This window comes from Saimiri boliviensis, chromosome 4, assembly GCF_048565385.1.
Source record: "Saimiri boliviensis isolate mSaiBol1 chromosome 4, mSaiBol1.pri, whole genome shotgun sequence".
NCBI lineage: Eukaryota > Metazoa > Chordata > Mammalia > Primates > Cebidae > Saimiri > Saimiri boliviensis.
Window position 1 is genome coordinate 84,458,117 of NC_133452.1, and position 123,886 is coordinate 84,582,002.

Genomic DNA, 123,886 nt, shown 5'->3' on the forward strand with positions numbered 1-123,886 from the left:
TTGCCCTAATCATCAAGGCCCTCCTCGGTCTGACCCCAACCTTCCTAACCACACTCCAAAACAGACTTCTAATGTCTTACATAAATCCTCACTGTGTTAGTTTTCTATTGCTACTGGAACAAGTTTTCGCAAACGTAATGACTTAAAACATCAAAAGTTTATCATCTTACAGTTCTGAAGGTCAAATGTCCAACACAGCTCTTGTTGGGCTAAAATCAAAGTGTCAGCAGGACTGTGCTCTTTTCTGGATGCTCTAGAAAAGAATCTGGTTTCTTGCCTTTTCCAGCCTCTGGAATTCACTCACATTTCTTGGCTTGTGCCTCCCTTCCTCCATCTTCACAGCCAGCAACTTTGCACCTCTCTGAGCGTTCTTCCGTGGTCACGTCTCCCTCCGGCTCTAACTCAGGTTCTCTGATTTCCATGCCCCACTCATGTGATTATATTGGGCCCACCTGGATAATGCAGCCTCACTTTCCAGTCTCCTCATCTCAAGGTTCTTAATCTGCAAAAGCCCTTTTGCCAAACACATTCTCAGGTGGACCTATATGGGTAAGTGATAGGTACCATTATTTTGTCTACCACACTCCCCTTCCTTCGAACCGATCTATGAATTTTCCAACCACGCCAGGTCTACCACCTTTGCTATGACTTCTCCTTTCCATTTGACCATCTCACTCCTACCATTTTATTTTTTCACCACACCAGGTTTTCCTGATCACATGCTTCTCTCAATAGAATATATATCCAATATCTAATGTCTTATTATTATTCTCATTGTATATATGTACACACACTGACGGGGATACATCCCCTGTATGTTCAACTCTTTATTTACCTAGGATATTCCAGAGGAATTAATTCCATGATGATGATAATGACACGGGCCTTTCATGGACTCTCAGAGGGAATCATTGCAAAGATTTCACAGAAAGAAGCTTAAAGGCAAATGACTGCTATAGAATTTAATGGAATCAACTCATAATCATTTTTTAATATATCTGTATTTAAATATTTAATATGAGTTTTCTTTAATCACTAATCAAGATTCTAGCTTAGGACAAAATCTGAGAGCATTTCTATTTTCTAACAAATTGTCTGCTACCTTTTAAACACATGATGCTTTAATAAAGATTAGTGCTGGCCGGGCGTGGTGGCTCAAGCCTGTAATCCCAGCACTTTGGGAGGCCGAGGCGGGTGGATCACGAGGTCGAGAGATCGAGACCATCCTGGTCAATGTGGTGAAACCCCGTCTCTACTAAAAATACAAAAAATTAGCTTGGCATGGTGGCACGTGCCTGTAATCCCAGCTACTCAGGAGGCTGAGGCAGGAGAATTGCCTGAACCCAGGAGGCGGAGGTTGTGGTGAGCCGAGATCGCGCCATTGCACTCCAGCCTGGGTAACAAGAGCGACACTCTGTCTCAAAAAAATAAATAAATAAAATAAAAATAAATAAAATAAAAATAAAGATTAGTGCTGTGCTGAAAATAAACAGGATTTATATAATCTGGCCAGGTGTAAAGAGTGGGGAAAGACTAAGGAAGAAAAACACAAAGCCAAATTTATAACTGTCCTGGAGCCTTAAACTGCTCACAGGAAAAACTATTACCCAAGGTGAGTGTCACATTGGCATAATGCCTGAGTGTGGTGAGAAAGCTGATTTCCCTACTCATGTAGTTATGCTGCTAACTTGTTAGATGTGAAACAATGTCTGCACTGTATTTGTCGCTAATAAGTATGAAACAATTTAGGCCATACAAAAAGCAGGCTACACGGATTCCCATTCTGCCAGATCACTAAGCTGACTGTCTTCCTTAAGAAGGACCTAATTAAACTCCATAAAAATAATCTTCCTGTGAATAATAAGAGATAAGATAGAGGACCAGTGTATCTACGGAAGGTCTGAGTTGATGTACTACTGCATTGCTAGCCAAAGATACCAATAGCTTTAAGGATGTGACCTTCCACCAAGAGTTCAAGGATGAGGGAGGATGTGAACAATGAACAGATTAAGATGCAGCTGCATGTTATTACCATCACAAGTCAACTGGAGTATGTTTGCATATTTGGAAAATAATACCATTATTCTTTGAAAGTACAGTCGTGTCAATAGAAATGATAAAGAATGAGAGATCTTGGAGATATCGAACAATAGAATAAACCATTGTAAATCTATTGGATGCCTTGACAATATGCAGGAAATGAGCTACATGTTTTCTGCAGGTCTCTCTTAATACAGGGCTCACTCCTGCAAACTATAAAATAGTTTTTTCAGCAGACAGAGGGAACATACTAAGATTCCTGATCTTGAAAGGTTTACTGTGTGGCAGAAAAGATCAGACATGTACATATAACCAATGTGAGCATATGCAATAAGAATGTTATGAAGTGTGAAGACAGCACAGAGAAAGTAGAAATTTCTTTCACCAGGGATCTGTGGCACATTTTCTGAAAAATACAGCTTTCGCGTTGGATATTAAGAAAAGAGTGGAATTTAGAGAGAACACAATGTAGGAAAGGGAATTTAAAAACTGATTCTGGCCAGGTGTGGTGGTTCACACCTGCACTTTCAGCACTTTAGAAGGCTGAACCAGGTGGATTGTTTGAGCTCAGGAGTCCAAGACCAGCCTGCACAAGATGGTGAAATGCTGTCTCTACAAAATACAGGAAAAAAGGTTAGGTAGGTGTGGTGGCATGTGCCTGTAGTCTCAGCAACCTGGGAGGCTGAGGTGGGAGAATGGCTTGAGCCCAGAAGGTCAAGGCTGCAGTGAGCCATGACTGTGGCACTGCACTCCACCCTGAGCAACAGAGTGAGTGTCTGTCTCAAAAAAAAAAAACAAATAAAAATAAAAAACTGATTCTAAAATTCATATAGAAATGCAAAGGATGCCAAATAGCCAAAACAACAATAACCAGGAAGAATGCATTAGAACACCTGGCCAGGTGTGGTGGCTCATGCCTGTTATCCCAGCACTTTTGGAGGCCAAGGCAAGTGTATCACTTGGGGCCAGGAGTTCAAGATCAGCTGGCCAACATGGCAAAACCCCAGCTCAACTAAAAATATAAAAATTTGCTGGGTGTGGTGGCACACACCTGTAACCCTAGTTTCTCAGGAGGCTGAGGCACAAGAATTTCTTGAACCCAGAAGATAAAGGTTGCAATGAGCCAAGATCACACCACTGTACTCCAGCCTGGGCAACAACAGAGCAAGAATCCATCTCAAAAAAAAAAAGAAGGAGAATAAAGAAGAGGAGGAGGAGGAGGAGGAGGAGGAGGAGGAGGAGGAGGAGGAGGAGGAGGAGGAGGAGGAGGAGGAGGAGAAATCATATACTATCTGCATTAATCTATCTGCATTACTACAAAGGAATACCTGAGAGTAGGTAATTTACAAAGAAAATAGGTTTATTTGGCTCACAGTTATTCAGGCTGCACAAGTGTGGCACCAGCATCTGCTCAGTTTCTGGTGAGGCCTCAAGTAGCTTTTACTCACGGGAAAAGCACAGGGGGAGCAGGTGCATTACATGGTGAGAGAGGGAGCAAGAAAGAGAGAAGGACAGCCGGGCACGGTGGCTCAAGCCTGTAATCCCAGCACTTTGGGAGGCCAATGCGGGTGGATCCCGAGGTCAAGAGATCGAGACCATCCTGGTCAACATGGTGAAACCCCGTCTCTACTAAAAATACAAAAAATTAGCTGGGCATGGTGGCACGTGCCTGTAATCCCAGCTACTCAGGAGGCTGAGGCAGGAGAATTGCTTGAACCCAGGAGGCGGAAGTTGCGGTGAGCGGAGATCGCGCCATTGCACTCCAGCCTGGGTAACAAGAGCGAAACTCCGTCTCAAAAAAAAAAAAGAAAGAGAGGAGAAGGTGTGAGGAGGTGTCAGGCTCCTTTAAACAACCAGCTCTCATGTAAACTCATAGAGTGAGAATTCACTCATTACTGTGAGGAAATCCACTCATGAGGAATCTGCCCTGATTACCCAAACACCTTCCACTTACCCCACCTCCAACATTGGAGGTTACATTTCAACATGAGATTTGGAGGGTGCAAATATCCAAATATATTACTATCTGATTTCAAGACTTATAAAGCTATAATAATCAAGAAGTGTGGAATGGGTGTCAAATAGGTGAAGAGAATGTCTAGAATTGTTAAAAAAAAAAAAAAAAAGCCAACACATATATAGACAACTGATTTTTAGTAAAGTTGCAGAGGCAATACAGTGGAGAAAGGATCTTTTCACCAAACCGTGCCGGAACCATTAGCTATCCATAAGCTAACATGGTGTGAGATCATGGCGATTTCACACTATATTAAGGAAAAAAGAAAACCTCAAAATGAATCATAAACCTTAATGAAAATATGAAACGATAAAATTTCTAGAAAATAAAGAATAGAATTATACCTTACGACCTTGGGTTTGACGAAGATTTCTTTCATATGACACCAAAAGCAGGATACATGAAGCTGGAAACCATCATTCTCAGCAAACTGACACAAGAACAGAAAACCAAACACCGCAATCTGTCACTCGTAAGTCTGTTGAACAGTGGGAACACATGGACACAGGGAGGGGAACATCACACACTGGGGCTTGCCGGGGGTTGGGGAGTCTAGGGGAAGGAGAGCAGGGGATGGGGGGATTGGGGAGGAATAACATTAGGATAAATACCTAATTTAGATGACAGGGGGATGGATTCAGCCAACCACCATGGCACGTGCATACCTATGTAACAAATATGCATGTTCTGCACATGTATCCCAGAACTTAAAGTATCATTTAAAAAACTATTAAAACGAGAAAAGAAAAAATTTATGGAGTAGACGTTACCAAAATGAAGAATTTCTGTCCTTTGAAGACACTGTTAGGGATATAAAAAGAAAATCCACAAACTGAGAGAAACCATTTGCAGATCCTATATCTGATAAAGGACTTATATTTCCAGAATATAAAGAACTCTCAAAACAATAATAAAGCAAATTCCGTAATTAAACAATGGAACAAAGACTCTAAAAGTCATTTCACTAAAGATATACTGATGAAAAATAAGCATATGAAAAAATGCTAAATACCATTAGATAAATGCAACTGAAAAATGAAATACTATATAACCCACACATATTAGAACAGATAAAATTTAAAAGATTGATGTTACAATATGTTGGAAAGGAAGAGGAGCAACTGGAATTCACATACACTGTGAGAAAGTTAAAATTGTACAACCAGTTTGGAAAACTGTTTAGCAGCTTTTTAAAAAGGCAAATGCCTGTCTACCACAGAACGCAGACACTTCTAGAAACTTAAACAAATATAAGCACATGTTCATACAAAGACTTGCAAACAAATATTTACAGCAAATATTCATAGAAAATATTTATTTGCAATAGCCAAAATTATAATTAACCCAAATGTCCATCAACAAATACATAGATAAATAAACTATGGTATGTATATCCGCACAATGAAACACTACTCAGCAATGAAAAGGAATGAACTATTGACCCACACAACAACACGGATGAATCTTAAAATAACTATGCTGAATGAAAGAAGCCAGGCAAAACAGAGTATATGCTGCATGATTTCACTCATATGAATACCATGAAAATACGGACTGATACACTGTAATGGAGAGCAGATCTATAGTTTCAGGGAAAAGGATAGAGAGGGAGAAATTATAAAAGAGCATCGTAGTTTTTATGGATGATGAACATGCTTATTATCCTGATTATCGTGATGATTTCTTGAATGCATACATATATCAAAATGCATTTTCCTTGTGCAGGACTGACTTCTTGTGCACAAGGTAAAATAAAGCGTTCTCTTTCTCTTTGCTGCTATGTCTGGTGATCTGTATTTCCATCCTGGAAGCCTACAAGAACCCAAGGTGCTGATTATATCTTGTGGCACTTTCGATGGGACCCTCATTTTAGGGTCCCGTGGGAGCAAGTGACACGGCCTGGAGGACAGAGACGGGTGACCAGGCACAAGCAAAGGGAGCTGCACCATTGTTTCGGCCATGGTGCCTTGGTGAGGCGGGTTCCTACATTGGATAAGTCCCCATTCCCTTTTTCTTTCTCTCTCTCTCTCTGTTTCTTCCCCTCTTCTCTTTCTCTTTGCTCCTGTGTTTGATGATCTGTCTTGATTTCTGTACTGGAAGATTACAAGAACCCAGAACACTGATAACAACTTGAACTGAAATGGACAGAGCGAGGGCAAGATAAATGAAGACTGTCAGACTCCCAAAATTCTACATGCAGAAAAAAAGGCTGATAAAGCTACTCAGCAACAAGCATATTGTACGTTTTAAGAAGAAGAAAAGATGATTCCAAGGGTGGAAATTCAGGCCAGGAGGATGTAGCCAGAAGTCACAAAAGACTATTTCCAGGCCTTGCAATTTAACAGTTTTCCCAGTTTGAAGGATTTGAAATTTTGTGGGACTGATGACTCATTTTTTCCTTTCATTTTCTCCTTTTGGAATGGGAATACAGGTTGATCCTTGAACAACATAGGGTTAAACTGCATGTATCCACTTATATGCAGATTTTTTTCAACCAAATGGAGATTGAAAATACAGTATTCTTGGGATGAAAAACCCACACATATGGAGGGCCAACTTTTTGTATATACAGATTCTACAGGACCTACTGTGGGATTTAAGTATGCTAGGATTTTGGTGTACGCAGGGGGTCTGGAACCAATCTCCTTCATATACTGAAGGACAATGATATTTGTAACTAATATCTTATGTTGGTCATACCATTGTATTTTGGGAGAAAATAACTTATTTTCTAGTTTTACAGATCCACAGATGGGAAGTTTTTCCACAGGATGAATTATACCCAAGATCTCACTAATACTGAACCTGATGGTTAAGATAATATGATTTGGGACTTTTAAGCTGTTAAGATTTAAGTAATATATTTGACTTTGAATTGATTCTATAGTGATTTGAGACTGTGGAGTATATTGGGATGGGATGTACGCATTTTGCATATAGAATGGACATAAACCTTTAGGGCCAGAGGGAAGACTAGCAGGCTAATGGCTCCCCAAACATGTCCACATCTAATCCCTGCAACCTGTCAGTATGTTGCCTTATGTGGCAAAAGGGATGTTACGGATGTGATTAAGTGAAGGAGCTCAGGATGGGGAGACCATCTTAGGTAACCCAATGTATTCATGAACGTCCTTGTAACAGTGCAGTAGGATGGTTAAACCCAGAGAGGTAAAGTGGAAGAAGAGGAGCCGAAGAGGGGAGCAACCTCTGGAAGAGAGAAAAGGCAAGAAAACTGTTCCCGAGAGCCTCCAGATGACATGCAGCTGTACTAACACCTGGATTTTAACCCACTGAAACTGATTTTAGACTTCTGTACTCTAGAACTGTTGCCGGGTTTTAGGGTACAGGGGAGCGCTTAGCTCTCCCGAGAGGACGTTTCTCCAGGCTTTTGATTTTTTACTTACCCAAGAAAGGGAGAGGCGACCATGCTGGGTGCGGTACGCTTGTAAGTACCGGACCCCAAAAAAGTTTTTAAAGAGATTTATTAAGGCAGAGAAAGAAAAACGAGAGAGAAAAAGGCTTCCACGAAGTGTGTGGACGGGGACCCAAATACGGAATCCAAAGGGGTGTGGAAGAAGGGGACTTTTCACCTGGGACGAATTCCCTCCCTCTCCAGGTTCCCTGGCAAATGACACAAATTCCTTTACACTCTCGCTGGAGGGATTGACTTTTGATTCTTTCCCACGTCCACAAAAATTAAAACCGAAACCGTTATGGAGACTAATGGGAGTGGGGCATGGTGCTGGGAAGTTCTTGCCCTTAAAACTACGCCTCCTTGTGGACCCGGAAAGAGGACACATTCCCTCAGAACTGTAAGAGGATAAATTTGTGTTGCTCTGAGTCACCAAATTTGTGGTAATTTGTTACAACAGCAGCGAGAAACAAACTCAGGAACCAACATGAACATGAAGTATATATGGACTGCTGTGCTGTAATAAAGTTTTTCTCTTTGACCCAAGAGCCTTGTATCTTCTGGCAGCATCCATGAGACTATGGCAGGCTGACTTGCAGGAGGGGTAACATCTTGGACCATTCACAGTTCTTAACATTTAGTTGATAAAGAATGATGATACATAGGCCAGGTGTGGTGGCTCATGCCTGTAATCCCAGCACTTGGGAGGCCAAGGTGGGCAGGTCAGGAGTTCGAGACCAGCCTGGCTGACATGGTGAAACTCTGTCTCTAATTTAAAAAAAAAAAAAAAGATGATACAGTCATGGATATTTTTCCCACTTTTAATATCTTCCAATTTTCTGATCAATAAATCTACTTCTAAGTAAGATATCACTTAAGTAGCTATGAAATTTAATAATAGCCCATGATTTACATTTCAGTACATAAATTATGAATAATCATACTCATATTAGAAGTTTACAAAGTGGGTCGGCGCAGTGGCTCATGCCTCTAATCCCAGCACTTTGGGAGGACAAGGCAGGTGGACCACTTGTCAGGAGTTTGAGACCAGCCTGGCCAACATATAGTGAAACCCTGTCTCTATTTAAAAATACAAAAATTTGCTGGGTGTGGTGGTGCATGCCTGTAGTCCTAGCTACTTGGGAAGCTGAAACAGGAGAATTGCTTGAACCCCAGCGGTGGAGATTGCAGTGAGCCATCCAGCTTGGGCGATAGAGCAAGACTCCATCTCTCAAAAAAAAAAAAAAAAAAAAAAAAAAAAAATCAACAAACTCAGCTTCTTTACTACTCTTGCTCTCTTGCATAAAAATATCATGAAAATAGCATCTATTTGTAAAAATATGTTAAAGTAGTTTGTCAAAGAACACATGCTTTGTTTTACCATTTTTGTATTAGATCCTTACAGAATGACATTATCTTTAAATGACATCGCAGAGAAGAGATTTTCTTTTTTTTTTTTTTTTTTTTGAGATGGGGTCTCGCTCTGTCACCAGGTTGGAGTGCAGTGGAATGATCTTGGCTTACTGCTACCTCTGACTTCCTGGTTCAAGCTATTCTCCTGCCTCAGCCTCCCATGTAGCTGAGATGACAGGAATGCACCACCATGCCCAGCTAATTTTTTTTTTTTTTGAGATGGAGTTCACTCGTTACCCAGGCTGGAGTGCAATGGTGCAATCTCGGCTCATCGCAACCTCCGCCTCCTGGGTTCAAGCAATTCTCCTGCCTCAGCCTCCTGAGTAGCTGGGATTACAGGCACGTGCCACCATGCCCAGCTAATGTTTTGTATTTTTAGTAGAGACAGGGTTTCACTATGTTGACCAGGATGGTCTTGATGTCTTGACCTCGTGATCGACCCGCCTCGGCCTCCCAAAGTGCTGGGATTACAGGCTTGAGCCACCATGCCCAGCACAATTTTTGTATTTTTAGTAAAGATGGGGTTTTGTCATGTTGGCCAGAATGGTCTTGATCTCCTGACCTCGTGATCCACCTGCCTCAACCTCCCAAAGTTTACAGGCATGAGCCACCATGCTCAGCTGAAAAAGGATTTCTTTTAGTGGAATAATCCCTAAATTAAGTCTCATGCATGACTCAGATCACTAGATTCCCAGAGATGGTAGAGTCAGCACTGCCTACTCCAAAATGTTAGGAGACATTATAAACATGGTACAACTATAAAAAATTGGATGTGTGAAAATAAAGAACCAGAGAAAATTCCTGTGCAGTCAAATGCATTTATTTTGTAGCTTAAGCAAGACAGGTAGTCTACAAATTCAAAATGAAAATGCCACCCAGAGATTAACAGTTTGCCATGCATGCAACTGTGTGCATAAAACCAAGTTGTTTTAATACCAGTGTTCAGCTTTGGTTCCTCCATGAAATTAACTCTGTGTTGCTCCCATGTTTACATAATTCAGGCCACCCCGAATATCTGTTAGTGGGGAATTTACAACCCACTGACTGTCTCAGCTCAAAGCCAGATGACTGTCACCTATACATCTGCCAAGGCAATAGCATGGCAAATAGTATTTTTTCTTGTTCTGTAACCAATGGCATAGATACATCAACACAGAGATATCCAGAAGGCACCTCCGCTCACTCAGCTGACAACCTTCCTAACATTTCCTGGAAACAAGAGTACCATGCATGTACTATGAATTGGTACTCATTCTGAGGCAGGGGAGGGCTGTCCCCAGGTTACAGCATGGTGGTTGGATGTTTTCAGAATAGCTGTTTCAGCACAACCCACCAGAAACATTGGCCACAGTGACAGTTTAAGATGAGCCTCCTGACATCCTGGTAGACACTCAGACCCCCTGGCTAAAGCTTGGTTTAATTAAGGGTTGGGTGAAAGACATGGAGATTTGGGAGAAACTACAAGAGGTAGGAGGCAGTACTCTAGTTTATACTGTTTTATGTAGAGCTCAGCCTCATCTGAAGGTAAAGTCATAAATTCACAACATACTAGAGGCGGGATGGATCATTCCAGACATTCAACCTACAATTAAAAATGTGGCAGCACAGAAAGGTAAAGCAACTTGCTAAAGGTAGAGCATGGTAGTGGCAGGGCCAGATTAGAACTCAGTAGGCTAATCCTCACCCAGAATACTGACAATAAGTATTCGGCCAAATTTTTCAACAAGGAAGATGAGCTAGTATAAATCAGAGGTGTCCAATCTTTTGGCTTCCCTGGGCCACATTGGAAGAAGAATTGTCTTGGGCCACACATAAAATACTCTAACAATAGCTGGTGAGCTTCAAAAAAATAGCAAAGAGAAATCTCGCTTTCAGAAAATTTACAAATTTGTGTTGGGCTGCATTCAAGGCCGTCCTGGGCCACATGCTGCGGGTTCAACAATCTTGGTGTAAATATTTTAATACCCTCCAAAGCTCCAAATGTATTAAAAAGCAAAAACAAAGCAAAACAAACAAACAAACAAACAAAAACACTCAGCCTAATCAGCTCAGCTCTTCTAACGGGGTCTCTTCCCTGTCTCTGTGTGTCTATCTCTGTGTAGCTCTGTCCCCCAAACACAATTTTGGTGGATGTAGATTTCTTGCTATACAAAGACAGAATCCACATCTCCAGGAAGACCCTTTACAGAGCATGTTTCTCAATTCAGGTCTTTATGTGAGGTCTGGGAAAGTGGCTTAGTTTCCAGAACAATAGGTGGTTCAGAAATCAGAAGATCATCCTCCCCAAAGGAGTTCTGGTCTGTGTTCACAAAGTTGGGGATGTCAAACTTCATGAGCCTGTTCAGCTCCTCCTCTGGCTGCCCAGTGCTTCTGATGGCCTCCTGGAGTTGAACATCACTGTCGAGGGCTGTGGTCTGGTGACAAGCTTTCACCTTGTCCAAGCGTTCCACCTCATTGATGTAGCAGTGAAAGAGAGACCTGGACTCCTCATTGCCTTGGCGAGAAAATACCTTATCCGGCTCCAGAGGTCTTCCAAAGTCTGACACAAAGCTGTTCATTCGGAATCTCTTCTCTGAGGATTCTGCATTGCTATTTAAAAGAATAAGAAGGAAAAGACTGCTTACACTCCAGCCCATGCACCCGCAGAATCATGGTTTTCTGCATAGGGCAGGCCAGCACATTTCAACTAGGCACCTACTGAGTGTAAGCCCCTTGCACTGCCTACAGACAAACATGAAAAATAAGAGACATTCCTTCTGAATATGTACAAATAAACCCAAGGCAAAAGGTTCAAGACGAGGGCCCCCAGATCATCCTGAAAATAGACACTTTGCTGAGGAATTCCCCAATATTCTGCAGACACAACAGTATTTTTCAGTGGGATTCGTGGATCATTTACATTGCAATTACTTGAAATGCCTCTTAAAATGCAGATTCCTGGGTTACAGACCCTCAGAATCTGTGAATGTAGGCTCAGTCATATGCATTTTCATATATTCTCTAAGGATCATTACTCATACTAAAGTTTAGAACCACTGGCTTAAAAATAATACTATCTAACAGGGACACATGAAATATTTGTCAAAACTCTGTAATATCAATTTCTCTCACTTGATTCTCAAAAGTAACCACTACAGTCAGTTAGGGCAAGAATTATGATGTGGAATTTATAAATGTATGAACTATGGTAAGGAGCAGTCAAATTGCCCACTTAGTCACACAATCAGTTTGTGATATGAGTGGGAATAAAACCCAGATTCCTGGCCGGGTGCAGTGGCTCACGCCTATAATTCCAGCACTTTGGGAGGCCAAGGCAGGAGAATCACTTGAGGTTGGGAGTTCGAGACCAGCTGGACAAACACGAAGAAAACCCATCTCTACTAAAAATACAAAAACTAGTCGGGCCTGGTGGCGCATGCCTGTAATCCCAGCTACTTGGGAGGCTGAGGCAGAATTGCTTAAACCTGGGAGGAAGAGGTTGCAGTGAGCCAAGATTGTGCCATTGCACTCTAGCCTGGGCAACAAGAGTGAAACTCCATCTCAAAAAAAAAAAAAAAAACCCACCCAGATTCCTAATTCCTTGTTTCCTTTAGTGTAGAAAAAATCAGCAGTTCAAGGGTAATAAATGAGTCAGTGAATTAATAAAATAACTCTCTATTAGTCTCACAAGTGCATGAAAGAGCCCAAGTAAGCTGATAAATCTGATACTCCATTACTTTCATCACCGTCTTCCAGACTTATATAAGAATTGCCCGTGCACAGGTAGTAACCCCTTAAGTGCAAGAATCATAAGTGAATGCGTTTTCAAGTCCAGAACAGAACCTGACAAAAATCAAGCTCTGGAGTCTGTGCTCAACAGATGTGTAATACTCTCAGTGTTCCAGTTCTTAAATCTCTTCCTCAGGATAAAGCACTTACGACCAAATTCTATACGAATTTGGGCAGAGAACTAATTCTATTTACAGGTGGGGAAAATCTGGTTATATATCACTCAACTCCAAATCACCAAAATCACCTGGCTTTCAGAGGTCAGCAACCCTAGAAGGTTTGCAATCCAGCTAGCTGAAGGACTTTCAATATCAGATCTATCTCCTAGCATGGTTACCTGGGTGACATGGGGCAAGAAATACTCTGATAAACCTGCATTTTTCCTTTTTAATAATAAGCCTGGTTAACAATTTTCATTGCCCACTAAACAAACATGTGAAGGTCAAGGGTTTATGCCAAGAGTCCAATATTCTACTATGTCAGGTATTCAGAATTCAGAGAAAATCATTTGAGACTCTGAAGATTTATGCTTTAGTGCAAATTTACATAGTCTTTGTCTTTCTGTAAATGACTTTTCCCTCAATTGTCATTTCATTCAAGTTTAAAAGATACTTGACAATAGGGATGAATGTACCAACAACCTGTGACCTAATAAACTAAAATGTCACCTAAGAAAAAGAGTAGCTTTTAAAGCTGTGAGATGCAAATATCTTGAACCCCCAAAATTGCTAAGCTAAAAGGAAATGTCAAACTGGGAATGGCTCAGGGTAAGCATGCCTCCTATTCTATTCAATGTCATCCCTCTGCTCACTGAGATAAATGCATATCTGACTTTGGAAAGGCCAATCAGAAACTCAAAAAATGCAACCATTTGTCTCTTATCTACCTACGACCTGGAAGCCCCTTCCCTGCTTCAAGTAGTCCTGCTTTACCAGACTGAACAAATGTTCATCTTACATATGTTGATTGATGTCTCATGTCTCCCTAAAATGTGTAAAACCAAACTGTGCTCTGACCACCTTGGGCACATGTCGTCGAGACCTCCTGAGGCTGTGTAATGGGCATGCATCCTCAACCTTGGCAAACTTTCTAAATTAACTGAGACCTGTCTCAGATTTGGGGGAGTTCACAAAGCATTCAGAGAAAGCATAATTAAGATTGCTGCGGCCCACACCATTCCTCAATTCCAAGGCTAAGAAGCTCTGAGAAATAGCTTTTCTGCATACCTATGGCACCAGCTGAGTGTGACCGCAGACCCAGAAGCCCAACTGTGTGTAGCCGCTCTTCCATAACACAGCTATGTTTCTTGGAATTAAAGTTCATTAACCACCTTTGCTGGAGAACTAAGGCACAAGAGAGTCAGAGATTTTTGGCCCTTCCCAGGCCAGAGTCAAGGTAGCAGACATTAAAGCTCCTCTGAGGTACCTTTCCTGCCTCTGAGGCTACCCTGTGGTCCCACGGCCACCCCCTTCCCTCTAGCTTCTTTCCAATGATCCCTTTTTGTGGCAACAGTACAATGTGACTGATTCTCCCTTCCTGAGAAGAGTAAAAAGTTCATCTTTGTACTCTGAGAGTCCAGTAAATATTAAATACTCAATACACTGGACTTTTGTCTCTTCAAAAGGACCTATATGTTGTGAAAGTTGTCAGAAAAAACATGGAGTCACTTAATGTTAAAAAAAAAAAAAATCCTGATGAATAGAGCTGGGGAAGGCCATGAAGTGGGAATTCTCACACACAAATGTCTGATAACAAGAAACATCATGAAAGATTGCAAAAACCATAACCTTGTACAAAAAAAAAAATACTTCTGTAAGGAATCTGCCCAGCAACTGCTTGTACAACCTGGAACTGGTACCACCTGTATTGTTCCTTGTAGCTAAGGATAACTCTCTCTAAACAACTATGTAATCCTCCCCACTTTTCCTTTAAAAATCTTTGTCTTCTTTTACTTCCCAGAATATGCACGTAGGTTATATGGTATAAGTATTCTCATTGCAATGACCCATTACCATGTAAACATCATTTTCTTTTGAGAACCTGTGGGATTAATTCAGGATGGTGGGAAAGATTGTAAAATTAAAGAATATAGTCACAAACCTTCTTGGAAGGCCAAGAAGTTTGCACAGTTTCAGTAGAAGTTTCGGCTGAAGGCAGCCTTATCCCATTGACCTTTAGTTGATAAGAAAAGCAAATAGCTAGGGAATGTGGGGGAGTTTATCTGAATAACTTGTTTACTCATGGGGGCCTAAAACTAACCTTTGATCTTTCTGGATGGCTCTCTTGGGGAGAGGTTGACCAGGAATATTATCCATCAATGGTGTTTTGCTTTAGGTCTTGGAACCTGGCCTTTAATCATTATCCATAAGTGTGTTGACTCAGAACCTCTGTTATTAAATCTATACTGAATAAATGCCATGAGTGCCAGCTTGTTGGGGTCCTGGCTGTGATCTCTCTCAAGAGTGTCTGTGAGTAGCCATGGACACCTCAGCTCACTCTTCCACTCTATGTTGTGTTTCAGTGAATTTATTCATCCATTGTGCAGCTGGAGTCTGGGGGGCGGACCTGGGCAAGAACCTCTCAGTGTTTGTTATTTTGGTTGAGACAAATGCTCTCCAGCGGTGGAACCTGAAGCAAGATCACTTTTGGAAGGAATCAGTGATTCTTGGAACCTGTGGGCTGTGGTCACCTTGAGCCCTTTGGGCTCTCAGTTTCCACGGCTCACCTGTTCTGCCTTGGTGAGACTTCACTCAGGCTAAGCCTCTTCTTGATAGAGGCTTTTTGACTTTATCTGAGATTTGGTTTGGTTATAAGCTTACCTAAAATGAAGAATGCTGCATCCCTATTGGAACTATAAAAATCTTTTTGTTGGCAACCATTCCTGAGAAGTGTCCTTGTGGGGAGTACTCTAGTTTCTACAGGATTTACAGTCTGTCTTTGAGGCCTGGCTTTTCTGGTGAGTTCACTTTTGGTTCTTTCTGCATGCCTAGTTTAATATTTTGTTTAATTTTCATGCCTGGGTTAAAATTTCTGTGAACACTCCAATTTGGGTTTGCATGAGTGTCAATGATTTGGCTTTTCCTCCTTGCTTCTGAAAATCTTCAAGAGCAAAAATAAACATCCTAAATAGTGGATGAATGATGGCTAATTAAAAGCCACTATGTCAGCTCTCACTGTATAAGACACTAATCTATACTCCTGATATTTTACTGACGAGATTTAAAGGATTTTCTTTGCATACCAGTACAAACTCCTGACATTCCTCTGACATGGTTTACGGGATTTTCTTTGCTCTTAAGAAATTAATAAGAAATTAAATGAGATTCTCAAACGTCACAGCATGCCAAGTCTTCTGGGACTCCAGCTGGCTATATGGCTTTTCCTGGTGCACACGAACTCAATGGGCATCATGGAGATCATTTGAACTCCCCACCCTGTTTTTCTTAGAGCTGAAATAGAAACTGCAAGTACAGAGTTAATACGTAGAGCCTTCTAGGCTATCTCTCTCTCTCTCTCTCTTTCTCTCTCTCTCTCTCTCTTTCTTTTCTGCCTATGTTGAATCTGGTGACTTCTCTGCTGGCGTTAAGACAAACTCACTGCTTCTGGCATTCCACTCAAAATGAAAAAATCTTAATAGCTTTACAGATTACAACAGGTTCCTGGAAACCAACAATTTAGATACCTTTGGAAATGTAAATCTAGGTTTATTGACTAAAAAGTGCTTTGGGTAATGGAACACTTAATTAAAGGTTGGTATTCTAAAAGCAAATAACCACATAAATGTTTATAAAACTTAGCCTCTCAGATCAAGCAAGTGAAAATCTTGCACTCAGAGGATTAATATATCTTTGTCTGGCATAAAAATTGCTTTATCTACCATGGAAGGACTAGAAAAAGCTGGAGAAAAACCATGCTAAACTGCTTCCTCATCCACATTGACAAAAGATGGGTTTGTTACGAAAAATCCAAGGCCACTTGAAGATTTTATCTTTCTTATACAATGTAGCCAGCCCTGGCTAAAATATAAATATTAAAAATATACCCTAAACTCATTTGAAATTGAAATAAAGGATGAGAGGTTTATTATTTTTATCAAACTGCTATGAAAATTTTCTTATCCAAAATTTTAGTTCACAGCCTTAATAAGATTATTTGCTGAGCTAAACAAAGATTAGCCAAGTGAACAAGTCCCATTTTGTCAGAAATACAATTTGAGTCCAACTGTCCTTTCATAAATTGAGTTTGATTACTATGTTATACTCTCTCATGACTAAAATATCCAAATGAAAGCTAGAGAATCTGCTTCTATGTATTTGTGTTGTATGTTTTAATGTTGTATATATATTTTTCTACTGAAATATATTAAAGAGATCTGATTAATAAATTTAAAAGGGAAGAAAAGCACTTAAATTGAGTACTTTAACAAAAATATGGTAACTAACTCAAGTGTTTTTAGTTCACATTATTTAAGTAAATCTTTGATAAATAAGCTGGTTTTAAGTTTGTTGATAAAATTGAAATAGAGAGGTCTTCAAAACTGTCAGCATACAATTTTGCCTGGGTTTTCGTTCAGACAAGATTGTACTAGATGTTTTAAGGTGATAAAATTATAAATTCAGCCTAAAAACAGAATAAATTTGTTTCTGTAATTCTTTCATATGTAAGACTAATTTCATATTATTGGTTTAATAAAAGCAGCTGCATCTTGATTTATTGTAAAAATACTCATATATTTAACTTTAAGGTTCTTACTTATAACAACTGATACTCACAAGCTATAAAAATGATTAAGAAGGACATAACTTAAAATAATGACTAGCTTTATTGAATATCTCCATTTCTGTGAGTAATCCAAGCATAATTGTTAAAAGTAAACAGGCCAGGCATGGTGGCTCACGTCTGTGATCTCAGCATTTTGGAAGGCAAAGGCAGGAGAACTGTTTGAGCCCAGAAGTTTGAGATCAGCCTGGGCAACATGGCAAAACCCCATCTCTACTGGTAAGTAGGAGAGAGACATAAAGAAAGTTGCAAGTATGAACATACATTTTTGGTAAGGAAGGTTAAAAAGAAAAAGGAATAATTTTGTATAAGAAAGGATCTGTGTAATAAATTTTTGTTCTAACATAAAATGGTTATTTAAGAAAGAGGAAGAATGGGACAAAACTAAAGGCTTAAGCATATTATTGAAAATTTGAGCAGGTCATGAAAGGTTCATGAAGGCTATGCTTAGAAGGGAATTATCTATAAGTCTTACTAAAGATTGAGCTTTGATATTAAAAATAGAATGATATCAGAGAGAAAAAGTTATGTTTCTAGAGAAAAACTACAACACTCTTGCTCTTAGGTTTTTAGCCCTGTGCCTTATTTTCAAGTTCTTGTTACCTTCCTATGGGATAGACCACATCCTGAATTATTCCAGGTTCTTTCAATCCAACTTTCTACCATGAAATTACTAAAAATGCAAACTCTTCTGTCTCTGAAGCCCTATAACCTTAAACTTGGTGAATTTTAAGGGACAAGTCTAAAGTGTAATGTATGGGTCACACAGACAGTTCACCAAAGCACCTGTATTAATCTGTTTTCACACTGCTATGAAGAACTATTTGAGTCTAGGTAATTTATAAAGAAAAGAGGTTTAATTCACAAAGTTCTGCATGGCTAGGGATGTCTCAGGAAACTTAAAATCATGGTGGAAGGCACATCTTACATGGCATCAACAGAGGGGGAACCACCACATACTTTTATTTATTTATTTTTTTTATTTATTCCTTCATTCATTTACTTATTTTTGAGATGGAGTCTCATTATGTCACTCAAGCTGTAGTGCAGTGGCTTGATCTTGGTTCACTGTAACTTCTGACTCCCAGGTTCAAGTGATCCTCCTGCCTCAGCCTTCCAAGTAGCTAGGATTACAAGCACGCACCACTACATTGGGTTAATTTTTGTATTTTTAGTAGAGATGAGGTTTTACCATGTTGGCCATGCTGGACTTAAACTCCTGACCTCAAGTGAACAACCTGCCTCAGCCACCCAAAGTACTGGGATTACAGGTGTGAACCACTCTGCCCAGCTGAGGAATCACCATGTACTTTTAAGCCATCATATCTTGTGAGAATTCACTATCACAAGAATAGTAAGGGGGAAACTGCCCCCATGATCCAATCACCTCCCATCACATCCCTCCCAGGACACATGGGGATTACAATTTGAGATGAGATGTGGGTAGGGACACAGAGCCAAACTATATCAGCACCTTATGCCATAATAGACACATGCAAACTGCAAACAAGGATAAGAAGTTGACAGCTTCATGCAGTAGACAGCTTTTCCAAAGACATCAGAAAAAGACTCCTTATCATAAGAGACTTTTACCCCTCTTAATGCCCTACCTTTTTCACTTGACAGGATAATGGTGTACTTGAAATTTCACAATCAATACATTTTGCTGATAATTTGACAAAACCTGAGCTAAGAGATATATCCTGTAGTGCACCTAATGGGACACTTTGGTAACATCCCTAATACAACTGTTGTTCTGTGTCTGCTCTACTTTAATTCAAGCTAGCCATGGGATGCCAGATAATAAAATTGCTCTATATTATCTATTATTTAAATAAATATCTGTGCTATTGCTAATACTACATACTGTACCTAGATATATTCCTCTGGGAAAATGGAGACCCATATATACAAAATAAGAAAACAGGCCACATAGTTAAAACACATCTCACCTAATTCCCTGTGGCCATTTGATTTATTCAACTGATTGCCTTTAAGCCCAGGTTCATGCTTCAAAACTATCAGGCAAACTGAGATTATCATATTACTATTAATTTTACTGTTTACTTTTCTTTGCAAACTTTGTACCTGTTGCTTTTTAAACTTCTGCAGAAGTACAATTCCCAACAGAATAACACTGGACCAGCAGTTTGAGGTGACAGCTAACACTTACAAAACAGACAAAATTATAAACTTAAATATGGGCTTCAGGTAGACTTAGCCTGAGAGCCATGCCCTCCAAACCTCCTTTGTTGTTCGAATGTGGCTAAAAGGCTTTTGACACTGATTCCTAGTCACCAATCTAGCACAGGACTAGATTAGACCAAACCAGGACAGGTAAATCCCGGCACAGAGGGGCAATGGGACAACCAAAATTTAACTATGGGATGATTCATCAGTGATGCCTTTAGAGGAAGATACTCATCAAAAGAGAGAATATGAAAATTGTCAGAATCAAAATGAAGTCACTTATGTTAAAAACCCTGGCAATAGAGCTGGGGAAGGTCATGAAAGGAGGGTTCTCATGCATGAGTGCCTGTTAATAAGAATCATCACAAAAAACTGAAAAAACCGTAACTTGCACAAAGGCCATCTCAGTCTTACAACCAAAAAATACTTCTGCAAGGACATCTGCCCAACAACTATCCGTCCAACCTTGAACTGATGCCACCTTTGTTATTAATCCTTGTAGCCAAGGATAATTATCTCGAAATAATTGTGTAATACTCCTCACTTTTCCTTTAAATATCTTTATCTTCCTTTGCCTCCTAGAATATACACATAGTTACCTTGATCTGAGTATTCCCATTGCAGTGCCTTATTACCAAAAAAATATCATTTTCTTTTAGAAAGCCTCTGTTATTTGGGTTGATAATGTGAAAAACTGTTATCATGGACACCACTTACTTCAGTTCAGTTACTATTCTTATCATCACTGAGTAAAGTTTACATACCATATACATAAATGTGAAATGCATAGACCTTAAGTATAAAATATGATGCATTTTTATTAATAAACACACCCATGTAACTACCACCCCATCAACATAAAGGACATTTATTTCCTTCATTCCAGAAAGTTTTCTTTCATTCAATTTCTACTCCCTTTAGACAACACTTCTCGGATTCTATTTCCACAGACTAGGTTAGACTGTTCTTGAAATTCATGTAAATAGAATCATACAATATATCACCTTTTGTGCCTGGGTTCTTTTGCTCAATGTTTTTGAGATTTATCTATATTGTTGCATATGACAACAGTTTGTCTTTTTTCTTACCAGTGTTCATTGTATGAATATACTACAATCTGTTTATTCATTCCCCTGCTGAAAGACATTTGGGTTGTTTCCAGCTTGGGACTATGTGAGTAAAGCTACTTTGAACATTGTTGAGAAGTCTCTTTGTGCATATGTTTTTACTTCTCTTGAATAAATACGTAAGAGTAGAATTCTATTCTTACGTATTTATTCATGAGAAGTAAATGTATGCTTAACTTTATGAGAAACTGCAAAGAGTTTTCCAAAGTAGTTGTACCATTTTACATTCCACCACAATGTATGAGAATTCGCTTTTCCAGCTCTGTTGTAGTCCATTTTATGTTGCTATAAAAGCATACCTGAGACTGAGTAATTTACAAAGAAAAGAAGTTTATTTAGTTCCTGGTTCTTCAGGCTGAGAAGTTCAAGGGTATGGCCCTGGCTTCTGGTGAGGGCTTTCATGCTGCATCACAACACTGCAACAAAGGTCAAAGGAGAAGCAGACCCATAAAAAGGAAGCAAAATCTGAGGAGTGTCCTGGCATTATAGCAACCTACTCTTGAGGGAACTAATCCATTCCCAAGAGAACTAATCCAATCTTGAGAAAGCAAGAACTCACTATTGTGAGAACAGCACCAAGCCATTCACAAGAGATCCACCCCTATAACCCAAACACCTCCCATTAGGCCCACCTTTCAAAATTGCCACATTGGGGACCAAATTTCAACATGAGCTTTGGTGAGGACAAACTATAACCAAGCCAAAGCAACCTACTTCCCAACATCTGGTGTTGTCAATCATATTAATGTTAGACATTCCAATGGGAGTGAAATGACATTTCACTGTGACTTTAATGGCATTTCTCTGATGTGTAATAACATTTGAGCAGCTCTTACTGTGTTTATCAGCTATCAGTGTATCTTCTTTTGTGAAGCATCTGTAGGAGTCTATTTAAAAACTGAGTTGTTCGGGTTTTGTTACTGACTTGTGGAAGTTTTGTAATGTATTCTGAATACGAGTCCTTTGTCAGTTATGTGTATTGCATATATTTTCTCTTGATCTGTAACTTGGCATTTTCATTTTCTCAAAGATGTCTTTTGATGAGCGTAACTTTTAATCAGTTAAGTTTATCAATTTTTTTCCTTTGTTTTAGTGCTTTTTACATCTTCTCTAAGACAAAATTGCCCATCCTAACATCATGAAGATATTTTCCTGTGCTTTCTTCTAGAACCATGTTGGCCAATATGATGCATTACCAATATGTGGCTATTTACATTTCAATCAAGTAAAATTCACAATTTGATTTTTCAGCCATATTACCCATATTGCAAATGCTCAGTAACCATATGTGGCCAGTGGCTACCTATCTGGACGGCACAGACACATTCCCATCATCACAGAAAGTTCTATTTGTCAGTGCAGTTCTAGGAGCTTTTACTTTGAAGACACATTCCATGTTGAGATAAGGTAATCTTTCATTTTTTTCTGTTTATCCAGTTAGACCAGCACTGTCATGTAAAAAGATTTTTCTTTCAATTGACCTTATTAAAAAATCATGGTATTACTACATACTAGTAATGAAAAGGTAACTCCATTCACAATAACACACACACACACACACACACATACACACACACACACACACATAGAATAGTTAACAACAAATTTAACTAAGGATGTTCAAGACCTGTACTCTGAAATTTTCAAAATATTAAAGGGAAATTGAAGAACACCTAAGCATATGGAAAGATAGATCATGTTTGTGAATTGGAAGACTTCAGGTAGAAAATTATATAACCATAGACATAAGCTAGGCATTTTCCTTCTTTCAAGAGCCAAAAGCCCTTCAGTTTGTATCTGCTTACGTTCATTCTCTAATGCTTTCCAATAGTTTTTTGTGTTTCGCCAAAATTTTATCATTGTTTGCATTGTTAGAAGATTTCCTGTGTCATCCTAACATTTAAAAACTACAACTGTTTGATAGAATCCTGAAACTATTTTTTTACTTACCTGTTTTGAGAATTTGTAGTCATAGTTTTCTGCCTATTATAAGAAAAGCTATTGGACTTAACCTATTGATTGCAACATCACATAACTCTACCAGCCAAAATAAAGACCATTCAGACTGTTCCGATCCTTAGACTTTTCTTCTTCTTACCACAGGTTAAGTCATGTATTCTGCATATCTGTAAAATTCTTTGTACCTGCACAGAGTGCACCTAATGCAAAAACCCACCCAGTCCTTTGATACCCAAAGAGTAATTGTCATTTACTCCCCATGACACCCATATGCTCACAATCTTTCCTCAACTCCCTAACTCCTCTGTCTGATATTCCAGACCCCTGCTCTCATATCATCTGGCCTTTGCAATGTCCTCTCCCACCAGTCACCTTGCTAATCCTATAGTTCAGCAACAAAGGACATGACAGGCCCCCAGTGTACTCAGGACTGCCACTCTCTGGGCCTTCGTTTGTGCTGTTCTTTCTACCTGATAGGCCCTTCCACCAGTCTTTCTGTCAAAATTAAATACCTTCTTCACTGTCAACGCCAATGTCACTGACTTCATGGAGATGCTCTCATCTCCCAATGGGAAGAAATCTGTCCCTCCTCTGTGCTCTTGCCATATTTTACTAACCTGCTCTTTCAAGATGCATCCTTTTCTGCCTTGTGTCAGGGCTATTTTGTGTGTAGTCTTTCTCTTCTATATACTGATATGCTGTATTTGGTTCATCTTTGCAACCCTCAAAGGGCCTTGTACTAATTAGACCTCAGTGAGCTCTTTATGAAATATCACGTACTGAACAGCTCTATCTGTGGGCTTGTCTAAAGCTCTGATTCCTATGAGAGGCACAGCCACTCTAGTGTTAGAGGAAGTGCTCCTTCCTCTGTGACCCTGAAGACAAATCAGGACAGAAGGATAGACTCCTCCCACCTCCATTTGCAGAGGAACAACACAAGTAATGCTCTGGATTATTCCACTAGCAATTTTCCAGATTTTTGATGAGTTTTTACAAATGAGATGACTGCTGCTGTGCTAACTGGTCTTAGCATGCTGACAACTGTCTTCAGTTTGCCCCACTCATAAAAATTGGTGGGCAGACCAGCCTGTGGGCACCTGGTAGTTCCAGCAGTCACTTCCAGTGGGATTTTAATGTATATGTCTGGCCAGGCACAGTGGTTCACACTTGTAATCCCAGCACTTTGGGAGGCCGGTGCAAGCAGATCACTTGAGGCCAGGAGTTTCAGACCAGCCTGGGTGACATGGTGAAGTTCTGTCTCTACTAAAAATACAAAAATTAGGCTAGGCACTGTGGCTCATGCCTGTAATCCCAGAACTTTGGGAGGCAGAGGCGGGGGGATTACCTGCAGGTAGGGGTTCGAGACGAGTTTGGCCTACATCGAGAAACCCTTTCTCTACCCAAAATGCAAAAATTAGCCAGGTGTGGTTGCAGGTGCCTGTAATCCCAGCTACTCAGGAAGCTGAGGCAAGAGAATTCCTTGAACCCAGGTGGCAGAGGTTGTAGTGAGCTGAGATTGTGCCACTATACTCCAGCCTGGGCGACAGAGCAAGACTCTGTCTCAAAAGAAAAAAAAGATACAAAAATTAGCTGAGTGTCTTGGCACATACCTGTAGTCCCAGTTACTCGGGAGGCTGGGACTACAGGTATGGGAGGATTACTTGAGCCTGGGCAGTAGAGGGTTGCAGTGAGCCAAGATCACGCCACTGCACTCCCACCTGGGTGACAGAGTAAGACCCCATCTCAAAAGAAAAAATAATAAAAACCTGAACAAAAGTTGTAGACTGAACCAGACACATAAAAGAGATTTTCTACCTGTTCATAGTGGTAGATCCATCAGAATGACAGGGCTTCCTCAAGAATCACTCACTACATCTGCACTTTGCCATCTAGTTCCTGTGACCGTGGTCAATAAAAAAATTTTGAACACTGACTCTTCCCTGCTGTTAGTTTTTAGCTCCACATACCCATTCTTTAATGAGTGCCATATTGGGGTAACTTGCTATTCAAGGTATAATATAACTCCCATTTTTACAAGGTCCTGAGCAATCCTGCACTGGCCCCTAAGTGAAGAACACTCCCACCTGGATGAGGTATACTTAACAAAGGCTACAAAAGGAGAGTATGGGAGGTACAGAATGCCTGGGCTTTGATAATTTTTCAAAAAGTCCAAAGTATTCAACATTAAAAATGTGACCCATGCCTTTCCCATTACTCTCTATCTGGCAGATTTATGATAATGGAGCCATAATGCTTTAACAAGGCAGCATGCAGAGTAAATGGCTCCTTAGCTCAGAAAGCAGGAGGAAATGCTTCTTTTATCTTCACTGTCCTTAAAAAAATACAGATAAGAGATCCCCTTCTTGCTCCACCCCCTCTGCTGACCATACAAAAGCAAATATTCCATCCATGGAAAAAATAATCCCCAGCAAAGCTGCTTCTTAGGCCTAAAAGCTTTTAAGAAGGGTGATGTCAGCTTTATAGCAGTCTTTCTTCCTCTGCAGTCTACCTTCTCAGTGCTCACCAATACCTCCCTCTTTCCTTCTGAGTACACAGAAGACTACCCTTTCCAGCCTGGGGCAGTCAGGTGGGCGTGGCTAGTTCTAACTACTGAGCTGTTGGAGGAAGGGATGTGTGCTGCGCCCAGGTGAAGAATGGAGGGGCAGCCTTGAGATCTCCAAGTGTTTTCTTACCCTGTCACAGGAACCTAGGAGGCTGCGTGATGGGGAAAGGGCAGCTGCAAAGGAAGATGTTTCTGTCTGCCTCTTGCCAACCTTACCAGACATGGAGTTTGAGCAAGAAATAAACCTCTGTTGTGTTATACCAAGATTTGAGTATTAACGTCTTACTGTCTGACAGCCTAGTCTAGCAGATATTCCCCTACTTAACAGAAGTCATTAGTTAGTGATTCCAGAACTTCTCATTCTAGCATGATCCCAAGTCAAAAAGTTCAGGGAAAAAATACCCATTTTATTGCAGTGTTATTGGCTCTGTGCAGTTAACTGGATCTCAACTCTTGCCATCCAGTACATTATAGGAAAGGTCAGCCAGAGATGGCAGATAAGCATTCTCTCCCAGATAAACTGTGATTGATTCCTGGTGGCTTCCTGGAGATCTGTTTTGAAAATGATTCTCAAGCAAAAGTCTTGGCTATGCAGGGAAGATGATGTAGTCCATTACTGACGTCTGCTGTGGGCATGGGCACAGGGGGTCAGGGCACGGGTGGAGTTATCTGCTATCTTGTGCCTTCTACTGTCAACAGGAAGCTCACACACTTCTATGTGTCAGCAATGATAAGATCCTGGGGAGCCATTTGGCCCTGGCCTCAGATGCCTCCAGGGAGAAAAATATTAAATTCAGTAGTAGATCCAGCATTAGCCCATTCTGAACTTCCAGACTTAATTGGGTATCTTAACCATGCCATTGGAATCATGTTCCAAAAGGATGCTGCTTGATGTCCTACTTTAGGAAGTAACTATCTTAGTGACAAACCGCCCAGAGAGCCTGACATGTAAAGCAATCAAAATTCAAAGATGTTGGTCCTTCTGATCTAACACCAGGATTCTCTACTTAGCTGCCTTTCTAGATTCATCTTGCTTTTTCACTTTGGGACACAGCCAAGCTGAAGCTGGGATAGAATGAGGCAACATTTTGACCAGTGTAGATACAATGCTTAGGACCTGGCTATCCCATGGGAGAATGGGTTCCTTTTTCTTCTCCCTCCTACTCTTTACCTAGACCCTTCAGCTCACGCAGTGATTCATCTTTACTGAGGGATGCTCTGGGCCCAGCTTTTGCAAGCAGCTCCACAGTGTGCTCACTTCTGTGTTTACAACAGGAATGTCCAATTCTTTGGCTTCTCCGGATCACATTGGAAGAAGAGTAATTGTCTTGGCCCACACATAAAATAAACTAACACTAATGACAGGTGATGAGCTAAAAAAAAAAAGTCATGTTTTTAAGTAAATATATGAATTTGTGTTGGGCTGCATTCAAAGCTATCCTGCGCCACACATTGGACAAGATTGGTTTACAATAATGCTAGCAGGCAGATACTTCCTTACTTACACATAAGGAGTCTCAAGCACAGAGGGGTTAATAATCCACACCAAAGTCTCAATAAGTAAACCTGGAAATGTTTGAATCCAGAGCCCCATGCTTGGTATATTATGTGACAAAACAAACAAACAGAAGTAATCATCATGGCAGATGGGAGGCAGAACTAGCTTGCAGCCCCAACTCAGATGGACAGAGCAGCATGCAGAGGCTCACACTGTGAATTTTAGCTTCATATCAATGGCAAGAAAAAAACCAGATATCCCAAGCAGATCCACAGACCCTCTGAAGGAAGTGGATTGCTCGGGCAGGACCCAGGAGACACCCCGAATATTGTGAGTGCCCCAACTGCAGAAGTGGGAAAGGGAGAGCCTCCTCTCCTGAACACATACCCCCACTGGAGAAATGAAAGGTCTGTTTGTGGGAGAAGTTTCCGACCATACCTGGAGCTGAGTCAATTTAGAGAGCCTAGTGAAATACCAGAGGAAGTAGCAGAAAGGCCCTGGGAGCTCACTAGGCCAGCAAGCAGGCCATTCCTGCCTGGCACCACAGGAATCTATAGGGAGGGCAGCCAGAGGAGCTGGGTGAGGGGATGTTTGATGGGGAGAAACACCACAGGGAGAAGGAAATCTTCAGCTGAACTTTACAACAATTTGAATGGGGCAAGAAGCCTCCTGGCCAGAACCTGGGGAAGGGCGCGAATCCGGTGTGCAGACTCCATAGGTAGGGGAGGAACCAAGCCCTTTTCTTTCACAGCCAGGAGGTGGGTAGCCTGGGGCAAGTTCTCAAGCCCAGCTTACCCGTCACCTCGAAATAGACTAGGGGCTGTTAGCAGGAAAAGGTGGGAGTGAGACCAGCCCTTTGATTTCATGGGAACTGGGTGAGGCCTGTGACTGCTAGCTTTTCCTCACTTCCCTGACAACCTGCATGACTCAGCAGAGGCAGCCATAATCCTCCTAAGTATACAACTCCATTGACTGGGGAGCCTCTCCCCCATTTCCCACAGCAGCCAGAGCAAGACCCACCCAAGGAAAGTCTGAGCTCAGACACGTCTAGCCCTGCCCCAACCAGATGGTCCTTCCCTATTCACCCTGGTAGCTCACTGCCTGTTCCTCCCCAAACTACCACAGCTGATGTTCTCTGGAAAGCACCACATCCTGGCATGAGGCCAACCAGCACAAAATAGAGTATTAACTCACCAAAGCTAAAAACCCTTATGGAGTCCATTGTACCCCTGGCCACCACCACTAGAACAGGCACTGGTATCCACGGCTGAGAGACTCATACACATTTCACATCACAAGACTTTGTAACCCCCAGTATCAGTGTGGAGCCAGTAGGTCTTGCTGGATGGCTAGACCAAGAAGAGAGAAAACAATCACTGCAGTTCAGCTCACAGGAAGCCACATCCACAGGAAAAGGGGAGAGTACTACATGAAGGGAACACCCCATGGGACAAAAGTATATGAACAACAGCCTCAGTCCTAGACCTTCCTTCTGACAGAGGCTACCCAAAAGAGAAGAAACCAAAAAACTAACTCTGGTAATATGACAAAACAAGGCTCTTTAACACCCCCTAAAAATCATTCTAGCTCACCTGCAATGGATACAGATCAAGAAGACATCTCTGATTTACCTGAAAAGTAATTCAGGAAGTTAGTTATTAAGCTCATCAGGGAGGCATCAAAGAAAGGCAAAGAAAGGCAAAGCCCAGTATAAGGAAATGCAAAGAATAATACCAGAAGGGAGAAATATTCAAGGAAATAGATAGCTTAAAGAAAAAACAATCAAAACTTCGGGAAACACTGGATACACTTATAGAAATGCAAAATGCTCTGGAAAGTCTCAGTAGTAGAATTGACCAAGTAGAAGAAAGGAATTCAGAGATTGTCTTCAAATTAACCTAATCCAACAGAAACAAAGAAAAAGAATAAGAAAATATGAGGCCGGGCGCGGTGGCTCATGCCTGTAATCCTAGCACTTTGGGAGGCCAAGGTGGGTGGATCACGAGGTCAAGAGATCGAGACCATCCTGGTCAACATGGTGAAACCTCGTCTCTATAAAAATACAAAAAATTAGCTGGGCATGGTGGCGCGTGCCTGTAATCCCAGCTACTTAGGAGGCTGAGGCAGGAGAATTGCCTGAACCCAGGAGGCGGAGGTTGCAGTGAGCCGAGATCGTGCCATTGCACTCCAGCCTGGGTAACAAGAGCGAAACTCCATCTCAAAAAAAAAAAAAAAAATATGAAAGAAGTCTGGGATTATGTTAAACAACTAAACCTAAGAATAATCAGTGTTCCTGAGGAAGAAGAGAATTCCAAAAGCTTGTAAAACATATTTGTGGAAATAGTCAAGGAAAATTACCCTGGCCTTGCTAGAGATCTCGTCATCCAAATACAAGAAGCACAAAGAACACTTAGGAAATTCATCACAAAAAGATCTTGACTAGGCACACTGTCATCAGGTTATCCAAAGTTAAGACAAAGGAAAGAATCTTAAGAGCTGTGAGACAGAAGAATCAAGTAAACTATAAAGGAAAATCTATCAAATTAACAGCAGATTTCTCAGCAGAAACCCTACAAGCCAGAAGGGATTGGGGCCCTATCGTCAGTCTCCTCAAACAAAACAATTACCAGCCACAAATTTTGTAACCAGTGAAAACTAAGAATCACATATGAAGGAAAGATACAGTCTTTTTCAGACAAACAAATGCTGAGAGAATTTACCACTACCAAGCCACCACTACAAGAACTGCTAAAAGGAGCTCTAAGTCTTGAAACAAATCCTGGAAACACATCAAAACAGAACCTCTTTAAAAAACAAAAACAGAAAACAAACAAACAAAAAACCAAAGGATACAGGCAATGAAGAGTATGATGAATACAATGATAACTTGCACCTCAATATTAACAGTAAATGTAAATGGCCTAAATGCTTCACTGAAAAGACACAGAACCGCATAATGGATAAGAACCCACCAACCAACTACCTGTGGCCTTCAGGAGACTCATCTAATACTTAAGGACTCACATAAACTTAAAGAGGTGGAAAAAGGCATTTCATGCAAATAGATGCCAAAAGCAAGCAGGGATAGCCATTCTTAGACAAAACAAACTTTAAAGCAATGGCAGTTAAAAGAGACAAAGAGGGACATTATATAATGGGAAAGGCCTTGTCCAACAGGAATATATCACAATTCTAAACATATATGCACCTAACAATGGAGCTCTCAAATTTATAAAACAATTACTTGTAGACCTAAGAAATTAGATAGACAGCAACACAAAAATAGTGGGGGACATTAATACTCCTCTGACAGCACAAGACAGATGATCAGACAGAAAGACATCAAAGAAACAATGGATTTAAAAAAAATAATAATAATGTATTTAAACAAATGAACTTTACAGATGTATACAGAACATTTCATCCAACAAATGCAGAATATACATTCTATTCAACAGTACATGAAACTTTCTCTAAGATTGACCATGTGACAGGCCATAAAATGGGCCTCAATAAATTAAAGAAAATCGAAATTATATTAAGCACTCTCTCAGATCACAGTGGAATAAAACTGGAAATCAACTCCAAAAGGAACCTTCAAAACTATGCAAATACATGGAAATTAAATAACCCACTTCTGAATGAGCATTGGGTCAAAAACAAAATCAAGATGGAAATTTTAAAATTCTTTGAACTGAACCACAATAGTGACACAACCTATCAAAACTTCTGGGATACAGCAAAGGCAGTGCTAAGAGTAAAGTTCATAACCCTAAATGCCTACATCAAAAAGACTGAAAGAGAACAAACTGATATTCTAAGGTCACATCTCAAGGAACTAGAGAAAAAGAACAAACCAAACCCACACCAAGCAGATGAAAGGAAATAACCAAGATCAACAGAGCAGAACTAAATGAAATTGAAACAAACAAACAAAAAATACAAAAGATAAATGAAACAAAGCTGGCTCTTTGAAAAGATAAATAAAATGTATAATCTATTAGCAAGATTAACCAAGAAAAAAAGAGAAAAACCAAATAACCTCATTAAAAAATGAAACAGAAGATATTACAACTGACACCACTGAAATACAAAAGATCATTCAAGGCTACTGAGAGAAACATTTTTACCCAAGTATCCATCTCTTCTAGAAAACCTAGAAGAGATGGATAAATTCCTGAAGAAATACAACCATCCTCACTTAAATCAGGAATAATTAGATATTCTGAACAGACCAATAACAAGCAGGGATATTAAAATGGTAACTTAAAAATTACCAACAACAAAAAGGACCAGACAGATTCACAGCAGAATTCTACCAGACATTTAAATAACTGGTACCAATCCTTTTAACACTATTCCTCAAGACAGAGAAAGAAGGAACCCTCCTTAATTTATTCTATGAAGCCAGCAGCACTCTAATACTAAAACCAGGAAAGGACATAACCAGAAAAGAAAATTACAGATCTATATCCTTGATGAACATAGATGCTAAAATCTTTAACAAAATACTAGCTGAGTCCAACAACATATCAAAAAGATAATCCACTATGATCAAGTAGGTTTCATACCAGGGATGCAGGGATGGTTTAACATATGCAAGTCAACAAATGTGATACACCACATTAACAGAATAAAAGCAAAAATCTTATGATCATCTCAATAGATGCAGAAAATCATTAGATAAAATCCAGCATCTCTTTATGATTAAAACTTGGCAAAAATCAGCACACAAGGGACATACCTCAATGTAACAAAAGCTATCTATGACAAACCCACAGATGACATAATACTGAATGGGGAAAATTTGAAAACATTTCCTCGGAGAACTGGAACAAGACAAGGATGCCCATTCTCACCACTCCTCTTCAACATAGTACTGGAAGTCCTAGCCAGACCAGTCAGACAAGAGAAGGAAAAAAAGGGCATCCAAATTGATAAAGAGGAAGTCACACTGTCACTGTTTGCTGACAATATGATCATTTACCTTGAAAACCCTAAAGACTCCTCCAGAAAGCTCCTGGAACTGATAAAAGAATTCAGCAAAGTTTCCAGATACAAGATTAATGTACACAAATCAGCAGCTCTTCTATACACCAACAGTGACCAAGGGGAGAATCAAATCAAGAATTCAACCCCAAATGCGAGATACAGGTGAAGGGGAGGAAGGCAGCAAATCTCGCTGCCATGTGTGTACCTATGCAACAATCTTGCATGTTCTTCACATGTACCCCAAAACCTAAAATGCACTTAAAAAAAAAAAAGAACTCAACCCCTTTTACAATAGCTGCAAACAAACGAACAAATAAAAAAAACCTTAGGAATAACCTAAAAGAGGGGTTGAAAGACCTCTACAGGGAAAACTACAAAACACTGCTGAAAGAAACCATAGATGAAATAAACAAATGAAAACACATGTCATGCTCATGGATGTGTAGAATCAATATTGTGACAATGACTATACTGCCAAAAGCAATCTACAAATTCAGTGCAATCCCCATCAAAATACTACCATCATTCTTCAAAGAATTAGCAAAAACAATTCTAAAATTCACACAGAACCAAAAGAGCCCACATAGCCAAAGCAAGACTAAGCAAAAAGAACAAATCTGGAGTCATCACACAACCTGATTACAAACTATGCTATAAAGCCATAGTCACCAAAACAGTGTGGTACTGGTATATATATATATAGGCACACAGACCAATGGAACAGAACAAAGAACCCAGAAATAAACCCACTTACAGCCAACTAATCTTCAACAAAGCAAACAAAAACATCAAGTGGGGAAAGGACACCCTTTTCAACAAATGGTGGTGAAATAATTAGCTAGCCACATGTAGAAGAATAAAACTGGATCCTCATCTCTCACCTTATAGAAAAATCAACTCAAGATGGATTAAGGACTTAAATCTAAGATCTGAAACTATAAAATTTCTAAAAGATGACACTGGAAAACACTTCTAAACACGGGTTTAGGCAAGTTTTTCATGACCGAGAACCCAAAAGGAAATGCAATAAAAACAAAGATAAATAGTTGGAACTTAATTAAGCTAAAAAGCTTTTGCATGGCAAAATAAACAGTAGAGTAAACAGACAACCCATAAACTGGGAGGAAATCTTCACAATCCATACACCCAACAAAGGACTAATATCCAGAACCTACAACAAACTCAAACAAATCGGTAAGAGAAAAACAAACAATTCCATCCAAAAGTAGGCTAACAACATGAATAGACAATTCTAAAAAGAAGATCTACAAATGGCCAACAGATATATGAAAAAAATGCTCAACATCACTAATGATCAGGGAAATGCAAATCAAAGCCACATTGCGACATCATCTTACTCCTCCAAGAATGGCCATAATCAAAAAACCTTTAGTAGATGTTGGTGTGGATGCAGTGAACAGGGAACACTTCCACACTGCTGGTGGGAATGTAAACTAGCACAGCCACTACGGAAAACAGTGTGGAGATTCCTTAAAGAACTAGAAGCTGAACTACCATTTGATCCAGTAATCCCACTACTGGGTATCTACCCAGAGGAAAAGAAGTTATTATATGAAAAAGATACTCACAGACACATGTTTATAGCAGCACAATTCACAACAGCAAAATCGTGGAACCAACCCAAATGCCCATCAGTCAACAAGTAAACTATGCTATATATATATATATATGTGGTATATATGTATATGATGAAATACTACTCAGCCATAAAAAGGAATAATTAACAGCATTTGCAGCCACCTGGGTGAGACTGGAGACTGAATATTCTAAGTGAAGTAACTTAGGATTGGAAAACCAAACACTGTATGCTCTCACTGATACGTGGGAGCTAAGCTATGCAAAGGCATAAGAATGGTACAATGGACTGTGGGGACTTCGGGGTAACAGTGGGAGGGGTGAGGGATAAAAGACTACAAATATGGTGCAATGTATACGGCTCAGGTGATGGGTGCACCAGTATCTCATAAATCACCACTAAGGAAGTTACTTACGTAACCAAATAGCACCTGTAACCTTAATAACTTACGGAAAAAAAAATAACAAATCTAGTTGCTTGCTAACATCTTTGGTTCAATAGAAGGAAGAGATTAAAAACTGCCAATCTGAGACAGTTGAGTGTCCTGATTAATGGCAGGAATTTCAGTACTGAAGAGACTTTAGTTTGAGGCTTGGCTCCACATGTTTTCCTTAACCTGTGAAGCCTTAGACAAGTGACTCAGCCTCATGTTTCTGATTTGTAATGTGGGGACACACAGAATTTACTTCATCATCCTGTAAGAACTTGGTGAGATGTAAAGTAATTTGTTGACCCTGGCATCAAAAAAATGGCTCTTATTATTTTTGATGTATCATCCTTCCCCCACTTCCTAATTATCATAGGCAAACTTAAAATTGGTTGTTTTCTGTTAATGTTGGCTATATGGAAAAAAACAATGCCCACTTAAGAAGAAAATCCCTGCCAAACAAACATCAAATTTGTTAAGATCTAAAAGCCTTTATTATAGATTTATTTCAATGTTTTTCCACATTTCTGATCCTTTCAGTTTTCTATTATTATATACTGCAATCAAACGCCATATCTTACACTGTGTCAGACTGTGTACAAAAGCATTTAAAATGTGTCCCTTTAACATAAGATCCATTATTTTTTTTAATGTTAAAAAGTGATTTTTCCTTAACCTTGTTAGAAGCATGCGGGGGTTACAATGACCACAGTTCTGTGATTGAGCACTGTTCAGAACAGCATCAAAGAGAGACCATCTAGTGGCAAAAGTGAACTGTCAACTGGAAGGCTAAAAGGCAAGTCTCAACTTCCCAGGGTTGCCACGACACCGCAGGGAAGTGATAATTAGGGATCGCCAGAGAAAACAGAACTAACACACTGTGTGTGTGTGTGTGTGTGTGTGTGTGTGTGTGTGTGTGAACAAAGAGTTTTATTTTAAGGAGCTGCCTGATGCAATGCTGGGGGCCAGCAAGTCCAAAATCTGTAGAGTAGGCTGGCAGGGTGGAGACCAAAGGCAGTGTCCTGGCAGAATCCCCTTTTTTCTTGAGGGGGTCAGTCTTTGTTCTCTGAAGGCATTCAACCGACTGGATGAGGCCGACTCACAGCACGTAGGGTAATCTGCTTAACCCAACGTATACTAATAAAAGATACTCTCAACTAAGAAATACCTTCACAGAAACATCTAGAATTGTTAACACACAAAGTTAACCATCACAGGAAGTCACATTCTATTTTGTGCTAGTGTTCGCATTCCTAAAATCCCCTGTCTCCGACATCACACACATCTATCTCAATAACCTACAAAAATCCATTGGTTCCCTGAGGAAAAGGAAGATAACAGGGTACTATTATCCCCTGACCACTCTTACGAGATGTGCCTTAATGTGAATTTATTCTCGGCTTTTCTTACCCCTCTAGTAATCCATTCCGCATTTTCTTTTTTTCTTTTTTCTTTTTTCTTTTTTTTTTTTTTTGAGACGGAGTTTCGCTCTTGTTACCCAGGCTGGAGTACAATGGCGCGATCTCGGCTCACTGCAACCTCCGCCTCCTGGGTTCAGGCAATTCTCCTGCCTCAGCCTCCCGAGTTGTGATTACAGGCAGGCGCCACCACAGCCAGTTAATTTTTGTATTTTTATTTTTATTTTATTTATTTATTTATTTATTTTTGAGACAGAGTTTCACTCTCGTTACCCAGGCTGGAGTGCAATGGCGCGATCTCGGCTCACCACAACCTCCACCTCCTGGGTTCAGGCAATTCTCCTGCCTCAGCCTCCTGAGTAGCTGGGATTATAGGCATGCACCACCATGCCCAGCTAATTTTTTGTATTTTTAGTAGAGACGGGGTTTCACCATGTTGACCAGGATGGTCTCGATCTCTTGACCTCGTGATCCACCCGCCTTGGCTTCCCAAAGTGCTGGGATTACAGGCTTGAGCCACCGCGCCCGGCCCATTCCGCATTTTCAAATTCCCTGGGCCGATATAGTAAAAGCGAAGCATGTACGAATATTTATGAAGACATGAAGAAAGAAAGGAAAGTGTGTGTCTTTTTAGTACCTGTTAAATAGATTTTCAGCCATATGTCTCCAAATGCTTCAATAAAAATGGTATTTTCCTTTCATTAAAATGTTTGTGTTTAAATTTTTTTTTTTTTTTTTTTTTTTTTTTTTTTTTTTTTGAGGCAGGTCTCACTCTGCCACCCAGGCTGAAGTGCAGCAGACTAAGTTTTTGTATTCTTAATAGAGACAGGGTTTTGCCATGTTAGCTAGGCTGATCTGAAACTCCTGGCCTCAAGTGATCTGCCCGCCTCAGCCTCCCAAAGTGCTGGGATTATAGGTGTGAGCCACCACTCCAGCCAAAAACTCTTTTAAATACTGTTGCCTGCTGCTACCAACTAACAAGGTATTCAATATTCTCTATTTTCCTTTCTACGAAAAATTTGGTATAAAATATATAAATCCTTTAAGATATCTCTGAATTCTGAACAAATACTTTCTGATGTATCTCAGTGTTCTTCAAGCACACATGTAATACTTTCCTCCATAAACCAAAGTCCAGCATCATCACAAGTCCTCCCATGTTACGAGAATTATGTAAATCACAGTGTTTGCCTTTGTATCCTAGTTTCAAGAAGACTCTGTTAAATTTAGCAATCACTGTCATAGTTAATTTTGTTGAGTATCCAGGAACAAGTATTACTCTGCTTCTTGAAATAATTTTTAAAACTGGTTTTCATCCTATTTTGCCATTGATTGTCTTTTTCACTGTTTTTGATATGGCAAATCATCTAAATCCCTTTGGGAATGTGGATAATATACATTGTCATTAATAAACATTTCAATATAAAAATCAGGCTCACATCATCATTAAGACTGTAGGAAAGGACCAAGAAACCCAATTTCATAAAAGTCCACTTGAAAATAAGCACAAGAAACAAAAAGCCAGAAGAAGAGTCGGATCCCACCCACAGGCATCTGGGTCCAGGCAGTAAATTCATAACCAGCCCCTTCTCTTCACTCACTGGAAGCAACTCCAGCCCTGGGTAGTAGTTTCTGTTTCCTCAGTCCCCTGTGAGGCTTAAGAGACATTTAGGAGCAGCCCAAACTTACTCTTGGTGTGGGGCTCCTGTCTTGGTCAGCAAGGTCAGCACAAAAAACATGAAAATCACGAAGACTGCAAGACCAACCCAAAATCCAATCACAATGGAATCTGCAAGACAGTTAATACGGGCATTAGTATTTCACCGTAGTTTAAAACTTGAACATTCAAGGAATCAGAACTTCTTAGAGAGGCTTTGGCACATGAAACATGAAAGAAAATCAACAGTCTGATCCGCAGTTGGCTGGAGATTGATAAGAAGTAAAGGATGAGGCAGAGGAAAGAATCTGCCCCACCTCCAGGTTTCTGTCTCAGGTAGCATGAAGGGATTTAGGCCTCACTGACTCATGGTTTCAGTATCTCAAGGAAGGAACCTAGGCCAGAGCATAAGTCATCTAGGGCCTCAAGATTCCACCAATGTGTTTTGAGTTAGAAAATAAAATTTTTAGCAGACTACCAACTCAAGTTTTAAGTGAATTTGGATTCACTTTCAAAGAAAAACTTTAGACAAATTAAATTTAACAGATATTAATTGTGCAAGGAAAACAAAATGATTGAACCAGGAAGCTCCCAGAATCAGAACAGATTCAGAGAGACTTCGGGTTGCCTTAAGGTTGGTTAAGATTTAGGGACAGAAAAAGGGAAATGATGTACAGAAAAAAGAAGCAAGGTATGAAAACAGCTTTGAACACCATTTGAACATCTGGCTGCCTGTGAGTGCCTGATGTGTAGCTGCTGTGATGAGCTGAGACTCAGCTATTGTTACAGAAGCATTCGCTAGATTTTCAGTTTGCTTACCTACTAAGCTAGGTCGCAGTTCACACCTGAGAATATAAGTATGCAAATATGGAAGGCTTCGTGGGCCAAATTTTAGTTTAGCAACTCAATTGGTTAGCAACTCAATTAGGTAGCAACTTTGCATTCTCACTTACGTTCACCATGGAATAATTCAGGCTCTCATTACTTCTTGCAGAGAATATACAGATGGCCTCTTGAGTGCTCTCTCTGCCTTCTGCCTTTCCTTGTGCTTTATTTCTGTACAAAACTGCTTTATCACAGCCCTGATGATACTGCTCTTTCATGAAAAGCTCTTCAACAAAAATAGAACAGACCCACTTTTCCAGATTAAAAGAGATTCCACATGTAAAGCACTTTATACAATGTCAGACATCTGAGAAAATGGTACCCCACAGTTGCTGGCTACTGCCATGAGAATTGTCATTTTCTCCCAATTTACCTCACTTTAAAAGCCATCTGTTTCCAATCAAACTAGGGGACACTGTGTCCCTATATGTACCTTAACCTTAGCCACAGCTTCCTCGCAGCCACATTTTACCAGGGCTATTGCCACTACCTGGCTGGAACAATTTTCCCAACGTGGAGTTAATGAAAGTGTTCCCATGCTTCCAAGCCCATCCACTAGAGTATCTTCTTTACGAAGCCTCAACTAATTTCCATAATTGATGTGTTCTGTCCTTCCTTTGAACCCAATAACATTTTTGTCCGCACTTCCCTAAACAGGCCTCTCCTTGGTCCTATCTTGGATAGCAATCATGAGTCTTCATATCTGGGACCAAGATTAGATTGGATTGTCTACACAACTTGGCACATGCGCAGTAGGGTCTCAAATCTAAGACACAACAGAGTTGAATCATTCTACATTTTTTGGTCTATATTAAGAAGTTTATCTACGTGGAAATACAATGAGGATGCTTAGCAATTTTCTAAAAATAACTGATTGGAGCTTAAACATTAAATGTGTTTAAATGCAAAGCTTTATTGTAATTATGTACATGTAGCACTTTTTCCAAAGTGAAGAAATCAGATTAACAATTTACTCTGCATAATTCATACTTTCATCCTACATATGCTATTGCCTAAGGTTAACAAATGTGTATTCAGCACTCTCAAAAACTAATGTCTAATCTTAAGTGCCAAAGAAATAGAAATTGTATACTTTGCCTTTTAATGTAGTAGAAATGAGGCATAAAAAAACATAAGGACAAATATCAAAAACCACATGCACTGAGATACAACCAACACAAAACAATAAAGTCTCAATTATCTAGGTGGTGAATTGTGAAGAAACATGGTACAGATAAACAACAGTTTCCTACACTGTACTTTATCAACTGCCTTCATAGCAAAAGCAAATTCTACAATTATATACCAACGCTATTCTTAAGTCCTCAACTTAGAACTGAATCATGTTGATTGACATGTTCAAACCTGTGTACTAGGAAGATGTTCTCCTAAGGACAGCTTTCACAAGGCGAATCGCTGACTGACTCCCAGAGGTGCAGGAAATGGTGCCCTCAACCCAGCCCAGTCCCTTTCCTCTGCCCTTGTAAGTGCCCCCAGGGAGCTGATCAAAAAGCAGCAATAACGTGGAGCATGGGAGGGTTACCGCCTTCAGAGAAGCCAGGTGGCAAAAGAGTTGGGGAGAGGCAGGCTGTGGGTAGAATCAGAGAATTCTCATGGTCCAACAGCATTTCCAAATATTTCCTTAATAATGCGGCATCTGCCGGGCGCAGTGGCTTAAGCCTGTAATCCCAGCATTTTGGGAGGCCGTGGCAGGTGGATCACGAGGTCAGGAGATCGAGACCATCCTGGTCAACATGGTGAAACCTCGTTTCTACTAAAAATACAAAAAATTAGCTGGGCATGGTGGCGTGTGCCTGTAATCCCAGCTACTCAGGAGGCTGAGGCAGGAGAATTACCTGAACCCAGAAGGCGGAGGTTGCGGTGAGCCGAGATCGCACCATTGCACTCCAGCCTGGGTAACAAGAGCGAAACTCCATCTAATAATCATAATCATAATCATAATAATTAATAATGTGGCATCTATGTTTTCTGTGGCAATATGCTTTAAGTAACTCTGCTTATTCATATTCCCCTTTGAACAAAATTTAGTTTCCTTAAGTAATTTTCACTAATTTCCCCCAACCTCATCTTCTGCCCTATGACCCACCCTCAGAGGACTTTCTCACCCTGAACCTCTTATAAGAAACCTCAGAGAGTCCCATCTCATCCGAGAAATATCCAAACTCTCTGTAGTTTTATTTACATGTTAAGTTTCATGGGCATAGGCACAACAGTAAGTTGGGAAAAGTGGAGCCCTTCGTCTTCCCAAAAGCACCCTTTTCTGGGAAGAAGTCAGAATAAAGCTTTACACAGAGTGAAGCTGCAATGAGGCTAGATGGTTAAGAAAGTCGAAAGACACCTTCCAAAGGAGTTTCTACCACAGCCAAGCTACCACACTCTGTCCTGTCTAGACACTGAGCTACTTGCAGACTACTATTGTAAGGGGGCAGAACAATTGCCCAAGGGAATTGCAATCGGAATGTGTCATAATAAAGTAACTCCCCTTCACCTGACCTTTAATAAATGGAATGGAACAGGAGAGCTGAAAGCTGACATGAGTCTTTTTTTTTCGGTTTAGGGTAGGACTAGAGTAACTAGTCTTGAGAGACTTGTCTGTATGTGCTGTCCCCAATTCCTCTCCTCTCATTTTTTCTTAAATCAATTCCATTAGCCTTTTACCCCAGCACTCCACTAGAACTGCTTTCCAAATCATTGCCAGTAACTTCTATATTAAAAATCCAATGGTCAAATCCCCATTCTCAATTAACTTGACCTAATAGCAGCATTTGTCACAGACTGTCTTGGCAATCCTTTAGTGGTGTCCAGAAAACCTCAACCATCCAGTTTTCTTCCTACTTTCCATATATTCCTCTCAGGCACCTAAGCTGCCCCACAACCCTCCAACTTCTAAACACAAGCACGCCCAGGGCTCAGTTTTGGACTCCAGTTTTCTACACTCACTTATCCACCACCACAACATAATATATACTAAGTAGAGCTTTTTATACTCCCGTTCACAAATATAAAATATAGCTGTCTGCACTCTCCTTCATATATAAAAGATATCTGACATTAACTTGTGTGTTGAAACATTTGTCACTTGAGCAACAGATTACAGAGGGTTTTATGTTATCATCACAGCACTTCTATTTTAGCAATTTTACAACTAAATTTGTAACAACTAAATTTCTCCAGAGATGGTGAGATACACAGTGGTTTTTTTGTTGTTGTTATGTTTTTTTTTTTTTTGAGACATACTTTCACTCTGTTGCCCAAGCTAGAGTGCACTGGTGCCATCTCGGTTCACCGAAACCTTCGACTCCCAGGTTCAAGCAGTTCTCCTGCCTCAACCTCCCCAGTAGCTGGGACTACAGGTTTACACCACCTCACCTGGCTAATTCTCTATTTTTTTTTTTTTGATAGAGATGAAGTTTCACCACGTTGGCCTGGATGGTCTCACACTCCTGGGCCTCATGTGTTCTGCCCGCCTCAGCCTCCCCAAGTGCTGAGATTACAGGCATGAGCCACTGTGCCCAGCCAAAATATATTTTTACACCCATTCTATCTCAAAGAACAATTCAGAGGAGTACTCAGCTGTATTTTCACCACAATGAAGTAATGCTTAAGCAACCATGTACATCATTTTGGGAATCCTTTGTTGTAAGATGGCTCTCAGAAATAAATTTTTTATTAAGAGCCAGTTAGAACTTGTAATCAGGGCTGGGCATAGTGGCTCAGGCCTGTAATCCCAGCACTTTGGGAGGTCAAGGTGGGCAGATCACCTGAGCCCAGGAGTTCAAAACCAGCCTGACCAACATGGCAAAATGCTGTCTCTACTAAAAACACAAAAATTAGCTGGACATGGTGGTGTATGCCTGTTATCCCAGCTACTTGGGAGGCTGAGATGGGAGAATCACTTGAATCCAGGAGGTGGAGGTTGCAGTGAGCCAAGAATGCCCTACTGTTCTCCAGCCTGAGTGAGACTCCATCTCAAAAAACAAAAAACAAAATTCTGATCTCAGAATGTTCTTTCTGACAGCTGTTATAGTTCCAGCCAAAAGCAAAGGAACTTTGGTTTACTTAATATGTGCACTTTTGTTGGCTAACAAGCAGTTTATATTAGACTGTTTGGAAATAGCCCAAGAGGCGGCCATGTTACTCTTTGTGAATCTTTTATGGGTATAGTAACTCTTAAGTAAAAACCAACTGTGTTAAAACATACTTTCCATGTTGGAATAGACTGTTCTGTTTGTTTTTTTTTTTTTTTTTTTCAGCAGCTCTCTTAAATCAGAACAGTAACTACTCAGCCATTTATCATCTTGATGTGAATATTAAAATTAACAGAGCAATTGTTATTAATGGTATAGTAGGTAAAGTAATTAAGGAATGAGTCACACATCTGCCTATGTTTCTCAGGAAGTTTTCCAGCTATAATTATTTCTAAAGGTAATATCCTCAAAAAAGATCTTACTCAACTGTCTCTGGAAATGTATCAACCCAAATTATAGTAGCAGCTCTGTCTTCTGTACCCCTTAAACTAAAGAAAAGAGACAGGAGCAAACTGACACAAAAATGAAGTTGATGTCACCAAGCTGTAAAAGCCCATATTACAAGAAAATATATGGCAATTTGCCCAGTCATTTTGATTCCCACTATAATTCAGAACAAGCAAGTGTCCTTACATGAAGTTTATCTCAGAAAAACAACAGATTAAAGAATTTAAGTAAATTAAAGAGGGTGATTTCACACCCAACAGTCTTCTATCAGATAATCAATGACAGCATACCTTAATGAATGCCATATTTTTTTTTCCACAAAGAAATACTAAGCAGATGTCAATAAAGGAATGAGTGAAAGTATTTAATTATTACTACTCATTCAAGAAGTAAAGGACATATGGTTTAGTTAACAATTTTTCCTAAGGGAATAAAAATAGAAAGCCCTTGTTGCAAAAGAGCACCAAGTTGATGCAAGAGATTATAAATGCCAAGACAGGTCAGGGTAGAAGCAGCCAGGAAATAATTACAGGAACAAAAGCATTTTCTTTGCTGCATTTGTGTCTCTGATTCTAAGCTCTCTTATATTTCCCAATGTGTCTCACTAACCTGGAGCAGTTAAGAACGTAAAAATTTTACAGTGGATAATTCACTCTGACAAAAGAGAACATTTGAGGGATATTTACTGTGCTACCAAGACAGACCTGAGACTGGGCAGCAATTCCTGCCTACTATGTTAATGGTTAACTCTACTTAATAAAGCAAGGATGCTTCACGCTGGTGAGTCGGCATTCAGTTATGACTGGAGTTGAATAGCAACGTTTCACAGAATCATATTTCCTTGCTGGACCTGTAATCACTCCAATAGCAGGAAACACAATTCATGCCTAGAACACAGCGTTAGAAATGATCGCAGGCTATTCTGGTCCATCATTATGAACACACATGGACACACTGCTCTCCACAGCTCCAGAAAAACAACTGGGATGAAAAGATACTGCTGTGTTACAAAAGAAGGTTTCTCAAATAACAGTTCCAGATCCTATTTTTATAAATATTTTTGATAGTTCAAACATTCACAGTTTGGAAAAGCAACATTTCATCCTTTTCTTTAAATCTCCATCTCAGATTGACACTGATTCATGTTCCCCTACCAAGGGAATATTTTAAGTCCTTCACATTAAAATCACCAAGGCCCTCCTGTACCAGTCCTGAGCAATCAGCCTATGTGTGGAGGTGAGATGTTTTGTGGCATTTGGGAGGTAGAGGACAGAGAGTTCTGTAAGAAGAAAGAATGTTCAGGAGAAGTAATCATTGGGGATTTCACAGGTTAAGACAAATACAATTATGCTTACAATGAGGAATTGTATAAAACTTACATTTATGAGCCTTGAGTCCTTCAAAGGAAACTGGTCCAATCTCATAATATTCATATTCCCAGGTGTAATCAGAATTAGATGCCAATTGCTGGGAGGTTCTGTTAGAAATTAACCTCTGGGCAGACATCTCCAACCTGTTCACATGGAGAAAGTCAAGGGCAGAACCTGTTAATACATTCAGAACTGCACAGTTACCTTAAATACTCTTTTTTTTTTTTTTTTTTTTTTTTTTTTTTTTTTTTTTGGAGATGGAGTTTCACTCGTTACCCAGGCTGGAGTGCAATGGCGCGATCTCAGCTTACCACAACCTCCGCCTCCTGGGTTCAGGCAATTCTCCTACCTCAGCCTCCTGGGTAGCTGGGATTACAGGCACGCGCCACCATGCCCAGCTAATTTTTTGTGTTTTTAGTAGAGATGGGGTTTCACCATATTGATCAGGATAGTCTCGATCTCTTGACCTCGTGATCCACCCACCTCGGCCTCCCAAAGTGCTGGGATTATAGGCGTGAGCCACCGTGCCCGGCCACCTTAAATACTCTTGATCACATTCAGGAGTTTGGCAGCAAAGCCCTTGAGGAAGTCTCACCCCTTAAGCCAGGAGAGGTTCTTAACAGCTGCTCACACCTCATACTATGTGGTCACTATTTCCTTTTATCTCTCCACTAGACTGGAATAAATATACTTAAAATCAGACACTGTATATATTTTTAAAACTTAACTGAATGCCTGGCACATAACCAATGTTCAATAACTGATGAAGGAAAGAAGGAAAGGAGGAAAAGAGTATGTCAAAATCTCTGCGCTTACAGATTCAGCCTCAGCACCTATACTGTATGAGCATGTAAAGAACCTGCAGAGACCACATCAAATGAGTATCAGATATGAACTAGCTCAGTATGTATCTACTGAACACCTACTATGCAACAACGGAGACAAGCAACCTAAGATTTTTTTTCTTTTTTTTTTTTGAGATGGAGTTTCGCTCTTGTTACCCAGGCTGGAGTGCAATGGCGCGATCTCGGCTCACCACAACCTCCGCCTCCTGGGTTCAGACAATTCTCCTGCCTCAGCCTACTGCGTAGCTGGGATTACAGGCACGCGCCACCATGCCCAGCTAATTTTTTGTATTTTTAGTAGAAACGAGGTTTCACCATGTTGACCAGGATGGTCTCGATCTCTTGACCTCGTGATCCACCCGCCTCGGCCTCCCAAAATGCTGGGATTACAGGCTTGAGCCACCGCGCCCAGAAACCTAAGGTTTTGTTTGTTTACTTTTCTTGCTTCCAGTGGGGTTGGAGGAAACTAAGTTTAATAAAAGAGTGAATAAAGAGAAACAGACAGCAAAAGTTACATAACGGATCTTGCAGAAGATCCTCAATAGAAGTCCACAACTTGCCCAACTGCTTACTCTTCAAATTTGTCATATTTTCAGGATTTCCTAAGTATCTTTGTTAACTGTGATTATTTTAGACCAAAAGAATCCTGACTTCTTTGGGAGAAGATGGTTGCACTGTGCAGCATGGATGCCGAAGGTGATGTCAGTGCAGCCTGTGTTCAGTAACTGTGTCTGAGCAAGACACTGCACACTGTGGGGTGAGCAGAGATGCCTGAGACAGATCAGTACCCCACAGACCTTCCCTTATAATGGAGAAAGGGAGACAAAGTGACAAACAGCAGTAACATAAGGGAAAATTTGATTAAATATCAGTGGAAACCAAGATTCACTGAGCAGTCACCACACTGGGTCCCGCCTCAAGAGCTTTCTGAGGTTGCTTTTCCCGGTCTCCCTCCCAACCGCCTCCAGGGCACAACCCTCAGGTAAGCTGAGGCAAAATCACCACTGCCCTGCTGCCTCATTTCTACATCAGCCTCACCTTTCCCTCACCTGTTCTTTCCTATCCCCAGACCTGGACTCGACAGAAAAAGACTCTAAACCCACATCATCATGCTGTTCAAAGGATGGGGTGCTTTGGTCCAGAGATGCATGCCAGTATCAAGAATTAGGGTGTGACTTTGAAGGCCCAACCAGACAAGTCATTCCTCCAAAGGTAGACAAGAATATGTCAATTTTATTTGGGAAAGAAAGCTACACGAATTATAAGAAAAGCTGATCTTTACTTGAAATAAATAAAGAGCAGCCTTTTCAGTTGCCTCTTTTCTTTCTTTTTTTTTTTTTTTTTTTGAGGTGGAATCTCACTCTGTTGCCCAGGTTGGAGTGCACTAGTGTGATCTTGGCACACCACAACCTTTAACTCCTGGATTCAATTGATTCTCCTGCCTTAGCCTCCCAAGTAGCTGGATTTACAGGTGCGCACCATCAAGCCCAACTAATTTTTGTATTTTCAGCAGAGACAAGGTTTCACCATGTTGGCCAGGCTGGTCTCTAACTCCTGACCTGAGGTGATCCACCCACCTTGGCCTTCCAAAGTGCAGAGATTACAGGCGTGAACCACCGTTCCTGGCTTCAGTTGTCTTTCTAACGCCAGCATAAAAATAACATAAAACTATTACCACAGTATCATCTTTGGTCCTTTAATTATTTCAGCAAGAGGTTATTTTTCTCAATGATGAAATAATATTTCTCAGGAAATGAAAATTAATAGCTCAAACCTAAAAAGCACTATTCTCATTTATGAGCACTTCCTCCAGAAGCAAATAATTGTGAGAGGAAAAGAAAAGAAGAGCTCTCAGTTGTAGGGTTCAGATATAATGTTAGATTGGGATTAACATAATTTCCACTTGAGAATGTTAGGAACTGCATATAGCAAAAGCCACTGGATTTGAAGTTAGAAGACCAAGGTCATTATCTCTCCTTACCTCTATTTATTATGTCACCAGGCAAGACAATCTCTCTCAGCCACACTTCCCTCATTTGCAAAACTAATCATCAAGACTACCTGAGCATTTTTTCATGAAATAGTTCTCACTATGGTCCCTAATGGACACCATCATCACCTGTGTGGCCTATTCTTCAGGCCTCCTGACTGCTGCTTTTCTGCTTTCAGGTCCTGGGGTGCTTTCTCCAGATTGCTGTTTTTTTGTTGGTTTTTTTGTTGTTGTTTTTTTTTTAAAGACAGAGTCTCACTCTGTTGTCCAGGCTGGAGTGCAGTGGCATAATCATGGCTCACTGAAGACTTGATCTCTCCATGTAGTTGAGACTATAGACACCAGCCAGCACACTCATCTAATTTTTTTCTGTTTTTTATGGAGATAGGGTCTCCCTATGTTGCCCAAACTGGTCTCGAACTCTTGGACTCAAGCAATCCACCTGCCTCAGCCTCCAGAGTGTTGGGATTATAGTTGTGAGCCATTGTCCCTGGCCTAATAATCTTTTAAAAAGACAAAGTGCACTTGTCATTCCTTAGCTTTGCACATTTAATGGCTTCCCATTGTAAGGAAAAAGTCCAAAATTCAAAATGTCCTACCTACAAAGTCATGAATTGGACCACAATGTCTCCTCTTATCCTGAGCCGTTCTGCCTCATACTCTATCAAACTGCAATGCATTGATTGCAGCTCCTCAAATATTTCATGCTGTCTGCCACCTGCACACAGGCTGATGAGTGTTCTTCCTACCATCCCCATTCTAACCCATTCCTCCTTCCCTGCATCCTCTCATCATCTAGATCAGAGGTTGGCAAATCCAGCTCACCACCTCTGTTATTGTACAGCCTGTGAGGGAAGAACATATTTTACATTTTTAAATGGATGAAAAAATAAAAAAGATAATAATATTCTATGATTAAGAAAATTACATGAAATTCAAATATCAGTAGTCCAAAAAATTTGATTAGAACACAGCCACCCATTTGCTTTTGTATCTTCTATGGCTTCTTTAGCACTACAGCAGCAAAGCTGACTAGCAATGATAGGTATGGTACAGCTCCAAAAGCCTAAAATATTTACTTTCTGGTCTTTTATAGAAAAAGTTTGTCAATCCCTGCTCTAAACCATGAAAACAAAAAATCTAAGCTTCAGTTTTCCCACTAGTAACATGAGATGATCATGGTAGCCACTTCCTAGAGTTACTATGAAGATTAAATGCAACATTCCATGAATATTAAGATAAATATTACCAGGCAGTACAACTATTGTTAGTTAGAAATGCTGATCTTGAATAGAAAAACCTAGATTTGTTCTTCAGACACACTCAACTCCCTGGTCAGCCAATTCCTATCAAATGCAGCAAGGGTTAATTGATTGATTCGAGCAATCTACCTGACTCAGCCTCCAGAATGTTGGGGTTACAACTACAACTGTGAGCCATGGTGCCTAGACAAATAAATAAAACTATAACAAAAAATTACTTAAAGGCATTCATTTAGATCATTTAAAAGTTAAAATGATCAGGCCAGGCACAGTGGCTCATGCCTGGAATCCCAGAACTTTGGGAGGCCGAGGCAGACAGATCACCTGAGGTCAGGAGTTCAAGACCAGCCTAACCAACATGAAGAAACCCTGTCTCTACATAAAATACAAAATTAGCTGGGTGTGGTGGTGCATGCCTGTAATCCCAGCTACTCGGGAGGCTGAGGCAGGCAAATCACCTGAATCCAGGAGGCGGAGGTTATGGTGAGCCAACATTGTGCCATTGCAATCCAGCCTGGGCAACAAGAGCGAAACTTCACCTCAAAAAGAAAAAAAAAAAAAAAAAAAGAAAAAGAAAAAAGGAAAAAAAGTTAAAATGGCCAACATTTACATCCTGAGATTCATGCTGTTCCACCAACTCAAAAATAAGAATCTTTCTCCTCCTTTTTTTTAATTAAGGAAAATAAGATGAAGTCTGGTTTAATCATATCATTTTAAGTAGAAATCAACATTACAGCCACTGTAATAGCAGAGCAGAGGGAGGCACTAAACTTCATCAGGAACAGAAAAATAGTGAAAAATACTTAAAAGAATGAAGAAAATAAAGATAGAGAGTGTTGTCTATTCAGCACACCACAGAGCCAAGAGCTGTTCTCCCACAGCCACACAGTTCTCAATGTCAGCACACAGTGGGGACCCTGGTCTGTGGCTGCCAGGGTCACAGGACCAGTAGGTCCTCCTGCTACTCTCTCAGTCAGAAAGCAGCAGTACCACCACCAGCCTCATGGGGCTGGTAGGAACTAGTCAATAAAATATGTCTGTATAACAGTCAGCTGTCAGGAGTATCAACCGCCTCCCCTACAATAGAGATGTGTCTTTTTTCTCCCCCTTACACTATTCCCTTTCCTCTAAACAAACTATTTAGGGATGGATTGCTAAAGGGCATTACCAAAGGGTAATGAAGGTTACACATGCAAAAGTCCTGAAGATGGGAAGAGAGGAGCAAATCCTGACAAATGCTGGCAGACTAGAGTGAGTGAATACTACAGCAGCCTAAGTGAGGCTCTCTGGAGATGCAGCATGAAAGGTGACACCAGCTCTCCCCAAGCAGCCACCAGTTGCCAGAGTAGCCTTCAAACAAAAGGAGGGGCTTTTGTTTCCACTGGCTCTTTTCTCTCACTTCTTGAATCCCAAAGATAGGTTTGGAGGACAGAACCTCTGACCTCTTCTTTAAAGCAGTCGCCTAGTGCCCTTAAAAAAGTCCACGAGGCAATATTTTTTCATGCAAGCCTCAAATTAATCAGCTTAGGCCATCAGATACACAAGGACCAACAACAAACAGAAGACCGTGCTAGGAAAGTGTTCTGTGTCATCCCCACTACCAAGGTCAGCAGTGGCTCTCCAAGCTTTGCTGAAACATAAGCTGGAAACTGCCAGCACATCCGAGCAGCAGCCCACAGAGCCTGCTATTCCCACCACAGTGCATGTGATCTGGGCCATCCACGCAGTGAAGGAGGCAGTCTGGCACTGAGCCTGACTCCTGGGGTGCTGACAGGCCGGCAGCTGCTCTCTCTTGAACACAATAGCAGGAAGCGGCAGCTCTGCTGGCAGCTGTTCTAGGTGTGGCTGCCACTCCTGAGCACCACCCTCCCCGCACCGAGATTTTCATAGTGTCAGATTTCTTTATAATATTAGAGTTATGTAAAATAACTTTCTGACAGGAAATAGCCTCAAAAAGCTTCCAGGAGCATCACAGAGAGACTAAATTGCTCTTTTGAACAGCTGAAAGCATCATTGCCAAAGATAAGCAAGAATGAAGATTATGACCGCATCCCAAAGCTAACCTTGAAAGGAAGCTTACCTTTTCCAGGTGTGCACAGGGTGGTGTGGGCCAGGCCAGCCTATTGTTGGGGAGGAGGGAAGATCACAAACCCAAACAGAGAAAGCATAGTGAGCAGGCCCAGACACCTCTCACTAAACCATCACCCCTTCTCCAACCCACATTCCCATCACTTTCATCCCTTCTTCGGACTAGCCAATCTTTCTCCCTCCAACCAGGTTCCCAGACAACTCCTGGGCACTCTCTTTTCCTCCCCACCTCCCTTTTTTGAGACAAGGTCTTACTCTATTGCCCAGGTTGGAGTGCAATGGCACAGTCACATTTCACTGCAACACTGACCTTCCTGGCTGAAACGATCCTCCTGCCTTGGCCTCCCAAAGTGCTGGGATTACATGCATGAGACTCCACATCTGGCCTCTTTTCCTTCTTTTTTTTTTTGAGACAAGTCTCACTCTGTTGCCTAGGCTGGAGGGCAGTGGTGTGATCTCAGCTCACTGCAACCTCTGCCTCCTGGGTTCAAGTGATTCTCTTGCCTCAGCCTCCTGAGTAACTGGGACTACAGGCACATGTCACCACATCCAGCTATTTTTTGTATTTCTGGTAGAGACAGAATTTTGTCATGTTGGCCAGGCTGGTCTACAAACTCCCAACCTCAGGTAATCCGCCTGCCTGGGCCTCCCAAAGTGCTGGGATTACAGGCATGAGCCACTGTGCCCAGTCCTCTCTACATTGTTAAAAATGGATCAACAAATTCTCTCCACCTCCCTGAATTTGAGGAGATGTACTCAGACACGGAACTTCCCAAGGAGTGAGTAAGTGGTGCTTTGTCAATATCCTTGTTGGATTACGATGGTATGTATGTTAAGGGGGCTGCTTCTTTGGAGTTTGATGATTTTTTTTTCCACATTAAGGGGTGAGCATGAGCAGATGAGTTTTTCAAGTGACTACCAACGCAGGCAAAGGACTAGCACATTAAGAATTGATCCAAAAGGTTCCAGAAACCCTGAAAAATGAGAATGGCCCCACACAAACATGCACACAACCCACAGCACAGCTACTAAGGTGTTCCAAGAAGCTGCCAGCCAATACTACAGATCCAAAGAGCTATGCTGACCAGTTTGTACAGGGGAAGACCCAAAGGCCCTTCAGATTATCAAAATTCCCAATTGCAATGACTCTATCAACTTCCTCTTCAATCCTCAAACTCCAAAAGTAGGCATGCCACCCAGGACCACCAACCTCTACTCTGGCCCAGGCCAGAAAGGTCTTGTTAGTTAGCTGTTCTTATCCTTCTTCCTCTTATTTCCAGGAATGACTGTCCCCTGCACAACACAGAGAAATCACCCTTGTAACTCATAACCTTTTCTCTCTTCCAGGAAAGAGACTTGAGAAACCAAAGACAAAGCTCAGGCATGCTTCACTTTAGTGGCTGGTGAGCCCAAGGTGAGAACTTCAAAATCACAACTTTAGAGGCTTAATTTCCTCCTTGCATACAACAATAGTGCACCCAGCTTACTTGTGTCTAGGTGGGTAGGGCCACACAGAAAATGAGAGACTTTCAGGTTATGAATCACATGCTCCTGGTTAGAACAGAGCAAGCTGGATCTTCCTAAAGCATCTCTATAAGGCAACAGTTCATGCTGGACCCTCTGAAACAAAGCCTCCACAGTGTCCTCCCAGGGCAGTGCTTTAAAAATAACATGATGTTATTCTCCAGTTTTTAAAATTTATTTTATAGAGTCTGCATGAATCATCACCTTCTACTGGCATTTGCCACTTAATTCCCTGGTCTTCTGATTCTTTTTCTGTGAATCCATTTTAAGTCAGTGATGTCTTTCGTCGGGTGTGGATTTTTCTCTCCTCCGATTAGAGAAAGAAGGTTATGCTTCCAGAACTTTGTAGTCTTCTCCTCCTCACTACTATCCTTTGACCTGAATATGACTCTTACTCTTGATGCTCTGGCCACTCAATTCAGGCTAGAGACATTCCATACACACACACACACACACACACACACACACACACACACACACACATGCTGGGCTCTTCCTTTTCAAACGGACATACTTCCCAAATTTCTCAACACTACCAAGTTTTATGCCATTCTCTAGTGTTTCCTAGAAGGTACTCAATTATCCAGCAGTCTTCAAAAAATGGTGGCTCGCAGCCGACAGAAAATTCAGGATGTGTCTACTTCCTGCCTATCCCTGCTTCTGTGCAATTTGATCCAGCAACAAGTCAAGGAGGAAAAAGCGTTCCCAAGCCTAAAGACTTCTATCTTAAAATCAAAATCAATGCAAACAAAAGATCAACTTCCAAAAACAGAAACAGAACTTAATATTTTACACTGATAGACATTCAGTCACCAACTGAAATGGAAAATTGCTTAATTAAGAAGTGAGCACCGTTCTTTTACCAGCTGGTGTCTCAAGGGGGACAAGCAAAACTGCCTGCATTCATAAATCTACCTCTTCCTGTTATGCCCTGGGCACCTATATAGCAGTAAACAGGCTAGGAAGTTTTTATCTTTTTGAGATGAAGTCTCCCTCTGCCACCCAGGTTGGGGTGCAGTGGCCTCATCTCGGCTCACTACAACCTCTGCCTCCTGGGTTTAAGCGATTCTCCTGTCTCAGACTCCTTAGTAGCTGGGATTACAGGCGTGCACCACCACGCCTGGCTAATTTTTGTAATTTTAGTAGAGACAGGGTTTCATCATGTTGGCCAGGCTGGTCTCAAACTCCTGACCTCAGGTGATCCACCTGCCTCAGCCTCCCAAAGTGCTGGGATTACAGGCGTGAGCCACCGCGCCCATCCAGAAGTAATTTTTAAAGTGAGTATCTCCTGGCTCTATAGTACTCCACAGGTCAGTCTCATTCTAATAGAGACTTCAGCTGGACATTAAGGAGAGTTTCATGCTACATACTGAGGAAAGAAGCTGTAAAGCCTCCATCTGGACAAAATTTCTAGAGGAGAGAAGAGGAATGGCCCTGAGATGCGACTACACCTCTGCCCCTGGCTCTACAGATTCAGTTTCTCAGTTTTCCAGAGACGATAAAACCCTATGGACTCACTTATGCTAACCAAGGATAGCAAAATGATTTATAACGAGCATATCTATTTGGCCAAGCTGACCACAGCACATGTTTTACATGGTCTGGGAAACAAAATTTAAAATAAGAAGATTAGTGGATGAATGTAGAATCAGGACAAGGGAGTTACATAATATGACAAAACAGGACCCTAACTCTCCACCACATTAAAGGTGTGTCACTGTCACACTGCCGTCCTGTATTCCAACATCAATGTCCTGTTGCCACCACAATGGAGGATGCTCTCATGGTGGAGTTGGGTTCCGCATCATGGGAAAGGCATAGGCTCAAATCTTGCCTTTTCTTGGTCTGTACTTCAAAAAATTCTAGGCAAGTTGAGGGCATCAGTAGAATACCAAGCCAGCCACTTTTACTACAGTGAGGTATTCTGGGTTCCCATGACTATTTTATTTTTGTTCTATTTTTGAACTGTTAGGAAAAGTGTGCTTTAAATTACTAGGGTCAAGTCAAAGAACTATCAAAAAGCAATGCTTCATAAAGAGATATCACTTCATACCCCATTAAGAGGGCAATTATCAAAAATCAGAAAATAACTGTTGGTGAGGGTATAGAGAAACTGGAACCCTTGTGCACTGCTGGTAGGAATGTTAAAAGTTTTACCCGCTGAGAAAGACAGTATAGCAGTTTCTCAAAAATTTAAACATGGAATAACCATGTGATATAGCAATTATAATTCTGGATATATACCCAAAAGAACTGAAAGCAGAGATTTGAACAGATATTTACATACACCTATGTTCATAACAGTATTATTCACAATAGCCAAAAGGTGGCAACAGCCCAAGTGTCCAGTCACAGACGGATGATAAAATGTTGTATACACAATGCAATATTAAGCCTTAAAAAGGAATGAAGTTTTGAAACATTGATGAATGTTGAAAACATTATGCTAAATGAAATAAGCCATATACAAAGGGACAAATATTGCACGATTCTACATATATGAGCTACCTAGAATAGCCAAATTCCTAGAGACAGCAAGTATTGAGTTGGTGCAAACATAATTGTGGCTTTTGCAAATACTTTCAATGGCAAAAACCATGATTACTTTTGCACCAACCTAACAGAATGGTGGTTATCAGGAGCTAAGGGTGGGGAAATGGGAAGTTACTTACCAGTAAAGAGTTTCAGTTTGAGATAATGAAAAAGTCCTGGAAATGGATAGTTGTAATGGTTGTACAACAAGGTAAATATACTTAATGCCACTGAAATGTACATTCAGAAATGGTACATTTTATATTATGAATATTTAAACAAAATACAAAAAAGTTCTAAATACTGTTTATAAAAATTTTTTTTAGGCTGGGCATGGTGGATCATGCCTGTAATCCCAGTACTTTGGGAGGCTGAGGTAAGTGGATTGCTTTGAGTCCAGGAGTTTGAGACCAGCCTGGCCAACACGGCAAAACCCTGTCTCTACTAAAAATACAAAAATTGGCTGGGCACAGTGCCTCATGCCTGTAATCCCAGCACTTTGGGAGGCCAAGGCAGGTGGATTACCTGAGGTCGGGAGTTTGCAACCAGCCTCACTATTATGTAGAAACCCTGTCTGTACATAAAATACAAAATTAGCTGGGGGTGGGGGCACAGGTCTGTAATCCCAGCTACTCGGGAGGCTGAGGCAGGAGAATTGCTTCAATCTGGGAGGCGGAGGTTGCTGTGAGCCAAGATGTGCTGTGCCATCACACTCCAGCCTGGGCAACAAGAGTGAAACTCCGTCTCAAAAAAAAAAAAATTAGCTGGGCATGGTGGTGCATGCTTCCCAGCTACTTGAGAGGCTGAGGAGCAAGAATTACTTACATCTGGGAGGCAGAGATTGCAGTGAGCCAAGATCACATCACTGTGCTCCAGCTTGAGCAACACAGCAAGACACTAACTTAAAATAAAATAATAAACATAATTAAACAAAAAAAAGCAGTGTTTTCCTATCACAGCACTTGAGGGGAGGGTAATGAGAGCTCTCTAAAGCAAAAGAGGACCCCAGAGGCTCACAGAGGGTGCTGAGACATCTGGGCACCCCTCCCTGTGTGAATCCTTCGTCCCTGGTCCACCTTCAAGGATCCAGCTTTGCTCTTTTCAGCAGCCCTGTGGGGACTGCCTTTCAAGTAAAAGGACCACTCCCTCGAAGCTGTGAGGAGTCACCCATTTCGGCCCCTGGGAGAGTCATAGACAGGTGGGAGAACATGTGTGCTTCGCCCGCTCATGGTCCTCTCACCCTGACCAGTCCTGGAAACACGTGAGCTACTCCCCAAATTCTCCTTTATATAAGCTTTACCTTCTGTTGTACCTGTCATTAGACTAATTCATTTCAGGAGAAGTCCACTACAAATCATCACTCCAAAGCTTTCAGGTCCTTCTCATGGAATACATTTAAAATTAGCAGCTTCCCATTGACAAAAAGGACGCACCTTAATCTCATTAAAGTGGTTCCATCCAGTCTCTGGGGAATGTTTTCTGGCGATTAGCCAGTTTTCATGGACCTGGAATACAGGGTTGCCAGCAATTTTATTTTGCAAAGTAAGGAAAAATTTTTAAAACAATTATTATGAATAGTTATCATTTTGCAGACAGTTATCTTAAACACCCTCCAAGTAGAGAAGACATAATTTCACAAATAAAGGCAGTCTTCTGCAAAAGAGGAGGGTTAGCAGTCGGACATCAGTATTTTCACAGCAAGCAGACACTTCCATGGGGGTGCGGATGACAGTGCCTCTGTCTACTGCATTCACATGAGAGCTACCTGTTATGACTGAAATATTCACCCCCTTTAAAAACAAAGGAAAAGAACTGGAAGGGATGTAGAGAAAGTCCTTCCAGATCTACGAATCTGTAACTTAACAAAATATCAAATTGCTTTTCACTTGTATTACAAATTCAGTGGTCTGTATCCATTTGTATTATTGGTGTGTACCTGTGTTCACATGCATGTGAAAGCACACACATGTGAATATATACATTGTGTGTGTGGGTATACTTTTTTTTTTGGACAGACTCTCGCTCTTCATACAGGCTGGAGTGCAGAGGCACGATCCTGGCTGACTGCAACCTCTGTCTCCTGGGTTCAAGTGATTCTTGTGCTTAAACCTCCCAAGTAGCTACGATTACAGACATGCACCACCACGGCCAGCTAATTCTTGTATTTTTAGGAGAGATGGGATTTCACCATGTTGGCCAGGCTGGTTTCAAACTCCCGACCTCAAGTGATCTGGTCTCCCCAGCCTCTCAAAGTGCTAGAATTACAGGTGTAAGCCACTGCGCCCAGCCTGTGGGAATAGTTTTTTTTTTTTTTTTTCCAGGCTTCTTCATCTTAATGAAGGGTGAGGGCTGGGGGCAGGTCATTCGTGGAGGTGGCTCCAGAGCACAGAAGTTTCGGGGGCAGGCTTGCCTACTCCAGGGCCTTCATCAGGGCCTCACTGGCTTCAATGCAGATTTGGATCTCTGCCCTCGCAGCCTCATCAGATGCACCTGACAGCTCCAGCAATACCTTATTCAAGTGCGTCTTGGCTGCCCCATGTCCAGCATGTCCAGCGTCACTACCGTGATTCACTGTGAATACATATATATATGTATGAATGTGTGTATATACATATATAGACACAGTCATTCCTTAGCATCTGTGGTGGGTTGGTTCCAGGACTTCTCAGATATGGAAATCCACAGATGATCAAGTCCCTAGTAGAAAATGGTGTAGTATTTGCATAGAACCTATGCACAGCCTCCTGTATGCTTTAAACCATCTCTAGATGACTTATAACAACTAATACACTATAAATGCTATGTAAATAGTTGCTATCCTATATTATTTAGGGAATGCATTACAAGGAAAAAAGGTCCATGCATGTTCAGTATCCTTTTCTTGTTCAAATCTAGTCAACTATTCTTTTAAATATTTTCCATCCACAGTTGGCCAAATCCATGGGTGTGGAACCACTGGTGTGGCCCTCTTCTCAGACCTCCACTAGGCAGTGCCCCAGTGGGGACTGTGTGGGGGCTCTGATTCCATATTCCCCTTCTGATTGCCCTAGCAGAGGTTGTCCAGAGGGCTCTGCCCTTGAAGAACACTTCTAACTGGACATCCAGGCATTTTCATACATCATCTGAAATCTAGGTAGAGGTTCCCAAATCTCAATTCTTGTCCTCTGTACACCCACAGATTCAATACCAAATGGAAGCAGCCAAGACTTGGGGCTTGAACCCTTTGAAGCTGCAGCCTGAGCTAAACCTTGGCCCCTTTTAGCCATGGCTGGAATGGCTGGCAGGGCACCAAGTCTCTAGACTACACACAGCAGGGGGGCCCAGCCAACAAAACAATTTTTTTCCTCCTAGGCCTTCAGGCCTGTGATAGGAGGAGCTGCTGCAAAGGTCTCTGACAGGCCCTGGAGACATTTCCCCATTGTCTTGGCAATTAACACTTGGCTCCTTGTTGCCTATGCAAATTTCTGCAGGCAGTTTGAATTTCTCCCCAGAAAACGGGTTTCTCTTTCTACCACAATTGTCAGGTTGCAAATTTTTCAAACTTTTATGCTCTGTCACCTCTTGAACACTTTGCTGCTTAGGAATTTCTTCCGCCAGCTACCCTAAATCATCTCTCTGATGATCCATAGATCTCTAGGGCAGGAGTAAAATGTTGCCATTGTCTTTACTAAAGCACACCAAGAGTCACTTTTGCTCCAGTTCCCAACAAATTCCTCATCTCCATCTGAGACCACCTCAGTCTGGACTTCACCGTCCATATCACCATTAGCTTTTTGGTCAAAGCCATTCAACAAGTCTCTAGGAAGTTCCAAACTTTCCCACATTTTCCTGTCTTCTTCTGAGCCTTCCAAACTGTTCCAACCTCTGCCCATTACTCAGTTCCAAAGCTGCTTCCACATTTTCCAGTATCTTTAATAGCAGCATCCCACTACCTCAGTACCAATTTACTGTGTTATTCTATTCTCACACTGCTAATAAAGACATACCTGAGACTAGGTAATTTATAAAGGAAAGAGGTTTAATTGAATCACAGTTCCACATAGGTAGGGAGGTCTCAGGAAACTTACAATCATGGCAGAAGGGGAAGCAAACACATCCTTCTTCACATGGCAGCAGCAAGGAGAAGCCACAGTGAAGCAGAAGAAAGCCTCTTATGAAACTAACAGATCTCATGAGAACTCACTCAGTATCATGAGGCAACCTGCCTCCATGATTGAATTCCCTCCCAGTGGGTCCCTGCCATGACACATGGGGATTATGTGAACTATAGTTTAAGATGAGATTTGGGTTGGGGACACAGCGAAACCATATCACACTGGTAGCAATCTGATGTAGGTTTTATATAATACAGTTGATCTTAAATTATTTTTCTCTCTTTTTTTCCCACACAGATAGAATTATATTTCCTGAAATAATCCGTACAAAGATTTGTAGAAAGATAGAAAATGTTTACATCCACATTCCCTCACTCAGTTTCTAATTTTTCTCTTTTGTTCAAGCAGGCAACTTCAAAACTAATCCTTAAGTAGCTCCTCCCTCAGCCTGCTCTGCCTTCCAGTAATGGTTGTTTTTGCTGTTACCAACGACATGCAAGAGGAAAACAAATGCACCTTGCAGGAGAATTATTTGAAGCTTACAAACTACTTTCACTTTAAGGGTTATGCAATTTTACTAATGTTCTCTAGTGAAGTCAAAATTACACAGGTCTTGATAACAGAAACATGGGCAACAATTAAAATCAGATTTTAACATGCGTACTTCTAGCATCTCATAAAGATAATCTCAACTTCTGCTGTTTTACCTCACAGCTCAACAATACTATAAGGACTGAAGAATCCTGTTTGCAAGGAAAATGCTACTTTCCCCTTTCCAATTAAGACTAACCGCTTCTCACAGTCCAGTAAAAAACAAAGAATCACTATGTATCCCCACGTAAAGCAAAAATAACATGATCATCCTGCCTGGAAGTTGGCCCCCAAATAAAAATTTCAAACACATCTCACTCTCTTAAAAAAAACCATTTTTCCCTTGATTGTCTGCTATGCTGATGTCTGAAAACAAGCCACAACTTTTAGGAATACGGTAATTGTGTGAGGAAGTTGTTTTCAGTCATGAACAACAGACTGATGTACATGGAGAACTTTTCTAATTTGGCAGAATATTTTCTTTCAAGTATTTTTTGTGATTTTATTTGATGAGCCAGTCTTATAAAGCCTGATTCCCTTGCACTCTGAGGAAGTAAACATTTTCCTTCCTGTTCTGTTTCTGTCTCTAAGTCTCCTTTGTCAAAAGTAAATATAACATTAAGCAGAGATTGCTATTCTCCTATTTTAACCCAAGCATATATTACCTACTCTGAGCTAGCACAACTTGTGGGGCCTGCTCAAATTTACTCTTTGAGTCTAAATGCAGAAGTAGACTTTTAACCCTATTATGTGACCAACATCTGGACCTCTTGTCCAGATATAAAACGGGTCTCATAGATTGTTTTCCCAGATTCATAGTTACCACTGCAACACTGATTAAATATCCCTTCTATGTCTTTCTCCTGATGACTGATACCAAGAAGGGACAGGAAGAGGGCCTTATTGTATTCTACCCTTTCTCCTGCTTGTCCTTAGGTATGGTTAGAGACCTTATAAAATTAAGGCAGAGGCCAGGCATGGTGGCTGATATCTGTAATTCCAGCACTTTGGATCACTTGACGTCAGGAATTTGAGATCAGGTTGGCTAACAAATAAAACGCTGTCTCTACTAAAAATACAAAAATTAGATGGGGATGGTGGTATGTACCTGTAATCCCAACTACTTGGGAGGCTGGGGCATGAGAATCACTGGAACCCAGAAGGCAGAGCTTACGGTGAGCAGAGACTGCACCACGGTACTCCTGCCTAGGCAACAGAGTGACATTCCATCTTAAATTTAAAAAAACAAAACAAAATAAAATTGAGATGCAGCAGGGAACCCCTCTTAGGGGCTTGTGGGTTTCCCACCCCTAATCATGGAAATAAAGGAAAATCTTGAGTTTCTTCAAGGTAAATTCCAGACACCTAGCTTGCTCTGAAAGGTAAATAAGCAACCTGATAATCAAATAAGGGACCTGGAGCAAGTCACAGCCATGAACTATAGCTAACATTCTTTTCTGGTGACCCTAAATTTTCAAACAAATCTTCTCTTCCTTAACCAACTGCAAATAGAAAAATCTTAGAATCTACCCAAGAATCTATAAGCCCCCAGTTCAAGATATCCCACCCTTTTGGGGCAAAACCAATGTGTAACCTCCATATATTGATATATGATTTTGTCTGTAATTCCTTTCCTGAAGTTTACCCCTGCCTTTAAAAATCCTTGCTTGCAAGCCATCAGGGAGGCCAGGATTTAAGCATTCGTTGTCCGATCCTCCTTGCTTGGCACCCAGCAAATAAACGCTTTCCTTTATACTGTTCAAACCTCAGTGTGGATGCCTGGTCTCACTGTGCCAGGTGAGCAGACTCCAGTTCAGTTCTATAACAAAATGCCTCTGCACAGGCAGGACACACTTTAAAGTGTCTTCTGATGGGAGGGGGTAAGTGTCCCTGAATTATTTGGAGGTGCCTGGCTTTGGGAACCTCCCATTTATAAAATGGAAATAACAAGTCACTTTGCTGTGAGAACGAAAGTAGACTGTGCATAGACCTAGCCAAGTTGCTGTCACACTTAAGACATTAAAAAGTAAAAAAATAAAATAAAATAAAAGTAGGCCAGACACTGTGGCTTATGCATTCAATCCCAGCATTTTGGGAGGTAGAGGCAGGCAGATCACTTGAGGCCAGGAGTTCAAGAACAGCCTGGGCAACAGGATGAAACCCCATCTGTACAAATAATAAAAAATTAGCTGGGCATGGTGGCCCGTGCTTGTAGTCCCAGCTACTTGGGAGGTTGAGGCTGAAGTTCACTTGGGCTTGGGAAATTGAGGCTGTGTTGAGCTGAGATTTTGCCACTGCACTCCAGCCTGGGTGACAGAGTGAGACCCTAAGTCAATAAATAAAGTAAAACTTAGGAAAAAGGCCAAAATAAGAAAAAATTTTTAAAAAACACTAGACAGAAAATGACATATTGAGGCATTATTCAGTAATCCTCCAAATATCATAGCTTAGTATATTAAGAGTTGCTTAAATATATTATACAAACATCATAATAATATTGTTCTTAAAATTTTTTTTGTACTCCAAGTAATAAAAACATTTCCCGTGAAAGCTACAAAGGACAGATGTTATATTTATGTGATAAAATACCTCAGCATCTGGGGGCCAACAGAAATGGGGAGGAGGAAGCCAACACCTTTCCAGAATATGTTGATGATATAATTTGCAACTTAAAAAAAAAAAAGATGACCCCCACTGTGACCAGAGTAGGGCTATCAAGGCTGAAAGGTCACAGCCAGCGATGGGTATGAACACTCACACAGAGGCAGCAGGATCACCAACACAGAACAGGACACATGAATCACCAGCGCACGCTACACAAAACAGTACTTTCCCTTGCTCATGCAATGCACTCTGGCGTCTTGTTTTCCTTTCTCTTGGCCTTCATGTTTTAAAAACCGCTGTTTGCAATTCACTAAACTGATCGTTAGCCTAAATGAGTCACAGCCCACATTGGAAGATAATTGGATACAGCATACCCTAATCTATAGGCCAGTAGATTGCTAGAAAGGGGAAGGGAGTCGGTTTACCGTAAGTCTTTGTAAATGCTTCCCAAAGTAGTTTTGAGCTATCTTCTTAAAGAATTTGTTCTAGAATGTTGCCAGGATTCAATGTTTCCCTCTTATGAAAAGGCTCTTGGGTCTGCTCTCATCCCTCATACCTGCACAAAGATGACTGTCGCTGCTTTCACTACTCTAGGACGTCTGCCATTTGTTTTTTGAACAATCCAGTCCAGTTTCAGGCTTTGAGACCCTCTTTAAAGGGGCTTAGGTGGGCCTTCCCATTTTGAAAGAATGATACAGTCTGAGATCAACTCTTCCTTTTCCTATCACCTGTTAATATCACCAATTCTTCCATAAACACTGGATGATCTTCCTTATAAGAACAAAACTCCTTGTGGGCACCCCAGCTCATAGGGGCCTCTGGCTTTTCCGACCTTATCCTTGCAGGCCCAGGTCACTCCTCCGCACCTCTTCTTGGCGATGCACCCCATGCGATGTACCTAAAGAACACTAGACTCCCAGTCCTAGCTTCCAGACCCCTACTCCCCACTATTACTTAACCGGGGGAGTCAGCTTGGAAAATGTATTTAATATGGCAATCTAATTTTCTCCACCTGTAAACTGAAAATATTACTACTTACTTTTGGAGTTTTCGTAAGAATTAATTTACGCATGACAGTACCTGTCTCCCGTCTCCCTGGACGTTTTCCCTCAAGCTTCCTTTGCTTTCAAAATATCAGTGTTTCACTGTTGCCAAACTAAATGTATAGTAGTACCTGAGGTTCCATACCATCTAACAAGTTGTAGAAACCACAAAGCCTCCAAACGGATTTCTGCAGACTACTCTTTGCCTTCCTTAATTCATTACACAGAAAGGATGGGAGAGGCTCGGGGGTTGCGGGGGGCGGGGGGAGGGCGGCGGGAAAAGTGTTCTGAAACCCCTATTTCTCTCTAATCAGTAAAATGACCTGCAAGCAGGCCCCCCAGTCCAAACGAAAAGAAGCAACTGCCAAGCCAGGGATCACCTGAGAACCCGCCCAATGCATGGGTGCGCGCCCGGGGCCAGGGGCCGGCACATTTCCCCGGTCCAGGGGGCTCTCTCAGTTGCAGGGCACCGAGGCTGCAGAAGAACCAGAGCAAGGAAAGTTTTCTCAGCTGCGGAAAAGGCTGTGCCTCGGCCTCTGGGGCCGAGCGGAGGGGAGGAAGCCCACCCAAGCCCCGAGCGCCGCAGCTTCCAGGCTTTTCGGATGCCCAGCGGCACCCACACGCACATCCGCGGGCTGCTGGGAAGGTTTTAAACTTGGTGCTCTCCACGGGGTCCACACTCGTCCCCCGGGCGTCCTCACACCCCAGTTCTCCTCCTCCCACCCCATTCTCCAACCTCTCCAAACTGAAGACCTCCCCTAAACCCAAGCGAGCCCTACTGCCTTGACCGAAGCCGCACGCGCCCCGTGCCCCGCACCCCGCAGTCCGCGCCTGGCTTCGCTCGGCCCTGTGCGCCCTGTCCCGCCCGTGGTTACCGGCTGGGGCGCCCCGGCCCGTGGGCTCGGCCCTGGTCCCAGCTCCCGGCTCCTCCGAGGTGCGCGAGCGCCGCCGCCGCCGCCGCCGCCGCCGCCCCCGCTGCCTCCCACCTCCCAGGGCGGGCGAGTAGCTCCTGGCTCTCCGGTGCTGCAGCGACGCGCGCTCCCGACCCGCGGCGGAGGCGGCGCGGGGAGCTAGAGCCGAGGCTGGAGCGCGGGAGCCGCCTCCCAGAGCCGGCCGCCTTGGCCAAGAGGAGGTGAGCTTTGCAGCTCCTTTTCCTGCTCAATTTGCCCCTCCGAGTCCGGGTCAGAGCCTGAGTCAGAGAATTCTTTGCTATCCAGGGGTCTGCAGTGTGTCCCTCGAGCCAACTTTGGGTAACAGGAGCTCATTAGCTGAGTGAGAGGGAGTGGGGCAGCAGGAATGGAGAGCTATGAAAAATCGGCAGCACCGAGTTCAAGTTCCGTAAGGCCAGAGCGCCGCCCCCCCTCCCCCCCCGCAGTAATGTGCTGCTCCAATTACTACCTCGATAGTTTCTCTTCCTGCCCACTGGTCCAGGTGTCAAAAGGCAGTCGAATGTTCAAATGGGGTCCCAAAGGGCTAACACTGGGCCGGGAGTAGTTTCCGCATGGCAGAGCTGGCTCATCTCTTCCTCCCTTGAGTCCATATTGCACGCCAGGCCTTGATCTGGGTGCTGGGGATACAGATGCTTCGTGCTTGCATTCTACTAAAGAGACAGGCATAAACATAATAAATAACTAAAAAACATAGTATGGGAGACAGTGATGTAGTGCGGTGGACAAAAAAGAAGAGAGGAAATGGGATATTATTTGGTAGCAGGGGGTACATTTTTAAATGGGATGGTCAAAGATGGCCTCACAGTGGAGTAAAGATCTAAAGGAGATGAGAAGTTACGCAGGTATCTGGAGAGAAAGCACTTGCTGGGTGGCAGGTACTGAGATGTTCTTTATTGCACCTGCTCATTTTTTTTTACTTCTCTCCATATACCATATTAGACAGGCATTACCACCATTTCCATTTTACTGATAAACTTAAAAAAACTTCCTAAACTTAAAGCTTAGGAAGGTTAAAGGAACTGCCCAAGGTCATGTGTTAGTCAATAGAGGAGCTTGCCTTCAAGGTGAGGCAGCCTGGTGTCCCAGAACCATAGGTAAGCCACGATTATACAGTAACAGGGCAAGTGCTGCACCCATGCAGGCTGGTGACAGTGTGATGAACTCAATCTGGCGGTGCCAGAACAGGATTCCTGGAAATGACATCTCATCACTGATTTGTTGCTTTGTTTTTTTTAAGCTCAGTTTCATTACCAGGTATACAATGAAATATTCTGAAAATCATCTTTTTTTTTTCTTTTTTTAAATTTTACTTTAAGTTGTGGGATACATGTGCAGGTATACACGTGCCATGGTGGCTTGCTGCACCTATCAACTTGTCATCTAGGTTTTAAGCCCCACATGCATTAGGTATTTGTCCTAATGCTCTCCCTCCCCTTGCCCCCCACCCACTGACCGGCCCCAGTGTGTGATGTTCCCATCCCTGGGTCCATGTGTTCTCATTGTTCAACTCCCACTTATGAGTGAGAACATGAGGTGTTTGGTTTTCTATTCTTGTGTTAGTTTGCTGAGAATGATGGTTTCCAGCTTCATCCATGTCTCTGCAAAGGACATGAACTCATTCTTTTTTATGGCTGCATAGTATTCCATTGTGTATATGTGCCACATTTGCTTTAGCCAGTCTATCACTGGTGGGCATTTGGAGTGAACAGGCAACCTACAGAATGGGAGAACATTTTTGCAATCTGTCCATCTGACAAGTTCTAATATCCAGAATCTACAAGGAACTTAAACAAGTTTATAATAACAAAACAAACAACTCCAACAAAAAAATGAGCGAAGGATATGAAAAGATACTTCTCAAAAGAAGACATTTATGCAGCCAACAACAAACATATGAAAAAAAGCTCATCATCACTGGTCATTAGAGAAAACCATCTTTATAGCATGTGTGTATATCTTCTGCCTCATCCACAAGCAGTTTAATTCTAAATAACATAATTTGACAATCAGTGATAAGATTTGTTAGTCATTCCCCAAGTGTCTTCACAGGTTCCAGTTGCACATTCCTGTTCGTGGGGATGATTCCTCACCCTTGCAGTAGAGCCTGTGCCAAGTGTCTTCAGGGCGTCGTGAAGCAGAGTGACAGAACTGCTGCTTCTGAGAGGCTACGGCGTGAACAGGCTAGTTTCTGCCTTAGCTGTCAGCATCAGGTGGCCTTGTTCTGGGCAGAGTGTCAATGGCTCCAGACAGAAAATCAGGGCACATTGTACTTTGTGAAAAAGGCAGGTCACTAACCATTAGTTTCAGAAGCCGAAACTGTAGCATCTGATGAAAGAATGATGTCAGTAGGGGGGCCAAGCCCACGGTTCTCTCCTAGGTACCTCTACCTCCACATGGTTACATTCATTGTTTTCCTTCCTCTACTGTCCACAAAAATCTTTTGATCTTTCCTTCAGGGTTCCTCTCAAACACCACCTCTCCCAGAAAGCCTTCCTCATTGTCTCAGCTACAAATGAACCCTTAATCTAAAATCTGATACTTCTCTTATGGCACCTGACATTTTCGACTTTATTTTTCAATTTAGCCTATCCTGTATACCTTAACTCCTCCACAGGCCAAATATTAATTTATATTTAATTTCTCTGCAGGTCCTAGCATAATGTCTTCTACCCAGAAGACATTCAATGAATATATTTTTACTGTTGTTATTAAATTAAACTCCAAGAATAGAGCTTCATCATATTTTAATTTTGTCTTTTCATTCCAAGATAATTCACAGAAATTTAGTGCCAGGAGTGAGTTACATGTGGCTATAGCTATTGTTTGTCAATATAAGTTGACGATGGTTTGCCTTGAGGTAAAGTCCATTTGCCCTACTTTGAGATTAGAAAACTGAGGCTTTACAGTAATTTCCCTTAGGTCACAATATTAGTCTTCAAGAGAGCCAGGATTTAAACCCAGCACTGTTTGGCTCCAAAATGAGCTCACCACAAGCTCATCCTTCTCCTCGTTCAGTAATTCATGAATGAATGCATTCATTTGATGTTTCAATAAATATTTGCAAATATTTACTATGCTCAGCTCTGTCCTAGACACCAGGAAAACAGTAATGATTAAAGCTGTCCTTGTCCTCGATATGCTCACAATCCTGTAGAAAGGTCAAAGGTAAGGAAATAATGAAAAGTGAGTATTATCAACCTTTTAGAGTCATGGAGGCCCTAGAGGAACACTTGGTCTTACCTTAGGTTATGGGAAGTAGGAGATGACAGTAAGGATTCTCTAAGAAGGTAGAATGTAATTTTAATTTTGAAGTTTGTTACAATGATAATGAAGGAAAGCATATGGTAGACAGAGGAAAGAGTGCTTGCAAAAACACAAGCATGGAAGAATACAATGCATTCAGAGAATGGCTATGCTGATTCAGGAGGGCTGCAGCATGGTGAGAGCAGAGTTGACATGAGGCTGGAAAGGTAAGCAGGGCCAAATCACAAGAGGTGCACAGAGTAGCCTTATGAAGTTCATTACCCCCTTAATATGTATAAAGAATCATGGCTGTCTATGTATGTCAATTTTTCAGGGTAGAGGTTATCTAACTTTAGTCAAATTCTCAAAGAGGCTGAATGACCCAGGGCTAGGAAGTGGGGAAGTCACTTTCCTTTCCCACAGCCTTCCATTGGTCCATGGACTACAAAAAATTCCAAGGAATTGCAACATCAGTCAAGATATGCTGGATACCTGGAGTGGGGTGGATGCGATGCTCGCCCCTGCCAAATCACCTCCAAACACGTAGTGGCACTGACATCCCTGGGCAAGGATAGCTAAGACCCTTGTCCTCCCAGCACCTGCACCCATGTGCCCTCCAAGGGTGGAAGGAAGGGGTTGCTCAGTGGCCAGAAGGCCAGGAGACAGGGAGGCAGCTAAGAGTGTGTCCCGAGAAGGTGGCAGAAAGCAGGACCACAGACAGCCACAACTCTAAGCCCTAAATGCATACTTAACTGCCTCTTCTGACTTCAATCACCGCGATGGGCTGAATGATGTCCCCAAAATTCGTATGTCCTAAGCCTCGGTACCTCAGAATGTGACTGTATTTGGAGATGGGGCCTTTAAAAAGGTGATTGGGTTTAATGAAGTCATATGGGTGGGCCCTAGTCCAATCTGACTGGTGTTATAAGAGGAGACTAGTACACAGAGAGACACCGAGGGGCCTATGGATACAGAAGGACGCCAGTGTGAACAGGCCGCATGGGTGGCTATCCTCAAAGCAAGGAGAGAGACCTGGAGCCTTTCCTGACGGCCCTCAGAGAAAACCTACCCTGCTGGCCTCTTGCTTTTGGCCTTCAGTTCCAGAATTGTGAGAAAATACATTTCTATTGGTTAAGCCACCCAGCCTGTGGTATATGGTTATGGTAGCCTGAGCAGACTAACAGACTTATAGAATACCAATTCAAATTTCAACGATAACACTTTAAGCATTCCAAGATGGTGACCACAGAGCATCAAATCCCAAGGGAAGGGCCCTTCTAAGCACGGTGTCCACTGCATCAGTCATAAGCCCATGAGGCCAGGCCTTAGGACTTGGGAAATGAAGATCTGAAGACAGCCTGGGGTCTATCAGTGAAGTGGTGTGATTAAAGCTTGGGGATGGGTGAGATTACTTCTTGGAAACATAAAGTGAGAAGAGAATAGGGCTGATGTCAGAAACAGCAACTAGGGACACAGAGGTGAACAAGAGGAGGTGGAACCCAGTGGAGAAATGGGCAATAATTTCTAAGACCCAAGGACATGTACTTAGGAACCAAATCCCATGGGCCCTAGCCTGGAGGTCATGTGATAGGCGTTGAGGCCAGGTTGCTACTGGTTAAAGAGTAGGTAGTGCAATTACAGGCTACTCTTCTAAGCAGGCTTGGGAAGAAGGAGGAGAATGGGTCTGGTGAGGGCCCTTGGGCACATTTATGAGAAGCAGGGGATCAGCAGTACTGATATCCAGCCCATGCCCAGTTGCCAAAGCTAAATCAGCCTGCTGGAAGGGCCAGCGGAAGGCCTTCTAATCAAGGCTCCAAATGGCCTAGGCCTGAATAACAGAGCTGGAGCTGGAGCTTTTCTTGTATATATGTATTTTTTATCTGAGTCTCTCCCTAGCTCCATGAGAGAAGCAACTGGTCTGCCTCCAGGTAGCCCCCAGAACAGTGCACATAGTAGGCACAAGAAACAAATGTTGCACAAGCCAGTGGGATGCAGAGTCAAGAGAAAGGTTGCGCTCGCTTTGCTTTGTCTTTATTCATTTGTTTCAGATGAGAGATGTAAGCATGTTTCTAGGTTGAGCAGAAGGACCCCAAAGGAAGAGAGGCTGAAGATAAGAGTTGAGAGGGGAAATAATTGATGAAATAAGATAATAAAGAGTAAGAAAATAAATCAAGAGAACTCTGGAGGAAAAAAAAAACCCTGAATTATTTTTCAGGAAATTTAATTATTTAATCATTTAATGATCAGTATCTTCATGGTCCTGGACCCTTCTGGGGTTGGGGAACTGAAGGGTTGGAGGGCTAGGGTAGATACAAAAGAAAACATAATATATATTCCCTTCCATTTGTTCAAGGCGACACCATCTAGTTAAGAAGTCTTTTATGGAAAAAATACACAGCAGTGAAACACAGCAAGAATGTTCCCAGGAGTCTGAGTAATAAAGAAAGATCTGAAAACAGAGTGAACCGAGAAAATGCCCAGAGGCATTACAGCAGAGGTGGAGAGAAGATAGGGAAAAGTAAGCAGAGAGAAAATAAGGGAACATGAGCTCTGCCACGGTCTCTTGGCAGTGGGCCAGCTAGCAGCTCTCAGTATCAGGAAAACGGGGCTCAGTGTCAACTCAAGACCTGGGCAGCTCCGTTTATTTTCCAATTGATTAGGACCAGTGCCAGCAGTCAGGCCCAGCAGGAAGCAGTAAAATCAAGACTTGTCTCAGAGAAGGATACATCCTTGATAGTTAATATGTCTGGCCATGGAAAACCTGGCTTTTTAATAATGAGTCCAACAGCAAAGCCAGGACCAACTGAAGAAAGTGATGAGAAGGAAAAACTGACATTGTTTTCAGATGTTAAAATACATACTACGACACAGTAACGTCTCTAAGGAAACTATTGTTTCCTTGTTTCCTTAAAGACTAGGATAATCTATCATCCAGTCAAATCAAAGGCAAATCCACACACACACACACACACACACACACACACACACACACACACAGAGGAACCTGGGAATTCTACTAGCTAAAGCCATCCCAGGGAGCAGCAAGTACAACTCATATCAAGGATATAGTTTCATCCTTCTGCTCAATTAAGTTTCAGAAAATAAATAGGAGGAGTGAGTGTTCAGAAACCCCAAGGCTTCCAAGATGTGAGGAGTGCAGGCTGCAGATGGTCATGTTCTCACCATGAATCGCTCCCATCTCATTAATGGCAATAATTATCTGCCCATTTCTTTCTTAGGTGATTTGAGGGTTTACTGCATATTATAAACTTTTTTCTTGCTCTTTGGCATAAATTGGATTTCATTTGCTTTGTCTTGGTTTTATACTGTTGGTCTTTTCTAATTAGCACAATTATTCCTGAATATATGCATACTGTTTTCACTTGCTAATCATTCCTTTTTATTCCAGGGAACACATGCCAGGGCACCGCACGCCCCTGCAGGCACTTGCATACAGGACCTCAGCCGATACCTCCTGGTAATATTCATTTTTCCTTTCCCTTCCAATGTTTAATCATTTACTCGAAGCTTCGCTTTTGCTGCTAATCCTATTGTTTTGTTACTTCAGTAGAACTGCGCAGACTTCCACCCACACAACATGGCACTAGGCAGACAAAACATCTAATATATTTTAGTTCATGCTTGGCGTTCAATCAAGAAGACAAAGCTGTGAGCCACGCTGAAATGCCAACTAAAATTCATTTTGCACTACCAGAGAAAGAGAGACGGCATACTGAGGAGAAACCTTAGCCTCATGATGATCACATGTAGCCCTAGGCTCTAAGACTTTCGAATTTCTTTCTCTCAAAATTGAATTGATGCATTTTGAAGTGAAATCCTGATAGCTTCTTGTTTACTATCACACAATAATGAGTAAGCTTTGGTTTATTGGCATGGAGCTCAGCCACTATCAGAGAGCAAATGGAAAAGAGGGACTAGCTTGTCCTGCTGCCTTGCTTCTTGCTATAGCTTAAGTTGTGTCACCGCCAATATAAGGCATGACAGAATTATTCCAAGATGGAGAAATACATTGAGCCTAGACATTGGCTGTTGCAACTATGATGGGGGGAGTCCACACAAACTCACGCCCCCTCTCTTTCTCACATGCCTGCACAACTGTCTATGCAGTGAGAGGAAGATGAGGGCTTGCAGCCCTGGGTCGTTTCATCTGCCCCTGAGGGTCACTTTTCCCTTCCTAGTTCCTTTACCTCAAAGATATTCTGTGATCACTCTCTACGTGTTGAAAGCGTTCAGTATTCTTCTGCCTCTTCTCAAATTATCTCTAATGCTATTCTTAACGTTTCTGATCCTACCAAAATTCATGCTCATTTTGCAGAAACGGACTCAATGTGAAGAAGATGAATAAAAAGAAGGAGCTGTGTGTGTGTGTGTGTGTGTGTGTGTGTGTGTGTGTGTGTGTGTGTATCTGGATATATGTGTCTGTATATAAAATCTTAGAAATAAATCTTGAAATAATAAATGTTGAAATAAATATGAAATATTGGGCTGGGTGTGGTGGCTCATGCCTGTAATCTCAGCACTTTGGAAAGCCGAGGAGGGCAGGTTATAAGATCAGGATTTCTAGACCAGCTCAGTCAACGACATAGTGAAACCTTGTCTCTTCTAAAAATACAAACATTAGCCAGACATGGTGCTGCACACCTGTAGTACCAGCTACTTAGGAGGCTGTGGCAGGAGAATTGCTTGAACCCAGGAGGCAGAGGTTGTGGTGAGCCAAGATCGCGCCACTGCACTCCAGCCTGGGCAACAAAGTGAGACTCCATCTCAAAAACAATAAATAAATAAATAAGAAATATTTACATTTTTTATTATATAAAGGTAATAGCACTTTTTGGAAAACAGAAGAAAAAATCATCCATAACTTCACTACTATAAAACCACCAATGATAGCATTTTGTACTTTTATTAATTTTTTTAAAATTTATTTTTAATTTTTAATCATACATAATAGTTGTAAATATTTATGGGGTACATGTAATATTTGGTACCAGTGTATCAGAATGTAATGATCACAGCAGGGTAATTGGGATATCTATAACCTAAAGCATTAACATTTCTTTGTGTTAGGAACATTCTAATTCTACTTTTTATTTATTTTGTAATACACAATAAGCTATTGTAAACTATAGTCGACCTACTGGGTTACTGAACACTAGATATTTTTTTCTTTAACTATATTTTTGTACCCATTAACCAACTCCTCTTTATCCTTTCTTCCCATTACCCTTCCCAGTGTCTGGGAACCATCATTCTGCTCTCTATCTCCATGAGTTCAATGTTGTTTTTAGCTGTCATATGTAAGTGAGAGAATGAGATATTTGTCTTTCTGTATCAGTCCTATTTTACTTAACATATTGCATTTACTCTTAGACTGTTGTAAAACATGGCTGTTTACATAGTAACCATTTGGTGTATTAGCACATTCTTGAACTGCTATACAGACATACCTGAGACTGGACAATTTGTAAAGAAAAGGGGTTTAATCAGCTCATGGTTCTTTGGGCTATACAGGCTTCTGCTTCTAGGGAAGCCTCAGAAAACTTACAATCATGGTGGAAGGTGAAAAAGAAGCAAGCACATCTTCATATGGCCAGTAGAAGAGAGAGAGAGGAGTGGGGTGCTACATAATTTTGAAAAACTAGATCTTGTGAGAACTCTGTCACAAGAAAGTCAAGGGGGAAACTCACCCCTGTGATTCAATCTCCTCCCACCTCCCACTGGAAATTACAATTTGACATGAGATTTGGGTGGGGACACAGAGCCAAACCATATCATATAGTACCTTTAAATGAATATATTGATTTTTCCCACATAATTCCATTATACTGTAGGCATTTTCTATATTATTATATAATTTTATAAGCCTCAAGTCTTTTTTGAGAGAGATGTCTTGCTATATTACCTAAGCTGACCTTAAATTCCAGGGCTCAAGTGATCCTCCCATCTCAGCCTCCTGAGTAGCCAGTACTATAGGCAGACACCACTGCACCTGAATCCAAATATCAACTGTTAATGGCTGAGTAGACACCATAGTTTATTTAACTATCTCATTATTGACAGACATTTAGGTGGACTCCAGATTTTTTTCTACTGTAGCTATTGCTGCAATGATATTTATAATTATCTTATATAAAGGCAGATATGATAAAATACACAGCTATATGACAGATATTACAAAATACAGTTATTCTCTCTGTAGCTTAATATTCATTTCACATTTGCAGAAATTTTTCAGATGTCTACCAATGGGTAGGTCAAGCAATATTTAGCTTTGCAAGCAAGGGCCCTCTGTGGGTAACAGCAGACATATACCAATAAAAGTTTTTGTTGTCATTTTTGTTAAAAAGCCCTAAATTTCTCCTTATCTTATTAATAACATATGTAATTATTAAATGCCTTATGTTTATAAATGAGAAATCATTCCATTTAGCCTGGACATGATAAATCTGAGGGCAAGAGGGGTGATAAGTGTCTTCAGATGTCTGAAGGCCCAGAAGCTGAGGGAGACTTTCTCTGTGGCCTCAGGTGAAGGCAGGCTTCAGCTGAGTGAGGGGAACTTCTGCCAGGGGGCCCAGAGGGTGCCCCTTTGGTGGCTGTGATCTGTAACAGGCTGGATAAGCACTTGGCAAGGGCAGAGTTAAGGCATTCATCAACCTGCAAAGCTGGATTATGCACTCATTCAGATCCCTTCCAGCCCTGAGAAGCAGTGACTCTAGAAGTTGTATATAATGAGTGTTTTCCTTTTGTATAATAGAATATAGTGGATTATCATAGTATTGAATAGTTTAAAGTGAGAAGGTGAGTTCTTTCATCATGATGTGCATGCATTCAATACATTTGTATTGTGGATTCCTCATGATTCAGGCATTGTTTTAGATGCTAGAGCTCTGAGAGTGAACAAACAGACAAAAATCCATGCCTAAAAATCTTTTCAAAATGATTCACATATGTTTTCTTGTTTGACTCCATGATGATTGCCTGAGACATGTAGAGCAGATATTTTCCCTGCTGAGAATGAAGAAACTAAAACTTAAAAAGGTTCAAGACCTCCCCAAGAACACACAGAGGGTTGAGGAAGAATGACAACTCAGCCCATGTGGGTAGGATGGCTCCCGGCACTTTGGGAGGCTGAAGCTGGAGGATCACTTGGGCTCAAGAGTCCAAGATCAGCCTGGATAACACAGTAAGATCTTGATTCCAAAAAATTTAAAAATTAGCAGGGCATATTGGCATGCACCTGTAGTCCCAGCCACTCTAGAGGATGAGGTAGGAGGATTGTTGGAGCCCAGGATTTTGAGGCTGCAGTGAGCTGTGATTGCACTGCTGCACTCCAGCCTGGGCAACAGAGCAAGACTCTATCTCAAAAACAAACAAATAAATAAACATGAAAACTCAGCCCTGGTGGCTCCGGCTCTGTTGCTCCACACCTGCCATATTACCTCACCCAGGGCCCCTGCATGTGGAGAGGAGCTCCTATTCCTGCAATCCCACCTAGACTTCTGGAGTGGGCAACATATCCTGAGTTTCCTAAAAATTACCACATATTTTATGTTACAAAGAAAAGTTGCAGAAAGAAGCAATGCTCTTTACAAGCCTAACATATTTTAATTTCTAAGCTATGAAGTTCTCAAAGGCTGACATTACCTCTTATTCATGTTTGAATACCCCATGTCTGGCACATAACATGTGCTTTATCAGTGTTTATTATGGATAACCACAACTCACAACAAACAAACACTAGTCTTATATTGTATTTTTAAAATATGTTGTTCTTGTGAAGTTATAGTACCTTAGAAATGGGAAGTTTCAGTGTTTCATATGATTTCTAAGAAACTGGAAGAGTAAGGTAAAGATCTGTATATTGACAACATAAATGTTTGGTAAAATGTGCAGGACTGGCAGGTCAGGATGTGGAAGGAGGTTATGAGTTAGAGCCCAGCCTGGATAACACAGCAAGACCCTGTCTCTACCAAAAAAAAGAAAAAAAAATTTAAATTAGCCAAACCTGGGGGCATAGACCTCTAGTCGTAGCTACTTAGGAAGCTGAGGTGGGAGGATTGTTTGAGCCCAGGAGTTCAAGGCTGCAGTGAGCCATGATTGTGCCACCACACTCCAACCTGGGTGACAGAATGACACCTTGTCTTTAAAATAAAAATGTGTAGGACTAATGCCTTGAGGAAAAAGGAGTCTGGTTTAAGCTTCATTTTAAAGCATTGCTTATTTTGAAAGTTACATGATTATTTTAGTGCACTTTAGTATATTCTGCTTAATTTAATTCTGGCCTTCAGTTTTCCAGTACTTTACCAAGTTCTCCATTATAATCACTGGATTGTATTTGCCCAGAAGTAAAGTGATCTTGTGACATCACAGATGTCCTATGCACTTGGAAATTGAGAAAGGTAAACATATCTTTTCACGGCAGGTTTCTAGCAGGTTTCCCTCTATTTAAAGGGAAAACTTAGTGAAAAAATGGCAGCATACTCCCTCCTCATGTTCTCATTATTTGAGGACAAAGCCATGTTAAACCTAAAGTAGAAGAGGGGATATATCTATACATATACATACGTACATATCATTTTAGTCCATTTAGCTATAATACCATAAACTGGATGGCTATAAACAACAAAAATCTGTTTCTCAGGGTTCTATAGGCTGGGAAGTCCAAGATCAAGACACTGGTAGAATCAGTGTCTGCTTCCTGGCCATCGTAGGATGGCAGCTTCTTGCTGTGTCCTCACATGGTAGAAGGGATGGATGAACTCCCTTGGGCTCATGAATTTCATTCATGAGGGATCTACCCTTAGAACCTATTCATGCTCCAAATGCACCACCTCTTAATACCATCACCTGAGGGTTTAGGATTTCAAGATACAAATTTTGGGAGGACATAAACATTTAGACCATAGCACATATATAACATAAACATATTTACAAACATATTTTAATATATTAATGATACTTTAATATATTAATGATACATTAATATATTACATGTAATTCATGAAGGAAGGATATTCAGTGGAAGACAAAGAGCATCAGGTGAAAATGATTTATAATACACATCTACCTATGTAGATGGAAAAATTTGAAAAAGCTAATTACTGAAGATAGTTCTAAACTCATGTCTAATTACTGTAGATAGCTCTAAACCCATGGGTGTCTGTGCTCTAAAAAAACAATTGTTCACCATTGTTCACTTCTGAAAAATAAATTTAAAAATGAATTAATGGAATGAAGCTGTTTGGCAGGGTCAATGTACTTATGGAGAGACAGTACAAGAGGCAGTGAGAACATAGGATCAGAGTGTCAAAGAGGTCTTGGTTGGAATCTCTGTTCTGCCATTCACTTGTTCCGTGTCACAGTTTTTTTCATCTGTAAAGTGGGGATAAACATGGCCTTCAGGATTTTTGCAATGATTAAATGAAATTGCATACGTGGAGAGCTTGGGACGCTATCTGTCATGGAGTAACTATGCACCACAGGGCAGCAGCTGTTACTCTTGGTTATGCATGATGTGAACAACAGTCACATGGCCACAGTTTCCAGCTTATAGAGATAAAATGTTCAAATTGGGATCTTTGAGTCCAAAAGCAAATAATTTTGGTATTCCCTGCAAGTCAGTGAATCTGTTTCTACTCATTTTGTGTGTGACAAAGCATCAGTTATCTAATCCTCACAAGTAATTTTGCTTCAATTTCAGGGTTACATAAAAAGTGGTATCCCATGGCCGTATCTTCCTGTGTGACAAACCTGCACATCCTGCAGATGTACCCGGGAACTTAATAAAATAATTTTTTTTTTTTTTTTTTTTTTTGAGACAGAGTTTCGCTCTTGTTACCCAGGCTGGAGTGCAATGGCGCGATCTCGGCTCACTGCAACCTCCACCTCCTGGGTTCAGGCAATTCTCCTGCCTCAGCCTCCTGAGTAGCTGGGATTACAGGCACGCGCCACCATGCCCAGCTGATTTTTTTGTATTTTTAGTAGAGACGGGGTTTCACCATGTTGACCAGGATGGTCTCGATCTCTTGACCTCGTGATCCACCTGCCTCGACCTCCCAAAGTGCTGGGATTACAGGCGTGAGCCACCGCGCCTGGCTAAAATAATTTTTTTTTAAACAAAGTATTGCTCTTGTCACCCAGGCTGGAGTGCAATTGCACAATCTCGGCTCACTGCGACCTCCACCTCCTGGGTTCAAGCAATTCTCCTGCCTCAGCCTCCTGAGTAGCTGGGATTACAGGCACGTGCCACCATGCCCAGCTAATTTTTTTGTATTTTTAGTTGAGATAGGGTTTCACCATGTTGGCCAAGCTGGTCTTGAACTCCTGACCTTAGGTAATCCTCCCGCCTCAGCCTCCCAAAGTCCTGGGGTTACAGGTGTGAGCCACTGTGCCCTACCATAAAAGTGGTTTTTTTTTTTTTGTTTTTTTTTTTGTTTGTTTGTTTTACATGGTATCAAGAATGGTCCACCTTAAATGGGCATCATCCCGGGATCTGAATGAGTTTGGCCTCAATTAGGCTTTCCATGAAACTAAAATATCTCCCAAGAGATGCTGCAGCTGCTTTGTGTGGTTCATGTTTTGCCAGGTTTGTTTTTGTCTGTGCCTGAGAGCATTTTCTGGAGCTAGATTGCCTTCTTTCCACAATAAATGGTGGCTGCTTGGGAAATTCAAGCTCCTTTATTTATTTATTTAATTTTTTTTTTTAAGAAATCCAAGCAAAACATAATGAGGACAATAAATATCTGGGCAGAAGCATTCCCAACTTAGACAGAAAATAAGTTGTTTACTATCTGCAGTTTTGGTAAATCTTAGTAATGTGGCTCTGCTTTCCTCTGATGAGAAGAAGGGACTTTGCAACATTTGCTTTAGACATGGATTCCCTAGAGCAGTGCTCCACCCCACCCTATTGCCTCTCCTCCCACCCCACTGCCTCGCCCCACAAAGCTTTTCAGGCGAGCAGATGCTTTATCTCTGGGAAGGACAAGATTAAGCAGCAAGTCCACAGCACATGCTCCCCTTTAAGAAGGCAGACGACATGATTATATATTTAGAAGATCCCATTGCCTCAGCCCCAAATCTCCTTAAACTGATAAGCAACTTTGGCAAAGTCTCAGGACACAAAATCAATGTGCAAAAATCACACGCATTCCTATACACCAATAACAGACTTAAAGAGAGCCAAATCAAGAATGAACTGCCATTCACAATTGCTACAGAGAGAATAAAATACCAAGGAATACAACTAACAAAGGACGTGAAGGACGTCTTTAAGGAGAACTACAAACAACTGCTCAAGGAAATAAGAGATGACACAAACAGATGGAAAAAAACATTCCATGCTCATGGTTAGGAAGAATCAATATTGTGAAAATGGCCATACTGCCCAAAGTAATTTATAGATTTAATGCTATCCCCATCAAGGTAATACTGACCTTCTTCAAATAACTGAAAAAACCACCTTAAACTTCATATGGAACCAAAGAAGAGCCTGCATAGCCAAGAAAATCCTAAGCAAAAAGAACAAAGCTGGAGACATCATGCTACCTGACTTCAAACTATACTACAAGGCTACAGTAATCAAAACAGCATGGTACTGGTACCAAAACAGAGATATAGACCAATGGAACTGAACAGAGGCCTCGGAGGCAACGCCACAACCATCTGATCTTTGACAAACTTGACGAAAACAAGCAATAGGGAAAGGATTCCCCGTTTAATAAATGATGTTGAGAAAACTGGCTAGCTATGTGCAGAAAGCTGAAACTGGACCCCTTCCTTACACCTTATACAAAAATTAACTCCCGATGGATGAAAGATTTAAACATAAGACCTAACTCCATAGAAACCCTAGTAGAAAACCTAGGCAATACCATTCAGGACATAGGCATAGGCAAGGACTTCATAACTAAAACAGCAAAAGCAATGGCAATAAAAGCCAAAATAGACAAATGGGATCTAAACTTAAGAGCTTCTGCACAGCAAAAGAAACAATCATTAGTGTGAACTGACAACCACAGAATGGGGAAAAAATTGTGCAAGCTACGAATCTGACAAAGGGCTAATATCCAGAATTTACAAAAAACGAAAACAAATTTACCAGAAAAAAAAAACCCATCAAAAAGTGGGTGAAGGATATGAACAGACACTTTTCAAAAGAAGACATTTATGGTGCCAACAAACATGAAAAAAAGCTCATCATCACTGGTCAACAGAGAAATGCAAATCAAAACCACATTGAGATACCATCTCATGCCAGTTAGAATGGTGATCATTAAAAAATTTGAAGACAACAGAAGCTGGAGAGGATGTGGAAAAATCGAAATGCTTTACACTGTTGGTGGCGTGTAAACTAGTTCAACCATTGTGGAAGACAGTGTGGCAATTGCTTAAGGATCTAGAACTAGAAATACCACTGGACTCAGCAATCCCATTACTGGGTATATACCCAAAGGATTATAAATTGTTCTATTATAAAGACACATGCAGACGTGTGTTCACTATGATACTGTTTACAATAGCAAAGACTTGAACCAACCCAGATGCCCATCAATGATGGACTGGATAAAGAAATGTGGCACATATGCACCATGGAATATGATGCAGCAATAAAAAAGGATGAATTCATTTGCAGGGACATGGATTAATCTGGAAACCATAATTTTCAGCAAACTGACACAAGAACAGAAAACCAAACATGGCATATTCTCACTCATCGGTGGGTGTTGAACAATGAGAATACATGGACACAGGGAGGGGAACATCACACACTGGGGTCTGTTGAGGGGTGGTGGGCTATGGGAGGGATAGCAGGGGATGGGGAGATTGGGGAGGGATAACATTGGGAGAAACACCAAATGTAGGTGATGGGGCAATGGAGGCAGCAAACTACAATGGCATGTGTATACCTGTGTAACAGTCCTGCAAGATCTGCACATGTACCCCAGAACTTAAAGTATGATGATAATAATAATAATAATAATAAAGAAGGCAGAGAATCATCCATCCCCATCCCCGAAGGAAATAAAAAAGATCTGTGATCTTCTCTAATCTCCTTGTAATGATGGGTCTCCCGCCAAGTAAAGTGATGAAATTGCTGGTGGAAGAATCCTGTAAGGAGAGATTTAGTCATGTGTAAATCTGGTTTACGTGAATTTCTGGGGCATGTCTCCTTGTTATAGTTAAGTAAACTATATAACTAGCTGAGTACAGAATGGAGAGGTTTCAAGATTGAAATGGCACTCCTTTGTATAAGTAACTTGACCTGCACACATCCCTTTGATACCTCATGTGTTCTCCTGAGCCGGAGTGGAGCCAAAACTTCAAGAAAGTGCTAGACACCTGCACTGAAATCCCCTCTCCTTCCTGCTCAGCCTATGCTTCTTGATTCCTTGTCTCCTTGAAATTAATATTAAAGCTTGTCACTAGGGAAGATTTCTGATTTGTGTGAGTCATATTTGACATTCCCACGTGGTAACCAGTCAGAAGTCTGGTGAAGGAAGAGGGAGAGGTGTGTTCAAATCAAGCAGCAGACACCATGCTGGAAGCAAACTTCCTGCCTCCTTGAAGACAGATGCCCCTTTTAAATCTCCTTTGAGATCTGCCTGACACATGTAAGGACCTGGGACTTGGTCCTCAAAGAAAAATTAGTCTAGATGAGTATTTAGGAATACTTAATAAGGATAAAGGGATAGAATTCAGAACCTCAAGTGGTGATATCATTGCAATTGGACAGATTTCTCTCAAATTCAAAATAAAGAGGTTTCATTAAAAACTGCTCTTTTAATTTCCTCTAAGAATATAGCTAAGCCTATATTGTTAGAGCAGGAATGGCAAACCAATATTGTCAAATCTTGCCACATGGATTGAATGTAAAAGTAGTTAATCAAGCAAGGCAACCACGCAAAGCGGGAATGCTGATTTTTTTCCAGATAGTATGTGGATCAGTGGGCTCCTGGGGATACACACATTCTTCCATTGTATATCCAGTTCTGCCTCTTAACAATCTCACCGTTTGGTTTATGAAGTCTACCTTTGTCCTCAGACTTATCATTTTGACTTTCTACCCATTTCCTCTTATTTTAATTCCCTCTGGGCTCAACCTTGGTAAGATCCCTGCTTGATCAGAGAAAACAAAGTTCACAAGGCATTTTCTCATGATGGAGGCAAAACAGGCTTTATTTTGTCCTATTTTGAGTATTCTGCTGTACAACACGAATCCGTTAACAGCATGTTGCCTGATTAAATTCAGAAGATGAAAGCGCAGGTGGTTGCTGTAGTCACCAGAAACAGTTATTTGCGGAGTAGGGATGAGAAACTGGATGCACTGTCAGTTCCCTCGCAGGACCAGGTAAAGTCATTCACTCATAAATCAGACAAATCAAGCCATGTATTTCTTGAGATGGCAATTAGATTGTTTGAAAGCCAGTTCTTCCTTCTAGTTTCTGGAGCAAACTCATCTCATGATGCTGATTAGAGAACAGAGTTTCTGCCAAACTCTAATGGATGTTCCACCAGATTTGGGAAGCAGAATAAAAACAAGTCATCAAAGAGCAATCAACTGTGGGCTGCATTTCAGATGTCTCATCAGCCAGGAGAGGTTTAATTCTATGCCAGATGCAAAGTTTAAATCAATAACTCATGCTTCCTTAAATCTCAGGTAGAGATTGTGGATTTCTGCATACTCTAAAGACATAAAATATAGAGTATTTGCTGCAGAATAAGAGGAGATACTAATATATACAGTAACATTCTTATCTTCCTTCCTCAAAAGATAATTATTTGTTTATATTTAACATATATTTACATGGCATTTATTACTTGCCATGCCTGGTATGATATCTTGTAAAGATTAACTCATTTCATCCCCATAATAACCATATGATTAGGTAAGTACCGTTAATATCTTTATCCCCATTTTGCAGATGAGAAAACTGAGGCTTAGAGAGCTCAAATAACTTGCTAAGGTCACCCAGTCTGCCTGGTTAAAATCTAGAGTCTGCTCCAGAATCTGTGCTTCTCTCTACTTTGCTATGCTGCCTTATTAAATATTCTAATCACAAGTTTTTAAAGCATTTTATCTAAGATGGTGGACAAAGTGGGCAACTGTTGCGTTGATTAAACCATTTTGCCAAAGTCTGGAAAGTTCCCTCGTCCCAGTTTTGCTGTCATCAGTTGGGTCTGGATGGAGGATCCCATTTGCTTCTTCATTCCCTGTTAAATTCCCAGGCTTCCAAATTATCACTGCCTATTGGTTGCCAAATAACCCTCTCAAGATCATTTATTCATTCACTCCGTAAACTCCTTCCACGTGCCAAGTCTGTAGTTAGCATGGAGAATATCTTCTAGGTGATTGAAAATACAATGAAATTGGGACTAGAAAACCCCGACATTAATGTTAATCCAGAATATCTTCGACAGATCAAAGGATAGTGATTCGACCCTGTTTTAATGAGCACCAGGGCTAGACTATCTGATAGTGTGAATTAAAAAAAACAGTATTAAGTGTCTTTATGGTTCTGGCTCTGTAGTAACTTCTGGGGATATATCAGTAAATAAAATAAACTCAGCCCCTGCGTCACAGAGCATATAAGCTTTGCAGAAGGCAACCAATAAAAAAGTAATTACAAGTGCAACTATAAATTATTTAAAATTATAAATTATACTTCTGGGTTTGACTTTGTGAAATGCTGAGATTCCCTGATGCAGCAGTTATAGTCTCAGGAGCTCCTTATCCAGTCTGCCAATTCCTCCTTTTAGAACTTTTATAATACACATATATTGGGCACTAAGTAATTGAATTGTAATTCAATCAGCATTGCTATTGCAATGGTGGCAGAGAGAGATTCAGCAGTTACATAGATGGTACGTCACGGTAGGGCACACTGGGGGATTCTCACTGAGGAACAATTCTTTCCTCCAAAGATCCTAAAGAGACAAAGTCAGCCACATCTATAGCACACCGGAGGGGAACAAACCCTCCCTTGAAAATCAACTGACCAAGATTTAGTACATAAACTCTATAATTGGAGAAGTTTGAAGAAAAAGGACAATGTCTTAGTGATTAAGGCCTTGAGCAAAAGGCAGAAATTAATTCCATACAGATTGTGAGGACAAGAGCCACAGAAATACGTATGTGAATCTGGGCTGCTCTGTAACCAAGATAACTTCCTTCATAAAGTTATCATCATCCACTTAGTGAAGACGAAGTGGCAATTGGCACCAGGACCGGCTTGCAGTCTTGTGGATTGTATTTCTAAAGGACCTACACATTCTTCTTAGGAAGAATGGACTATCATTTCTTTCTGTCATCTTCAAAAATTTCTAGGTACACATCTGGAGAAAGTGGAACCTTCCTGATCAGAATGAGCCGGCTAGGTAAACAGAGCCCTGAAGAGATGCTCTCACCTTCTTTACCAGGGCTCTGCTCTCTGCACTTAGCTTCATTCAGCAGCAAAGGGCAAGCATTTTGGAGAGTGACCATTTCATCAAACAAAAATCTTTCTGTTGACTCTAAGCTCTGTTAATGCCTCTCAGAAGAGCACCTGAGCTCCAAGCAAAAGGGTCAATCTTACAGCCCTGAGTATTGCTTATGGTTATAATTTCATTTTCATCATCTCCAGACAGAGCCCTAATATATTTTATAAGACTTAATCCATTTAATAATATTTACTGAAATATATCCAGTATGTATAGCAAATAAAGAATGTGCCAACCAGTGTGCTAGGGCACTTTTTTTTTTTTTTTTTTTTTTTGAGATCAAGACCATCCAGGCCAACATGGGCACTCTTATCCAAAGGATCTATGCCCATGGAGGATCTTAGTGTCCCAAATAGGTGAAAGAAAGCTCTTGGCACTGCTACAGATGAATGAGTGCAAAAGCCTGTTTAAGGAAAAGCTATAGGGGCCTCCATGTTCAGTGGCCCTGGCACACTTTCAGGATTCAATTAAATGAGTCCCAGGGCAGTGTGAGCCAGTAGGTTTGCTACTCTGGAGCAATAGCAGGAGATTAGAAGGGAGGTAGGGAGGGAAATCTGAACAGTGTTCTGGGGTCATCACAAAGCAGTGGCCAGAGTTATGTGTCAAGACAATATTCTGAGATGCTGCCTTCAGGAAAGCAAAGTAAGACTGATCAAACCCAGCACTGAAGGGCAATGAAGTATATGAAGAAAGCTCCAGGCTTCATGCTGGTAGAGCTAGCCAATTTACTTTCTAAATAGGCCAACTTTCTCCATCCCTAGAAAAATCAGTTGTCCGTAACAAAATCTGATTACATTGTCAGTGTTTTATGATCAGTATAGGGATTTAGAATTACACATATGAAAAAGCATTGGTAAATGGGATGTGTTAAGAGACAAAAAGAAAGAAAGAAAAAAAAACCTTGAAAAGAAAAGCATTTGTGGGCTCAGAAATTATTATATGTCACCCAGCTGCAATGGTGAGTGCCTGTAATCCTAGGACTTTGGGAGACTGAGGTGGGCACATCACCTGAGGTCAGGAGTTCGAGACCAGCCTGGCCAAGATGGTGAAACCCCTATCGCTAATAAAAATACAAAAATTAGCTGGGCATGGTGGCAGGAGCCTGTAATCCCAGCTATTTGAGAGGCTGAGGCAGGTGAATCACTTGAACCCAGGAGGCAGAGGTTGCAGTGAGCTGAGATCAGGCCATTGCACTCCAGCCTGGGCAACGAGAGTGAAACTCCATCTAAAAAAAAAAAAAAACAAAAAAAAAGAAGACAGAAATGATTTTATTGCGTTCCCGTTTGAGAAGCAAGACCTAAAGAATATTTCCAAAGGAAAAGAAAATAACAATAGAAGAGTTTTTCATTTGTTTTGTTTTTTATTCTTACTTTTATCCTTTTGCCAAGTCAAATTTTAAAGACTTTACCACAAAACTCACAACAGATTGAAGGAAATTGTGCCCATGGTTCTAAATACATATATATTTAGGCTCACGTGACCTCCCTCAGCCACCCAAGTAGCTGGGACTATGGTCACATGCCACCACGCTCCGCTAAGTTTTATATTTTTTGTAGAGACAGCATTTCATCATGTTGCCCAGGCTGGTCTCAAACTCCTGAGCTCAAGCGATCCGCCCACCTCAGCCTCCCAAAGTACTGGGATTACAGGCATGAACCACCGCTCCTGGTCAGAAGAGATCTTTTTAAAATCCGTTCTTACGGATATATAAGGACTTTAATTCAACACTCAATCAACATTTCATTTCCAACCCCAGTGGACACAGATAAGGGCTTGGGAAGAAAAAACCTAAAACCATGCGATTGATTACATAGACCTTGACTAATTTAGGTCTTGGGATTTGAAAAACCAGATAGTTACTTAGACTCCAACTAAAGGATGGCCATGGCTCTCCCAACATCACCCAATGTGATAGTTCCGTTAGATGATCCTTCATCTGTTACATGACACTTTTATATCCTAGCAGAAAAGTACATTTCTGAGCTCATGCTTGTTTTACTCACCTGCCTATTCCTAAGCATCCAGTGCGTTACCTCGGAGCTCCATTTGTCTCTTTAGATCTGAATGTGAAGCTCCTAGAACAAAAAGAATGGAAAAAAATTCAATCGTGATTTTTGGTGCTGTTATTCAAAGTACTAGTATGTCTTTTGAAAAGAGCTACAAGGATATAAGGAAGTAGGGATTCAAGAGGGAACAATTTACAGAAAAAACTTGAAAAAACATTGTTGTAAAGCTCTTTGTCATGTGATTTTTGACTCCTATCATTGCTGAGGATAACTTTGCTTTTTCTAAGCTGCACAACTTACCATGCCCAAGTAATATAAATTATTTCCTTCTAAGCCAATTAGCAATTGCAATTAATCTGACAAATACTAAGTGACTGTAAAGTCTGGGAAATTCAAAGTTCACTGTCTGAGGCCAGAAATACAAGTTCCCAGCCCTGTGGCTCTCCACATGAACAAAGGGAAAGGAAATAACAATAGAAGTGGTTTTTGTTCGTTTCATTTTTTTTTTATTATTATTCTTACTTTCATCCTTTTGCCAGGTTAAATTTTAAAGACTTTGCCACAAAAATCACAAAAGACTGAAGGAAATTCTGCCCACAGTTACAAGTGATTAAAAAATCAGTCTCATATTTTGTTTCTAAAGGGAATATGATATCAAAGTTTTGTGTATTTGTGCTCCCTCTCTAAGCCTAAGACTTGGAAAATATGAGTTTAATGAGGAAATTCAGGACAAAAGTAGATTAAAAACCTACCTTATTTCAAATAAGCCAGAAGCTGACTCAAACAACTGGAGAAATCCTGTTAGTAAGAAAAGAATGAATTTTACCAAAAAAGTTACAAGCCCCCTTCTCTGAGCAAAACCAAAATCCAACCCAGAATGTCTTGCTGGAGTTGCCACCTAAATGTGACCCACATATTACTTTCTGCTTTTACTGGTGAAACTTCACTTGTATTTTCATTTTACAGTCTTTTCTAACTGAAGTTGAAAGCATGATTGATGGTAGGTGTGGCCCTAAGACACGAAGAAATAAGTGGTGCTTGCTAATACAGAAAAGAGGACGAGATCACTCATGATCATTTTGACTTGTGAAGTCCTATCTACGAGACTTCATAATTGTGATCAGTGCATTGGTTTCCTAGGGCTGCTATGACAAAGTCCTGCAAACTTGGTGGCTTAAAACAATAGAAATGTATTGTCTCACATTTCTGGAAGCTAGAAATCCAAAATTAAATTCTCTCCGAGGAAGAGTCTGTTCCATGCCTGTCTCCAAACATTCAGTGGTTGCCAGCAACCCTTGTCATTCCCTGGTTTGTAGCTACATCACTCTGCTATCTACCGCTCTTATTACATGGTATTCTTTGTTGCATGTCTGTGTCTCTGTATCTATTCTTATAAGGATGTTAGTCCTACTAGATAAGCAGTCTATCCTCATTCATGGTAGATGAAGTAAAGATTGTGTTATATAAGAAGTCAAAACAGAGCAAGTGGCTTTTAAAAGAGGCCCATCAGGACGATGCCACTTGGCCTCATTAAAACAATCCATTTGAGTTGCTACACTTGATCAGTCTCTAGAAACTCCTATTCGAAGTTGACTTCTAGCATCCAGACTTATTATGTATGATAAAACGCCAAAATTTAGGGCATTGGAGTTTATGCAACTCAAGTATTAGAGGTCCCAGGAGGGGATCCAATGAGGGCTACCCACTTCGGAGGTTTTACATATGACGCAAACTTGGACCACTCCCTGGGGAATTTCAGGACAAGATTACTTGGAAAGTAGTTTTTGGATTTCAAAATAGTAGCAGGAGAATGGCCTTAACAGCATTTTCACTGAGAGTGGTTCTCTTTGGTATTGTTCCCATCATCCTGGAAGGGATCCTGGCCAGGAACACTTTATCTTGGACATTCAAGTTAGAATAACCCAAACTTTTAACTAAGCAAGTCAATCACACAGCTTTGAGAAAAAGACAGGGTAGGGAGAAATAATCTAGCTGTTGTGACTGATTACTCTACTTTTACCTTCTGGAATTAAATATACTAAGCCCTTCATCTGGGAATATTGTAAATGCCATAAAATTTACAACTACACAGCAATTGCTTTCACTTCTACAATTTTTCTCAATACTTTATGATGAAATGTTTTAAGCATACAGAAAAGTTGGAAGAATTTTAGAGTGACTGTCACCTAGATTCTGCCATTAACATGTCAGTATATTTGCTCTCTCATATATCTATCCATTGATTCAACACTCTGTTCACCTATCAACTCATCTCATTTTTATGTACTTCAAAGTAAATAACAGACATCAGTACACATCCTCAAAATACTTTATGATGCGTATCATTAACTGGACATGTCCACAGCTTTTTAAGCTGTTGAGTAGATCACATAAACTATCAGATATCTGAAGAGGAATATCTGGCACCCCCATGAGGATACTTCCTTTCACGGGAGGTGTCTAGGTAACATAGTCTTTTTCCAAGCGTTTCAGTGAACAACTAAAATATGAGCTAAGTATATTTATAAAGTTTATGTTAAGATTTGTTTTAAAAAAGGATATTAATAATTCATTGAGTCATCTCACCCCTAATAGCAGCACTGCATCTTTCCCTGGGCATATATGCAAGAACCTGAGTGGGTATGACCTCAGAATTCAGTCCTCACAGGTCCCCAGCTATCTTGTAACCACCCTGAATGTGCTGATGTAAGTTCTCTCCAAAGGTTGCAATCCTTACATCACTACAAGGGCATCTTTCACATTGCTTTCATATATTACAATCCTCTTTCATATTCATGTTCCCAACAATTAAAATCCCATAAAGCATAAGCTTATTTTTTTTATTAGTATTTATCAAACCCTATCTTTCCATTAACAAGAAAGCCTTCTTGGGCAGGTATGGTCATTCATGCCTGTAATCCCAGCATTTTGGATGGGCAAGACAGAAGGATAACTTGAGCTCAGGAGTTCAAGACCAACCTAAGAAACATAGACTTTGTCTCTACCAAAATTTTTTTTAAAAGCAGCTGAGTGTGGTGGCACATGCCTGTAGTACCAGCTACTCAGGAGGCTGAGATGGGAAGATCACTTGAACCCAGGTGGGAGGCTGAGGTGAGCTGAGATTATACCACTGCACTTGAAAGCCAGGCAGTGGAGCAAGACCCTGTCTTAAAAAAGAAGAAAGAAAAGAAAAGAAACGAAAAGAAAAGAAAAGAAAGAAAGAAAAAGAAAGAAAGAGAAAAAAGAAAGAAAAAGAAGCCTTCTTGTCCCACCTATTTTCATGTACTGCTGTGTGTTGCAGGGATTGCCTGCAAAATAAAACTCTGTTCTGACAGAAAAATACATAAGCGAAACATAAAATTTCATTGATTAAATGAAGAGAAATAACACAGAGAGGAAGCTATTCATGGACTTAAAAAAAATAATAAGTAATTGTCATTCAAAATGAAGGCCAGAAAATAAAAATGCAAGAACTCATGGAAGAGATGGAAAAGCAACAGAAAGAGATAAAAACTGGTGAGCTGGTTAAACCAGTAAAGCTTTAGAAGAAAAAAAATTCAGCTGGGCGCAGTGGCTCAAGCCTGTAATCCCAGCACTTTGGGAGGCCGAGGCAGGTGGATCACGAGGTCAAGAGATTGAGACCATCCTAGTCAACATGGTGAAACCCCGTCTCTACTAAGAATACAAAAAAAAATTAGCTGGGCGTGGTGGCACATGCCTGTAATCCCAGCTACTCAGGAGGCTGAGGAAGGAGAATTGCCTGAACCCAGGAGGCGGAGGTTGCAGTGAGCCGAGATCGTGCCATTGCATTCCAGCCTGGGTAACAAGAGCGAAACTCCGTCTCAAAAAAAAAAAAAAAAAAAATTCATAGAAATAAGCATAATTGGCAGGGCGCAGTGCCTCACACCTGTAATCCCAGCACTTTGGGAGGTGAATAGCGGCACATCACCTGAGGTCAGGAGTTTGAGACCAGCCTGACCAACAAGGAGAAACTGTCTCTACTAGAAATACAAAAAATTAGCTGAGTGTGCTGGCATATGCCTGTAATCCCAGCTACTTGGGCGGCTGAGGCAGGAGAATCACTTGAACTGGGGAAGTGGAGGTTGCAGTGAGCCAAGATCAGGCCATTGTACTCCAGCCCAGGCAACAAGTGTGAAACTCTGTCTCAAAATAATAGTAATAATAATAATAATAATAAGGCATAACCAGAAGAAGCATAAATGAAATACATACTGTAGTCTTTTGATTACAATGAAAAAGAAATTTATTTCTGTTAAAAGTTGAAAAGAATTTCAGAGAAAATAATAAAAAAACAGGCAAAGGAAATTCAACACTTCCAAAATTTTACAGGTATGCCTTTTACTCATACAATGTAAATTACATCCACAGGGAAGAAAGTCTATTAAACCATAATTTCCAGCTTCCAGCTTCCATGATATAAGAAAGGACTTAATTAGGGAGCCGGGATGAATGATGTTTTCAAAATTTTTAAAAAGTGCTTGGCCAGGCATGGTGGCTCACAAAGTCAGGAGTTCTAGACCAGCCTGGCCAACATGGTGAAACCTCGTCTCCCCTAAAAATACAAAAATTAGCCGGGTATGGTGGTATGTGTCTGTAATCCCAGCTACTCAGGAAGCTGAGGCAAGAGAATTGGTTGATTCCAGTAGACAGAGATTGCAGTGAGCTGAGATCGCACCATTGCACTCCAGCCTGGGCTACATAGTGAGACTCTGTCCCCGCTACCCCCCCAAAAAAGTGTTCAGCATGAATGTAAAATATACAAAAAGCTCATAAGATGACAAAAAGTTATAGAAAAATGGGCAAAGGATATAAATAGTTCACAGAAAAATAAGCATAGGTATGATTTATAGGAAAGAATGGCTTTTTAATGCCTCTTTAAAGAAATGGGCAGATGGAGGACAGGGTTGAAAGAATATTATATATTATTATTATTGGTAGAAAGGATATTTTGTGGTTGAATTATATAAATATATTGCCTAGTGAAACATAAATAATTTTATCTAAGAAGAAGACTGGAGGAGGAAGAGAATTCGGGAGAAGTTTGGTGAAATCCTACAGAGGCAGTATCAAAGGCTTGAGAATCAACCTTAGGAGGAGTGAGGAGCCTGTGCTATTGGGATCAGAAAACGGAAAGCTGAGAGCTGATAGAATAGAACTTCGACATACAAGATAACTGCCATGTGCCATCTTCCCTGAAAACAGAAGGCAGAAGAGATCAAATAAAAAGGGTTGAGCTTGAATATTTACTTAATACTGTAAATGTGGAACTAGGTTAGCAAAAGAATATATAGGGCTTGCCTTCTCTGAATCCAGCCACTTCTCTCTGCTCTGTGGGGTATTTGTCTGACACCACCTATTGCCATGAAATACAGAAATCCAAGTTCACTTACTCTAATATCTTGCACTGACTTTTGATGGAGTCCAGTTGTTTTAGAACAGAGTACAAAGCCCTTCAAAATCTGTACCTGCCTGTCTTTTAACCTAGGGGTACTGGTAGGCTCGTTTTGCTTTCTTCTCATCACACAATACAGTCTCACTTTGGGCTGGCATAACTTCCCCATTTTCAAAACCTATTGTGTATTTTCATGTCTCTGTGCCTTTGCTGATGATGGTCTTATTCCACAGAATAACCTTCTACTTACCTTCCTAGACATTCCCCTCACTTTCAAGACCCAGCAAAGAAGACCTCTGTGAAACATTTTTGGAAGCCTTCCTAATTGCCACATAATTTGTTGTGCTGTCCTGTACCTTCCCATGCATCTGCCTATATCTCTGTTATACTGAAACAGAGGCTCCATTACATTTCACAGATGCCAGGTGTTATTTTCTTCTCTTTAGAAACCAATATGGTGACTCACAGCTAGCATAGTACCTCAAGTTATGCTGACTGCATGAAGAATGAGGTGTACGGAACATAGTTGGGAAGGAGAAATTCCAGACTCTTATTCCGTACTTACGTATTTCAAACACATTAAGAAAACAAAATGATTACTAGTCTGCTTTCCTATGTTTACATCTTCAGAGACAGGATCCAAGGCAATCTCTGGAGAGTACTGAATAGATCATAAGTACATAAGAATATATTCAATTTCCAAAGATGCACAGTGGCCCTGCTAGCAACTGTATAATAAGTGTAGAGTGGGGAATATTAATGTGAAAAAGCATGCTTTGAAAGTGAAGCACCATCAATTCTCCATCATACTTAAAGAGGATGATCTAGGTGTGTATTCCTGATTACACATATATTTAAAACTTCCAAACTTAATTTGCTACACATTTATTTTAGCATTTTGGTTTATTTCCTCAAGAAGAAAAAAAACCCACAAATGGGTTTTTAAAGCCTTGGTTTTGGAACTGGATCTCTTTTTTTTTTTTTTTTTTTTTTTTTTTAGAAAAAAATGCCAGAAAAATATTTTAAAATTTATGCTTTATCAAAAATTTTCTATTATCAAATTTAACCTCATTTTATATCCAAAGACATGTTCAAACATATGAGTCCTTATGCGATTTCTTTTATTGTAATTGGGAATTATCAGGAAATTGAATTAACCAGAAATAACTATGCCTTCTTCCATTCCATTTCATACTGAATCTTTGTAAGTCAAGTGAAACTCCTCTGAAGTTAGGCCAGGCTAGCATGAAGCTCCAGTCTCGTCATGACCATTGGACCTGCAGCAAATACTCATCCTTGCTAAACCTTTGTTGTCTCGCCTATAAAAGAGGGATAACAATGACGTGCCCTATAGAGTTTTGAATTATGGATAACATAGAAATTGGTAGCATACAGTACTCGGCACATAATAGGTTCTCAGGAAGCTTTATTTATATCATGGTTTCATCTGCCAATTAATATTTTCTTTTTCCTATTGTTGTTTCTTCAGTCTGGATCACCCTTACACATTCCTACCCTAACCTGACCACACAAACTCATCTGGGTCCTTATACACGAGTGTTAATTCCCCTGAGAAAACTTCCTGATTCCCTCCCACCTCTCTAGGCCAGGTAGTCACTCTTGCATGTTTCTCTTAACATTCTGGGGTTACCACTGTCATTGACCCTCTTACACTGCATCATGATTGTTATTAACTTACCTATCTTCCCTACTTTGGTGTAAGTTTCTTGTAAAGAGAGCTTGTGTCTTGATCTGTGTTGTCTTACTAGCTTTATTTCTAGCACCATGTCTGCAGTTTGAAAGGAAGTAAATATAAGGGCTCTTAAAATACTTTAATGCAGACAATCAAAATTAAAAGACACTATAGGTGTTAAAGAGACACCTGCAGATCCATGTTCATTATAGCATTATTCACAATAGCCAAGACACATGCTATAGCTTCAATGTTTGAAATTCGTATGTTGAAATATAATCTCCAATGTGATAGTATTAAGAGGTGAGGCCTTTAAGAGGTGATTAAGAAGTCCAGAGGACTGAGCTCTCAAAAATGGAATTAATGACTTCATAAAAGAGGTGCTAGCGAGCTGTGTTTTTGAGCAGAGATCAGCCATCATCAGTGTCTTGATCTTGGATTTCCCATCCTGTAGAATTGTAAAAAATAAATTTCTATTATTTATAAATTACTCAGACTGTGGTATTTTATTATAGCAGCAAAAATGGACCAAGAAAACATGGAAGTAAACTAAATGTACATTGACAGATAGATGGGTAAAGAAAATGTGATATACATATACGATGAAATATTATTCAGGCTTAAAAAATTAAAAAATCCCACCACTTATGAAAACATGAATGAACCTGTAGGACATTATGCTAAGTGAAATAAGTCAGATACAGAAGGCCAAATACTACATCACATCGCTAGCTGATGAATCTAAAATAGCAAAACTCATAGAAGCAGAGCTCTTTATTCATTCATCTCTCAATGGACATATAGGTTGCTTTTATGTTGTCTTAGTCTATTTGTTCTCCTATAATAAGATATATATATATTATATAATAACATATATAATAAGATATCATAAGTTTACAAGCAATTTGTAAACAATAGAAATTTATTTTTCACTGTTCTGAGGATGGCAGTCCAGGATCAAGGCACTGGATCCAAGAATGGTGGTTGTTAGTCACCGAAAGGGAAGGGGAAACAGAGAGGTGCTGGTTAAAGGGTAAAAAGTTTTGTTTATATAAGATGAAGAAATCCTAGAGATCTACTCTATAGCACAGTGCCAATAGTTAACAATACTGTATTTTACACTTAAAAATTTGCTAAAAGACTAGATCTTATATTAAGTGTTCATGTCACACACACACACACACACACACACACACATAAATAATAACAACTAAAAATAATAGGAGGACACTTTTGTGGGTAAGGTGTAGGTTTACAGCATAGATTGAAGTCATGGGATAAGCTTATCGCCAAACTCCTCAAGTTGTATATATTAAATGTGTACAGATTTTGTGTCAATAATAACCAAAAAAATTGAGAGAAAATTTCTAACATTCCAAATATTTTATATTTTTAAAGTCCTGAGTTAGTCATTACCCTTCTCAAAAAAGAAAAGGGTAGTGCTTTTTTGTTAATCCAAAGAATCTCAGGTTCCGGTTGTAGTGTTTTCCTCCTTGACTGTCATGTAAGTAAAACAAAGTGGCAACTCTGCCAGAAGCAAATTCAAGTATAACACGAACAATGCCAATAACATATATCCATCATGTCCAAAGTCCATAACAATGTCTCAACAAATACACAGAGGAATAAATAATGGATGAGAGATCTTCAGTTTTAGGTGAACGTTTAGGAGAAAGTTTTGAAAAGTTCAATGATGAGTGTTTCTAAGCTGATTCTGTGTAATGAATTCTCTGATGAACTATGTTTGAGAGTGGAGTAGTGCCGATTCCGGAAATGGGGCTGGGAACGTGCAAGAATTCTCAACGTCTTCCCTTTCAAAGCCCTCTTCGCACACACGTTTCACCAATTAAGATTAATTAACAAGATCATCTTTCAAAATGGGAAATATCACTGGGGGATGGAGGGAGAAGTAAGTAAAATCATAATTTAAATCCTGTAGTAGTTAGTGTCACGTTTAGCTAAGGTCAGAGTCAATCTTCCACTAGAACAGAACAGAGAAAACCTGAGGCTGAAAGGCTCAGATTCGTACACTCACTCTTTATACTTTTGGTGCAAAACGGTACATCCAGATTTTGTAATTGCTAGAATCTGGAGAGGTGCTCCACTTCAAAAGTCAGGAAAATCTGGCTTTCAAACCAAAGGCATGCAGAAGCCTAAAAGAACACATATATATTTAACAGCAAGTACACAGAGAAAACATTTTTATTTATAATTACTCTCTATTATCTAAGGATGGAAGATTCTAGTAAATGAAAGATTTGATTTGTCATGAACAAATGAAGTTACTACGAGGCTGTCTTTTGTAGACAGTTTTAAGAAATGAATGTGGGGATCCCCAGCTGGAGGAGTCTGTACCACACCTTATTGTTCTAAGAATGGAGGCACAGAAGGAGGAAGGACTGGAGGGAAGGAGGTGGGAGTGAAGCAGAGACTCAGCCGCCTGCTGTAATGAAAGATGAGAGAATATATTGTCTTCATATGGGAAGGAGGTAAAAAGCTCTGAGCTCTGTGAAATAAACCAAGTCCTCCCACAAAACCTTCAGTGTAATATCAATTTCTCATTAAAGTTTGATGAAGAGGCCTTTTTGTGGGAGAAATAAGGAGACCCTCTGAGTTCTGAATGAGATAAGACAAAAACTGTCCATAGCCCCCACATCAGTCTCACACAATAATTTTAGTATTTTGGTTTGATGTAAACCCCAAAGGGGACAAACCAATTTTACTATCAACAGAGCTAAAACAAAACAAAACAAACTAACCCCAACCATTATGGGCTGTACATACTGCAAGATTTTGCTTTTGGTAACTGGTCAAAAGGAGTGTTAATTTGAGTTAATAATGATTAAACTCTTTAGAAATCTTTTAAATAGAGTTTAACCTGCCATTCTGTCACAATCTAAACTGGAACAGCTATACTGACAGAGTTGTAAATATTTCCCTTTGAAATCACAGCAGTCCAGTATAGACTGTCTCTGTAGTAAAATCCTGCCTCCTGCCTGATTAAGTCGGTTGCTATGGTAACAGAGTTAGCCTTAGCAAGTGCCAGAAAATCATTTTTCATCCCCAGCATGATGCCTCCCCCTTTCACAAAATAATGTCAACACTCAGACAGGCAAAATAACAGAAAAGAAAAGCCCTAATTGTGGACGCTCTAGAAGTCACAACCTCCTACTTGCTCTACTAATCCATCTCCCCACATCCCCCCATCACCTGATGCCTACCCAGAAAACTGTTTTAATCTATCCTGCTCTGCTCCCTACTATAAATCTCCCTTCTCTTTGGAATGGTTTTTATAGTGACAGTGTCATTCTGTAGTCCTTCACAGATGTTTACAGGCAACCAGGAGTCAGATCAGTCTCAATATCCCTCCCAGGGTCCCATTCATCCACACTCCAATTACGAACACATTCTGCAGGATCCTTACCTTAGAAGGTAAAGGCATCATCATTCCCTCCAAACTGACTCTCCCTCCTAAGCTCCTTATTTCATCTCATAATGGGGCTACTTTCCTAAATATCCTTAATTCATAATTCTGGGGTCACTTTTTACTTCCCCATCTCTTCTGTTCCACAGATCCCACCAGCTGCTAAGTTATTCAGATACTTCTTTGTCATGTTGCTTGATATCAATCCTTCCTCTGCCTTCCCTAGCAACTTTTGAAGTGCAGAAGCTGCAAGATCTAAACTTTGTGACCAACCTCTCTGTTGGCATCATACTCTCTCATTTTCCCTCACTCTCTTATTTTAATGTTGAGATCCAAATAAATTTTTCTTTTCTCAATGTTTAAAAACAGAGAATTCCTTATAGGACAAAACCTGCCCTTATTGAGGAAATGAATGCTCACATAAGTGGCTTTGGGAAGCTCCTTCGGCAGGGCCTGAAATTGGGTGGAACTAATGCTACATTAGGGGAGGGGAAGAATTTGCCTGTTACAACAGCAAATGAGGAAGGAAGTGGGAGACAGAAAGATGGGAACTCCAAACCTTTAGTGAAGTGAGCAGAGTCACAAAATGTCTAGTTAAAGTGGGTTTTATTTTCTTCTTTAGTGTATTTTGTAGGTTTTCTGTGTGCATGTGTGGCAACTAGTAAGTTCTGTGCTTATCACCTGGATTTAAATGGGTAAGACTTGGGCAGCTAGTCTCACTGTTAGGCAGACAAGGAAGTTAAGAAAAACATATGAAGAAGTCAGAGAAGTCAGATATTCTCAAAATCTCAGTAGGGCTCTGGATTCTCATTTGCCATGTGTTCAAGTATTTGATGTATTTTTACATAACTCCCTGAGAAATAGAAGACCCCCGCTGATGTCTTGCTTACCTTCTATGGAATTTATGTAATGTTATAGGATGATTTGATCCTTTCTGACCCAAGTGGGATTGTAAAAATAAATAAGTAAATAAAGAATTTTAAAATAATGTGAAAAGGGGCACTGCTTATAAATTGTGATTGTAACCTTATAAGAACTATTCACTGGGAAAATAACTTAAAAGGAAATATTCCAAAATAATCAGCTATGTTTGGTAGTGTGATTATGAGTAACTTTATTTTTTTCAAACATTGTGTAACATGGTTAAATTAGTTTTAAATTTTAAAAAGGTAACTATGAAGGCTATTTAACAACATGAGAAGCTGTTCATGATAGACTGTTAAAATTAAAAATTAGAACAAAAGTAGTACTTCAGTATGTCTGCAATAATGTAAAATTAAAACATATGTAGACAGGAAATGGAAGGGATCTTAAAAGTTGTTAACAGTTTGATTTTTTCTGGGCAGCATATTCCAAGACACATTAGATTTGGGATGTTTATCAGGAAGCATCCTTAGGATCAAGACCTGTAGAAAGAAGGAAGAGCAATCAGGAATGGGCAGAGGAGGAAGTCTAGCTGAACTGGCCCATTAGAGTTGTCCTATATTGGAACAGAATACCTGGTCTGTTTACTCCCAGTCACTCACTGGATGTTGGCCACTGAGGGAAAAAGTGAGTGTGGGAGAGCCAGTTCTCTCCTCCAGGGGCTGCCAGCTGAAGGGTGTCTGCCAACAACAGTCTTAGGAGCTGAGGCAACAGGTCCTTCCCTGAAGGTCGACCTGAGCCACACATGTCCATACAGGGCAAAATGAAAACATTTTGTATAGATTGGTAGGCTAAAATGTCATTCAAAATTGTTTTTGCAAAAACTATTTCTAATATTGCTACATCATCTTTTTATAGCTATAAAATGAGGACTTTCATAGTATTACTCTCATAGCACTGTTGTGAAGATTAGAAAGATAACAATTATAAAGCACAATGCTTGACACAAGTGCACAATATTATTACAGTTCATTGTTTTAATATTTGCCAAGTTATCTGACCCTGAGGAGTTGGTGCTCTTCTTGTCACTAGTTAGTGCCAAATCAGTTTGTTTGTTTTTTTTTTTTTTCACCTGGCCCTTATATTTCTGCTTCCTGGCACTGAAAATGATGTAAGGATGTAATACAGGAATTGTGCTATCTTGTGAACATACAATGAAAACCAAGGGGACAATAGGCCAACACTGAGAATGGTGAAGCAATGGAATAAAGATCTATGATTGGCATCTTGGAGGTACCAAACGACCATGATACCATCTATACCATTCTAGGCTGCTCATTAAATAGATAATAAATATTCTTATGATTTAAGCTACTCTTAGTTGGCCTTTGTTACTTAAAGCTAAAAACATTCTTAATTAATATGTAGGGAAATAAAAATAGATGAAAGATTGGGAAGAAACAAATACATAAAGTTTATAAGCTGGCATGAGTTCTGTAAAGCAGTAGAGTTGTGTGAATATGGGAACATAATAAATATCACTTAATGATAAGGTTACTTCTGATTTTGTCTGTTTCAAGTTTGTTCATGATTTAATTTTCTGAATACCTCACTTCCTGCGATACAAAACAAATTATTCCCCACTTTGCCTCTAAGCCATATAGAGCAGCTGTGTGTGGAAAAGAAAGGATACGGGTGAGAGTTTCTGTTTGTTGGTATATACCAGTGTGACCATTAACAACAACAGGAAAACAACCTTCATTTAGTGTAATGCAGCTCCTAGAACTTCAGCAAAAAGACATGCAGCCTAACAACTTCCAGCTGTACCTATAGTAAGTAATTCCTACATGTGAGCCATTTATCTTCTTAGTTATTTAGAAGGTATGAAGCCTGTGGAGCTGAAAAAACACTTTAATTTCCATTTCTTAGGAAAGCTGTAAGAACACGGCACACCTGGTGACTGGTATAGCTCACGGGGAGAAGAAATTTAGGAACCATGGGAAAAAGTCACTTTCCAGAATATTCTCTATAAATATGAAGTGGAGATAGAGGTAGACCTTAGTGATTCCTGAATTTTTATTCTTCACCCTAAGTGATGCTTATGTGAGGTAAATTTCAAATTTTTATATTGTCTCCCTCACAAATTTAAAAAGCTACAGAAATAATTTTCTGAATTAATATTTTAGAGACATTTCAAGAACTGTCAAGTTTTGAATTGGAACACTATGAAAAATCAGACTGAGTGCCCGAGTTGGCTTTTAAGAATAGGGTGGATCTGTTCCAAAAGAGATGAATATAATGATCCATGCCCAGGCCTATTGATCATGGGCACTAATACACACAGGGAAAATGGCAATTATTTAGCAAGATGTTTCTCTAAGTTGGTGGCATGTTTTTTTTCATTTCCTTATACCCTAAATCCTGTTGTGTTATGGCTCTTAACTTTACGTGATGATTGCACGTGCATTCCAGTGAGATGAGTTCTCAGTTCATGGTTGAGTTCTACAGGACTAACAGAAACACTCCCTGCTATTCTCTGCTGGAGTTGTGTGTCTCTTCCAGATTGCAACATGTTCCAGCTCTGACACAGTGGCATATCTTTCCAGACCTGTCTCTTTGTTGCTCACAAACTTCAGCATTTATCCTTGACCCATCAAAAGTCATGCAAAAACCCACGCATATAATGCCTGTGTAGTATGACTCTGCTCTCAGGATCTGTTTCCTGCTTTATCTCAGCACATTAGGTAAATCCTGAACCATGAGGACAGGCACTGAAGCAGCTGGGAAGTCAGGTGCCACAAAGCCTCCATAGGAACCAAGTCTGTACCCAACCAGCTCTCATTTGTTTTGTTCAGGCTTCCCTCAGGCCCTCTGCTCATCAGAAATGACTCAGAAATACCCAGCATAAAGACAAGTTAAGCAAGCAAAGTCCTTAGCTTCTGGGTGCCTACAGGGCCCTACATCAGACTAAGTGAACAGAATTGGTAAAAAGACTGATACAGCATAATCATGAAACCCTGAACAGATGCATCAAAAGTATAATGGACTGGAGAGTTACTTTTTAACCTCAAGCCAAAGAAATTGGCATGGAAAGAGCCAATTTTAATGAATGAGAAAAAAAATACTTGGCAGAGAGATTAAGTTATTCCCACTAATTCATACATTCCATGAATAGGTAGCAGAAAAAAAGCTATTGAGCATTTTCTACCAGATTAGGGACTATTGCTATAGCTCCCTTTTTCATCAAAATAGAGAAAACAAATAGGGTAATACAATGTTGGGTAGTATTTTCCAAAATGTAGAATGAGAGCCCTTGTGCCCACAATCACCAGGGAAACACTTATTTAAAACCCAACTGCTGTGACACCATCCTAGACCTTAATCAGAATCTCTGTGGGATAGGAATGCTATTTTAACCAAATCATAGATGATTGTTATGTGTCCTCAAATTTGAGACCTATAGATATAGGGAAATGGAATTTTACTAACATCATCTGTTTCCCAAATGTGCTTAGAAGCTTGAGGCTCTTGTTAAGTACAGTCCTAGGCCCTTCGTCTGGAGATGCAGTTTCAGTAGGTCTGAATCAGGGCCCTGGGAAGTGTATGTTTCATAAAAGCCCCAGGTGATTGTTATGATGGGCAAGTTTGGGTAATTCTGGCACAAGATGATTGCTTAGAGCATATCTCAGTTATACTTCATAAAAATAAAGCTGACATTTATTGAGTCTTTACCACTAAACACTCTGTTGAAGGTTTTACTGTGTTAGCTCACCTCAAACCAATCTAATGAGGTAGGTAGTTTTATGATCCGTATTTTATAGAGTAGGAAGATAAAACTTAGCAAAAGTAACTCACAGTCACATATCTAGTAAGAAGTGAAGACAGAATTCGAAATCAAGGCACAGAAATCTAGGATTCCTGTTCATTTCCATGGGACTATCCTGTCCCTCTTTATATAACAGACAACTGCCAGAACTAAGTCACCCCACCTTAGGTTTTCTATGGTATTTATATCTGTAAATTTTCATTTTCATGGTTTTGCTATTTTTTGAAGCAATACTTAATACTCCAGGTCATAAAGCCTATTCCTCTTTGTTTTACAAAGTGTTTTTTTATGACCAAAGCCTTATTTATTTTTATTTAATTTTTTCCCTGTTTACATTATAATACCAAATTCACTTCTTTGGGGGAATACTGGAAGTTTCTATACTACTAGCTTCTCTTTCAGTGACCTCATTGACTCTTTTTCTATGTCACAGCACAGAACTCAGGATTATTACTGCCAAGGGACTAAAATGGATGTCATAAAATCTCCCTCCTAGCAGCTAGAACAAAGAAGCTTTGATTTTAAGTGTTCCTGATGATTTTTTTTAACTATATCTATTGTTCACACATAAATTCTGAGTCAGACTGATCTCCTAAGCCATGACTAATATTGAAATCTGTTGAAGTTTATAAAAAACAATTCTCAGAAATCAACTTTCTGTGTACACACATTGCCTGGGACTGTGCTACTTCAATGAATGGGTTGTGTCAGGGTTAGGGAAGGACATGGAGAGGACTTGGTGGGAGCAGAAGGGAGTGGGGAAAGGGAGAAAGTTGATTTTATCCCAAATTAATGGACATGATGAGCTATTTTTTTTTCCATATTCAAATTCAAAGGTAGGAAGAGGAACTTGATGGTGGCCGATTAATGGGCATGCTAAGCCTCATTTGAAAAGTTGTCATCTTCCTGAAGGGTTATTTATTGGTTGGCAGTCTCCCTAAGCAATCAAGCAATGGATTATGAATAGTTAAAATGGGTAGGAAACACAAGGTAGTAATTGTTCTTAAAAAGTAATTGTATTTTGGGGGTTGAGTCAAGATGGCCAAATGCACACAACTCTGGTGCACAATACCCAGTGAGACAGATGAAGAAATCCAGAGATCTCCTAGCTCCAACCAAGGTACCAGGTGCATTTCAACAGGTCTGGTCTGACAGTGAGCAAAGCCTAGGCAGGGCAGACCAAGATGGGGAGGGGTGCTGCTTCACCCAGAAAGTGCATCTGGTGGGTGAGTCAGAGGCTTCCCCTCTGGCATGCCAGTCCAGATACAGCACTTCCCCCAAACCTCAGCAATACACAGAACAGGGGATCTTTGCCAGTCCAGTGCCGGGAATTGCAAGCACAGAGTTGAATAATAATCCAGGATGGTGCCCCAGATTGGCACACAGATCTAGGCAAACACATAAGCCCATAAGCTGGCCGGGAGAGCCTGCAGAGTGAGCTATTGCCCCCTCCCCCTGCCCAGAGAAAGAGGGAGCTGAAGGCGGGAGGAGAGACTGAGCAGCTGGGTGGGCCCCTCCCCCATGACCAGAGAGAGGGACCTCAAAACAGGGAGACAGGCAGTGTGGCTGGATGAGTCCCTACCCTACCCACAAACCCCAGCAGGCTGAAGCACTAAGTCTAGTGGATTGCACAGCCAGTGCCACAGTCTGACCTGAACCCTGAATGATCCAGCCCTGTGAAGGACATAGTCCACCATTAAAGGAGTAGGACTAGGCCTCAGGTTTTAACAAAAAACACCTGAAGCCTACGAAGCAACAGGACGGTGATCTTGACCAACCAGCAGTGACTCCAGGTCAGTGGAAGAGGCAGGCCTAAATGCCCAGTGTAAACAAAAAAGACACCAGAAGCTTACCTAGCAAACTGAAGGAGTCCATAGAAAGCAAGTATTGCCTCGACAGGCCGACAAATGACCTTATCAAGCAGGTCCCTGAGACCACAGCCAGGAAAATCCACAAAAATGGGGAAAAAAACAGCACAAAAAAGATGAAGCCATCAAAGACCAGAACACTTCTTCTCCTTCAAAGGAACACAACTCCTCAACAACACGGGAACACAGCATGACTGAGAAAGAGTGCGATGAATTGACAGAAACAGGCTTCAGAAGGTGGATAATAACATACTTTTCTGAGCTAAAGGAACACGTTCTAACTCAATGCAAAGAAACCAAAAACCTTGAAAAAAGTGAGGCGAAATGCTAACTAGAATAACCATCTTAGAGAATAACAGAAAGGACTTGATGGAGTTGAAAAACACAGCACAAGAACTACGTGAAGCAAACATAAGTTTTAATAGCTGAATCGATCAAGCAGAAGAAAGGATATCAAAGATTGAAGATCAACTCAATGAAATAAAAAGAGAAGGCAAGAAAAGAGAAAAAAGAGTGAACAGAAATGAGCATAGCCTCCAAGAAATATGGGATTATGTGAAAAGACCTAATCTACGCTTGGTGTACGTGAATATGACGGGGAGGATGAATCCAAGCTGGAAAACACACTCCAGGGTATTATCCAGGAGAACTTCCCAAACCTACCAAGGCAGTCCAACATTCAAATCCAAGAAATACAGAGAACTCCACAAAGATATTCCTCAAGAAGAGCAACCCCAAGGCACATAATTGCCAGATTCACCAGGGTTGAAATGAAGGAAAAAATACTAAGGGCAGCCAGAGAGAAAAGTCAGGTCACCCACAGAGGGAAGCCAATCAGACTCATAGCGGATCTCTCAGCAGAAAACCGACAAGCCAGAGGAGAGTGGGGGCCAATATTCAACATCTTAAAGAAACTAACTTTCAACCAAGAATCTCATATCCAGCCAAACTGAACTTCATAAGTGAAGGAGAAATAAAATCCTTTACGGACAAGCAATTACTGAGAGATTTCATCACCACCAGACCTGCCCTACAAGAGCTCCTGAAAGAAACATTAAGCACAGAAAGGAACAAGTACCAGCCAGTGCAAAAGCACACCAAATGGCAAAGCCCAAAAATGCAATGAAGAAAATGAGTCAGCTAACAGGCAAGAAAACCAGCCAGTAACAACACAGCAGGATCAAATTCACACAAAACAATATTAACATTGAATGTAAATGGCCTAAATGCCCCAATCAAAAGACACAGACTGGCAAACTGGATAAAAAGTCAAGACCCATCCGTGTGCTGTATTCAGGAAACCCATCTCACATACAAAGAGACACATAGACTCAAAATGAAGGTATGGAAGAAGATTTTTCAAGCAAATGGAGAACAAAAAAAAGCCGGGGTTGCAATCCTAGTCTCTGATAAAACGGACTTCAAACCAACAAAGATCAAAAGAGACAAAGAAGGGCATTACATAACAGTAAAAGGATCACTCCAACAAGAAGAGCTAACTATCCTAAATATATATGCCCCCAACACAGGAGCACCTAGATACATAAAGCAAGTTCTTAAAAACCTAAAATGAGATTTAGACTCCCACACAGTAATAGTGGGAGACTTCAACACTCCACTGTCAATATTAGACAGATCAACGAGGCAGAAAATTAATAAGGACATCCAGGACTTGAAAGCAAAGCTGGACCAAGCAGACCTAGTAGATATATACAGAATGCTCCACCACAAATCCACAGAATATACATTTTTCTCAGCACCACATCACACTTACTCCAAAATTGACCACTGCATTGGCAGCAAATCACTCCTCAGCAAATGCAAAAGAACAAAAATCATAACAAACAGTCTGTCAGGCCACAGCACAATCAGATTAGAACTCAGGATTAAGAAACACACTCAAATCTGCACAACCACTTGGAAACTGAACAACTTGCTTCTGAGTGTTAACTGGATAAACAATGAAATGAAGACAGAAATAAAGATGTTCTTCAAAATCAATCAGAATGAAGACACAACCTACCAGAATCTCTGGGACACCTTTAAAGCAGTGTCAAGAGGGAAATTTATAGCAATAAATGCCCACATGAGAAGCAAGGAAAGATCTAAAATTGACACCCTATCATCAAAATTGAAAGAGCTAGAGCAGGAAGATTAAAAAAACTCAAAAGCTAGCAGAAGACAAGAAATAACTAAGATCAGAGCCAAACTGAAGGAGATAGAGACACAAAAAAACCCTTCAAAAAAATCAATAAATCCAGGAGCTGTTTTTTTGAAAAGATCAACAAAATGGACAGACCGCTAGCCAGACTAATAAAAAAGAAAAGGGAGAAGTATCAAATAGATGCAATAAAAAATGATAAAGGGGATATCACCACTGATCCCACAGAAATACAAACTACCATCAGAGATTACTACAAACAACTCTATGCACATAAACCAGTAAACCAGGAAGAAATGGATAAATTCCTGGACACTTGTAATCTACCAAGACTAAACCAGGAGGAAGTTGAAACCCTGAATAGACCAATAACAAAGGCTGAAGTTGAGGCAGCAATCAATTGCCTATCAAACAAAAAAAGTCCAGGTCCAGACGGCTTCACAGCTGACTTCTACCATAGTTACAAAGAGGAGCTGGTTCCATTCCTTCTGACCACATCAAACAATAGAAAAAGAGGGAATCCTCCCTAACCCATTTTATGAGACCAACATCATCCTGATACCAAAACCCGGCAGAGACTCAACTAAAAAAGAAAACTTCAGGCCAATATCCATGATGAACATCGACGCAAAAATCTTCAATAAAATACTGGCAAACCAATTGCAACAGCACATCAAAAAGCTTATTCATCATGATCAAGTAGGTTTCTTCCCGGAGATTTGAGGCTGGTTCAACATACGCAAGTCCATAAATGTAATCCACCACATAAACGGAACCAAGGACAAAAACCACATGATTATCTCAATAGAAGCAGAGAAGGCCTTTGACAAAATTCAACAGCCCTTCATGCTAAAAACTATCAATAAACTAGGTATCAACAGAACTTATTATAAAATTATAAAAGCTATATATGACACACCTACAGCCAATATCATACTGAATGGGCAAAAGCTGGAAGAATTCCTTTGAAATCAGGCACTAGACAAGGATGCCCTCTCTGACCACTCCTATTCAATATAGTATTGGTAGTTCTAGCCAGAGCAATCAGGCAAGAAAAAGAAATAAAGGGTATTCAATTAGGAAAGGAGGAAGTCAAACTGTCTCTACTTGCAGATGACATGATTGTGTATTTAGAAGACCCCATCATCTCAGCCCAAAATCTTCTCAAACTGATAAGCAACTTCAGCAAAGTCTCAGAATACAAAATCAATGTTCAGAAATCACAAGCATTCCTATATACCAGTAACAGACAAACAGAGAACCAAATCAAGAGCGAACTCCCATTCACAATTGCTACAAAGAGAATAAAATACCTACGAATACAACTAACAAAGGATGTAAAGGACCTCTTTAAGGAGAACTACAAAGCACTGCTCAATGAAATAAGAGAGGACACAAACAGACAGAAAAACATTCCATGCTCATGGTTAGGAAGAATCAAAATCGTGAGAATGGCCATACCACCCAAAGTAATTTATAGATTCAACACCATTCCCATCAAGCTACCAATGACCTTCTTCACAGAACTGGAAAAAAACACTTTAAACTTCATAAGGAATCACAAGAGAGCCCTCATAACCAAGAAAATCCTAAGCAAAAAGAACAAAGTTGGAGGCATCACACTGCCAGACTTCAAACTATACCACAAGTCTATAGTAATCAAAACAGCATGGTACTGGTACCAAAACAGAGACATAGATCAATGGAACAGAACAGAGGCCTCAGAAACAATACCATACATCTACAACCATCCGATCTTTTACAAACCTGACAAAAATAAGCAATGGGGAAAGGATTTCATGTTTAATAAATGGTGTTGGGAAAATTGGCTAGCAATGTGCAGAAAGCAGAAACTGGACCCCTTCCTGTCACCTTACAGTAAAATTAATGCCAGATGGATTACAGATTTAAACATAAAACCTAACACCATAAAAACACTAGAAGAAAACGTAGGCAAAACCATCTAGGACATAGGCATAGGCAAGGTCTTCATGACTAAAACACCAAAACCAATGACAACAAAAGCCAAGGTAGACAAATGGGATCTAATTGAAATTCAGGGCTTCTGTATAGCAAAAGAAACCATCATTAGAGCGAATCAGCAACCAACAGAATGGGAAAAATTTTTGCAGTCTACCTATCTGACAAAGGGCTAATATCCAGAATCTACAAAGAACTAAAACAGATATACAAGAAAAAACAAACAACCCTATTCAAAAGTAGGCAAAGGATATCAACAGACACTTTTCAAAAGAAGACATATATGAGGCCAACAAACATATGAAAAAGTGCTCATCATCATTTTTCATTAGAGAAATGCAAATCAAAACCACATTGAGATAGCATGTCGCGCCAGTTAGAATGGCAGTCATTAAAAAATCTGGAGACAACAGATGCTGGAGAGGATGTGGAGAAATAGGAACACTCTTTTTTTTTTTTTTTTTTTTTGACGGAGTTTCGCTCTTGTTACCCAGGCTGGAGTGCAATGGCGCGATCTCGGCTCACCGCAACCTCCACCTCCTGGGTTCAGGCAATTCTCCTGCCTCAGCCTCCTGAGTAGCTGGGATTACAGGCACGTGCCACCATGCCCAGCTAATTTTTTTGTATTTTTAGTAGAGACGGGGTTTCACTATGTTGACCAGGATGGTCTTGATCTCTTGACCTCATGATCCACCCACCACGGCCTCCCAAAGTGCTGGGATTACAGGCTTGAGCTACTGCGCCCGGCCTAGGAACACTCTTACACAACTGGTGGGAATGTAAATTAGTTCAACCATTGTGAAAGACAGTGTGGTGATTTCTCAAGGATCTAGAAATAGAAATTCCATTTGTCCCAGCAATCCCATTCCTGTTTATATACCCAAAGAACTAGAAATTGTTCTGCTATAAAGACACATGCACATGTATGTTTACTGCAGCTCTGTTTACAATAGCAAAGATCTGGAACCAACTCAAATGCCCATCAATGATAGACTGGATAAACAAAATGTGGCACATATACACCATGGGATACTATGCAGCCATAAAAAATGATGAGTGTGTGTCCTTTGCAGGGACTTGGATGAATCTGGAAACCATCAATTTCAGCAAACAGACATAAGAACAGAAAACCAAACAGCGTATGTTCTCACTCATAGGCGGGTGTTGAACAATGAGAACATGTGAACTCAGGGAGAGGAACATCACACACTGGAGGCAGTTGGGGAGGGGGCTGAGGGACAGACAGTAGGGGGTGGGAAGGGTGGGGAGGGATAACATGGGGAGAAATGCAGGATACAGTATGCACCTATGCAACAGCCCTGCATGACCTACACATGTACCCCAGAATCTAAAGTTAAAAAAAAAAAAAAAGAATTGTACTTTGGTAACCAAATGAAACAATGTTGTTTAAGTATTGAGAATGCTTAATATACCACTCAGACCTGAAAGCTTCATAGTCCTCTTTTTTCTTTAAAAAAAAAAATTGTAATAGCATTATGGAGGCATAATTGATATGGAGTAAAGAGCATATAGTTAATGTGTACAGTTTCGTAAGTTTTGGCATATGTATACAACCATGAAACTATGACCACAATCAAGGGAGTAAACTATGCATCAACAGCAATAGTTTCCTCATGATCCCTCGTGGTACCTCCCAGCCCACCCCCTTCACTCTGTGGCAACCACTGATTTGCTGCTCTCTGTCACTACAGATTATTTGGCATTTACTATCATTTTATATAAGTGGAATCATACAGTATGTACTCTTTCTCTAGCTTCTCTCAACAAAATTATTTTGCAATTCAATCCATTTTGTGGGTATTCATAGTTGTACTCCATTGTAAGGTTGTATCAAAATTGTTTATCCATTCATCTGTTGATAGACATTTTTGTTGTTTCCTGTTTATGAATAAAGTTGCTATTTGTTTACAAGTCTTTGTGTAGAAATATGCTGTCATTTCTCTTAGGTAAATAACTAGGAGAGTCATGGTGGGGTTGTATGGTGTGTGTTTAATTTTTAAAAACTGCCAACTGTTTTTCAAAGTGGTCATATCAGTTTACATCCCTGAAAGCAGTGCATGAGAGTTCTGGTTCTTCCACATCCTTGCCAACACTTGGAATGGTCAGTTTTGTTTTGCTTTGTTTAGCCCTTCTAATAGATGTGTAGCGGCATCTCACTGTAGTTTTAATTTGCATTTTCCTAATGACTTAGGATGTTGAGCATCTTTTCATGTGTTGATTTGTCATCCATATACCTCCTTTGGTGAAATGCTTGTTCAGATTCTTTGCCCAGTTTTTTGGTTGTGTATTTATTCTCTTATTTTTCAGTTGTGAGAGGTCTCTTTTTACATTCTTGATATAAGTTCTTCACCAATTATGTGATTTAAAGTGGTTTCTCTCAGACTATGGCTTTTATTTTTTCCTCGGTGTTCTTTATGAAGCCTATTAACTAGGGAAAGTAGATCTGCCACGAGCCTGAGTGTTGCCTGCCCACTGCGGCAGCTGCCCAGCCCCATGTGAGAAGAGCCAGAGGAAGCTGCAGCGTGGGATCAAAGTCAAGGACAGGATGGTACAGAAGAGGCTGTCGGAGGAGAGACGGGAAGGGCATCTGCTAGAAACAGGCACTGGGTGAGAGGCTTTCTCATGTTATCTTATTTCATTCTCGCACTCACTCCTAAGAATTAGCCATTGTTACCCTGATTCTACAGCAACTTCCCTACATTACAGAGCCTGAAAGTAGCAAGATTTAAAATCTCACAAGCAATAATGAAGGAAAGCCAGCATCAAAAGAGTGCATGGAAAATGGTTCCATTTACCTAAATACAAAAGCAGACAAATCTAACCTATGCTGTTAGAAATCAGAGAGAGCAGTAATGACTGAAAGAAGGGACAGTCTCGTTGGCTCCACACTAGATTGCCGATGGTTTCTAGGTTGTAATTGTGTACTGGTGAGTGTGATGCAGGCTGATGAACTGCTACTTATGTTATCCATTGACAAATGCAGCAATACTAGGATCTTCTCAAATGTTAGTTTTAAACACGAGTTTAGTTACTGGCTTTTTCCTATGTTCACAAAACATGATGGTTAAGGTGTGTGGAACTTGACTATTTTAAGATACTTCTACAGGGATTAGGCCCTCTCTCTAGGCCCCAATAGTTCCGTAAGATTTCTTAGTCCTTCAGGTGCTTATTTAAGACAACTTTTTCTTTATTCCAACTCTGAAGAAGATCATCCTCCGTAACAATTCACAGGAAATAAAACATATCTAAACTCTAGGTATTGTGGTTGAAACAGGAAAAAGAAAGATTTGTAACTGATCCAATTACAAATGAATTGAAGACTTAGCCAACAGTATATGATGTGACTAACCCAAATGTATAATATTTACACATGTCTATTGAACAAGCTGCAGCAAAAGGTTATGGGCTTTCAAGGGACAAGCCTCTCAAATCACCCTCGCAGCGTCTGAGCAAAATGTGCGCTAACCAGAAAGGAAGAGTGATTGATCCTTTTAGGCAGGTGACTGTTCCCAACTACATGATTTGTAACATTTATGAATACCTATAAATCTCGTAAAAATGTCTTGAAGCTGACAAATTCACAGTGGAAGAGAAAAGTTTTCCAAAAATTCTAATCTCTAAAAGTTGAAACTATAATTAGCACAAAACACAACCAGAAAAATTAGCAAAAAATGTTAGTCCTGGCAGTGACAGGCTACTTTGTTAATATAACAGAAAATATGTGCCAAAATACATGACTGAATAACCAGTTTGTACGCTGCTTGTTCACTGAAGTAAAAATGGTGTTCTGTGAATAAAGCAGCTAGCTCAGCTTGCAACTCAAATTGATTTTCCTGAGACAACCAACTTCCTTCAGTATACAACAGAAGTGATTTTCACTGAGTTGCTGTAATATTGGAAGGTATTCCTGCTGTAATGTCTTTTATTTACTTTTCATCCAGCAGGCATTCAGCGATATTTGACTTTAAAAATTGTAAAAGGTCTCTCAGTTATTGGTTATGCTCTTCCAGTTAATGCAATATGACTACTTATCCTGAAAGATGCTTCAGGGAGTTTTCATTTCTAGTTCAAAATGTTCTAACAAATCATTTTTGGCATTTAAAGAGCTCATCAAGTCTATGATTAAAATACTCAATTTTTCCTCTTTAAAGTATGGGTTATTGCCCTCAAAATTGACCCCAACTTAATGGACACACTATATCATCTGAAATTTTTCTTTTTCATAAGCTCCACCATGGCAAATTATTAACATCTAAAAAGTGAGGGAAACATAGTTTTCATCATCTGTTTGTTTCATTTACAGTTTTGCATGATTTCTTTAGAAAGTCAGAATTCTCTGTGATGTCAGTTTTCACGTTTTTCAGTATCTTTAGACATAGATGGTGCAACTGTGGGTTAAGAAAGCAAGTCTTCTAATCTCCCCTTTGTAGACCAATAGTCTTTCCTTAAATACAATAAAAATATAATTTGTAAATTCTGTATTAAATTATTCTTGGACTCTAAAGTAAGTTTTAGATACAATTTAAAATTAAAGGCTTTCATAAAATTTAAAAATTATAAAATTGCATGCATAAAATGATCCCATTTATACAAAACTGCAAGTGTGTATATATAAACATACAAAATATATATTAGAATGTTCACTGATATGTTCATGGTGATAATCTCTGAGTGGTGGGATTTTAGCCATTTTTGCTTTTTCCTTTATACCTTGTATATTTCCTAAGGTTTTACATGTATTATTTAGAGCATTTTAAAATACATTTTCCTTGTTTGTTGCAGGGAGGGAAGCCTGTTCCCTATGGTGAACAGTCACTGTGCAGACACTTTGGGGTATGTTATAACTGCCCTAATGCATGCCACCTTGTGATGTGATGTGGTCAAGATGAGTGGAACTAGTCAGATGATTTGATAAGCTTGTGTGGAAGTCATCTGGGACAGAGAATTGTCCATGCTAATCAGAGCCTGCAAATGTGGATGTGAATGCCAAAACATGAATATTCTAATTTAACTTAAGAGAACTATAACTGTCATAGCCCACTGGATTATCAACTCATTCTCTTCCAAATCACAGAACTGATTAGAGAAAACAAATTTTAGAGTTACAGAATGCCAGAATTGGAAAGGAACTTAGAGATCATCTGGCCTACTCCTGTCATATTACAGATAAGAAAACTGGGCCCCAGGAAGAAGAAGTATGTCTAGGTCACATGGAAATTTAAAACCGTGTGTGTGTGTGTGTGTGTGTGTGTGTGTGTGTGTGTGTGTGTGTGTGTGGTGAGGAGCAGTATCATTTGGGAGGCCTGGCACCAAGCTCATTGGAGCCATGATTTATCAGCCCTGGAGAAACAGTGACCCATTGCTTACTCTCCTTCTCTCCCTTATCAGCATCTCTAAAATTTTCTGTAAGCCTCTTGTCACAGTTTCCAAGATAGCTGCTTCTCCTGGTTTAATTACATTTTACCATATAAGTTTCCTGTTTCCTTCAGAGGGTTCTCACATATGCTATCTAAACCTTAAGGCAGATGAAACAGCAGTGTAGGCTGTGTTCACACTTACTAGTAACCACTGCAGACTAAATCTTATGTGCAGACTCCAGAAATCAGTTTCTGTTGAATCCATTGCCTATTATTTTAGTGTATTTACTGTAAGGATCATTAGACAGAGCAGCAGTAGCCTGGGGACTGTAAGCAATGGAATGGGAGAAAATAAAGGTTGCCACTCAAAAGTCTATTGAGGGTATTTTCATTCCCTCACAATTGCTTAAACCTGTAAAATACAAAGCCAGATTGAACTGAGTCTGGCTGCTTAGTAATCTCAAAATCCTTTTAGAAAGAGTTGGGGTAAACATTAGGATTCTCCAGAGAAACAGAACTAATAGAGGGGCAAAGAGAAGAAGAGAGAGAGACAGACTGCACAACTGGCTTTTTCGTGTTCTTGTATTTGCTCCCCAGTCTGTCCCCAGCCCTGAGCATCAAAATCCTACTTCCTGACAAAGTAGCTCAAATACCAAATCCATCCAAAATCTTCTCCAAATGTTCAAATCTAAAATAACATGCTATTCCTCTGTGTTGCCCAGAAGAATAGATTTCTTAATGATTCTAAAAAACAAAAACAAAAAACATTCTCCCTTATACATAGACCTTCTCAAATGCATTATCTGCCTACTGGATGTAAGCATTCTGAGGACAGGGACCATCTGTACATCTTCACAGCACAGGCGCTCACCTATTCAGTTTATTGCAGAGCTAGAGAAATAGAGAAATAGAACAATTTCTCAACGTCACCGCTCAGGATGAGAATACTTAAAGATAAGAAAGGTGAAGTCTTGCTGTAATTATTTGGCCCCCTGCCTACTCCTGCACTCTGCCATCTGAGGTCACGTTATCCCCACCTGTACATTCAGGCTGCCCTGATTCTGGCCTTAGCCAAATAAATATAAGGGGTACAAAATCAATTTATTAGCTCAGCCTGAGTTCAGCTAACTCTGCTTTTGCCTTGGACACATAAATCCAGACCTTGAACGGCTAGATTTTCTGCTCTTCAGCCTATGCCCTCATAGCTGAGGTGAAACAATTATGAGCTTATGAGAGTTTCACAAGACTACAGACTTTGGTAGGGAATGAAGCTGTGGGCTCAGTAGTCAAAAGATCCATATATGAGTTCTGAATGTTAATTCCACTAGCTAAAGAAGTTGGTTAATTATGCAACTTCCCCTAGCATCAATTTTCCCACCTGCAAAGTGGGAATTTTTAGTACAATGCAGCTCATAATGTTTAGTGAGGAAGACCCGAGATGCAGTTTGTGAAAGCGCTTTACAACATTGCTACAGATCTGTTATTCTTGAGATCGAGTCTCCCATGGGCTTCTCACTCCAGCCCTTCTGCCCCAGAAACACTTTAAATGAGGGGCCTTGTCCCAGTACACCAACCGTTCAACTAGGGCCAGATTAAGATTGTTATATAAACTATGTAATTGTAAGAAATTACAACACAACATTCTTATATTTCCTAGGACAACAGCTTTGAGGCTATTTTTGAAATAGAAATCCTTCAATAGGATGCTCAGGACCCCTGCTGTGCTGCCCCAAGCACATGGTAGGATCAGCCTAGTGCTGAGCCAGCATGGCCTTCCTCTGGCTTTCACGACCTGAGGCCTGGGTTTCTCCTGACTGGATCAGCCGAAGCCTCCATCCCTGACCACCCTAGTCTGACTCACTTGACTCACTTGTTCTAGAAATGATGAGGTAAAAGAGTAGGTCAGCAAATGGCAAGGTCTAGACGGGAAGAGAGTTCTTACCTTGACATCAGTCATTTGAGACAGGGCAAGCCAGTCAGGTGAGATGGGAGCAGATGGCTCATACTTGGAGTGGCTCTGCTTGAGTGAGGCAAAACTTTCTCCAGGTGAGATCTGAGAGTTGGGTATGCATCTACTGTGCCAGGAGGCACGACCAGCTGCTCCAATTCAGAAAAGTTACGCTTCGCTACTTACCGTTCCTCTCCTCTCCTGCCTCCTTTCTCATGACTGGAGCATTTTAGCAGATGGGAACACTGGCTCCTCCATGTACCTGGCCTTACTGCTTTTATAGAGCTCCACCAATCCCTTCACTCCCAAAGCTTTAACTCTTCTTAATCATTGATATGGTTTGGCTCTGTGTCTCCACCCAAATTTCACCTTGAATTGTAATAATCCCCACTGTCAAAGGCAGGACCAGGTGGAGATAACCGAATCATGGAGGAAATTCTTCCCATGCTATTCATATAAAAGTAAGTGAGTTCACAAGACATAATGGCCTTATAAGGGGCTTCACCCTTCACTTGGCACTCATTCTCTCTCCTGACACCCTGTTAGGAGGTGCCTTCTGCCATGGTTGTAAGTTTCCTGAGGCCTCCTCAGCCATATAGAACGGTGAGCCAGTTAAACCTCTTTCCTTTATAAATTACCCAGTCTCAGGTATGCCCTTATAGCAGCATGGGAACAGATTAATATACTCATTTATGTCCAGTCTGAAAGAGCTTTCAGATAACCTTGCCTCAAGGTTAAAGCTAACCTTTATAACTTAAGCTTCAGTTCTTCCTCCAGGAATCTTGTTATGGTTCCTTAATATGGAGTGAGAGATTTTGTCTCTACCTCTCATATCACATTTGGTATATTTTGATTGTAGGATTTATTATGATGCACCATAATTGCTGGTCTACTTATTTGTATGCCTCATTAAACTAAGAACTTTTTCTTTAAAATAAAAAAAAATTCCATTACACTGAGGATTGGAACTATTATCAGCCCAGACTGGGCTCGGAGGACATCAGAAATTCTGAGTCACCAAAGAGATAAAATTGATGGGTGACAATAAAGACATATATGAACAAGCTCTTCCAAATACTTCCATAGTGATTAGGTACTTGCCAATGCTGGAGAAAGGGAAACCCATACTCCTTGCGGATCTTGACTACATGTGAGTATGGGCTCATCAGCTTGGTGAAATGCCAAATGCTAAAAGAAATCAGCCCATGGACTATGACTTAGGAATAAATTATGTAGATAGTCATTGCTTTCTTATTTTCTTTTCGCTTGCCTGCCCTGCTGTGGTTTAGCATTTATGAGCTCTGCAGTGAATCACAGCATTTTAAGAAAATAAAAGATCCTTTTCCTCTTGACTCTAAGTTTATATAGAAATTTGTTATGCAATAAAAACAACATTTAACATTCTCTGAAAATATTCTCTTGAAACATACCTTCTAGGGTGCTCCAAAAACTCCAAAGAAGGGTTTCAAAACTTTTCCTTTAAAGAACAACTTGAGTCTAGCACTTCTCAGAGGAAATGCCACCCTCAATTTTTCTTGGCTTAATTTCATTTTAAAAATAGTATACTTTCTTCTTTCTCCTTTCAAGCTCTGCTCCGTAGTCCCAGGAATAAAACGATTCACAGCAAAGCAGCTGGATTTTATAGATAATAAAGGTAAAAAGCAAAAGTAATGATATTGAAGACAAAAGTACATTAGAGAGAACTGACAAAACCAGAGATCCATTCTTTTAAAAAATGCTAATAACTAAAACTTTGAGAGTATTGATGAATGAGAGGAAAGAGAGAGAGAGAGAGAGAGAGAGAGAGAGAGAGAGAGAGAGAGACAGAGAGAGAGCAGGTAAATAGTAGGAATAAAAAACAGCTTTAACTGCAGATATAGAAAGAATATCAAAAATAAAAAAATAATTTGAACAACTTTTTGCCAGTAAATTAGAACAGTTAGATTAAATAAACCATTTTTCTAGGTAACATGTTAGCAAAAATGATTCAAAGAAAAAAATCACAGAACCAAATAAACTTTAAAACATTAAAGATAATCTATAAGGAATTTTTAAAACTCTGTCCTTAGGTTAATGGGAAGAGTGCTGAAACAGTTTTAAAAGTGAGATCTACCAACTGTTAAAGAAGCAGGTTCCTGCCATGGAGGAATTATTATGCTGGAATGTCATGTGTTTCTCACCTTCATTGGGCCTCATCTCCAATCTACCAAGGTATGAGGTCATCCACATATAAGGCTAGCTTATATATTCTATCCTAGAAATGTGTTCTAGGATCTCCTCCAGCACAAGGAGGAACCTTCTACTCTATGGTAGAACACACAGATCCTAGAACAGACCAGGTTTGGGTTTTTATTCCTCCTGCCTAAAAACAAACAAACAAAAAAACCAGGAGAAACAGGAGAAAAAAAAACCCAAACCTGGTCTGTTCTAGGATCTATGTGTTTCCTTAAAGTCTTAGTTTGATTATGTTACAGTTAGTATGAGTGACTCCATTTTGGTTTAGTCTGCTCTGCTGGGGCCTTCTGCATGAGTTCAGTCAAAAACAATGGTCTCCCATAACTTTGTTGAAAAATTCCCCCTAAGTCAGGTTCTCACTTAGGTAAGATTGTGACCAAAACTTAAGGCCTTTGAGTCGCTTTTACTTACCATCATTTTGGGTTTCTGGTCTCAGCATGTCATTCAAAGGTTACAGTTCCCTCATGGTCACACATTTCTTTCAGCTTTTGTCATTCCGGTTGAAGGAGACCATTTGACATTCTAGAGATGGCTGCATGCAAACATTTAAATCTTTTGAGAGAATACAGCATACCAGGGAGACTACTATTATGACTATCAGGAGGATAACAGCAAGAGTTAACCAAGATCTCCATAAACCAAACCATCTAAAATTAAATAGATCAAAGAATAAGCTAAAGAATCTTCCTGCTTATCTAAGCAGTCTCTTCATTAATCCCCTACAACTGAATCTCTTTAATACCTGATGTGATGTATTTCTCCATAGGCCACAAGTGCCAGTAGCCACACAGCTACTTCTCTGTTTAGCCAGTAAATGATCTAGAATTTAAAGTCTGCTTTGCAACCATAGTCCTTACAGTAGAATCTGCTATAGAGCTTATCATGATGGATACATTTCTAGTCATTGCCTCTTTCACTCCAAACCATAAGTAATAAAGGACCTAATAAATAATGCCCTTCTAGAATAGTGCAGGCCTCCTGGCAATGTACTCTTTAACCAATAATGTGCATTAAGTGAACCAATGTTTTGTTTGTGACTGATTATGAAGTAACATATGTACCTTTAAAATTTTTCACCTTCATTGGGCCTCATCTTCCATCTACCAAGGTATAAGCTTATCCATATATAAGGCTGGCTTCAAAATCTTTAACAAATAAAAGTATACACAATGAGTACACATAACAGACCCCCTTTTCACTTCTATTGTTCATAGAGGCATAAGCAAGGGAAAAAATATTCAAAGATAAGAGTCTCATGATAGTAGAAAAATCTGGATCCATGATCTTGGGAAAAAGCTGTTCATATAAAAAATGCCATCTTCTTCTGGGGAGAAACTTCCCTGGTTAGCTTTACTTTAAGGGTTCCAATGGGTATAGTCCCAAGAGTGTGGATGAACCCTTCTCAGTTGTTAAATTATGAGCCCGAGGTTCAAGGTCCTGAAGTTTTGCTGCAGTGTGGATGCCAAGGGCAGTCTTTCTCTGATGTTCTCAGAAGATCCGATCTTCAAGTTCTAGATTATGAAGGGGTTGATTGTCCTCAGTTAGCAAACCATAAAATGCTTTCTTTGCCTGGTGAAAATACATGGTGATATAATAATCTACTATTATAACATCAGCCCTCTTGCATAGGAAAGCTTTTATAAAACCAGAAAACATGCACTGAAAATGACAATAGAATGAAATCCCTCTGTAAGTGTCCAAAAGGCCCATCAGGTGGCCAAATGTACCTAAAGCTTTGTCTTCCAAGGATTGTGGTCATAAACTATTTTAGCAATTTAGAAGTCACCACACCAATATATATTTAATTTGGATTTTATCTTTTCCATAATGAGTCATAGAATGCAGAACTTTTAATAACAAAAGTTTTGAGGACTGAGAAAGGACAAGGCAGCCATCCTGGTTCTCTGGGAGTCCATGCTTCATGTTGGACTTACGTTCTGTTGAATACCAGTTGTTTAAATGTAGGTGCATAGCACTGATAACTAATGGGTTATCACAGGTAATTTGACTTACACCATGGAGTTCACTCAAATTGTGTACCTAAACAATTTTGGTATTGGGTGATTTAGCATGAAAATCTGGCAAAGTATTTTCTTGGTAGTCAATTAATTTTTGTTCTATTTGGGTTAGTAGTTTTATAAACCAGTCAGTCTTTTCATTAAAGTTCCAAGAATTCTTACCTGTATTCAAGAGCGCTTTTCAGGATCCTCTCCATCCTTTCATAAACCTTCTAAAAGATATCATATTCTAGAATGTCAAGTGCTTGTGAAGTTTTCAGAAACTGCATCAGAATTAGGCAATTAACCGTGGAAATGACTTTAAACAGTCATAAAGACACAACTGACAAGGAAGTTTGGTTATTTCTGTGATCTACAAAAACTAACATAACAACTGATACGGTTTGGCTCTGTGTCCCCGCCCAAATCTCATCTCGAATTGTACTCCAATAATTCCCATGTGTTGTTGGAGGGACCCAGTGGGAGATCATTGAATCATGGGGGCAGTTCCCCCCATACTGTTCTGGTGGTAGTGAATAAGTCTCACAAGATCTGATGTTTTCTTCACGGGTTTCTGCTTTTGTGTCTTCCTAATTCTCTGTTTACCTGCTGCCATCTACATAAGACAGAACTTGCTCCTTCTTGCCTTCCACCACGATTGTGAGGCTTCCCCAGCCATGTGGAGCTGTAAGTTCAATGAAACCTCTTTCTTTTGGACCTCTAAATTGCCCAGTCTCAAGTATGTCTTTGTTAGCAGTGTGAAAATGGACTAATACAATAACCGTAATTATGATTGATAGCATATATTCAGACATATTAGAATTTTAGAAATCCCATATATTTTGGAACAATATATTAACATTCACTAAAATATAACCTGAAGAAAATTAAACATTTTTTTTTATTCTGACAATGCTTCCCATGTAACTTAACATGTCGAATAATCCTGTTTACTCTCTTTTGGATGCTTCAGGAGCCTTCTGTAGCACCCAAAGTTAGAGGTCCGAATAGATCATTTTGAAGCTGAAATTTGATTTTGGAAAGCCTGTTAAATATGTTAAAGATTTCAAATACTTGATATTATAAAACAGAATTCCAGGTCACCATAAGTCATTTATTTTATGAAAATATTGACTCAAAAATTTCAAAAAGGTAAAAACCTTTACTTATTGATAGAGGGAATACTTAGCTTTCCAGTCTGTTTCTTGTCTTTTCCTTCTTTTTCCTGTAGTTTAGTCAAAAGGGAAGCAAAAGTCTTTCATTATCATTTAATATTAGATGAAAATCTTGTTCAATAGAGAAAGCCAAATTTCACCCTTGCATTAGTGTACTGTTAATGTCAACGCCAATCTTTAATACACCTTATAGCCAAATCTATCTAATATTAATCAGGTTTTTTACAATAGCTACAAAGAAAATTAAATACCTAGGAATTAACCAAAGAAGTGAAATATTTCCACAATTAAAATTATAAAGCACTGGTAAAAGAAACTGAAGAGGACACACACAAAAATGGAGAGATATTTCATGTTCATGAATTGGAAGAACTAATAATATTTAAATGTCCATACTACCCAAACCAGTCCAGAGAGTCAATGCAATCCTTATCAAAATACCAATGACAATCTTCACAGAATGAAAGAAACAATCTGAAAATTTTTAAGAAACCACAAAAGATCCACGATAGCCAAAGCTATTGCAAGCAAAAAGAACAAAACTGGAGGAATCACATTACCACTTCAAAACATATTACAGAGCTATAGTAACCAAAACAGGATGGTACAGGCATAAAAACAGACATATAAACCAATGAAACAGCATAAAGAACCATGAAGCAAATCTTTACATCTACAGTGAACTCATTTTGACAAAGTCTCTAAAAACATACGTCGGAGAAAGGACAGTCTCAGTAAATGGCGCTGGGGAAAACTAGATATCCATACACAAAAGAATGAAACTAAACACTTATCTCTCACCATATACAAAAATAAAATGAACTAAAGATTTAAATATAGGACCTCATACAATGAAACTCTTATAAGAAAACATGGGAGCAAATATCCAGGACATTGATCTGGGCAAAAATTTTCTTAAGTAATGCCCCACAAGCACATACAGCCAAAGCAAAAATGGATAAATGGATAAATCATTATCAAGTGAAGGAAACAATCAACAAAATGAGGAGACAATCCATATGATGGGAGAAAATATTTGCAAATTGCCCATTTGACAAGGGAGTAATAACCAGAATATATAAGAAGCACAAACAACTCAATAGGAAAAGCATCTAATAATCTAATTTAAAAATGAGCAAAATATTTGGATAGACATTTTTCAAAAGAAGACATAATAATAGCAAACAGGTATATAAAATGGTGCTATTCTATCCATCTACTACTAAAGGATAATGAACATCACTGATCATCAGAAAAATGTAAATCAAAAGTGTAATGAGATATCATCTCACTCCAGTTAAAATGGCTTTGATCCAAAAGACAGGCAATAACGAATCTGTTGAAGATATGAAGAAAAGGGAATCTTTGTACACTGTTGGTGGGAATGTAAATTACTACAACCACTAGAGAGAATAGTTTGGAGGTTCCTCACACAACTAAAAATAGAGCTATCATATGATCCAACAATCCCACTGCTAGGTAATTACCCCCCTCCCCCCCAAAAAATGAGATCAGGATATTAAAGAGATATATGTACTCCCATGTTTATTGAAGCACTATTTGCAATAGCTAAGATTTGGAACCAACTTAAGTGTCCAATAACAGACAAATGGACAAAGAAAATGTGGTACATATACATGATGGAGTACTATTCAGCCATAAAAATGGGAGACCCTGTCACGTGTCACTTGCAACAACATGGATAGAACTGGAGGTCATTATGTTAAGTGAAATATGCCAGACACAGAAAGACAAACTTTGCATGTTCTCACTTATTTGTGAGAGCTAAACATTAAAACAGTTGAACACCTGAAGATAGAGAAAAGAAGGATGGTTACCAGAGGTTGGGAAGGGTAGTGAGGAGATTGGAAGGAAGTGAGGATGGTTAAGGGATACAAAAAAAATAGAAAAAAAAAAAAAAAAAAAGAATAAGACCTAGTGTTTCATAGCACAACAGGGTTACTACTGTCAATAAAAACTGTACAGTTAAAAATAACTAAGAGTGTAGCTAAATTGTTTGTAACACAAAGGATAAATGCTGGAGGTGACAGATATTCCATTTACCCTGAAGGGATGATTATACATTGCATGCCTGTAACAAAATATCTCACATACCCCATAAATATATAAATCTACCATGTATTCATACAAATTAAAAACTAAAAAAACACTATATAAATATGAGCCATTATTATTAAAGATTTCATGGCCAAGAGAACATTTAGGAATAAAAACTAGAACATTTAGGAGTAAAAACACCTCCAAGAATGTTGCTCTACATCTCACAGAACACCTCGTGCACAAATGTAAGGCCTTCCTCTGCAGCCCAAGCTTTTATGCTGGGTCTAGAGGGAACCAGTAGTTATCTGAGAGAGTCATTCCAGCACAATAGGACAGAGCTCCAGGGTTTTATTACTGAGTGCACAGGTGACACCTTCTCATAGTGCTTATGAATCTGTGGTGTACTCTTCCTGAAACCACCTTGAGCACAAGGAACCCTGTCTTTGGTTTCCTTTGCCACTTCCTAACTAGGTGAGGGAGAGCATACCTTCTTCTAATGGTTTATTGTGCAGAATTTTCACCTAACAAAAGTTTAGAATAATAAATTCAATATTTTAAAATATGACAAGTATGTATATTAAAAACTACCACACAATATATGAAATGTAACCAAACCTAGATGCTGTGTAATTATTTTGTGATTTTTTTCCTCAAGTAGGTGGCTATTCTGAGAATTGCCTGTGACAATTCTTATACAAATAAAATAACTTGCTCAGAATGTAGAAACCCTCAGCATAACAAACACTTGGATGTATTTTACTAAAAATTTCGGAAGGCTTTTCCTTTATACATGTTTAAAGAGCAACTGCAGAGCACAAATAACTGCTTTTCTTAGCCTGTTTTAAATGAGGAAACAATTGTAATGCAGCATTGTCTCTCTCTCTCCAATTTTATCTCCATCTACTCTTCTTATTTTAAGGACATTTATACACGCTGACTCTAAATAGACACTACAATAAAACAGTCCCCTTGCTGATCCAATCACCATGGGCTAAGACGGCTAATTGGAAAATCCGATGTCAGAACATAAACTCTGAATTTGAAAAAGAAAGTTGTATTCCAGTCTGGAGAGCTGAATATATTCGTGAAATTTGCTGATCCAATATCAAGCAGAACAGAAGTTAATTACATGGACTGAACTAATAGAATACTTAAATACTATCTTATGACTTGTTTATAACATTTGCTGATTCTTTTTGTTCTGTTTTTCAGAGTCAAGAATAATTTCTCTTCTTTTAAGCTACTTATAGCTTTTAAAAATTGAGTATACTCTAATGAGCAAGATTTAAAACATAATTCTTTTCTACCTAATTTCTCTAAAATTTGGAAACTATTTGTGAGTATTTTGAACTTATGGCAATATAGTTATTTGCATAATTTCAACAAGAATTTGTTCTCTTTCATAACTGGACATAATTGGAGACATGGTTATTTTATAAAGCTTTTGACTGGAATGACATAGTTTCAGATGGCCTTGAGAAAATGAGGCTGACTTATGAAATTGATAAAAGCCCCTTAGAAAAGCTGGCCTCATACCTTGGTCTTTACAGGGTTCTAACTTCTGGTAAGTAAGGAATATCACTTTCTGACGGGTCCAGGAACCCCAAGTTTTCTTGGGACCTCACAAGGACAGGAATTAACCCAATTCATTCAGGTATTGGTGGGCACAGATAAATCCTTAGCTGAGCTTGAGGCTTTTAAAAAGATCTAATCTTAGGTTTCTTATGGAAAAGTTTCCAGCAAAAAAAAAAAAATTTTTTAAGAGAGCCTATATGGCAAATGATTATTCTTGCTGCACTTTAAGCAAATAATCAAGCCAAGTGTAATAAAACTTATTTTACAAATACCTTGGTACTACTATCATTTTGTCTTTAATGAAATTGGGGAATTGGAGAGAAAAATGACATTTCAAAATAAGCTATAGTACACCTGTTATTATTAATAACATTCTAGGCTTGTCCTGTGTTTTTCCATTTTTATTGTTTTCTGCAATTTGGGTTGAATCCTAAATTTTCTGTAGCTACAAATCTCCAAAATAATGTTTCACTTTCTTTTCCTTTTTCCAGATTTGAAATCACTAAAAAAATTAAGCTTCACTTTTCTTAAAGCCCTGTGAACTGAAGCTCAACAACTTAAACTTCAATGGAAAATAACAGCAACATATTTATATACATAAACCATTTGATACCTGCCTACTGAAAATAGACTTCAGGGTAATATGGCCTATATAGTTTTCTAGGATTGTTCTCCCTTTTTTGTTTGTTATTTCCTCGTTTTTTTCTCTGTTCTCTTTATCCCTTACTGCCCCTGTTTTGGCTTCATGGGATGTGGTACTTCACAATCTACTAAAAATGATCTTGCCTAATAACCTGGGACCCATCCATCCAGGAATAAACTGTCATAGTCATAAGATATCAGGTGAAAGCCAAGACCGGAGACTCATTTTTTTTAAAATACCTTCTCTGAAAGATTTTAAAATGAAAGGGAAGATAAATGTAAAAGGAAAATAAAAATTTGGACCCCAATTCACTGTGCCAAAAGGAAAAAACTAAGCTGAAAGTTGTGTCATGCAAGATACAGCATTTCCTTTTGTTCCTAAGTAAATAGCTACATATAAGAGGATAAATATCTCCACATAAGAGGATAAATATCTCCACAGGTAGCTACTCTATGTTTACCTTATCTTATGTAAAGTGCTCATTTACTGAATACATAATTGATTATTTCCCTACCTGTTCCTTTTCTCTTGCAACATTCTGCAGCCTACTTTCCCCCTTTCAATACTGAAGCTTTTAAATTCATCTTTGGAGAAAGGCACAGACCACAGACTGTTTCTATGACTTTGTTTTTTTCCCCTGTGCATGTCCTTAACCTTGGCAAAATAAATTTACAGATTGATTGAGACCTGCCTCAGATACTTTTTGGTTTATAAAGCAATGAACAAAATATACTAAAACATGTAAGTGATTTGTTTCTCCTAACCTAG

The 123,886-nt window shown here is 40.1% G+C and overlaps 1 protein-coding gene across 4 annotated transcripts; it reads right to left on the reverse strand.

The window, feature by feature from the left end:
- Window positions 1-9,686: 9,686 nt before the first annotated feature.
- Window positions 9,687-104,016, reverse strand: MRAP2 (melanocortin 2 receptor accessory protein 2). 4 transcript variants are annotated; one of them, XM_074397731.1, is made up of 7 exons: window positions 91,990-104,016; window positions 85,630-85,675; window positions 84,875-84,946; window positions 63,580-63,781; window positions 43,618-43,751; window positions 36,890-36,989; window positions 9,687-11,471 (listed from the first exon to the last, which is right to left on the reverse strand). In XM_074397731.1, exons 5-7 carry the CDS (start codon window positions 43,742-43,744, stop codon window positions 11,081-11,083), a joined length of 618 nt encoding a protein of 205 aa, XP_074253832.1. In that variant the 5' UTR covers window positions 43,745-43,751; window positions 63,580-63,781; window positions 84,875-84,946; window positions 85,630-85,675; window positions 91,990-104,016; the 3' UTR covers window positions 9,687-11,080. The 4 variants fall into 4 exon arrangements, with proteins under 4 accessions (XP_074253832.1, XP_039323727.1, XP_039323728.1 ...); XM_039467793.2 differs by lacking the exons at window positions 63,580-63,781; window positions 84,875-84,946; window positions 85,630-85,675; window positions 91,990-104,016 and adding exons at window positions 55,283-55,354; window positions 63,057-63,490; XM_039467794.2 differs by lacking the exons at window positions 63,580-63,781; window positions 84,875-84,946; window positions 85,630-85,675; window positions 91,990-104,016 and adding an exon at window positions 63,057-63,489.
- Between the last annotated feature and the right edge of the window lie 19,870 nt (window positions 104,017-123,886).

Bases quoted from the DNA above. Each gene is read 5' to 3' on its own strand.
- MRAP2 (XM_039467793.2), bottom strand. The intron at 36,990-43,617 runs GTAAGTTTTATA...ACTGTCTTGCAG, and splicing joins AGGACTCAAGGCTCATAAAT to ATTCCATTGTGATTGGATTT. The intron at 11,472-36,889 runs GTAAGTTTGGGC...TCTTTTAAATAG, and splicing joins ACAGGAGCCCCACACCAAGA to CAATGCAGAATCCTCAGAGA.